Source organism: Sciurus vulgaris (assembly GCF_902686455.1).
Source record: "Sciurus vulgaris genome assembly, chromosome: 15".
In the NCBI taxonomy this organism is placed as follows: Eukaryota; Metazoa; Chordata; class Mammalia; order Rodentia; family Sciuridae; genus Sciurus; species Sciurus vulgaris.
In genome coordinates, this window is record NC_136476.1 from 88436290 (window position 1) to 88537583 (window position 101294).

Sequence of the window (101294 nt, forward strand, 5' to 3'; positions counted from 1 at the left end):
TTTCCAAACCACTCCAGAGGAACTTCTAAAACCCCAGCTCTGACTTGTCACACCCCAGATGAAGATTCAGAAAGAGCGTCCCTTTGTCCTCCAGTCCATATCCAAATTCAGACTCCACATCCACCTCCAGTCCAGCCTCACCTCTCCACAACACACACCTCAGGTTCCACCCCAATTGAACTCAAAATACTTCCCGCCACACGTGCCTATAATTCTAGCAATTCAGGAGGATCCCAAGTTCAAGGCAAGCCTCAGCAATTCAGCCAGGCCTTAAGCAACCTAGCAAGACCCTGTCTCAAAATAGAAATTAAAAAGGGCTGGGGACATGGCTCAGTGGTTAAGTGCCCCTGGGTTCCATCCCCAGTGCCAAAATACAAAAAGTTGGTGGCCCTTATGGAATGGATGGATGGGTGGGGTGGATGGGTTTGAGATAGGAATTTGGGGACACAAAAAAGGGAGAGAAACAGATCTCAAGGGAAACCCCATGAACCACTGAAATGCGGAAAGCACCCTTGACAGTTGCAACTCCTGAGCCACCCAGCCCGCGCCCTCATCTGGAAAAAAGATACTTGAGGGCAATGGGCAAACCCAGGAAAAGGGCACGAGAGTGTATAGCTCTGCCCTGGCTCCAGGCACAGTCCAGCCCCTAGCAACCACCCCTCTGTGAACATTAACACCCTACACCAGTGCGCTGACTTCCTCTGGAGATGGCCCACATTGCCATGGAGTGTGTTTTCCCTGCTTGCCCCAGAACTCACTCTGGAGACTGCCCACGTTCTCCTGGAATGTGCCTCCACTTTCCTAGGATAGCCTGGCCATGCCTTTGGCACATGCTGAAAGCCTTTGCGTCAAGCGTGCCGAGAAGTCCACTAGTCCTGCGTCGAGCTCTCCCTTCTCTCCAGGAACTCCCAGGCCCACCTTAGGAGACAACTGTTCTCTGATGACATGGGTGGGTCTTGGGATGAGATGGGTGGTTGGATGGATGGATGAATGGGTGGCCGTTTGAATGGTGGATGGATGCGTTACTCAGTTTTTTCTTACTGTGACAAATACCTGAGAAAAACAACTTAGAGGAGGAAAGATTTATTTTGGATTATGGTTTCAGAGGTTTCAGACCATGGTGGGCTGGCTCCATTGCTTTGGGCCTGAGACTGGGCAGAACATCATGGTGGAAGGGTGTAGCAGAAGGCTTTCCAGTTCATGGCAGCTAGGAAGCAGAGACAGGAGGAAAGGGACAGAGAACAAGATACACATTCCCAGGGCACACCCAGTGACGTACTTCCTCCAACCATGCCCTGCTGTCTGCGGTTCCAGCCACCTTCCAGCTGTCCATTCAGTTATCAATGGATTAACCCCCCCATGAGGTTAGAGCCCTCATGATCCATCACTGCCCCAAAAGTGCCACCTCTGAATATTGCTGTTTCGGGGCTCAAACCCTAAATACATGACCCTCAGGGGCATATTTCAGATTCAGGCCATAACTGCAGATGGTGGATGGCTGGTGGAAGGATCAACAGACGATGGACAGGTAGGTAGTATGGAGGGACGGCAAATGGGTGTGTGAAGGGATAAGTGCTAAGGTTTCAAAGAAGAGAGCACCCCATGAACAGGAGCTGGGCTGCAGGGGTCTCACAATAGGAAAGCTGAAATTTAAAACATTACCTTCTTTGGGACTTAAAGCTTTTGGAAAACCATTTTGCCACCTGGTAATGAGCATCTCCTGGGCAGCAATAGACTCCCCAACTCACATGTGTGGGCAGTGGAGGGTCGACCCCAGGTGGGAAGGCCATGGTGTCCTGCAGCAGGGCAGGCGCTGGCCCTTTAATGGCCAGCCCAGCCAGAGCCGGGGGCGAGAGGGTGGATTCTGATGGCAGTTGACCAGGGAGGGTCTGGAAGCCAAGGGACCTGGGGGATGCCCAGGGTTCCAGGAACTGCTCACCAGATTTCCAGACTAGACAGCCTGCCTCCACTAGGCCACTGTTCAGGTCCAGGAACTGCTGATGCTGCCAGAGACCCTGGGCTCCCCTCCAGCCCAGGTAGGTGGGGTTGGTGTGAATTCTTTCCCCTGGTAACTCTGCCAGGGCAGCCATTTGGGGGATTCATGCTATGTCTTCCGGTGCTTGGGCCCTCTCTCCTGTCCCCAGGACCTTCCTGGTGGTCATCAGGACAGGCTCTTTGCCCCGCCCTGGATCCCAAGATGGGCCCCTCCGTGGTCTCCCTCTGCTGGCCTGTTTCCCAAGTGCAGAAGAGCAGGTTGGACAGGAGCACCTGTCCTGCTCCCCGCCTGATGGGTTGGCTGGCTTCTGCCTCTGCCGCCGGCCAGGTGGACTCCCCTGCCTTCCCGCGTCCCTTCGGCTCCCTCCCACCTCGCAGCCTGCTGCCGGAATCGGTCCCCGCTCGGGGCCTCTCTCTCAGGTGGCCCCTCCAGGTTGGCCCCGACAGTGACTACGATCCCGTGTGCCTGACGCCCTCCGGTCCCGTGCTGCCCCGGTGGCGTGACAACGCAGACAGTCGGTCACATGGGCTGCCTCCCCTCGGGGCACCGCTGTCCCTGCTGGCATTCGGGTCGCTCGCCGGTCCCCGGCCCTCGCTACCGACAGCAGGGACAGCGGGACAGGGCGCCTGCGGAGGCGTGGGCAGTAGCCCACGGGACGGGCGGCCGGCGGGACGCTCGCGCTCGCCGGGGTCGGACTCACACCTGCGCCAACCCGCGGCGCTGCCCGGGGCTGCGTCCTGCGCCCCGCCTGGGCGGCGCGGACCGAGCGGCTCCGCGTGGTCCGGCTGCGCCCGCAGGTGGCGCTAGGGCTCCGGCGCTGGCCCGGAAGCGGCGGGCGGTCCCCAGCAGGAATGCCTGGAATGCAGCCCTCCAGCGCGGGGCCGCACCTGGCGCGCCCGGCCGCCCGCCCGCTCGGGTCTGGGCCCTGACCCCAGCGTGCGGAGGCGCCAACGTCCAGGCCGTTTTTCAAAGGCTTTCCATTTAGGCGGCATAATGGATTATGGGGCCATTTTTAAAGAAATACAAATTTGGCTACTGATATTTCACCTTTGCTTTCCCATCATGCCAAATGATTTCCATTTATCTGTGCTATTAAAATCCACCGCAGCTGTTCCTCTGAGTAAGTGCCTACTGAATGCCTTTCACTCGCCTGAGGATGTTAAACAGCCTCCTCTTTCCCAAACATGGGCATTCTTCTGAATTATATAAATGATGAAGATGGGGTCAGAGAGCCTCCGTGACTTGCCCAAGGTCACACAGCACGAAAGAACAGGCTGAGGCTTGACTGCTCTTCGGGCTGCCCTAGTGCCCACACACGTCCTGGAGCCACGCTGGCCCTTTCCTCGTGGCGTGATAGTGCTCACTGCGGTTGGCCATCTGCCCTTCAGACTGCTGTTTCCTCCTGAGTGTCCATCACTGCCCACCCCCTCGCCTCGCTGCCTCTAGGCCCTGGGCTTATGTTCTTTCTGGAGTTTCTCAGTGATGCTTGTTTGTTTGGGATAAAATCCAGGACCGCCCTGACTGGGGCTGGAGGCAGGAACGTTCTCAAAGGGGTGGCCTGTGTTTGGGCGAGCGAGCGTGCCAGTTCCGTGTGCGCCTCACAGGAGGGGAAGCCCAAAGGGCTGAAGAAAGGCGTGCAGGCTCCCCGCTGGCCAGCGGGCCTGCCTCTGGGCTGCGTTCCCCACAGGCTCGCAGAGAATTCCCCCAGGGAGGAGCAACGGCCTAAAATAGAAAAGCTGACACAGGAAGGCCTGGGGGCAAAGCCAGAGGCCTTTCCTGGACTGGCCCCTGCAGCTGCAAGCCAGCTCCCTCCAGCCCGGCTCCCCAGGGGCAGCCCCTCCATCCGCCCACCCTTCCCTCCAACTCCCCGCCACCAGAGAAAAGCCAGCTCTGGGTGGAGGAGGGCCGCAGTGCGGGGGCTTCTCTGAGCCCGGGGTCTGGGCTCTGCAGCTTCTTTGCAGCTGTCTCCCTGGGGCCGGCCCATCTTGGGCCAGCAGTGGAGTTGGGCGCGCGGCCTCCCTGACCAGCCCAGTAGCTAGTGCCTCCCCTGCAGACGGGGCAGGGCTCCCTACCATAAGCCTGCTGTTGGAAGGGAAGGCTGACTTGAAATTGGGGCAGTGCAGGTGTAGTTCAAAGGGTGCGGAAAGTTCTGGGCAGTTCTGACCCAGACATCAATGTCCTCATCAATCTTGGGGGCCTGAGGCCTGGGGACTAGGAGGACGGCGAAGGTGGTTTAACTGACAGAAACCGTGGTCCCTAAAAAGGAAGTAAAAATGAATGCCAACCATTGGAACCCAGGAACCTGTCCCTCAGGAAGCCCTGTGAGGGGGCTCAGGCCACCCAGGATGCTCAGGGCAGCACTGTGGATAATGAGGACGTCACCCAGGTAGACAGGCCCTGGTACACCCACAGCCACCAAAGATGAAGGTAGCTGCAAAGTCCTGCGGCAGGCAGAGTGGCCTGTGGGTCATTGATTGAACAGCACTGAAGCGTCCACACCAGGGTGCAGGGGCGCGCCGTTCACTTGAGACGGAGGCAGGAGGACCACAGGTTCCAGGCCACCTCAGCAATCTAGTGAAATCTTATCTCAAGAATAAAAAGGCTGATTGGCACCAAAATAGACAGGTAGACCAGTGGTACAGGATAGAAGACACGGAGACATACCCACATAAGTACAGTAACCTCATACTAGACCAAGGTGCCAAAAACTTACAATGGAGAAAAATAGCCTCTTCAACAAAGGGTGCTGGGAAAACTGGAAATCCATATGCAGTAAAATGAAATTAAACCCCTATCTCTCACCCTGCACAAAACTCAGCTCAAAATGGATCAAGGATCTAGGAATTAGACCTGAGACCCTTCACCAAATAGAAGATAAAGTTGGCCCGAATCTTAACAAGATTCCTTAACAAGAATAAGATGGCTGAGGGGTAGCTCAGTGGGAACACATGTGGGTTCAAATCCCCAGTACCAAAAAATAAAAATTAAAAAAAAGAAGAAGCATCTGTACCGAAGGATCCCCTCGCTGTCAACAGGGCCACCCTGGGGCGGAGGGGCGATGCGCAGTCTTGGATGGGTGCAGTGGGGAGGTCTGGCAGCGTTCCTCCTGCTCTGTGAGTAAAGACGCAGGGCGCCTCCTTCACGTCCACAGCTGGGTGATAGGGAGGTCGCCAGCCCGCCCTCGTCACCAGATCCCTGGAACTGTCTGGGTAGCAGGTGCTGCCCCGGGGCCCCTCTCGCCCTAGGGGAGCCCCTGAAGGGAGCAGACCCAGCCAATGGCCACACTGACTGGTGCCAGGGTCTAGACAGGCTTCTCCGCACGCCCGAGGACCCTGGAGGCCGGTGCGGGAGAGTTCAGGGAGTCCAGAGGCTCCAGAGACACAGGCATGAGCAGGGCACACAGCCACCTAGCAAGTACAGAGGGGTCTGAGGACGCTGGTGGGGGAGGAGGCCCGGCCAGCCATGCCAGTGAGAGTGGCTCAGAGCCCCTGCAGCCTGCAGCCACCTGGCCCTGGGCCTCCTGGTGGCCTCTGCACTGTGCCCCATCTGGGAAGTGCAGGAAGGCCCACAGAGGAGAGAAGTCAATACTTTGGGGCAGTAGGGGAGAAGGGGTTCAGAGAGGGACCCAAGATGGGTGTCTCAGGGTGGTCTGGACACAACCTCTACAGGATCTGCTGCCTTTGAGGGCAGGTGGTGTGGGAAGGGCGCCTGCCTGCTGGGGTCCTTTAGACAAGCTCAGGCACCTGAGTCTGAACTCAGCCAGCTCTGGGTGGTGCGGTGAGCCCAGCCCCCTTGGGCCACGGACTGTGACCCTGGTTAGGAAATCCCGGGAGGAGGAGCAGGGGTTGTCCCTGAGGTTGGATAGCATGCAACAGGTTCCAGGCAAGGAGGCCAACTGGGCAATTTTCAGTCTTAAAGGCGTCAATATGGCTGTGTTCCTTAGAGTGCAAAGCGCCTGCCCTCCCCCAGGCACCCGTCCCAGCAGGAAGTGTCAGCAGCTGTGTCCGCCATGAGCAGATGAGTAGGTTCCAGACTCCTCGCAGGCCGCCTGGGCTGCCTGGGCCAAGTGCTGCTCAGATATGGGGATGCAGCAGAATCACACAGAAGCCCGGGGTCAGGTTCCCAGGACCCCGTGGGTCAGGTGGAGCCCAGAAATCTACGATCCAGCCACCTGCAGGGCCCTGGCCACACTCGGGATCCCTGTCCCCGTGACTTGGCCACAGTTCCTCTGCTCGTGGCCCCCTCACCCCCTGCAGGCATGCACTTGACTCTCCCAGGTCGAGACCCCGGTTCCTAGATCTGCTCCGTCTCGCTCCCTCCCAGTCTCATCTATCCAGAGCTCTGGACCTCCTCCCAGTGGAGAGTCTTGCCATATTGGACCCTACCTGGTCATCTCAAGCCTGGGGAGGCCATCTTGGGCATGTCCTCCTCATCAGACATGTCCCTAGTGGCCAGGGGAGTTCAGGAGCAGCTGTGAGTGGTCCAGCGTCCAGAAAGGTATCCATCCAGCGATTCTGGGTGGGCCCTCCTCCTGTCCCTAAGACCCTGCATCCCTCCTGTCGCGCCTGAACATCCCACGGATATTTGTTACCGCCTGCAGCAACAATCTCGCAGTAATTTTCGGAGGTGGACTGGCACTGAACTACTTCTATTACTGAGCTGCTTCCTTGCTTGTTTGCTTGTTCGTTAGTTTATAGAGGAAGAAAGGCTTACTTGCTTTTAGGAAGTTTTAGAGGAAGACAAGCTTTGCTTAGAGCTTAGAGGAAGAGAGACTTTGCTTATCAGGAAAAGAGACTTGCTACATTTTCAGAGAGGCTACTATTATCAGAGGAGCTATTTCTTAAAGGTCTGCTGCTGCTTCTTAGAGGTGCGTCCTGCATCCTGCGATCTTCATTCTGCAAGCTGCAACCTGCATTCTGCAATCTGCCATCATCAACCCACAACCTAGAGGTGTCTGCTTAGTCCTCTGCCCAGTGATCTATCAGAGGTGCTGCCCCTCGGTACCAATCAAGAAAGAATGAGGAATATCTGTTGACCACTAGGGCAGAGGAGACATTAACTAATCAGGCAAAAGTAGATCACGCCGTGTTAACACTAACTATGCGCCACCTCTTGGCTCAACCCAGCCACCATCTTAGGGTTACCCAAACATGTCTTCTGCACCTCCCATTAGATGGTCCACTGCTGTAGGAGTTGGGATTTACCCCTGCTGTGGGCAGCCTTGCTGCCAGAGGAGGAGACAAACTGCAGGAATCTTCCTTCCTGATGCCTTCTAGGATTTTTACCTCACCCCGTTTGTCAGCTGCCACTGGAGGATCCCCACGGGCCTGCTGGGGACAGCGGACTGATCCACTGACCATCCAGACAATCCCTGACTCTCTCTCCCAGGCCTGTCCAGGTGGGGCATCTACAGACCCCAATCTGGCAGGCTTCCCCGCACCAGCTCCACATGCTGTGGTTGGGGCACACGGGTGAGGGGACATGCCCTCCACCCAGTCCAGCAGACCTGGTCTGAACCCCTGCATCCACCTGCTCAGTATCAGGTTCCCCAAGAGCACAGTGAGGCAGCAGCTGTGACAGCTCTGAGGTTCCGAACTCAGCCACCACCTCACCAGACCTGACCACCAAAATGCCAGATTGCTACAAAGGCTCCAGCTGGGGCGGGGACTGGAAGGGGCTACACCCAGCACCCCTGAGGAGCTGGCTGCAGAGGCCACCAAGGGAGGAGGCTGTGCCTTCTGGGGCTGCTGACCTGCTGGTGCTCAGGCCACCTGCCCTCCCCCTGACACGAGTGGGCCTGAGACCGACCCGTCTGCAGAAGCTCAGGCGCCTCTGCCAAGCAGGCCGCTCCAGGACTTGGCTCCTTGACAACCGAGCTCCCCTCCCACCGCAGCACGCCACAGGGACGGTGGCCTTCAGACAGGAGGCAGCGGCAGGGGCTGGGGAGAAAGCCCCTTTCAAACTCCTGCCCTCCTCCAGGAGACGAGCTTCACATCAGAACGCTGTGGACAAGTGTATACAAAATCCCGCCTTTTATTACACTCGTGGGCAGCAGTGTGAGCGCCGGGCACAAAGCAGAACACTGCAGCCAGCACCCCGCCAGGCCACCGCCAGGCCACTGCCTGACTCCTAACACGGGACGACCTTCACAGGGGGCAACCTTACAACACTGCACTTTCCAGGAGACTTGGAAACGCGGTGGGAACTACAACAGGCAGGGACTGATGGACAGGCAGAGCTGTGGTGTGAGGACACCCTGTGACAGGTGAGGATGGGAAAGGCCAGGGAGGTGGTCCAGGCCCCAGCCTCCAGCAGGGACTGATCACAGCGCTCGCACTGGGTAGTAAAATATCAAAAATGTACAGAACAATTACTGAAAAACACAACCCATGATAAATTGAACTTCACTCTTGTAATAAAAAATTAAAAATTTTGTTGCCTCTCTCTGAGCACAACAGACTGGGATCTCTTCCCAGACAGCGCAGAGCTGGCAGGAAGTGTCACAGCGACCTCGAGAACCTTCTGGTGGCACGCACTTCCCCTCGGCCACCTCAGGCCTGAACTGGGCTCCTCTGCCACACCATGTTTCTTGCCCATCAGGGTCAGCATCCTGACAGCCCCTGTGGCACCGGGGACCTAGCAGTCACTCTTCCACAGCTTAATGGTTTTGTCATTTTCTAGTGCAGCCGAGGCGATGATGTTCTCTGTCGGGTGACAAGCCGTGGAGATCACAACATCTGCAAACAGAGGGATCAAGGCGCAGTCCCGCCTGGCCCGCTGGCCTCAGGAGGACAAGGCAACACCCTGCCCAGCCACTGACCACCAGCAGGGGTTTCAGGACAGGGGCTAAAAGTGCTGCTGGCAGCAGGGGTCACTCTTCTGTCAAGGTGCCCTCTGTGCCTCCCACCACCAAGCCCAAGCCCAACAGGGATGCTCAGCCACCACGAGGGCAAGTGCAGATCAGGCAGGGACATCAGCACTAAGGAGCTGGCACACCAGGTCGGCACTGCCAGGTGTCTGCAGCTTTAAGTAAATGGAACCCCAAGACTGCACCCCTCAGACTTCCAAAGGGGCTCACTTGCTGCTCCCAGGACCCAAGTCAAAGAGCAGGGACAGGGCATCTAGGACCCAGGGGGAGGGGGCAACCAAGGACACTGGGAGTCCACAGGAGCCACCCCTCAGAGCCAGGGATGCACGCGCTGTCTGCCTGGAGGTGAGAAAGGTATCCCTGAAAGAGGCCGGAGCCTCTGGGAAACGCAGCTCGCACACCCCAGCCCCTGCTGAGTCACAGAGCCACATGGACATCTGGCAGACAGGAGGAAGGCAGGTAAGGCCCGGAGCCAGGACTGACCAGCTCTGGGCCCCGTGCAGGAGCAGGGAGCATGTCCCAAGAGCAAACTACCCTCCTTAAGCACGTCACCCCACAGGGCCCACCTGTGTGTCCCTGCAGCTTCTGGACGAATCTCCTTGGTCTGCAAGTTCCAGATGTACACCAAGTTGTCCTCAGAGCCAGACACGATCCACTGGTCACCACGCCAGAGGCAACGACAGGGCCGGCGCTCAGCATGGGGACGGACTCACTTCCCAGCCAGGTGCCCAGGCCCCACCCTTCCCACAAGACTGTGCTCAACCCAAAGCACAAAGCTCCCCCTCGGCAGCAGGTCTGCCACTCACTCTGAACCTCACCCCAGTGCACGCTCGGAGACTCAGGCACTCAATCACCAGAGGGCTCCAGGCCATAGGCTGCTCCCTTAAGCCACCAAACCTCAGGTCCTGCTGTCACTCACGTTTAGCCCAGAGTCACCATCTACTCTTAGGCACTGGACTGAGTAGGACGTGACACAAGAGTTCAAACCAGGAGGGCAGGCCAGGAGAAGGCATACCCCACTCAGTGCACAAGGGCCTACCAGGAGCAAGCAGCTCTGCTCCTGGGCCACTCAGCTCGAAGCCACACCCACTGCATCCAGACTCCAGGAAGGCAATGGCTGGCCAGCTGCAGCGGCCCCACAGATAGGCTGGGCCCAAGAGTAAGGTGGGCCCAGCAGCAGAGGGGAGAAGACGCCCAATGCGCTCCACAGCAGTCTCCAACACTTGGTCTGCTGTGACCTGACTGGTCAGAACACACAATGTGTTGTGGGCACAGGAAAACTCTAAGGACATGAGGTGGGAAGAGGAGGGGAGCTGCTCCAAGGGGCACTCACCTTCCCGCCAGTCACAGAAAAATTGGCAAAAATGCAGTACTTCTCATTCTTGTGCCCAGTGTATGTCTTCAGGCACTGAAAAGGCAGGACACAGGCAGGGTCAGGGCCCCAGGGTTCCCTTTGTGCTGGAGAATTCCCAGTTCTGAGCACAGACTGCTGGCTGAACTTAACTCTGGAAAGTGCTCCAGACACAAGAGCCCAGTCCAACCCACAGTCCAAGCTTCAACCTGCAGACTGGCAGCCCGAGAAAGCACGGGCATGTGAGGCCCCGGGCCCCTCCTGCTACGGCTCCCGGGTCTGCCATACCACCGCCAAGGACCCCAGGGGACGGTGCAGAGCAGGCTGAGCCAGCCGCCCGCGCAGAGCTCACCTTGCCCTTGCTGTAGTCCCAGAGCTTCAGCGTGCTGGAAGACAGACAGAGGTGAGGGCGCTGCCACACCAGGACGACCAGCCACGTCAGCACCAGGCACAACACTGGTGGGACTGGAGGGCCTGGGAGCCCACCCACCAAAGGAAGGGCACCCGGCACCAGAGGGACCCGCAGGTCCACCAAGTCCAGCAACCTGATGGCACCCTGAAGCCAGCATGAGAACCCCACACATCAGCAGCTACTGGGTCCTAAAATCCCTAAACCAGCCCTGCCAGTGGCTCAAGGCACAGGCTGGACCTGGCTTCAGCCCCAGCCACAGTGGAGCCTGGACCACTCCCCAAGCACAAAGAACCCCACAGCTGCACACCAATGGGGGACGCGCACCCGGCACCGGAGGCGGGCCGCCCGCCCTGCCCCTCGTGCAAATGGAGCACTTACTTGTCCAGTGTGGCAGCCAGGATGTATTTGCCATTCGGAGAGAACTTCACAAAGGACACCGGGGGGTTATCATCATCTGCGTGAAGAACAGGCAGGCCGACTCACACAGACCAGGACGGCCAGACACGCTCCCCGCCACCGTGCGCGACAATCGTGTGAGGCCGCTGCCACCAGTGCAGCACCACCACCCCCTGGCAGCCCCCCTTCCCACCTGTGGTGGCCCTGCAGTGTGTTCTTCGGGCCTCACGTCCTGGACCCCCAGGGCCCTCACACCCCAGGACTTGAAGAACCCAGTGCCTGCGGGGCCTCCCCAAGTCTGGAGACGCCTGAGGGGCCTCCCCAGTCTGGGGACACCTGGGGCTCAGGGTACTGGCTGCCCCACAGATGGAGGTCTGCAAATCCCTGAGGAGGCTGGGCAACCTCCCCAGGAGCTGGCTTGAGAACCACGGCAGAGGCCTCCCCTCACTGGCTGGACCACCGTGCCCGCCCCTCTGCGCCACACACCCTAGTTCTAAGGCTCGAGGTGGAGCCTGCAGACACGGCCCGTGTCCACTGAGGTATGTTGAGGTCCACCTCCAGGACACTAAGATGTGCGTTCACACCGCGGGGCCAGGGCGCTTGCCCTCTCCCGGGTGAGGAGGGGAGGTGCTGCCAGCCTCCAGGGCCCCCGTGCCCCGTGCCCAGCACACGGCATTACACCTCGGGTCTGCCCGGGCCTCTGCTCGCTGGGGCTGGCCACCCACACTGAAAAGGCACACGAGGCAGACTGAAGCTCGGATCGCCCGGCTCGCCAGCGTGCTTCAACCCAGTCCACTCTAACCAGCAGGGCACCCAACATGCCAGCTGCCTGGCCACTCAGGCCTCAGCATATCAGCTGGCTGGGCCTGAGGAGAAAGGGCCACCCAATCCTCCCGCCCTCTGCCCTGCCCCTCAGGCCTTCTTCCACCAATTCCTGCTCAAGTCCTGGCCCTGCGGCTTGCAGCCTGCATCCCACAGCTCAACGAGCCACAAGTCAAAAATATGTAAGACAAAAAATTCCAGGAAGTTCCAGAAAACGAAACTTGAATTTGCTGTGAAACAAGCACTGCCTGGGTCCGCAGGGACACGGCCTTCAACGGCGCACAGGTCCTGCTCCAGGCACACCCGCCAGCCTCGCACCCTGGCCAGGGTGGAGCCCAGTGCTGCTGGGGCCGCCCCACCCTGCGCCGCAGCTGCACCTGCACCGCACAGGCACCTCTCCTTGTGAACATCTCTGAACACGTACGACCACTCAGGAGCAGCCTAGAGAGGAGGACACGCGGCCCTACACTGATGCTACGCCCTTCTAGACAAGGGACGGAGCATCTGAGGGTGTGGTGGGTCCTTGAGCCAATCCTCCAGAGACAGGGAAGTGACTGTGCTTGCTGCGTGGCTTCAGACCCATTAAACGGACTTCTCTGTGCCTACAATGCCTGCTCTGTAAAATGAGGACACCCCTGCTGGCAGCTGGCTGAGGGCGGGTGGTGTAGCAGGAGCACACAGGTGTACATGTGCAGCACCTCCCTGCTCTCTGTGCAGCAGGACAGGGCCTGGCGGAAGGCGCTGGGCATGGACTGGGAGACGTGCTGACGCGTGGTTACGATTCTTCTGTGGGTAGTAAGAGTTTGGGCTCCCAAAGCAGGAAGGCACAAGGCCGCCGTGCAAGTATACTGTCCCTGATTCATGGGGCCACACCAAGAGCTTCGGGACAATGACTAGCCTCAAGACTGCTTCCCAGGTGGCTACACTTGAGGTGAGACCCGCAGGGTGACCCACCACCCAGTTCCCACCACGCCTGGCCCTTCTGTGCCAAAGCCTGAAGCTGTGGTCCTCCAGGCCTGCAGTGATTGGGCCCTGGACACCAATCCTCCCAGCGGATACCCTTCAAATCCCACTTCTACCTGCCCTGCCCAGCCATGCCAGGTCTTTCCCCTCCCACCTGCCTGCTCCCAGGTACCTCTGTCCACCTCAGCAGCACCTAAACAGGGGGACACACTTCCCCAGAAAGGCAGCAGCCAGGGGTGGGCAGGGGCAGCAGAGTGCAGGTGCTCAGAGGACACAGTGGAGCAGCCCTGAGCAAGACCAGACCACACAGGCCAAGGGACCCCAATCTGGCCTGAGAGAAGACAGCAGCAAGTGTCATGAGGAAAGAGAGCTCAACAGGAAGAAGGTGCTAGTAAGAGAAGGATTGACAGTGAAGAGGAAGAGGGGGAGGCCCGGTGCTGGCCAGGCCCACCCATGGCCCACACTCACCGATGAGGGTCTTCAGGCACTGGCCCGAGGCAGTGTCCCAGATGCGGCTTCAAAGCAAGAACAAAACTGTGAGAAGTGAAGCCAGCTGCCACCACTGGCTTCACACCAGCAGCCCTCACACCCTGGACACCCTGCCGTCCTCCCACCATCTACACACTGCCTAGGCACACACCTGTGAGCACAAGCGGCCTCCACAGCCCAGGGACTGGGTAGGCACTTTTGCAGGAGGCAGCCCAGGCCAAGGTGCACGGCAGGGTCCCTGGCACACAAGCACACCAGGCAGGGCAGGCCCTCCTACAAAGGAGGCTGGTGCCGTTTTCTGGACACCCACCCCGTTGGTTCAGCAGCAGGAAACCAGGACAGTCATGCCAGCCTCCAACAGCACCCGCTTCAGGGCTCCTGTGACCTCTGCCAACACGCACAAGGCCGCCCTGCACTGTGTCAGCACGCACACTTCCAGAGAGACCGGCACGGTGCTGGCTGGAAGGGGAGACTTGCTAACCATTATCTGTGGACAGACCGTCTCCCAGTGTAAGTCCCCGTCCCCAAGCTGGGTTGCACTCCTTGTACCTCACGTTGACAAGACCCTATGGCTGCTCTGGCTTGGCCTCTTCTCCCCGCCCACAGGACGGACCCCACAAGACCCCCTGTGTGCTTAGCAGGCCGCCTCGGCTCTGAGAAGCCTCTGAGCTGGCAATGGCCCTCCTGCTCTGCATCTTCTCCTCGTGCTGCTGAGCCCACTCCTCTGTGGGCCTTAAACCCCTCCACCCAGCTGCAGCAGGAACCCAGAGGGATTCTAATGCAACCACTGCACAGTGCAGAGGCTCTGGGCGAGGGACACGGACCTCCGGGCTGTGGTGCCCGCCCCACCCTGCACTGGCAGGTGTCCATCAGATGCCGCGTTCCCTGCTAAGCACACTCCTGGCAGCTCCACGGGCCTGCTCTCCCGCAGAAGTGTCCCAGTCTAGCTGCAACTCCCAGCGGACAAGAAAGCAGTCCACCTGGGCCAGTGCACAGCAGGCCACAGCAGCAGGGCTGGGGCTCAGAGCTGGGTCCTGCCTGTCACTAACAGCAGAGGGACGACTGGCAAGTACTTATGCCAGTCATGGCTTCCCAAGTACAAAGTGGGGATGAGAAGAACCAGGCCATGCTGAAGGATTAAGTGGGTGAACACTGGCAAAGCGCCTCGAGCTTTATCAGTGCTTAGTGTAAAAATGTTAAGAACACACAAAGCATCACATATGAGCATCCACCCAACCTCACACAACCGTTTTCCTTTGTCACATTAACTAGGATGGCTACTGGTGCGAGGGAAGGGACAGCCAGGCAAGCTTTTCTCCTGGCTAAGGCCAGGTGGTTCAGCTTGTCACCACACACCACAGGATTTTCCAGCTTCCAGTCAATAACCAGTGGCCCCTCCAGCCAGCCACGGGTGACCAGGAGGAGGGCTGCCAGATTTGCTCAGGCACCTGTCTCTACTGATAATGACCCACGTGGCTGGTGCCTTCAGCGTTACTAGGGACCAACTGTCTGGGGTCTGCCGTTTCCACCCTGTCACTTTCCCACAGATCCACTGGGTCACACGGTATTTTTGGGGCACTCTCAGGTTCAGCTTGCTGGTATTTTCCTCTGGGCTGCGGGTGGACCAGCATTCCTCCCTCCCTCTCACTGCCGAGTCCTCCAGCACCAGGGGTCCCGCCTTCCCCCAACCACTTACAGGTAAGGAGCCATCCCCAACCAGGACTTAGTCAAGGCTCCAGGCACAGGGCAGGGGGTAAACATGCGCCTTCCCACATCTCCTCCTCCTCTGGACCCTGAGCACCTCCACCAGGTCAGCATCACCACCCAGGGGACCTGCCTGGGTGTTTCTGCCGAGACCTGTGCTCCACTCCTCTCTCCCCTACACTGGGTGGGAGACCACCTGCCAGGCTAATGGCACCAGAGGGTCACTTTAAGCTGGGTCAGCCCCTCTACACAAGCCCTGAAGGACACACTCAAGGTCTGTAGGGACTACACCTCATGGCTCTCCCCAACCCCAGTCCTGGCCAGTCTCCCTCCCTAGCTCTTCCCCCTACCCACACCGAGTCTGCAGCCCACGGGGATGCACTTCTGGAGAGTGAAGATATGCACCCCAGAGTCAGAAAGCTCGAAAGCAGGCCTGGAATGAGCACGTGCTGATCACATGAAGTAAAATCCTGTCACTTACCAGAGACCGTCGTAGCTACTTGAAACTATCAAGGATCCGTCTCGATTAAAATGGACCTAATGAGAGAGCAGGAAGGAAAAGAAACAGTCCCCAGTCATCAGCAATCACTCCTCCCCCAGCACCTCCCTCAGGACCTAGGACAGTGCCGTGCCCGCCTCACCACATGCTCCTCCTACACCCTGCTCCTTTCCTGGGTGCTGACACACAGCGAATCGGGAGTGACCAGTTCAGCAATGCTCTGCCTGCCCTGTCTGGCAGTCGGTGACAGAGGACACAATGCCAGCCTCCCAGCACACCTTGAGCACTGCAATGACAGCTGAGACCCACCAAGGCCCACAGGCTTCAGGAGGGGAAGCTTCCAGGTCTGTCTGTTCATCTGTCCTGCCAGGGACAGACCAATAGGCAAAAACAGCTAAAAATAACTTCCCCGATTCAACAGTGAAGGAAAGGCAAAGGCCAGAGCACCCCTGCTCTCAGTAACCCAGGCTGGAACCGCCTTCATGAACCTGTGCCCCGCAGAGCCACCAAGAAGCCTGAGTCACAGACACCTGTCTAACTGCTGATTGCAGGCCCTGAAATGGAGGGCTCACCCAAGCTCTCAGCTGGACAGAGGGATCCAGGCTGCTCCACACCTGTCTCAGGACAGGTGAGCTCCCCACATGCCACTGGTTCAATCCGACCTCCACTGACCCAACCACTCACTCCATCTAAAGGTCTGGCCTTGCTCACCAGATAGGGAAGTGGGCTAATTTTTCTTTTTTTTCTGGAGGGGTGGAGGGACTGAACCTCTGACCTTGAACTTGCTTTACAAGTGGTTCCACCATGGAGCAACACCCCAGCCAAGGCACTTTCTGATAGAAAGGACACTGTATCCAACAACAGTCCTCACTCATCAATGACTTATTTCAGTTCTTTTTAAATTCTTTTTTTCCAAGTGAATCTCAGCAGAAATACATGGAATCACAATGCCAGAAGTTAAGAGTCCCACAAGTTTCTGTCACTGACCTGGCAGATATGACCCAGAACAAGTCTTTTTACAAGCATAACTGCCTTGCTCCCTGCTCTTTTTCCTATGTAAGTCAAGCCACAGGGAAGCCCCTGGTGCCACCACGCAGGGACGGGGCTCCAGCTCTGTGTGCTCCACCACCCAGGCACCGCAGAATTCAGCAGACTCTGCCCTGGATAGCCGCAGCCTGGTCCCACACCTACCAGGGACCTACAGCACCTGGCTGTGACAACCAAGTCTCCAGATGTGGTGAAGGCCACATCCAGAGGGGCTCCTGGAGGGCTGCCACCGCACAGAGCAGCACCTCACCTACTGCTGGGGCCATGGCCTACTCAGGGGCCACGGCAGCCCAGGAACATGCTTGTCAAACAAGCTCAGGAGGGCTGCTGCTGGCCCAGGTGGTTCACTCAGGGACATCTGCTGGACTTCATGGGGCAGTGCAAGACTGTGGCAAGGTCCCTCACAGCTACAGTCCACAGCAAGAGGAACAGGCAAAACTGGTAGGCTTACTCACCCTTAGATACCGTTCAACAAGGACTACTGAAAAGATAGAGAAATATCTGACACTTCTCAGCTGTGCTGCCCCTGCTCAGACCACGTGAAACCACTTGGTGCAGCTCCGAGCTTCCTGATGGCCATCACTGCTTCTACTGTCCACACAGGGAGCTGCTCCTGCAGCGCCAGGTCCTTAGCCCACCACCTGAGGGCTGTCCCTAAAAGTCTCTCCAACTGACAGCCCCCCGCTGCCCACACTCAGCCTTTCCCGTTGAGGCTGCTCTGCGTCACAGCAACGAGACAACAGGCCCCCAAGCTCACAAGCCTAGTTCTATGTTCCACTCAACTACCTGCCAGCAAAAGTGGCCCATTCGATGTGGCTTTTCCATCCAACTGACATTCAGGTTCGAGGCAACACAGTCCACACGGGAGTAGGGGAAAGGTCCAGCAGCAAGGCAGAGCCCACAGGGGATGAACTGCCAGCGAGAGCTCTGAGGGGCGATGCACTGCTACAGCCAGGCAGCACCCAGTGTAGTGGACACAAAAACACACAGCGGAGAGCGAGTGGGCGTGTGGGCGGGGCTCGGCAGAGCAGCAGGGCTGACAAAGCCATTTGGGGCCAGAGGAGACCGCCAAGCACACGCAGCCCAGTCTCCTGCTCCGAGACATGCCTGCTCACTGTCCCCGAGTGCCAACACTGTGCAAGCCAAGTCACTGCACAAGTGAGGTCGCCAAATGTATCCATCAAAGTAACAAGCCCACAGTGGGTCCCAAAGCCATTGATACACACAACAAGAACGCCCAAGGGACCTTCTGAAGCGGCAGACGGCAGCAGACAGGACCACTACCCTCTAGAAACAGAATGGCAGCAAGGAAGGCCAAAGACATGCAGAGAACAGAAGCCCACGGTCGACATCGCCAGCTCTCAGAACCTGCCTGGAGCTGAGCTCAGGAGACTCCTCCCCTCGCCTGCCTGCCTTTCCACTGAGTGCACACAGGTGAGCTTTGCAGGAAACCGCGGGAAGACAGCCCTGCAGCCCTCACCACTGTGATGCTCCCAAGTCCTGGCATCATGCTCAGGGACACCATTTTCCTGGCTCACTCATAATCCCATGTGAAAGTCAGCTCTACCCTGGGGCCTCATGTTCTGGAGGGCAGGGTCTGGGAACAGGGGTCAGGCCAGGCCCACGCAAACTGCTGCCTGGGTGCCTCTACAGCAGAATATCCCCTGCATTAGCAGCACCTCTGGGCCAGCAAGGACCAGACTGCACATCTGCCTGAAGTGTGGCCTCAACTGGGCAAAAGCTTTCCAAAGCCAAAAATGATTAAAATCCTGCACCACCAGGACTTCAAAGAGAGCAGTTCCATCAGGCACAGAGGCGACACGGATAGTCTCAGTTGCTCAGAAGGCTGCAGCAAGAGAATCTCAAGTTTGAGACCAGCCTGGGCAACGTAGTAAGACCCCATTCCAATCGTGAAAACTAAAGGAGGACTGGAGCTGCAGCTGGTTAGCACTAGTGGTCCCGCACCAAGAAAATGACTAGCGAGCCACCTGTGCTGGCCAGCAACAACCACACACGGCCCTTGCAGGACGCTTCCACTCTCCAGCACAGCCGCCAGACTGCCTGGGGCTCTCACTAACACAGACCTTTAAGCCCTGCCTGTGGGATGCTGGGATGGAAGCCAGGGTCTCGTGAGTGCCCAGGAAGCACTCAGTCCGAGCTTCACCAAGTCTTGGGCCACTCTTTTAAATGGCAGTCTGTACTTTCCATGGAGTCTGACTCCTGTCCATCTGTTCTGCACCCTGAGAAGTGTGAGTGCAGAAGTGTGAGGGGACACAGACCCCTGCCCACAAGGGCTCCCAGGGTTCTCGCCATGACTGGGCCAGCCCTGCCACCCCATCCGTCAAAGCTCTCGCACACAAAACTCACCTAACTGTGGTCGCCCTGCCTGCCACGCAGCTCCCTCTTCTCCAAACACCCTTCCAGGAGTAGCCAGCCCCATCCTGTGGGCATGTCCCCAGGCACCCCCACCTCTTCTCCACAGCACACAGGCCTGAGGTCTCTCGGCCCCAGAGGTGGCACACCATCACAAGTGTGCCGGGGAGGCCACGTGCGCCCGTCAGGGGACTTACAGCTGAGACTGGATCCGAGTGAGCCGGCAGCGTCTTGAGACACTTCCCCGTTTTCACGTCCCATATCCTCACACTTTCATCAAACTGAAGACAAGAGGGGCAACTGAAGTGACTACAGGAAGGAGGCGCCATGCCAGAGGCCCCAGAGCCCAGACCTGCCCGTCCCGTGCTGGGCATGGCACAGGAACCGCACACCCACCGCGCCTCCCAGAGGAGAGAGCAGCGCACTTACAGACCCTGAGACGATGAGGTTGGACTGCGGGTTGAAGTTGCAGCAGAAGACGTAGTTACTGTGCCCCTTCAGTGTTTTCAGACACTTGCCCTGAAACATAGCGGCATGGGACCATGTGGCTCCAAACACCAGTACTGACCGCGAGAGGCCAGCCATCCCCGTTCCACCTATCCTGGCCCCCTGCCCTCCTCCATACCTCTCCCCACAGAGGACCAGTGTCACTCACCGAGCTCACATCCCAGATCTTCAAGGTTTTATCATCGGAAGCAGAAACAAGGAGATTGGAATCTGACGACCAGGCTACGTCCGATATTCCCTTGAGGAAGAAAACATGGTAACTGTTCTCCAGAACAAAACACACTGGCCAATAAGAGGCCAAAATCCCAAACACACATCACCCCCCTGGGGAACTCCTTTAGCTGGTGTGAGCCATGGGGAGATACACACAAGGCCCAGAGAAGGTGGCCCTGCAGCCTCACAGACAGGCAGGTGCACACCTGTGGAAGTGAGGTGCTAGAGAACAGCAGCAGGCCAGTCACACCCTGAGGGCACTCAGCTGTACCTCCCACCCCCCATGAGCACCCCAGCCACCTGCTCCTGACACCTACCAGCTTGTGACCAGAGATGGTCTTCTCAAACTTCCCATCATATGCTCCCCAAATTTTAATGAGTTTATCAGCAGCTGAAAGAAATGAAGAGGAGCTAATGCTCAGAGCAGGAGTATCGTTGTGCAGTTACCCAGAGGCGGGAGCCTGGGTTGTTCCCATACCCCGAGCCCCTGCTAATCAGCCCAGATCTCTCAGGGACTGGCAGGCACAGTCACAAGTAGAAGGGGCCAGTCCCCACTCTGATGCTTCACTGCAGGGTGTAATGGGCACAATTTCAACAGGCTGTGATTCTTCAGTTTCAGATAAAGGACCACTTACCACGAGCCCCTGGAAAGCAAGCCCACCCCACTCTGATCTGTAACTCAGACCACCCGTCCCAGTAGCTGAGGTGCTCCATGATACGCACATGAACTTGCCAACCACTCTCCATTGGGGCTGAACTTCACAGAGGACACAGCTTTCGTGTGGCCAGCCAGGGTGAATTTCAGAGCATAGTTTGGTTTAACAGGCGTGGGCTGTTGGAGAGAGTGCGGCTGAAGTGAGCCACAGGAACCAGCACTGCCACACGGACTGACTGGGCCCAGTCACGCCACATGCAGGTCCGCCCTCTGAGCTCAACCATGAGACACCAAGTGCCTACAGACACAAGCGTCACTCTTCACACTGACCACATCTAAGTCTCAGTCCATGACCTCCCCCTCAGAGCCCTGTTTCTCCTGCAGTCCCCCCTCGGCACAGCAACTCCACCATTCCAGGTACATGTCTGAGGTTCCTTGGGGCCCTGCCCTGTCCCCGACACCTGCCCCAGTCACCAAGTCCACAAAGCTCCAGCATGCCCAGGCCTCCCAGAGGGCATCTGAAGGCCTTGCTTCCTGTGCCTGGGGAGGGGGATCTGCAGAACATATGGAATGATGGAAGCGATTGCTCAGAGATGTCTTCTGGGTACCACAGACTTACAGTCAGAACCAACCTCCCCACCACTATTTCCTCTCAGGTGACAGATGTGGGAATCCTGCATGATGGTAGGCACTCATAATATTACGTGGCCAATGAATAAAACTGGCTTATGAGCTCCTGGCTTATGGCAAGGAGCATACCTTGCTCTGTGTGGCAGATGAGGAGGGGGTGGGCTGGGCTCTTGCAGCCTCCGTCTCAGGCTTCTTCTCCTCCGTGGCCATTGCTCTGAAGCCCACTGGGCAGAGAACCTCAGATGAAGATTCACAATGGAAGAGCCTGTCTGCTAATCAAACCCTTTAATGGAAGCCTAAAAACAAATCATTTTTAAGAAAATTAATTTTCAGAACTGGGGGTGTAGCTCACTAGCATGCACAAGGCCCTGGGTTCTATCTACATTACCCCACCGCTGGATTCATTTCCAGGAGAAAGAATAAGAAAGACAATCATTTGACCATATTGAGTCCTTCTGCAAAGAAACTGTTCCAAACTGGAGAACATAACTACTACCCTAACTCCAGGCCACGTTTCTCAGACACCACCAAGATACTCCTGCTCTTACCCCTTCTGTGATCCTAAGAGACATCCCACCCACAGCAGGGCTTCCTATAGTGTTGTCCAGGCATCTGCAGGAATGCAGCACAGAGAATGCCAACAAAACTCAAGGAATTCCAGGAGACTTTGACATATCAAAAAAAAAAAAAAAAAAAAAAGAAAGAAAGAAAAGAAAGGCTTCTTGACAGAAACCAACCTGTCAGATGTCAGGACACTAAGCTTCAGGGCACACAGTTTGGGAGCACATCCAAACCATAAAATAAGTCCAGGGAATGCAGCCATGTTAACACCCTACGTGAACACAGGAGCACGCAGCCAGCAGCCAGCACCCACGGGTGGGCTTCACTGTTGCCTGCACAGACTGCAGATGCAGTCTGCCTTCCAGAACACTGACATTCACAGGACTCCCAAGCCCATGCAGTACTACCGAAGAGCCGCAAGAGTACACCACAATGGGCTCTGCCTCTAGAGTTTCCACATCCTCCCCTCTGGAGAAGCAGCCCAGGGTGCAGCACAGGCATCCTGCATTAAGACTCACGCTGCAGAGGGAAAAAACTGCAGCTTAATCCAGCTTTGGTGTGACAATGTCAGTCCAAAACCTGTTGTCAGCGACCATTTCATCTAACAACAGATCCTGGTACAAGGGACACATCATAAAAAGGGAAACCAATGACATGCTTGCAAATACCACTGGTCTTCCCCGGTACCCAAGGCTAGCTCTACCATTTGCCTAATGAGTCTGCATGCTGTAAATTCTAGCTATGAGCTTTAGACTTTAGTATTGCACAGGTCCCATGCAACACTTGGGCAAAACAGGCCATCAAAAGGAGCATGTCTCAAAGTCTTCAAAGGGAGAGAAAATACAACCCCATTGCACATGACAAAGATGCAGCCACACTGTCACCTGCAATAGATTCCACCCAGAGATGGACAGTGCTGTGTGCCTCAAGCCCAGTTATCGTGGGCATGGGGGTCCTGCAGACCTCTCTGGGGACAAAGCTGGTGCACAGTCAATGCCAGCTGCTTGCTACTTATCCTTAATGCAACCTGGCCACCCCAATGTAACCCCAAGGCCACCATCTCCTTTGTAGACTGGACATGTAGCAGGGAGACAGGAGCCAGGGAGACCCAAATGAAGCAAAGAGCTGAGCAGTCCATTTCAAGGACCTGAGCCCTGCCCCTACCCCAGTGAAACACACCAGCACAACACAAGGGGCTGTGGGGCTGGACTTCTGAGGCCACTGGGGGGTGGGGGCTGTGGAAACAGCACCTTCTAGCCTAAAGCAGGATTCACCTGGAGGTGGGCGGTGACTCCTGCAGACAACTGGGTGTCCCCTGGTGAGAAACAACACAAGGATGGTCTTAGTGAGAAATCTCTGGACTCGTGGGACATTTAACATGTAAGAGAATCAAGCTCCCACTGCCCCAGTGGGGTCCAAGGCTGGGCATCTTTCCCGAACGCCCGGGGTTCTAGGAAACGCTGAGGCAGGCGGCCAGCGGGTTAGGGGCTGGGCCTTGGGGAGGAGGGCGCAGGAAAGGCGATCTGGGGTGGCCTCGCCGCCGCGCCGGCAGCCCCAGCCCCAGCCCCAGCCCCCGCCCGGTGGGCCTGACCGCAAACGGCCCGACGCCCCAGCGGGGCAGCCTCGGCCGCTCCCGGGCCTCTTCCACATGCAGACCGAGGGCTCGGATCGGACCGGGCGCGCAGGTGAGCGAACGCAGGCGCGGCGCGTCGAACCCTGCGCGCTGGTGGCCGCGCCGGGCGCCTCTCGCTGCCGGGACCGCGGACGCCCGGGAGCGGGGCGCGCTCCGCCTCAGGCCGCGGCCGGGGTCCCTCCCCGCGACGCGGGCGGGCGCGGCGGGCGCACGCGGGGCACTGCGGGCGGGCGGGCTCCCGGGGGCGGCGGCGGGAGCCACGCGGCGGCGGTGGCGGGCCGAGGCCCCGGACACGTGCGGCGGCCCTGCGGCAGCCCGCCCGCCCCGCGGCTCGCGCCGCCTCTTACCTGCCGGCCGCGGCGGCGGGGCGGGCGGGCGGGCGTCGCGGCGGCCGCCGCCTGGCGCGAGCGCGGACGAACTGGACGCGGCGGAGCGCGGGCGGCGGGCGGCGGCGCGCGTGCGCGAGGGGCGGGGCGGCGGGGCGGGGCGACGGTCGGCGGCGAGGGCCACAAAGCCTCGGCGGGCGCACTGCCTTAAAGGGGCCGCGTACGACCCGCCTTTCCTACCGGAAGCGTTTGCTCAGGCTTGGCGGATGTGGGCAGTTCTCCTGTACCTTCTGGGGTACGCCGGAACGTGCTGTTGTGCCCCTTCAGCCGTCACAGACCGGGCGGGCGCCCCGGGACGGGCACTTGCACTTGGGCTCGGAGGGCCGAAGCCTGACCTCGCGGGCCAGGGCTCTCGCAGCGGCCCCAGCGCTGGTCCAGCTGACCGCAGGAGCCGCAGGAAGGCCTCCTCGTCCGCCCGCTCAGACTCAGACTTTAATTGGGATCTGGGAAATTGCAGTCGGGAGAGAGGATCCGTTCAGAGAGCTGTGCGTCTGTGTTCCTGGGCAGGCTGGAAAAGTGGCACCGGTTGAGGATAGGAGACAAAGACGAGAATGTGTAAGCACAATGCAATCCCGGAACCGGCACCCTCGCACCCTCCATTACTCACGCAGATGGGCCGGACGAGCGAGGTCGAAGTATGAAGGTGACCAGGGTTCCTGCTTCATGCGGGAACACAGAGCGTTTCGCTAGTTTTCGCTGTACTAATAGTCGCGCGCCTGCAGGCTGCTCTGTTGGTGGACCATGCCGTCTTTTCTCCTGGGGTCCTCCCCTGCCTTCCTTCACAAATGAGGAAGGGGACACCCAGAGAGCCTGGAGCTGGTCTTCTGAAGCCCCGTGCACCTTAGAATCTTAGAGGTGGCATGACCCCACAGCCCCGAAGGCTCAAAACAGGCCTGGGTAAGGGTTCTCAACAGCCGTCTTCTGTCTTCCAGTTAAAAGTGAGAATGTGCAGCACACCTGTTATTCCAGCAGCTCAGGAGACCGAGGCTGGGGAATCCCAAGTTTAAAGCCAGCCTCAGTAACTTAGCAAATCCCTGTCTCAAAATAAAACCTAAAAGGGGGGAAGGAGGGATGCAGCTCAGTGGTTAAGTGCCCATGGGCTCAATTCCTAGTACCAAAAAAAAAGTGAGACTGCCAAATATGACTCAGGAACTGTTACCAAAAGCTCCGTCCTTGTCCCCAATACCAATCCAATAAGGACGGCACAGTTTTGAGAAAAATAAGTTTTATTGGTTTGCTAGCAAAGCAGAAACAGAGAACTTCTGTCCCAGAGGCTGTGGTTCTGCCCCTCAAGGGGAGCAGGGGGTTTTAAGGAGGTGATTCAAAGGCTACATTCCACATGTTCTCTGTTGGGAGTTGTGATTCACTTGCTAACTTGGGAGATAGTAATTTCTGAGATCTGGTGCCATCCCCAGAGTCTGAATTTGTTCCTGTGGCGGGTGTGTGCTCAAGGACAGATAACTCAGCCTAGGATGGATTACTAATCCTGCTTCCCTCTGAGATTATGGAGGGGAGAAAAAGAGAAAGAAACGTGTCCATTTTAAAGTAAGTTGCCGTGGCAGAGCAGCTAGGGCTATATTCAAAGCATAAAGTGGACCACTGTACAAAGAAACCCAGAGGGTGTGCAGTTGCCATAGCTACAGGAACCCAGAGAAGCAGTTAGTCTGAAATCCCTTCCCATGAAGGAGAGACAGCTCCCTGTGGATCTGTGTGCCCAAGAAGTCTAATCCCTGGGGCCAGGTGCCCTGGAGCACAAGGACGTGACTACGGCCAGGTGAAGCCAGTGCCCATAAAGAATGACTTCTCTGTCTCTCCACCCACCTGCCTGAACCAGACAGAGCTCATCAGGGACTGGGCAACCCTCCACCCCTCTCAGAAAGCTTTCAGATCCATCCACACGTGGCCCCACCCTAGCCCTCCTCGGGCCTTGTCTTTTCCAAACCACTCCAGAGGAACTTCTAAAACCCCAGCTCTGACTTGTCACACCCCAGATGAAGATTCAGAAAGAGCGTCCCTTTGTCCTCCAGTCCATATCCAAATTCAGACTCCACATCCACCTCCAGTCCAGCCTCACCTCTCCACAACACACACCTCAGGTTCCACCCCAATTGAACTCAAAATACTTCCCGCCACACGTGCCTATAATTCTAGCAATTCAGGAGGATCCCAAGTTCAAGGCAAGCCTCAGCAATTCAGCCAGGCCTTAAGCAACCTAGCAAGACCCTGTCTCAAAATAGAAATTAAAAAGGGCTGGGGACATGGCTCAGTGGTTAAGTGCCCCTGGGTTCCATCCCCAGTGCCAAAATACAAAAAGTTGGTGGCCCTTATGGAATGGATGGATGGGTGGGGTGGATGGGTTTGAGATAGGAATTTGGGGACACAAAAAAGGGAGAGAAACAGATCTCAAGGGAAACACCCATGAACCACTGAAATGCGGAAAGCACCCTTGACAGTTGCAACTCCTGAGCCACCCAGCCCGCGCCCTCATCTGGAAAAAAGATACTTGAGGGCAATGGGCAAACCCAGGAAAAGGGCACGAGAGTGTATAGCTCTGCCCTGGCTCCAGGCACAGTCCAGCCCCTAGCAACCACCCCTCTGTGAACATTAACACCCTACACCAGTGCGCTGACTTCCTCTGGAGATGGCCCACATTGCCATGGAGTGTGTTTTCCCTGCTTGCCCCAGAACTCACTCTGGAGACTGCCCACGTTCTCCTGGAATGTGCCTCCACTTTCCTAGGATAGCCTGGCCATGCCTTTGGCACATGCTGAAAGCCTTTGCGTCAAGCGTGCCGAGAAGTCCACTAGTCCTGCGTCGAGCTCTCCCTTCTCTCCAGGAACTCCCAGGCCCACCTTAGGAGACAACTGTTCTCTGATGACATGGGTGGGTCTTGGGATGAGATGGGTGGTTGGATGGATGGATGAATGGGTGGCCGTTTGAATGGTGGATGGATGCGTTACTCAGTTTTTTCTTACTGTGACAAATACCTGAGAAAAACAACTTAGAGGAGGAAAGATTTATTTTGGATTATGGTTTCAGAGGTTTCAGACCATGGTGGGCTGGCTCCATTGCTTTGGGCCTGAGACTGGGCAGAACATCATGGTGGAAGGGTGTAGCAGAAGGCTTTCCAGTTCATGGCAGCTAGGAAGCAGAGACAGGAGGAAAGGGACAGAGAACAAGATACACATTCCCAGGGCACACCCAGTGACGTACTTCCTCCAACCATGCCCTGCTGTCTGCGGTTCCAGCCACCTTCCAGCTGTCCATTCAGTTATCAATGGATTAACCCCCCCATGAGGTTAGAGCCCTCATGATCCATCACTGCCCCAAAAGTGCCACCTCTGAATATTGCTGTTTCGGGGCTCAAACCCTAAATACATGACCCTCAGGGGCATATTTCAGATTCAGGCCATAACTGCAGATGGTGGATGGCTGGTGGAAGGATCAACAGACGATGGACAGGTAGGTAGTATGGAGGGACGGCAAATGGGTGTGTGAAGGGATAAGTGCTAAGGTTTCAAAGAAGAGAGCACCCCATGAACAGGAGCTGGGCTGCAGGGGTCTCACAATAGGAAAGCTGAAATTTAAAACATTACCTTCTTTGGGACTTAAAGCTTTTGGAAAACCATTTTGCCACCTGGTAATGAGCATCTCCTGGGCAGCAATAGACTCCCCAACTCACATGTGTGGGCAGTGGAGGGTCGACCCCAGGTGGGAAGGCCATGGTGTCCTGCAGCAGGGCAGGCGCTGGCCCTTTAATGGCCAGCCCAGCCAGAGCCGGGGGCGAGAGGGTGGATTCTGATGGCAGTTGACCAGGGAGGGTCTGGAAGCCAAGGGACCTGGGGGGATGCCCAGGGTTCCAGGAACTGCTCACCAGATTTCCAGACTAGACAGCCTGCCTCCACTGGGCCACTGTTCAGGTCCAGGAACTGCTGATGCTGCCAGAGACCCTGGGCTCCCCTCCAGCCCAGGTAGGTGGGGTTGGTGTGAATTCTTTCCCCTGGTAACTCTGCCAGGGCAGCCATTTGGGGGATTCATGCTATGTCTTCCGGTGCTTGGGCCCTCTCTCCTGTCCCCAGGACCTTCCTGGTGGTCATCAGGACAGGCGTTTTGCCCCGCCCTGGATCCCAAGATGGGCCCCTCCGTGGTCTCCCTCTGCTGGCCTGTTTCCCAAGTGCAGAAGAGCAGGTTGGACAGGAGCACCTGTCCTGCTCCCCGCCTGATGGGTTGGCTGGCTTCTGCCTCTGCCGCCGGCCAGGTGGACTCCCCTGCCTTCCCGCATCCCTTCGGCTCCCTCCCACCTCGCAGCCTGCTGCCGGAATCGGTCCCCGCTCGGGGCCTCTCTCTCAGGTGGCCCCTCCAGGTTGGCCCCGACAGTGACTACGATCCCGTGTGCCTGACGCCCTCCGGTCCCGTGCTGCCCCGGTGGCGTGACAACGCAGACAGTCGGTCACATGGGCTGCCTCCCCTCGGGGCACCGCTGTCCCTGCTGGCATTCGGGGTCGCTCGCCGGTCCCCGGCCCTCGCTACCGACAGCAGGGGCAGCGCGACAGGGCGCCTGCGGAGGCGTGGGCAGTAGCCCACGGGACGGGCGGCCGGCGGGACGCTCGCGCTCGCCGGGGTCGGACTCACACCTGCGCCAACCCGCGGCGCTGCCCGGGGCTGCGTCCCTGCGCCCCGCCTGGGCGGGCGCGGGCCGAGCGGCTCCGCGTGGTCCGGCTGCGCCCGCAGGTGGCGCTAGGGCTCCGGCGCTGGCCCGGAAGCGGCGGGCGGTCCCCAGCAGGAATGCCTGGAATGCAGCCCTCCAGCGCGGGGCCGCACCTGGCGCGCCCGGCCGCCCGCCCGCTCGGGTCTGGGCCCTGACCCCAGCGTGCGGAGGCGCCAACGTCCAGGCCGTTTTTCAAAGGCTTTCCATTTAGGCGGCATAATGGATTATGGGGCCATTTTTAAAGAAATACAAATTTGGCTACTGATATTTCACCTTTGCTTTCCCATCATGCCAAATGATTTCCATTTATCTGTGCTATTAAAATCCACCGCAGCTGTTCCTCTGAATAAGTGCCTACTGAATGCCTTTCACTCGCCTGAGGATGTTAAACAGCCTCCTCTTTCCCAAACATGGGCATTCTTCTGAATTATATAAATGATGAAGATGGGGTCAGAGAGCCTCCGTGACTTGCCCAAGGTCACACAGCACGAAAGAACAGGCTGAGGCTTGACTGCTCTTCCGGCTGCCCTAGTGCCCACACACGTCCTGGAGCCACGCTGGCCCTTTCCTCGTGGCGTGATACTGCCCACTGTGGTTGGCCATCTGCCCTTCAGACTGCTGTTTCCTCCTGAGTGTCCATCACTGCCCACCCCCTCGCCTCGCTGCCTCTAGGCCCTGGGCTTATGTTCTTTCTGGAGTTTCTCAGTGATGCTTGTTTGTTTGGGATAAAATCCAGGACCGCCCTGACTGGGGCTGGAGGCAGGAACGTTCTCAAAGGGGTGGCCTGTGTTTGGGCGAGCGAGCGTGCCAGTTCCGTGTGCGCCTCACAGGAGGGGAAGCCCAAAGGGCTGAAGAAAGGCGTGCAGGCTCCCCGCTGGCCAGCGGGCCTGCCTCTGGGCTGCGTTCCCCACAGGCTCGCAGAGAATTCCCCCAGGGAGGAGCAACGGCCTAAAATAGAAAAGCTGACACAGGAAGGCCTGGGGGCAAAGCCAGAGGCCTTTCCTGGACTGGCCCCTGCAGCTGCAAGCCAGCTCCCTCCAGCCCGGCTCCCCAGGGGCAGCCCCTCCATCCGCCCACCCTTCCCTCCAACTCCCCGCCACCAGAGAAAAGCCAGCTCTGGGTGGAGGAGGGCCGCAGTGCGGGGGCTTCTCTGAGCCCGGGGTCTGGGCTCTGCAGCTTCTTTGCAGCTGTCTCCCTGGGGCCGGCCCATCTTGGGCCAGCAGTGGAGTTGGGCGCGCGGCCTCCCTGACCAGCCCAGTAGCTAGTGCCTCCCCTGCAGACGGGGCAGGGCTCCCTACCATAAGCCTGCTGTTGGAAGGGAAGGCTGACTTGAAATTGGGGCAGTGCAGGTGTAGTTCAAAGGGTGCGGAAAGTTCTGGGCAGTTCTGACCCAGACATCAATGTCCTCATCAATCTTGGGGGCCTGAGGCATGGGGACTAGGAGGACGGCGAAGGTGGTTTAACTGACAGAAACCGTGGTCCCTAAAAAGGAAGTAAAAATGAATGCCAACCATTGGAACCCAGGAACCTGTCCCTCAGGAAGCCCTGTGAGGGGGCTCAGGCCACCCAGGATGCTCAGGGCAGCACTGTGGATAATGAGGACGTCACCCAGGTAGACAGGCCCTGGTACACCCACAGCCACCAAAGATGAAGGTAGCTGCAAAGTCCTGCGGCAGGCAGAGTGGCCTGTGGGTCATTGATTGAACAGCACTGAAGCGTCCACACCACAGGGTGCAGGGGCGCGCCGTTCACTTGAGACGGAGGCAGGAGGACCACAGGTTCCAGGCCACCTCAGCAATCTAGTGAAATCTTATCTCAAGAATAAAAAGGCTGATTGGCACCAAAATAGACAGGTAGACCAGTGGTACAGGATAGAAGACACGGAGACATACCCACATAAGTACAGTAACCTCATACTAGACCAAGGTGCCAAAAACTTACAATGGAGAAAAATAGCCTCTTCAACAAAGGGTGCTGGGAAAACTGGAAATCCATATGCAGTAAAATGAAATTAAACCCCTATCTCTCACCCTGCACAAAACTCAGCTCAAAATGGATCAAGGATCTAGGAATTAGACCTGAGACCCTTCACCAAATAGAAGATAAAGTTGGCCCGAATCTTAACAAGATTCCTTAACAAGAATAAGATGGCTGAGGGGGTAGCTCAGTGGGAACACATGTGGGTTCAAATCCCCAGTACCAAAAAATAAAAATTAAAAAAAAGAAGAAGCATCTGTACCGAAGGATCCCCTCGCTGTCAACAGGGCCACCCTGGGGCGGAGGGGCGATGCGCAGTCTTGGATGGGTGCAGTTGGGAGGTCTGGCAGCGTTCCTCCTGCTCTGTGAGTAAAGACGCAGGGCGCCTCCTTCACGTCCACAGCTGGGTGATAGGGAGGTCGCCAGCCCGCCCTCGTCACCAGATCCCTGGAACTGTCTGGGTAGCAGGTGCTGCCCCGGGGCCCCTCTCTGCCCTAGGGGAGCCCCTGAAGGGAGCAGACCCAGCCAATGGCCACACTGACTGGTGCCAGGGTCTAGGACAGGCTTCTCCGCACGCCCGAGGACCCTGGAGGCCGGTGCAGGGAGAGTTCAGGGAGTCCAGAGGCTCCAGAGACACAGGCATGAGCAGGGCACACAGCCACCTAGCAAGTACAGAGGGGTCTGAGGACGCTGGTGGGGGAGGAGGCCCGGCCAGCCATGCCAGTGAGAGTGGCTCAGAGCCCCTGCAGCCTGCAGCCACCTGGCCCTGGGCCTCCTGGTGGCCTCTGCACTGTGCCCCATCTGGGAAGGGCAGGAAGGCCCACAGAGGAGAGAAGTCAATACTTTGGGGCAGTAGGGAAGAAGGGGTTCAGAGAGGGACCCAAGATGGGTGTCTCAGGGTAGTCTGGACACAACCTCTACAGGATCTGCTGCCTTTGAGGGCGGGTGGTGTGGGAAGGGCGCCTGCCTGCTGGGGTCCTTTAGACAAGCTCAGGCACCTGAGTCTGAACTCAGCCAGCTCTGGGTGGTGCGGTGAGCCCAGCCCCCTTGGGCCACGGACTGTGACCCTGGTTAGGAAATCCCGGGAGGAGGAGCAGGGGTTGTCCCTGAGGTTGGATAGCATGCAACAGGTTCCAGGCAAGGAGGCCAAGCTGGGCAATTTTCAGTCTTAAAGGCGTCAATATGGCTGTGTTCCTTAGAGTGCAAAGCGCCTGCCCTCCCCCAGGCACCCGTCCCAGCAGGAAGTGTCAGCAGCTGTGTCCGCCATGAGCAGATGAGTAGGTTCCAGACTCCTCGCAGGCCGCCTGGGCTGCCTGGGCCAAGTGCTGCTCAGATATGGGGATGCAGCAGAATCACACAGAAGCCCGGGGTCAGGTTCCCAGGACCCCGTGGGTCAGGTGGAGCCCAGAAATCTACGATCCAGCCACCTGCAGGGCCCTGGCCACACTCGGGGATCCCTGTCCCCGTGACTTGGCCACAGTTCCTCTGCTCGTGGGCCCCCTCACCCCCTGCAGGCATGCACTTGACTCTCCCAGGTCGAGACCCACGGTTCCTAGATCTGCTCCGTCTCGCTCCCTCCCAGTCTCATCTATCCAGAGCTCTGGACCTCCTCCCAGTGGAGAGTCTTGCCATATTGGACCCTACCTGGTCATCTCAAGCCTGGGGAGGCCATCTTGGGCAGTGTCCTCCTCATCAGACATGTCCCTAGTGGCCAGGGGAGTTCAGGAGCAGCTGTGAGTGGTCCAGCGTCCAGAAAGGTATCCATCCAGCGATTCTGGGTGGGCCCTCCTCCTGTCCCTAAGACCCTGCATCCCTCCCTGTCGCCGCCTGCGGCAACAATCCCACGGATATTTGTTACCGCCTGCAGCAACAATCTCGCAGTAATTTATCGGAGGTGGACTGGCACTGAACTACTTCTATTACTGAGCTGCTTCCTTGCTTGTTTGCTTGTTCGTTAGTTTATAGAGGAAGAAAGGCTTACTTGCTTTTAGAGGAAGTTTTAGAGGAAGACAAGCTTTGCTTAGAGCTTAGAGGAAGAGAGACTTTGCTTATCAGGAAAAGAGACTTGCTACATTTTCAGAGAGGCTACTATTATCAGAGGAGCTATTTCTTAAAGGTCTGCTGCTGCTTCTTAGAGGTGCGTCCTGCATCCTGCGATCTTCATTCTGCAAGCTGCAACCTGCATTCTGCAATCTGCCATCATCAACCCACAACCTAGAGGTGTCTGCTTAGTCCTCTGCCCAGTGATCTATCAGAGGTGCTGCCCCTCGGTACCAATCAAGAAAGAATGAGGAATATCTGTTGACCACTAGGGCAGAGGAGACATTAACTAATCAGGCAAAAGTAGATCACGCCGTGTTAACACTAACTATGCGCCACCTCTTGGCTCAACGCCAGCCACCATCTTAGGGTTACCCAAACATGTCTTCTGCACCTCCCATTAGATGGTCCACTGCTGTAGGAGTTGGGATTTACCCCTGCTGTGGGCAGCCTTGCTGCCTGCACTCAGCACTCAGCAGGGAAGCAGCCTGCGCGTGGGCTTTACCCCACAAGGCTGGGACTTAGGCACGGCTCAAAGGCACATAGAGTGTCACACACACTCTACGGCTCGGTTCCCTCATCTGTAAAATTAACGATTTTTATGTAATCATGTGTCTAGAACACTGTGGACACTCAAAGGCAAAGTTCACCACAAAATAATTTATTTTTCTTTTTCCTTCTTAAATTGATAAGTCATCGCTGGGCTCGGCGGCGCTCACCTGTAATCCCAGTGGCTCAGGAGGCTGAGACAGGAGGATCACAAGTTCAAAACCAACCTCAGCAATGGCAAGGCACTAAGCAACTCAGTGAGACCCTGTCTCTAAATAAAATACAGAAGTAGAGCTGGGGATGTGGCTTATGGTTGAGTGCCCCTGAGTTCAATCTCCTGTGCCCCCCCCCAAGTTGATAAGTCAAAATTTGCATAGGAGGGCAATACAGCTCTGCATCTTTCACGGATATAGATCTTCGAGCCATCACCTCCAGGAGCAGGACTGGAGGAGAGCAGCCCCAGCTCCCCTCTGCCCTTCTGATGTCAGACCCTCCCGCTTCCCACCCAGGGCAGGTAGGGATCTGCTCTGCAACTCTGCCAAGCTGTCTTTTTTGGGTTGATGTGTGAGTGGAGTTAGCATACAAGCCCTTGAGGTTCCCCAGTGCTGCGAGTCTCAGACATCTTCTTCACAGCGGGGGAGTGTTCCACTGTATGGATGTCACACAGAGCCTAACCCTTTTACTCTTTCTGGGTGATCATGAAGAGACATGCAGCAAACATTTCCAAAGAAATGTTTGTTTGCTTTGTTTTTTGGCCCTCTCCCCCAGCCTTTGGTCCTGGGGACCATTTACCACTGAGCCATATCCCCAGCCCTTTTTATTCTATATATGGAGAGAGTCTCACTAAGTTGCTGAGGTTGGTCTCTAACTTGTGATCCTCCTGCCTCTCCCTCCCGAGTCTCTGGGATTGCAGGTGTGCCAATTTTCACTTCTCTTGAGTCAATCCATAGGATGGGGTGCTGGGTCTTCGGGGAAGTGTCTTTCTAACATTGTAAGAAGCTTGCAGTTTGCATTCTGCATTCCTACCAGCAGCATATGGGCATTCTGTGTTCTGGGTCCATTCCAGCACTGGATATGGTCAGGTCTTTGGGAGAAGGTCCCCCCTTCTTTTTTTCCCTCCTTCTGTGCTGAGGATTGAACCCAGGGCCTTGGGCATGTAAGACCAGTGCTCTGCCACTGAGCCACCTCCCCAGCCCTCTTTCCTTCCCATTGTAGTAGGTACATAGCAGATTCATCACCAACTTTTTTCTTTTTGGTGCTAGGGATGAAACATGGGGCCTTGCACATGTTCGGCCAGGGCTCTTCTGAATTGCATTTTTATTTTTTGAGACAGAGTCTTGCAAAGTTGCCCAGGCTAGTCTCCAACTTGCAATCCTCCTGCTTCTGCCTCCCAAGTAACTGGGATTGGTAGACGTGCCCAACAGTTTTTTATTGTGGTAAAATACATGAAGTTTACCTTGATTTCAACCACATTCGAGCGTATGATTTTGTGACATTAAACAGCCTTTGCTACCACCCACCACCCACCTCCAGAACTTCCCATCATCGCAAACAAATTGTCCCCATTAAGCAGTAGCCCCTGTTGTCCCCATCTGGGCCCTGAGTCTCTGTTACACGTTCTGTCTATTCATTCGCCTGTTCTCGGCACTTTATACAAGTGGACTCACACGACACACGTCCTTTCTGTGCCTGCCTCATGTCACATGGCGTCACATCATGAAGGTCTGACCATCTGTCAGGGTGACCCGGATCAGATTTTCATTGCTTTTTATGGTTGGATAATACCACATGGTGTGCATGTGACACTTCATCTTTTGGTCCAATCCTCTGTGGATGGACAGGCAGCCGTTTCTGCCTTGGTTCCTGGAGTGCAAGCGCAGGTCAACAGCACCTGCTGGAGGCCCTGTTCCCGACTCCTTGGGGCCTCTTGCCGTGACTTGGATTTGCATTTCTCTAGAGGCTGATGATGACGTTGTCCTTGTTTCCTTTTCTGTTTCCTCTTTGGTGACGTGTCTGCTTAATTTTTTTTTTTGCTCATTTTTTAATTTTAGTTTAATTTTTTTCAGTGCTGGGATGGAACCCAGGGCCTCGGGCACCCAAGGTGAGCTCTGCCACTCAGCCACCTCCCTGGACCTCAATATTTTCAATGGATACACTGAAAACATAAATATTGTGCGTGGCACTTTGGGTACCACGCGATGTTTTGATACATGCACGTGTTGTGTAATGTTTAAGTCAGGTTAACCTGTCCATCTCCTCAAACTTGCACTGTTTCTTTATGGTGAAAACATTCACATTTCTTTCTTCCAGTTTTTAAGGGCACAGGGCACCATGCTGACCCACAGGGGCCTCCGGTGCCAACAGCTCATGGGGCTTCTTACCGCTGCCTCTGCATCGCTACAGCTTGGCCCTCGTGGTCTCTGTACCCGCCTTCTGCTCTCAGCTCTGTGGAATCACACCCCCGTGAGATCCCAGGTGCTTGTCCTTGGGCGCCTGCCTGCTTTGTTTTGCTTTTGTGGCTCTGGGGATGGAGTGGGGCTGTGTCCCTCGGCTGCACCTGGCCCGAGTTCTCTGTCCTCACCAGGGTGTCTGCGTCTGTTGCTCCTCCTCACCTTGGTCTTGCCCTGCATTCCGGGTTCCTTAAGGAGGAACCCGGGCGACCGACCTGAGACCATGCTCCAGCTCACGTGCTGCGTGGTCTCCCGGGAGCTGCCCTTCAGCTGCAGCACACAAAGCCTGAGGTGCTCAGTCCCCTTGTTAAATTGCTTTGGTTTTTCATTTTTGTTACATCTAGATATGTCCTGAGTTCCTCTGGGACTTCCCCTTTGACTCGTAGTTCCAGGGTGTCCTAGACTTGGGGGTCCCGTGGTTTAGATGATTGGCCCCCAGGACCTGTGCAGTACCGGCTTGTTCCCCAGGGGGCGCTGTTGGGAGGTGCTGGAAGCTTCCAGGGGTAGGCCTGGCCAATGCCCTCAGGTCATTGGGGGGTGTGCCCTGGAAGGAGTGGGAGACCCCCGCCCTGTCCTCTCTGTTCCTGGTTTGAAATGTGAGCAGGCTGTTCTGTTATGCACTTCTGCCACCATCACCAGGGTCCAAAGTGAAGGGGCCACCTGGTTGTGGATGGGAGCACCATCTCTTTGCTCCTACACTGCCCATGTCAAGCGTTTGTTATACCAGCATCAAACTGGCCAGGGCAGGGCTTGGCCTTTCTGCTGTCGTTTGTTTTCTTTATTTTCAGTGCTAGAGATGTCAATGACTTCTAATTCAATATTGCTGTGATCAAAGAACACACGTTGAGTGATTCCAGGTTCTAATCATGTTTCCAGGTCTGGTTGTGGCAGGGTGTAATCCACACTAGGGTGCGTGCTGTGGGCACTTAAAAGAATGTGCCTCCAGCTCTCGGTGGAACGTTCTAGAAATGCCAACCTGGTCAGGTTGAATGAAGGTACTCTGAGTTGACTCTCTCTTTTCTCCTTCTTCGTCCACCTGCCGTGGCAGTAGGGCTGTTGAAGAAGCCAGCTGTGGCCGTGGTCTTCGTGTCTTCCTCTCATGCACCGTGTTTTGCTCCATGTGTTTTAAGGCTCAGTCATGAAGTGCCGGGACGTTCAAGATGGTCGTGTCCTCGTTGAATTCACACTGCGATTGCTCCACAGTATCTCTCTGCCCCTGGCACTTTTCTGAAGTCTGCTCGGTCTGATATTAACTTAGCAGCTCCAGAGTCCTCTTGATAAGTGCCATGCCTGAGATCTGAAATGTTCCTCAAAGGCCACATGTTGAAGGCTTGGATCCCTCCCCTGGTGCTACTGGGAGCGGATGAGCCTCCAGGAGGTGGGGCTGGGTGAGAGGAAGTACGGACACTGGGGTAAGCCCTTGGGGAGAGGCTGGGAACCCTGCCTTTCCTCTTCCTGGCTCGCTTCCCAGCCTCCTCTGCACCATGATGAACTGTGCCACACCACAGGCCCAGAGCAACGAGGCCAAGTGGCCATGGGCTGCAGCCTCTGAAGCCATGAGCCAGAACTGATCTTTCCTCTTTTTGAGCTGATCATCTCAGGTATTTTGTCACAGTAAGGTAAGCTAGCTAGCACATATAGTATATCATTTTCTATCCTTTTCCTTCTCCTCCTCCTCATCCTTTTTTTTTGGTACTGGGACTTGGGGATTGAACCCAAGGGTGCATAACCTCTGAGCTACATCCCCATATCTTCTTTTTATAATATATTTTATTAGAGACAGGGTCTCGCTGACTTGCTAAGTGCCTCACTAAGTTGTTGAGACGGCTTTGAACTCGAAATCCTCCTACATTAGCCTCCCAAGTGTCTGAGATTACAGGTGCCACACCCCACCCCCCCATCCTTCTAACCTACCTTGCTATCCACTGGGTTATAGGCTTTAGTTCATTTTGACAATATATCTTTTTCTAATTTTTAATTTGTGTGTGTGTGTGTGTGTGTGGCAATGGGGATTAAACTGGGGACATTTGGCACTCAGCTGCATCCTCAACCTTTTTATTTTTAATTTTCAGATGGAGTCTCACTAAGTTGCCCAGGCTGGCCTTGAACTTGCACCCTACTGCCTCAGCCTCCCAATGTAGCTGCAATGACACTATGTATGTTTTTACTGATGTATTTAGGCACACTTTTCAAAGGTTCCACAGCTTTCATATAGTGCCCCTCTTCCAGGGAACAAGCCCTTACCACATGGCCTTTGGTGGACACTTACCCAAAGCACAGCAATCCCCAAATGCTCAGAATACAAGCACCTTGTGTGCATCATCCCCCTGGAGGAAGAAGCTGAGGGGCAGAGAGACCAGAGCCCCCAGTGTGGACCAAAGGTGGCTGCACCACTCTGCCACTGAGCCGCATGGTAGTGGGGTGGCAGCTGGGAGCGGGTGGCCAAAGGCAGAGCATCCTGGGCACCTGTCCAGCAAGCACATGCTGGAATCAGCACACCCGACCAGCGCTACTGGAGAACTAGCTTTGTGCAGAGACTCATGCCATATGTCAGAGGTCAGTCTTGAGCAGCAGGACAGACAGATGCCAGGGGGCGAGAATCACCCCTCCCTACCCTGACCTCAGGGCGGGGGCACAGAGCCAGGCTTCTGTTGTTCACCAGATGTTTCACCCTACCGCCCACCCTGCACTCCACCTGGGTCTTTGAGATTCTGTAAGTAGTGACAGGTAGCAGCAGTGGGCCACTGGCCACAGGAGGGGAAGAAAGCGGGGAGACGCCCAGGGTCCGCGAGGGGTGCCAGCTCTGGTCACGGTCTCAGGTCGGGAGGGAGGAAGGGCTCGCCCACCTGTGCATTTGCAGGTCACACCCACTGTCTGCAGACTCAGCTGCCACCCAAGCATCCTGGCGTCCAGTGTCCTCAGGCCACCCGCAGCCCCTCTGCCCCCTTTCCCCACTCAGCCAGAAGCGGGTGCACGCCTTCCCACTCCTGCTTCCTGGGCTCCCCGCGTGGTGAAGACAAGGCACACTGCTGTGGCCTGAGGCCCAGACTCTTCGTTTGGAATGGGGACAAGGGGCGAACACATCTTACCCTATGTGACCCAGACTCCCCACGTGTGCACACCAGGAGCACCTGCCTGGCACAGATCACTCCCTCATGCCTGATCTGCTGACGAGTCCCTGCTGTCACTCAGGTTCTGGAGGTTGGGCCACTTGTGGCCCAGGGCTGGCATGGAGGCTGGTTGCCATGGTTATGCCCATCTGGCCACTCAGTCTCCCATGCCTGGGAAGTTCACTGCAGCAGATGCGCACAGGGCCCTCTGCCTCAGTGTGCATGCAGCCTCACAGAGAGCACCCACTGAGCGCCTGCCGTGTGCCAGAGCCCGGGCACCCCATGCCAGGCCCACCATCTCACCGGTCTCCAAGTCAGCCTGCCAGGCCGACCGTACTGGTTCAGGGAGGCTGCCCGACTCATGTCAATGGCAGAGGTGAGTCTGGGGTCAGGGTGATGCCTGCTCTGACCCCCATGGTCATCGCCATTCCCTACACCAGAGCTGCTGTCCCCACTGCCTTTCTCTCTGGAAACCTGGACCCAGGCCAGCTTAGAAGAAGGCCACAGACTCTGGGCTCCTGACACAGCCTCTGCTTCCCCACGTGTGATGGGAGAGATGCCAGGCTCCCACCCTGGCCACCACAGGAGGAGAGAACTTTCTGGGCAGGGGTATGCACACCGTTGTGTGCCTTGCAGTCACCCAGAGGACCCGACCCAGCTCCCTCCAAAGCTTCAGGTGGAGCTAAAGCTTCCTGGTTCTGTGGACCTCAAAGGCTCAGAGCAGCCCGCCCTCCTCCCTGGTGGCATTGTCACAATCCGACGGCCCAGCTCTTCTAGTCCAGGTCCCCTTGCCCCCTTGAGCATGCCTCATGTGAGGGCCAGCGCATGACCACCACAGTCTCCAGAATCCCAAGCCTGGTACAACTCTGGGGACAGAGCCAGCACTTAGTGAACTGTTGGGGTTTCTTGCTTTTGTTTTTGCTTTTTGAAGAGATGGACTCTCACTATGCTGCCCAGGATGGGCGGTTCCCGGGCTCAGCCTCCTGCCTCAGCCTCCTGAGGAGCTTGGACTACAGGTGTGCACCCCCACTGCCTCCATGGACTACAGGTGTGCACCCCACTACCTCCATGGACTACAGGTGTGCACCCCCACTGCCTCCATGGACTACAGGTGTGCACCCCCACTGCCTCCATGGACTACAGGTGTGCACCCCCACTGCCTCCATGGACTACAGGTGTGCACCCCACTGCCTCGATGGACTACAGGTGTGCACCCCACTGCCTCCATGGACTACAGGTGTGCACCCCACTGCCCCCATGGACTGGACTGGATGGAGAGCAGGTGACAGCATGCCAAAGGATGGCTGGTGGTGAGCCCGTGGCATTACAGGAGCACACTGCTGTGGTCGGCTGTGGTCCGTCCCCTCTGCAACTCTGTTGAAATTTGGTCCCTGATGGTCCCCAGAGGCAGTGGGAGCTTGAAGGGAGCAGGTATTAAGGCGTGAAGTCGGTTCCTGTGCTGCTGGAGCAGCGGCTGTCTGTCAGCACAGGTTGCTGGCCCACGTGCCCCTGCTTGCCCTTCCTCTTTGCACTGTGAGTTGAATCGGCAGGAGGCCCTAGCCAGAGGCCACCACCTGAACCTGGACTTCCAGCCTTCAGAACCATGAGCCAGATGAACTTCAGACCTCTAGCCCTCTATAGCACGCGCGCTCTCTCTCTCTCTCTCTCTCTCTCTCTCTCTCTCTATATATATATATATATATATATATTTTTTTTTTTTTTTTTTTGTAGTGGGGGTTGAGCCCAGGAGCACACTCTCTCTGAGCTGCACCCTCAGCCCTTAATATTTCTTATTTCGAGGCAGGGTCTCAGCTGCCGAAACTGACCTGGAACGTGTGACCCTCCTGCCTCAGCCTCCTGGGTTGCTGGAGTCACAGGTGTGTGCCCTGCTGCCTGGTTCCACATAGTCTTTTATAGATACAGCAAACCAACTGAGACTGCCCTGCAGCGATGCCCAGCAGAGATTACCACAGAGCCACACGGATGACCGGGGAGTTGGTGTGACGCGTTTGGTGGCAGCCTGGAGCATCGTGTAGTGCCGTGGAGCAGGGAATTCCCCGGAACCCCCAGGAGGAGGGCAAGTCACAGGGACCCAGCAGCCAAAGCTGGACCCATCTGAGCAAAGATGACATAAATAACACAATTGGCTAATAAATAAATTAGTCCATACGGAGGAAAAATAAATGCTGAACATGTAAGTGGGGGAGAAAGGACAAATCTCCCTCACAGAGGGTCACAGGGAGCATGTGTGGTCACTGCCCCCCCCCCCCCAGGTGACCCAAGCCCTCTCCCCGGGGAGTGGGAAGAGTTCAGCCAACCCCAGTCTCCAGAACACCTCGCCGCCAGCACCTCTTAAAGCTGTCAGTCCTGGATGACAAGACTGGTGAGCAGTGGGGGACTAGGTTCTGACCAGGGGAAGGACGCAGGGACAGCGGCAGAGACCTGATGCACTCCAAGTTTAGTTAATGGTCAGTCTCTTTTTAAAAACTATTGGATACACGCTGTTTAATATATACCTAGATTCATACTATTTAAGGTGTATGACTCGATTTTCAGTAATATGTTTAAGTTTCTTAATTGAAGCGCAGTAACCGACATGTCTATGAGACATTCCAGTGCGTGTGTACGGTGGCCAGAGCAGGGGGCTGGCCTTCCACCCCCTCAAGTATTCATTATCTCGAAGTCTTGGGCACCTTCCAGTCTCCTCCCCTGCCTACTTGGAATGCACGGTAAACTGCTGCGGAGCGGCCATGGCTCCCGCGTGCTACAAACCCGGCCAGCCGCCTCCTGCAGGAGGTGCACACCTGCACTGCCAGCGGCTCGGGAGGCTGAAGGCAGGGCTGGGGCTCCGCGGCGCAGCGCCCGGGTGCGATCCCTGGTACCAAAGAAAAAGAAGTAAGGAGTGGCCTCTCCCCGCGCCACGCTGGGTGCACGCGTGGCAGCACCAGCTGTCGCACCAGGGCCCCCTTTCCCGGGCCGCGCCCTGGGTAGCTGCGGTCCTCGTGCGGCTCTGAGCTCTAGCCTCGCGCGCCACTCACCCACGGCTCCGCCCCTCGGCCCGCATCCCTCTGGTCCTGCCCCTGGCAACCGCGTCCTGCCCCTGGGTGGGTCCCGTGTATTTGATTTTTTTAAAGATCCCGCACACGAGCGAGGTCGCACAGCATCTGCCTTTCTGTGCCCGCGTCTTGCACCCGGCGACACTCCCCGGGCTCTTCCAGCTGTCATGAAAGGCGGGGCCAAGCGATAGATGCTCCAGGGCTATCACACCCTCGGGCTCCACCGGGGTGCACGCCTGGGCCGATTCCCCAGCTGGAGGGCAGGTGTCGCCCAGGGCTGGGTTCATTCCACCTGGATTTTTATCAGGAGGAGAGATGGCTGGATGGCAGAGCAGGTTTTATTTTGTTTTGTTGGTACTGGGGACTGAAACAGGGTGCTCCGCCAAAGAGCCACACCCCCAGCTCTTTTTATTTTATTTTGGGACAGGGCCTCCTCAGTAACCTGGGCTGGCCTCGGACTTGCTGTCCTCCTACCTCGGCCTCCCGAGTCTCTAGGGTCACAGGCATGGCCCCGACGCCTGGCTCCCTCGGCCTGTACACGGCCGCGATCTCACTGGCGAGGATGGTTCTTTACTCTCAATCACCCTGGCAACCCTGCTTCTAACTCGGTCACCTCCGTCACCTCGGGCGGGGTTTCAGCCTGTGCCTCCCGGGAGCTCCAACATTCATTCCCAGCTGTGTTTCCTCCAGGTAAGTGAGAGGGGCTCCTCTCCGCCCACCTGTGGGCCATTCTTACATCTTCTCTGGAGAAATGCCCATTCAGGTCCTCTGTTCACTTTCTAATCCGATTTTTTTTTTTTTTTTGTAAATTTGCATTTATTTTGATTTTTGTGGTGCTGGGGAAGATTATTTTTGGTTTTGTTTGATACTGAGTTGTGTGAGTTCCTTCTGCACTTCGGGTATCACTCTTACCAAATAGTGGTTTGCAAATGCTTCCTCCTGGTCTGCAGGCTGGCTCTCCGCCTTGTTGATGGTTTCCTTCGCTGTGGGGAAGCCTCTTAGTTGGACGCCCCTTCGCTAATTTCTACCTCTGTGGCCTGAGCATTTTCTCTCTGTTGCGACTGAACCAGGACCTCAGCTGGACCGTGGCCCTGCCACCACCACCACCCTGACCCTTGTGGCCTGAGCTTTCAGAGCAAGATCCGGAAAGGCCAAGGTCAGGAGCCTTTCTTTCCATTTTCTTCTAGGATTTTAATAGTCCCAGGTCTTAGGTCGGTTGTGTGTGTCAGGTGACGGTCCTCCATGTGGAACCCACCTGTCTCATCGAGCGTTGCCGCCCCTGCTGAAAACCAGTGGGCTTACATACTCGAGCTTGTTTCTGGTGTGGGGTTCTGCTCCCTTGCTCCGTGCATCTCATACTTTTTTGGGGGGTGGGGTACTTGAGATTGAACTGAAAAGCGCTCCACCACTGAGCCACATCCCCAGCCCTATTTTATATTTTATTTAGAGACAGGGCCTCACTTTTGCTGAGACTGGCTTTGAACTTGAGATCCTTCTGCCTCAGCCTCCCAGGGTGCTGGGATTATAGGCATGGACCACTGCCCCGGCCTGTGTGCCACATTGTTCTGATGACTATAGTTTTATAATATAATTTGAAATCAGGTCACACATCATGATCAAGGGAGATTTATCCCTAAAATGCAACGTTGGTCCAAACATCTGCAAATCAATCAGTGTGACATACCACCCTAACATGAAAGATAAAACCATGATTACCCCATACATGCTGAAGTATTTGACAGTTTAACATCTGTTCTTTCTCTTTCTTTCTTTCTTTCTTTCTTTCTTTCTTTTTTTAATTTTTGGTACTGGGAATTGAACTCAGGGGCACTCAACCACTGAGCTACTCCTCAGCCCTATTTTGTATTTTATTCAGAGACAGGGTCTCACAGAGTTGCTTAGTGCCTCATTTTTGCTAAGGCTAGCTTTGAACTTGCAATCCTCCTGCCTCAGCCTCCGGAGCTGCTGGAATTACAGGAGTGCACCACCCTGCCTGGCTTAACACCCTTTCTTGATAAAAGGTCTGGGCGATTTAGACATAGAACACAATCTCCTAAACATGATAAAGGCTACTTATGGAAAGCCCATGGTCAGCATGGAGGAAAACTGAATGCTTTTTCTCTAAAATCAGGAATAAGAAAAGGATGTCCACTCTCATCATTTTTATCCAATATAGTTAGTTCTAGAACCATTAGCAAAAGCAATCAGATAAGAAAAAGAAATAGAGGGCATCCAATTGAACATCAAATCTTTCTTTCATGTGTGTGTGTGTGTATGTGTGTGTGTGTGTGTGTTTGTGTGTAGTGCATGCATGCCAGACAAGTGCATTACCACTGAGCCACATTCCCAGCCCAAGGCATCCAAATCAGAAAGAAAGAAGTAAAGTCACTGTGTTGCATATACTATGATCACAGATATAGAAAACCTTAAAAATGCCAGGAAAAAAACTATTAGAACTAGTAAGTGAATTCAGTAAATTTGCAGAATACAAACTAAACATACAAAAATCAGTTGTGTTTCTTTATGATAATCCAAAAAAGGAATAACAAAAATTTCATTTACAAAAGCATCAAAAACAATAAAAAGCTTAGGAGCAAATTTAACCAAGGACATGAAAGACCTGTACACAGAAACTAGAATGTTGTGGGGCGCAGCTTAAGGGCAGACCCATCACCACTGAGACCTCCAAATCTGAGAGTCTTTATTAGCCAGCTGGCTGACTGTCTCACACAATGCCCCACACATCTCTATTGGGAGAACAGCCCCAACCATAGGGTCGCAGGGGTTTTTATACCATAAATCAGTACATCAATCACAAGTGTCCGTTGCTATGATTTAAAATTACAAACTAACATCATGGGATCTGAATCGTTAGCAGAGGGGGAAGTAGGTCAAAATGACCTTAATTAAGTACAAACTAAAGAACAGTTACTGACACCTAAACAATCACTGTTGACATCACCGCTAACATGGTACATTGTTTAGGAAACTAGGAATCAAAAAGAGAACAATTTTCCATTATACAAGAATTGCCATTTCGTCATTTTGTATGGCCAAACAAGTCATGCAAAGCAACTGTTGAGGGGCACAGAGGCGGGGTTCCCATGGGAGAAGCATTTCCTACGTAGCATGGAGTCTCGGGGTAAGATGGAGTCTGTTTAGTCATCGCCCACATTGCCTGGCCTATAACACGTCCATGGAGTCACATATGTCAACCCGTCACAGAAAACACTCGTGAAAGAAACTGAAGACACACATAAACAGAATATATTCCATGTCCACTGGAAAACTTAATATTGTTTAAATATCCATACTATCCAAAGTAATCTACCAATTGAACACAATCCCTATAAAATGGTATTTTCCACAGAAATAGAAAAAAGTCCTGAAATTCATAGGAAGCACAAAAGACTCAGAAGAGCCAATGCAGTCTTGTGAAGGCGGAACTGAGTGCAGACATGGTACCTCCTGGTTCCAGCACCGACCCGGGGCGTGCCGCGGGTGCCCCAGGAGAGAAGCCAAGGTCCAACCTGGAACCACGGAGGAAGCTGGGTGAGGAGGGTCTGCAGGAACTTCCCTAATACCTTTGTGGCTTTTCTGTAAATATGAAATCATTCCAAAATTTAAAAAATTCTAAAGAATTGGGAGCAGGACTCTCGTCTGGTCAGGAGAGCGTCTTTAGGACTTGCGCTCATGGTAGGGTGGACGCACTCCAGTGCTCCCCTTAGAGCACCAATCCTCCATCCTCTGTCACAGTTGGCATTATTGCCTGGATGGCCTTGGGCGCAGGTGGGGACTGAGGGGGCCAGGTGCCCAGGAAGACCAGCAGGGCTTCAGCCCCTTCTGCTGTGTTGCCCCAGCCCTGTAAAGTTCTGGGGTCACCACGGTCTGCACTCTGATCTGTTCCGTCTCTGAATCTCTGATCTGTGGGTCCAAAGCAGAGGAACCTAATGGCAAAGCCACAGGTGTTGGTGCCAGCCTGTGGTCAGTCCCAGCCCTGACACTGTCTGCCACAACTCTCCTCCCAGCTCCACTGCCCCGTGTAAGGGTGGGACGGTGACCTCCCACCATGTTGAATGCACACATCCAGCTGGCCAGGGCCTGGTGCTCTGGTCCTGCCTGCAAGGTGGGTGGAATGGAGGCCCTGGGAAGGGGAGCTGGACGTGAGGCCTCACCCCTTCGCCTCTCTCCGACATATCTGCACAGGGGCACCCCTCTCTCACCACACACACAGTCTCATCCTCCTATCCCAGGGACTCTTCAATTCATCGTCATTCCCTCCATCCCCAAAACAGAGACACGCTGAGGGGGTATAAAACAACGTGAGCCATGATGTCTTTTCCCACCTGAGAAAAGTTCTGATAACTGCTTAAGCAAGTGCTTTGAAGTCTCCTAAAATTGGCAGTTATCCCAGGGAAAGAATCATGCCTTCACAGCACCCGTGGCCTTCATTCGCTCCTGGGTCCGGCCTGGCCCTCGCGCCTTTCAGTTGGAAAGCCATGCCCTGTTGCCTCGGAACCTTGGTGCTGGTCACCTGTGCCAAGCCTGGGAAGGGGGAGGTACGCTCAGCGCAGAGCCGGCGGTGCACTCGGGCAGTGGGCGGGTCCTGCGGGGGTGCAGCTGTGCTCGGGAGCCGCAGCGGGAGGGGCCGCAGCGGGAGGGGCCGCAGCGGGAGGGGCCAGGTCCTGCTCCCTAAGCCCCAGGGAGGGTGAGCAGCAAAAAACAGCAAGAGCCGGTCATTTTCTGTGTCCTTTAATTACTTCAGAGTCACTCATTCTGTTGCTACTATATTCGCAGTTCCCTTAAAACTTCATAAGTGTACTTCCTTGAAGAAGAAAATGACTCTCCCACTTTCCTGAGTGAATGGAGGACTTAGAATGTTAAACTCTCATCTCCTCCCTACCCCCATGTTAGACCAGTTGGGGTTAATGTCAGCGTTAGTAGAAAGCCAAAGTAAAATGCCACAAACAAAACAGATCTTCATCTCACCCGTGGAAACAAGTCCCAGAGAAAGGAGCTGGCCAGTGGGGCCCTCCTGTCCAGGTGATGAGCATTGTTCCAAGAAGGTGGCCCTCTGGCCCACCCAGCAGCACAGGGAGGAGAGAATGAAAGACCCTCCCCAGAAGGCACTGTGCCTCCTCCCACCCTCCTGGACACTTCCAGTTGCAAGGGAGGCTGAGAAATCTGATTGTCCTCTGGGGATGTCTCATGCCCAGTGCAGATAGATCAGGGGTTCAATGACCGAGATGGGGGACCATGAGTATTTGGGGTTGTATTAGTCAGTTTTCCATTACTGCAACGAAATACCTCAGATCATTGGCTTATAAACAGAAAAGGTCTATTTTGGCTCATGGTGTTGGAATTTCAGTCCATGATTGATTGGCTCCATAGTTTTTGGGCTTTGGGGCCCATGACAAGGCAGAACATCATGACAAGGAGCAGATGGTGGAGCAAGTTGCTTGCCTCACAGAGGCTGGGAAGCAGAAGAGGGAAGAGCAGGGGCTGGGATCCCAGCATCCCTTCAAGGCATGTCCCAATGACCCCCCAACCTAACTCCTGCCCACCACGCCCCAGGTGGTGAAGGTTCCACCACCGCCCAACAACACCAAGCCACAAAGCCTTTAACACATGGGCCTCTGGGTACATTCAGACCAGACCCACCCCACTGCAGGGTCAGCCTGCAGTCCACCTGGCCCAGGTGGCTTGGGTACTCGGTTGCAGAAGCCCCTGGCTCTGATTCCCTGACTCATCACATCTTCTTGGTCTAGGTCCTTTGTTCTTTGTGGTTCTGGGAATTGAGCTCAGGGCACTAAACCCTGAGTCACGTCCCCAGCCCTTTTTATTTTGAGACAGGGTCTCACTAAGTTGCTGAGGCTGCCCTTGAACTTGTGCCCCTTCTGCTTCAGCCTCCCCAGTCTCTGGGATCACAGGTGTGGGCACCACGCCTGGCTGCCACGCACATTGATATGCCAGCATTTGAAGACCTGCCTCGGTTCTGAGTGTCTCCTGGAGTGGGCTGCTGGGTCCACCTCATGGCACCTCCCTGGTGGACTCCGGAGAGCTGCCCCTTGCACTACTTTGCCACCCTCAGTCCACACTCCTGCTAGTGGCCCACAGGATCTCTAATCTTCCCTAACCTGCCAACACGGGCTCTTTCCCTTTCCTTAAAGTTACGGCCACCTGGGACTGGGGTCGTGGCTCAGTGGTGGAGCGCTTGCCTAGCATGTGTGAGGCACTGAGTTCAATTCTCAGCACCACATAAAAACAAATAAATGAAATAAAGGCCTATCAACATCTGGAATAAACATTTTTTAAAAAGTTACGACCACCCTGCTCAGGTGCAGTGGTGCCCCGTGTGGCTCCCTCTGCCCTGGTGCCCGACAGCACAGAACTTCTCTGGGCTTGTGGGCCAATTGCCTGCCATCTTTCTAGAAGTGTCTACCCAAGTCCAGCCTGTCCTTGAATCAGCTTGCTCGTGTCGCCTGCCACTGAGTTGTGTGAGGTTTTCACATGTTCTGGATACTAAATCTTTATTCATTCACTTCTTCACTTTTCTGTGCTGGGTTGAGCCCGGGCCCCAGGCATGCCTGGCCAGCGATCTGCGCTGGCCTACCTTCCTGTCCTGGTTTTTCATTACTGCCCTCTGATGTAGCTGAATGTGCCATGTTTCCCCCTTTCTCCTTACTATTTAAGAATTCACCACTAAAACTACGGTCTTATAGGTTTACCCCTCTGTTTTCTTATCTTTAGGTCTTCGATCCATTTTGAGTTGATTTTTGCATGAAGTTGGGGTGGGTGCACTCCGGCTGGGTTTGGACCCGGGTCTTGCATGTGCCGCAAGTGCTCTCCCTTTGAGCTCCCCCAGCATCAGCATGTGCCTGAGGGCCCCCAACTCCTCTGGCCTCACAGAGGTCCTGAGAGGCAGGGCCTTACTGTTCTGGTCCCACAGGTTGGGCACCAAGACGCCTGGCTTCGGGCGATGAGCTTTTCACAGCGGTGGCATGGCTCACTCTGTGTTCACCCGAGCCCCAGGCTGAGCCAGAGACCTTCCCACTCGGGCTTTTAGTGACTTCACTATTGCTTCTGCACCAACAGAGCGCACTGGGGGCGAGACAGCTCATGGAGCTCCGTCCCCACCATGACTCCCTCCCTGCTCTGTTTCGTTTTGCCCTTGCTGAGGCTGGAACCCAGGGCCTCATGCATGCGTGCTAGGCAAGCACTGTGCCCCAGCCACCTCCACACCTGCCCTCTTCTCAGAGAGCCAGTTACGGGACGCGCGGACGTTGACAGCACTGCCTTCCCCACGTGGCGCGTCTTCCCCAGGAGAAATGGGAGCCCAGGTTCACAAGGCCACCTCCATCCTCACCAGGCAGTGGGTGTAACAACCCCTACCTTGGAGGACTGCTCAGGGATTCAGCAAACTGACAGTGCCTGGCACACAGCAGGAGTCTGTAATTATGTAAGTAGAAACCTCTGCTCCTGTGCCCTCCAGAGTTCTCTGTAGCCCAGGCTTTGCTTGGTGGAGAAAACTTATTTCTGTTATCATTATTATCATTTTTAAGTTGTACTGAGAGCTGATGAGTTTCCTGGGACAAGACTCATTATAACTGAACTTTCAAGAAACTGATGTATAAACTATAACGTTACTGCTGTGTGTCTCCAGGGGCACTGCATGTGAAGCTGGAGGAGGCAGGTGAGGGCCTGGCCCTGTGCTGGCCACAGCATGGATCTGGGGCCTTCAAGATGGTCTTATGCAGGACAAAAGGGTGGTTTCTTAGCTGGTGGAGGTCCAGCCACAGTGAAGTCTACCGATGGAGGCCCGAGGCAAGGGAGGGTTGCAGAAGAGAAGGCTGTTCATTTAACAACTACTGAGCAACCACAAGAGGCTCTGCCCGCAGGGAGCTGTCATGCTGGAGGGGAGGCAGGGCGTGTGCCTGGAGTGAAGGCTCTGGGGCTCTCTGAAGTGGGGAAGGCAAAGCCCTGTTCATGCTCACAAGCCCTGCCTGGATGCATGGCCCCATCCCTTCCCAGAGCTGCCCTGGGACAGAGGAAGAAACCAGGCTGTGGAACTTAAGTGGCTTTGTCCCTTTAACGTGGCCTGGAGGCCTGACTTAAAGAAGCCTGTGGTGGTGAGACTCCGAGGACCGGAGTCTGGGAAGGAAGGAAGGTCATGGCTGCAGAGAGGCCACCACACCAGCCCAGGTATCAGCACGGGGCTGAAACGCTCAGATGAATTTCTGTCCCATCCCCTTGCAGATGTGGCCTTCCGGGGACTGCTGGCCTCAGGAAAGGACCTGAGCCAACCAGGTCATATGTAAGTGGGTGCTATGGGACAGGAGAGCCAGACCTCAGGGGGACAAGGGTCCTGACCTACTGCTGGAGTCTCCAGTCAGTGGGAGGCCCAGGATGGCTTCTGGGTTGTTGGTGTTTGGACAACAGCCTTGGCAGCCTGGCGGTCAGAGTGGCCTGTGCCTTTACCCAAGCCCTCTGAGGGCAAAACCAGGTGCAGGAGGTATTTGTTTTTGGCCTTGGGGGAATGGCACTAGAGTCTCTTAAAGTGTATGGTGGCCTTTCCTGGTGTCCAGAGAGCTCTGAGTGTCCCAAAGGATGAGACTTGTACAGCAGGAAGTGGGGTAGCCGCCAAGCAGGTTGGGACAGAGGCCTGTACTTCTGCAAGGCATTACATCAAGGCTGGGGTACCGGGGATGATGGTTCTGAGTGACTTGCTTAGCATTCCTCTTTCCTGACCTTCCTGCTCTCAGGATGTCCTCTGCAAACTAAAAAGGCAAAGCTCCCCTCCAGTGGAACCCACCCCCACCGACAGTGGAAACCCTGTCTCCCACCCCTTCTGAGAAGCTCCAGAGCTCCGAGCATAGTGAGAAAGGGCTGGGAGTTTTCTCTGCGGAATGGTTTCCAAGGCCTGGGGGCTTTCGGATCTCAGGTCTCCTGCAGATTGGCTCTGTGACCGAGGGAAGTCCCCTCATCAGCTTGAGCCTGTTTTCTGATCACGCCTGCCTTGCCTGCTTTTGGATGCGCGGAAGCGCACGGCTCAGCACGCTGGCGTGTGTCAGTATTGTGAAGACGTCTATCCGCGGCCAAGCTCCCGCTCAACCTGAACCAAACGCAGTGACCCGAGGGGCATGGGCTCGGTTCAGCCCACACCAGGAAATGAGAACCTTGCAGGCGGCAGGTTCAGAGAGCCCCGAGGGAAAACTTTTGTTTTTGACGTTTTTATTGGGGTCTGACATATGCAACGTGTACCCTAAGTTACAGCTGGAGAAAAACTGACTTACATGTATTCGCGAGTAATCTTCACCTAGAACAAGTTTCGAAACACGTCCGTGAGCTGAGCCTTTCAAAACACCGAGAGGGGGCTAGCGGTCCTGGTTTTCACCTTGGTGGCCCTGTCCTGGAATCTCAGGCTGAGACTTCTCTCGCTGGACAGACGGGGAAACTGAGCCTCGGGAAAGAGAGGATCTCCGCACAGAGCTGGAACCTCCCCGGCTGCTCACCAGCCGTGAGGACTTGGCGCCCTTTCCTCCGCCAGTGAACTCTGGGGCCCCCGCCCCCCGCCCCCCCGCCGGGACTTCACCCGCGCAGCGCGCCGGGTGGAGGCGAGGGCGCGGCCGAGCGGGGCTCCTCCCCCGCAGGCCCGCCTGCGCGCCCCCGCCAGGCTAATTAGGCGCGCGGTTTGTTTACAAACACGGGCCGCCGGCAAGTGCGCGCCGGCTGCCCGTGCGCGGCCGGGGTTCGAGGGCTGCTCCCGCGGTCCCTGAGTGCGGGGCGGGGCCACGGGTGCTGGCTGCGCTCCCGCCTTTTCCACGCCTCCCTGGGGCACCTGGAAATTCGCCCACGGGCACAAGTTCCCTGCGTGCGGGCGGAAGGGCGGCGCGGGCCTGCGCGGGGGAGGCCGCAGGGGGTCCCGCGTCGCCTCTGGGTTGGGGCGGGCGGGCGCCGAGCCCCGCCCCGCGCGCCCCCCGGGCCGGGCCCGCTCGCGGCCGGGTCGGCGGGGCGGGCGGGGGCGCGCGGGGCGGGGCGGCGCCGGCAGGGCCGGGACATGTAGTCCGCGCGCCTCGGCCTCCCCTGGGCGGCCCCGGCGCGGGCCCGGGCGCGGACTACGACTCCCGCCAGGCGCCGCGGCGCAGCGCATGAGCCCTGCTCGGCTCCGGCGCGTCTATTATGCTGCCGGGGCCGGCGAGCCAAAGAGGAGCCGGCCGCGCGGGCCCGGAGGGGACGGCTCTGGAGCCGCCGAGGCCAAGTACGCCTTTCTCTTGATTCCTTGCGCGCGCGGGGCGGCGGGCGGCGCGGGCGGCGGCTGCGGGCCTGGCCGGGTAGCGCGGCCCGGAGCGCCCCGCGCAGGCTGTCGGGCGGCCCGGGATCCCGGCGCCCTGGGCCGCCGCCGCCGCCTTTGTGCGCGGCCACGATGCAACAAAGCGCGGCGGCCGCCCGGGGTCGCGGCGGCGGCGGCGGCGGCGCGGGTCCTACTCCCCTCCGCCCTGCGCCGAGCCGCCCGGCCGCCTCCGTCCGGGGCTTGGGGGCGTCGCCGCGGCCGGGGCGCGCAGCCCGGACTTGGCACGGCCCGCGCGCCCCGCGCCAGCCCGGCCTCCGCGCGCCCTCCCTCACGGAAGGGATTTTTTTTCCTTTCCTCTGCCCGCCATCTTCGGAAGGGGGGAATCCGGGCGACGCGGCGGGGGAAGGTGTGCGCGGCTGCTCTGGTCGCGGCAGTGCGCTTCGGCGCCAGTTGCCCGCGCCCGCCTGGGGACCTTCGCGGCCAGGGCGGGGGGCCTGGCCTGGGCTCTGCGCGGCCGCCCGGAGGAGCAGCGGCGTGGCCTTGGGGGTGGCCTCCTCTCAGAGTTGTGGGCCCGGAGTCGACTTTGCGCTCATACCAGTTGCTGGATTACTTTAGCCAGGCCAGGAGAAGACCGAGTTCCCGGCTTGAAATCAGCCTGAAGAGTGCTTAATCCGGCCCAGGTCGAGTTGGAGCGGGAAGGGTGGGGGCGCTTCTCTCCTTCTCACTTGTGGTGGGCACCGGCGTGGCAACACGGTGCAAGCCCATCTGCGGCGGAGCGCGCACCAAACCACCTCCTATGTGGGCTTCGGAGGCTCCTTGTGAATAAAGCTGGGGGCCTGGGGACGTCCTCTCTGCTCCACTGCTTGTTGTGACCGGGGCAGCGCGCTTGGTTCGCCAATACCCACCCGGAGCCGTCCAGTGGTCCACCGTGAGTTCCCACTGTTGTGCCCAGTCCCGAAGCGTCTGCGGTCCAGAATTTTGGTTTAGAGATTCTGCTCAGAAATGCACAGCTGGTGTCCCCCGCCCAAGTTAAACTTGGTTATTGTCTGCAGAAGTTAGTGTGGGGGGGGGCTTGCATAACTAGGCCCGCCAACAGGGCTGGGAGCCTGGAGAAACCTAAGCGAGGGAGTCACCCGGGTTCTCTTTGTGCCCTCCCCTCCTCCAGGGAGGAGGTAAGTTTTGGGCTCCTGTTTCAGACCTTCCTTACTCTTTCCTTTAAAATGGAAATTCTTCCTGGGTCCACGAAAGGCCCATGCGGAGATCCTGAAGTCTATGCGGTGTTAGCGTTTGGGTGAGTTTCTCATTGGCGATGCAGGGGGTCTAGGAAAGCACAGGCCTCAGGTTAGGGACCTTGCTTGGTGTGGGGGCAGGCTGCCTTTCTTCCCTGGGGACCCTGAATGAGGCTTCTCATTTGCAAATAAAGGTCTGTTTGCCTTGTCTGGCCCTTGATGTGTGCTGGTGGTTACAGATCAGGAGAGATAAGGCACAGCCCAGACGGTGTCAGGATGTGGGGGCATTTCTTTCTGACCTTCCTGGTAGTGGCAGGGCACTGCGTGCCTGCAGAGCCAGTCCAAGCAGCTGCAGAGATCTGGGCCTTGCCCTGCCACTGAAAAGTCCAGGGAGGAGGGATTTAAAAAGCTTTCTTGGGGTGGACAGTAAGCACCGTTTCGACTGCTTTCCTTGGCATTGCTGTGCTTGCTTGGGAAGTGAGATCTGAATGGAGGATGGATTTGTATGACTTCTCCCTTCCTAGACTCCAGGCAGTTGTCCACAGAAAGTGAAAGTGGGGAGTGTCCCAAGGGAAGGCCAAGGCCCCTTGGCAGGGTCTCTTCCTGCCTGTCCTGAAGCCCTGGGTCCTGGGCCCCCAGGGTTGCCTGGTCCGCTTCCTGGTTTACTGTGGCAGAGCTCTCCCTGAGGGCTGGGGGCCCAGGCCCTCCCAAGCAGAGTGTTTGGTACAAGGTGGTCAGCCCCATCAGATGCATCTGCCCTGGAGACATGTCAGGAACAGTTTGCCCTCCCCAAGTCCCTGTAGCCAGCAGAGCGTGCCTTGAGCTACTCCGCAGGTCTTCTTTTGGAAACCATTAAGGCATTTGGCTCAGTGGTGAGGCTGGTTGGCAGTGGGACCCTCATGCCCTCTGGACTGGTCATTGGTGCAGGCAGGCTCCTCATACCTGCACAGAAACCAGTATCTAGTTGAGGCTGATTCTTGCTTCAAATGAGAAATTGTGGAAGCCAGCAGCATTCTCTCCCCGAAGAAAGTCTGTGGGCTTGTGGGGTCCTGCCAACCTGGGTCAGCCGGAGGCCTTCCTGCTGCGGGAGGCTCTGCACCTTGCTGGAGTATAGGAGATCAGGTCACTGCTGCCACACGTAGGTCCCTGTGACTGGAGCGTGTGTTTTCAGCATCCTCTTCTGTGAAACCCAAGTGGCCAAGTCGTTGAGCTCCAGCTGCCTGGGATGCTCTGGGGCTCTCATCAAGGGGAGGCATCCCATTTGGGTCGTGCAGAAGTTAGTGGCTTGAGCGTGAGCCTTCCAGCCCATTCAGATCTGAATTCACAGGTCTGTGAGTGTAGCTGGAGCTGCAGGCTGTCCTCTGGCCAGCATCCGTCTTGTGAGAGAATCAGTTCTCAGTGTACCTCCTCTGTACTTTGAATTGGAGGTGCATTTTGGAGAAAGCTCTCCCTCCCTTCAGAAGCCCCCAAATCCTACAGAATCGGTCAAAGCTGACAAGCTGTTGGGAGGGCAGTTCACTTCTTGGGACGTGTCCTGTGAGTGCAGTAACATCCAGGTGACCCTGGTCAGCTGTCTCCCAGTGTGGTTGGAAGTTGGGCTTGATAGGCAATGTGTTGGGCATCTCCACAAGTGACATTGGATTCCTGGCGTGTGGAATTGGAATCTGGGTTAGAGGGGACCTCTGTGCCACAGGTATTACACCTGTGTCACAAGGAGCTTGGAGTCTGTTGTCGAGAGCTGCGTGTTCTGAGGCCACAACGTCCTCAGCTTCCTCGTGAGGTCCCAGAGGTCTCACACGTCCATTTCTACCTGCAGTGCCAAGCTGCACAGGAAGGCTGTGGCCCTTGTGGTGGTCACTGTGTGTCTCTGGTGCCCATGGTGCAGCCAAAGGAAGGGGGTGAGCTGGGCGGTGCAGGGGGCACCCTTCCTGCCCAGTGATCTGGGTCAGGGCTTGGTGTGTCTGCCAGACAGCAAGCAGCTGGGTACCGCCTGGCCCCAAGCTGCCCGCCATCTATTTGCACCACCTGACAGAGCCCTCTGGGGCCAGCCCTGTGCCAGGGTGGGTGTGGAAGACTGTGACTGAGCCGTGGACCAGGAGATGAGGCTCGTGCCTTTGCTGAGCTCCAGGTCCTTGACTCTGTCTCAGTTTGGCCTGCAGCCTGTCTTGAAGGGTGGCTAACTGAGGTCTGGGCCGGCCAGCAGCCCCTGGACAGCAGGACAGGGTGAGTGGCAGCCCTGAACTCCGGACCATCTTAACCGCTGCTGTGCACCTTGCTCCCAAGTCCTCCCAGCCTGTGACTTGACTCTCAGCCTCACTTTCCATCTGTTAAATGGAGTGGTGGAGCTGACTCCTTCTCAGCACCATTGCCCAGGGCCAGCAGGAGGGCTCAGCCCCTGGCAGGAGGGGAGGGATGGGGGTGGGCGGCCTGCGGTGGTGCACACAGCTGATGTGCGTCCCCCTGCTCTGGCTAGCGCCTGCTTCATGCTGGTGGGAAGGTGCTGGGGTCAGTTTTTCTGAGGCCAGGGCTGGCAGCATGGCATCTCCTGGCAGTCCTGGTCCCTGATCTTGCTGGAGGCGGTTGAGGGCAGGGCCCCTTCCCAACTTTGCTTTACCTGTCCTTAAAGTGGTGTGTGAGTTGGACTCTTCAGGCCACCCAGAGGGCAGTTATTGTCCTGTGATCCCACAGACCAGGGTGCTGGGCGAACCCCCAGCTTGTTCCAGAAAGTGCTGAGCATGGGGGAGTGTCGGGCCACCTGAGCCTTGGTGCTCACCAAGCCGCTGCAGTGCTGCTGGCCTGCCGACTCTGGGGGACAGGGCCCCCTTCCCTCTCCAGGGCGAGTGCCTTCCTCTGTCTACCCTTCTGAGCTGTGGCTCTATGGCCACCCCTGCCCATGCAGGGGGCTTGAGTGCAGCATGTGGCCGGGTGCATGGTCACTGAGCTCTCCAGAGGGATGGCCCTGGGCCTGGCCTGCCGGGCCCCCAGCCAGGAGCCCTGGTTTCCCAGCATGGGTGCGAAGAGCCTCAGTGTGAGGCGTCTGTGTTCTTGCCATCGTGCTGTGGCCGGGGGTCAAGGTCTCTGTTGAGGTGGACGTTCCTGCAGGAAGGGAGCCTTCACAGGCTGACTCCCAATGGGCCACCAGGGCCGGAGAGGCCTGGGACACCTGGATTCAGGAAGTGTGGGGTGCGGCCGAAGGAAGAACAGGGATGGTGGCTGCTGCCCGGGGAGTGCCTGTGTGCCTGGCCATGGGACAGCCCGGTGGTCTAGTGGGCCAGGGTGCACAGGGAGGGGCAGCTGTCGCAGGGCAGGTGTGCTATAGACCCGGCGAGTGTGGGGTGCCGGCCGAGGGTGCCTGGGCAACAAGGGCCCTGCGCCACTTGCGCGGGAGAGTCCCTGGTGGACAGGGCAGCCCCACCCGTGCCGACTGCCTGCCCTGAGGCCGCCTGGAGGCCCCTGGCCCCAGTTCCTCCCCTGGCTCGTGGAAGCAGTTGGCTCCGTCTGTCACTGAAGCTGGCCCTACCCTTACAGATCCAGTTTCCGGCAGCCTGGGGGGCTGGCCCCAGGGTGGCCGCTTCAGGGGCGCTCGCTCTGTCTGCCAGGGCAGAAGGCAGCAGTGCCTGCAGCACAGCTGTGGGGATGGTGGCCAGCTGGCCTCCTGGCCCTTTGGGTCTCTGTACCCTGAGCCTCCCCTTCCTCACTTGAAAGGGGGCTGGTGTGAAGCCCATGGCCACCTCTCTGGAACAGAGGAGCAAGGGCACTGGCCACTCGGGGAATAGAAAGCCATCAGTGTGGGGTCCCCAGGAGTTCTTGGGGGACCAGTGACCCCCAGGTGGACAGAGCAGGGTGCCCTCCTCTTGGAGGAGCTGATCTCCTCAAAGTCTGTTTTGTGGCCAGTGGGAACAGTGGATCTGAGCAATAGGGGAGACTGGGACCACTGAGATCTGGGGACAGGCTAGGCTGGAGTCAGGGAAGCGCCCTTCCTCTTGGGTGAGTGAATATTGTCCTCACCCTAAAGCTGGGCTGTGGTGCTGACCCTCAGTCCCTGCTGCCCAGCAGGGAGGCTGAGCTCCTGGTTCATGGTGTGGCAGGAGGGGACCGGTGGGTCCGCAGTGGTGCCGGCACAGGTCCCTGCTCCGCCCGTCTGTCCAGGCCCTGAAATAGTGCTGCCCCGTAGCTTCGCTGCAGCGCCTGTGCACTGGGCGAGCCCAGCGGGCTGAATTTCTGCTTGTGGGGAAGGGAGGGTAGGTGGCCTGCAGGCTGGGGCATGGGGCCCTGTCCTCCCCTCTGGTCCCTGTGGTGTCTGGCCCTGGGCCTCAGCAGCACCCCCTGGCCTGGGCCTTCTCATGTTGGAGGACGTGGGTTTGTCTGTTTCCGCTCTGTGGTTTCAGACCCTCGGTCAGCTCTGCCTCTCCGCGGACTTTCACCCACACTCGCACACTCGCGGCCCCGCCCTGGGTGGGAGCACCTGGGGGTCCTTGCTGTGGGCTGCATGGGAGGCCTGGGAGAGGCAGGCCTCAGGAAGGGCCCCAGAGCCTCAGTTTCCCACTGTGAGACAGGATCCACCTGCCCTTGTGCCTGGCCAGAGCTGGTGTACCTCAGTGCTCCCCGACCCTGAGGTGCCCTAGCAGGCACAGTCAGGGCTGCACTCCCCGGTCCCTCTACCAGGGCGTTTCGCCTGCGCTGTGTGCGCCCAGCCCCTTCAGGCCCCATCAGGAAGACTGGCATCCAGTGCTGCTGCCGCTGAGCATGAGTTCAGGCTGGATCCTCTGCCCCTCAAGAAAAGGGACGTTGATTAGAAGACCAGGCTTCCCGCCTGCTGCCCATTCCCTTGGGGGCACGTGGAGTGCTGGGGTGCCGCAGGTGTGCTGCTCGTGTCTGGGGTTCCGTTGGTGCCCTCTCCAGCAGGCTCCTGGCCCAGGCTCCAGCAGCTTGCAGGGAGTGAGGTTGTCCCCCGGTCTCCCAGCTCACCCAGTGTGGGTGCAGGATACTGAGCGTGTGCGTGGGGCAGGGGCAAGGAGAAGGCACGTCTTCTTCCATAGGGTGCAGGGCAGCTCAGGACTGTCCTGCTTTGCCATCCATGTGGCACATTCTGGACACATTCCATTTGCACAACTTCCACCATGCATCTCTAAAAGCTTTTTGAAATTACAGCCTCACAGGTGGCTGTGGCCCACACCTGTAATCCCAGCAACTCAGAAGGCTGAGGCAGGAGGATCAAGTTCTAGGCCAGCCTCAGCAACTGAGGCCCTAAGCAACTTGGTGAGATCCGATCTCAAAATAAAATAATAAAGAGTGCTAGGGACATATAGCTCAGTGGTCAAGCCCTCCTGGGTGGTCCCTGGTATCAAAAAGAAATATGACTTTGATCAGTACCATCACCCGAATCTATTGGCACCAGTTCCAAAAGATGATCGGATATTTGGTCAGCATTGAGGTTACTTCCTCAGCTTGCTCTCCGGCAAGCATTTCTAGCAAATTGACACCAAATTCAGGCTCTGGAGGCCCACATGCATCCACCCTGGGCACCAGGCTGCCTCCTGGTCACATGGGGCCTGGTTTCTAGACTGTCACCTGTCAGCCACCTGCCCTCACTCGCTCCCAGGGCCTGGGGACCCCGGGGTTCTGCATTGAAGCCAGCGACAGTCACGGTGGCCTTCCCTGCCCCCAGGTCACTGCTCTGCAGGTCCCAAAACCCTGGGATGAAGTTTTTTTCCTTAATTGTTCTGCAGTAAAATCTCGACCCCCTTGGCAGAATAAAGCCTGTCCTTAGAGCATTTGTGTTCTTGTAGACAACCCGGGATGTGACCTCAGAGCCCCAGGGAGGGGCGTGTACAGGAGGGACACCCCTGCCCCTGGAATGCAGTACTGGTTGGTCAGGCCTAGCAGAGGCAGGCCAGCCAGGGCTGGGCTGGGTCCTGGGGAGGGACCTGGGGGACAGCTGTCCTTGTCCACTGGATGCAATTCTGACCTTCCTGTTTCCTGAGCTGATTTGGGGCCAACATGCCAAAGTCTGTGGGTACCAGATAGGACCCCATATGTCACTCAGTTGTCCTCACAGCACCCCTGGGGTGACTGGGGACATCCCCCTCCCCACGGTCACATCTGGCTCTAGCGTTTACTAGGTTACCCCCATCCCCCAAATGTCATGTCCCTGTAGGTGGGGAGCCATGGCCCTGGGACTCCCTGTCCGTCAGGAGAGTGCTTGGGGTATGGTGGGGGCTGTGCTCTGACCCTGTGTCTGCACAGCTGGTTTGCACAGCACGGCCAGCTGGGCTCTGGGGCCTGTGGGGCGGCCCAGGCTCTGTCGAGGGCTGCTGCTCACCAGGCCCACAGCCCACCCTGTCCACCCAGCCTGAGGTTTGGCGTGGCCTACTCGTCACCTTGCTGTGGCTCTCTACCTCTGCGGTCACCTCCTTCTAGGAGAGACACAGGCCTGGGCCCAACACCCACCCTGTGTGCTCCATGTCCCCGAATGCCCAGGAAATCAGGGGAAAGGGCTTTGACTCTGGTCTGCTGTGCACCTGTGTTGCGGACATCGCGTGGGTGCACGTGGCCTGGGCCAGGGGCTGCTGGTGCGCCCCTCAGGGTTCCGGTGCTTCCTCAGCCCCGCCCCGGGCCTGCCTGGACGAGCAGTCCTCAGGGCAGGGGTGCACCACCAGCAGGGGCTGATGGTCCTGCCGTCACCGCGTGCCCGCCTCAGGCCGCGCTGGCCTGGCTGCAGCGTGGGACCTGGGTCTGTTTCAGTTCGTTTCCTTCTGGGGGCTCCGAGCCTCCTGAGCACCTGGCCTGAGGAGGAGCGTGCGGGCCCTGGGCGAGGCGACCCTCGGGACCCGCTGCCCGCCGGCTCGTTCTGGCAGTTGCTGGGCCTCCCTCCCTCTTCGAGGTGCGGTGCCGGCGTGGCGTGGTGTGGCGTGGTGCAGCGCAGCAGGCACGGAGTGGTTTACACAGCTCCCTGGTCTGGTGGAGGGTGGCAAGGTGGCAGGCAGTCGGTAGCTCCCACTTTCCCCAGACCCGCCAGTCAGCCTGACTCAGCTCCAGGTCCCTGAGGGGTGTGGCCTGGAAGGGCAGGGCCCAGAGCCCCTTCCCACCTCCCTGAGCTCTCTGGGTAGGATGTCCCCATGCACATGTCCTGCTGTCCCTTGTCCGTTTCCACCAGGTACCTAGGAGTGGAAGGGACCTCACCCTGGCCACGGGCAGGGGAGGCCAGCCTATACCTTGGCCTGCAGCCTCAGACACCTTCCAGGCTCTACATGCCTCAGGTTGGCTTCATCCCTGTGACCCGGCTCCCTGGTCAGTGTCGCAGCAGGACCAGCCTCGGGTCCTGGAGTCCACATGCTGGCTGGAGCAGGGAGCCCGCCTGCCGGTAGTGGGAGGTGTCTGGGGCTGGGCCCCTGTGGCAATCCTGGCTGCCCGAGTGCTGTGTTCTTGACCCACCTTGGAGCCCGGGGCAGATGGAGGACAAGCTCTGGGGCTGGCCTCAGCTGCATGCTGCTCAGGGGCCCAGTGGGAAGGGCATTCCCGAAGATTCCAAGAGGACTGGGGAAGGTGAGAACTGTCATGGCCACAGCACCCATGCAGCCCAAAGCCCTGTCGTTTGGGGCCCTGCTGGTCAGTGTGGAGCCAGGAGGCCTGGAGTGTTTTGAGCCAGCGAGTACCTGGGCCTGGCTTCAGGTCAGCAGGGTCCTGACCAGGGTGCTGCTGCTGAGCAGCCTGGGGGCTGGGGTGGGAAGAGACCAGTGGTCTTGGTCTGGAGGTGAGGACACAGCCTTGTGGTGGTCTGCCCACTGCAGGGACCGCCCTCCCCACCAAACCACTGCCTGTGATCTGTGCCCAGTTGACCAGATGCAGGACCTTGAGGTGCCCCGGAATGGGCCCTGGGGAGCTGCTGTGCAGCACAGCCTTGAGAGCAGGGGCCGGGAGGGTGAGGTGGGGCTGGGCGGGGAGGGGGCAGACTTGCTGAGAGTAGGTGCTGGCAAATCCTTGGCAGCCAGCCTTCTGGGGGCAGAGCCCTGGTTTGTGGCCCTTGCCACCTGTGGTGCACATACGCCCACTGTGGCATTGGAGGGGTGGCAGGGTGTCAGCCAGCTCCCGGCCCACCTGGCCCTGGGGCGGCTTTCCAGTGGCATCTGGCAGGAGCGCACGTGACCCTGACACTGTGAACACGGGCATTACCTGGGAAGCCCCACGCAGGGCGAGGGCGGGGATGAAGGGCAGAACCTGACCTAAAGAGAAGTAGGGCTGTGGCATGCAGGTGGTGCTGCCTGGCTCCCGCCTTGGGAGAGCGAGGCTGGGTGCCGGGGTGCCAGCGTGCCGCTGCACAGGCTCTTGCTTTTTTGATGGTCCCAGCCGTCCCGGGGGTCTGCCGAGCTGCCAGGCCTCAGCTCCGACGTGGCCAGCACTCAGCGGCTCCAGCCAGCCCTGGTGAAGTCTCTGGAGCCACTTGTTGGCCCTGGCACGCAGAGGCGGGGTTGGAGCCGCCTCTATCACCGTCCTGATTGGCCGAGGGCCAGGCCATGTCACACCAGCCGCCGTCACAGACCGGAACTGTTCTGGTTACGATAGAAACCTCACTGCCCATGCCTGTGGTGGGCATGCGTGGGTCATGCTGGTTCCGCCCACCCTGGCTCTGTTGGGTCTGGTCGCAGTTCTCTGTCCATGGATTGCCCTTCAAACCTTGCCACAGCCAAGAAAGTGCAGGGTCTGGGGGAAAGCAGATCAGCCGCCAGCAAGCGGGTGGTTTGGCGGCAGTGAGCCGAGAGTGGCCATGTCCTCCGCACACCTGCCTTTAGCCACGCCCCACCCCCCCGCGCTGGCGACCTGTGCCATCTGACCCCACCATCCGGCACTCTCCTCCCCCAGCTTGACAGACAGTGGTGGGAGAGGCCTTCTGACAGGTGACAGCACATCTGGGCAGGGGAAGACCATGGCCTTGCTGGGGCCAGGTGGTGTCCTCACGGAGGTGGGAGAGGTTGGGACTCTGAGGTGACAGGTCTCTGTCCTTGGTTGTCTGCAGGTGTTGCCTGGTTGGGCCTGGAAATGGGATGCCGAGCCTCCTCAGGGAGCACAGACGGTGCAGGGGCCTCCCGGAGCGGCGGCCGTGACGGCCAGTGAGCGCGAGCGAGCTGCTGGAGGATGTCCACGACCACCGCGGCCGCCCCCGCGGGGATCCCGGCGGCCCCGGGCCCTGCAAACCCGCCCCCGCCGGAGGTCTCCAACCCCGGCAAGCCTGGCCGCAAGACCAACCAGCTGCAGTACATGCAGAACGTGGTGGTGAAGACGCTCTGGAAGCACCAGTTTGCCTGGCCCTTCTACCAGCCCGTGGATGCGATCAAGCTCAACCTGCCTGTGCGTAGCCCCTGCGCCCTGGGCTCCTCCCTCCCCAGACCCCTCCCCTGGAGACTGCCTGTGCCATGGCATAGGTGGCGCTGAGCCAGGGGCAGCCTGTGCCTCAGGAAGCCTATAACCCAGAGGTTGACAGCCTGTGGGCAGCGGTCCCCAGGTGTGGGCAGTGAGAAGCCCCACCTCCTGGAGGAGCGGAGAAGGCAGGCCACATGTTGATGGGGCTCCTGAGCAGATCTGTGCAGCTGAGGTCTGACTGGGCCGCTTGTGCGTCCTGTCACTGGTCCTCAGACACCAGCTGCACACTGAGGCCTGGATTCCAGGGATGGTGCCCCTGGTACATGCCCAGTATTGATGTAGACCAAAGAGAGGAACCCCAAGAGTTGCGAGGGGAAGCCCCTATACTTGGTGGTCTGCATTCCGGCCCGGCTTGGCCCCGGCCATCCGTGGGTTTAGAATACCTAGAAAGGGCCAGGTGCTGGGGCCACACCTACAACCCCAGCAGTTCAGGAGGCAGAGGCAGGAGGATCCCAATTTCAAAACCTGCCTCAGCAACGTAGTGACGCCCTAAGCAACTTTGCAAGGCCATGTCTATACATAAAATATAAAAAGGGCTGGGGATGTGGCTCAGTGGTAGAGCACCCCTGGTTCAATCCCTGGTACCAAAAAACAACAACAAAAAAAGATGACGTGGATGGGGTTGGCCCCTTCTCTAGCACACAGATCAGCTCAGGGTCTGCAGCAGCTCCACAGCCTCCTGGTAGGAGTTTGGGACTCCAGACCAGTGCTCACCAGCCCTTAGGTGGCCCAGCCTCCAGCTTGAGGACTCATTGAGACCCCTTGGTGCACTTGGGAAGTGGGAAAATAATATTGTAGAATCTCCTGGTGATATCTCTGAAAATCTCTTTTCTAGGATTATCATAAAATAATAAAAAACCCAATGGATATGGGGACTATTAAGAAGAGACTAGAAAACAATTATTATTGGAGTGCAAGTGAATGTATGCAGGACTTCAACACCATGTTTACAAACTGTTACATTTACAACAAGGTAAGAGGACAGCAGCATGGCCAGACACTGGTGGGCCCAGGAAGGCCTGGTCCCCGGGAGGCCTTGGCTGGGGTGGCCCCCCACATCAGGGGCCTGGAGACTCTCAGGCTCAGGGCACAGCACACTCTGGGCTTGGCCCTGCTCCCTGTCCTGGTCCACGTTTCCTCATGGTGCTGACTTGGCCACAGCCTTGACAGCCTCACCTGGGCCTCGAAATCTCATCCCCAGAAGTCCTCGTGCAGAGTCTGGAGCTGACCTGCCTGGACAGTAGAGGACACTTCTGAGCAGAGCTGCCTGTAGGTGGTCTCAGTGAGGGAGCGACTTAGGGAAGTTGCCCAGGACCCTGGTTTTGTGATAGTGACGTGACTTAAGTAGAGATGAAGGAACGCCGGGCTGGGCTATTCTGGCTCTGGTCCTCACGGGGTGGGATGAAGGCTGGTGTGCTGGGGTGGAATGCAGGGCCCCAGGCGTGCTGGGCAAGTGCTCGGCCACTGAGACAGCCCACGAAGGCTGAGGCTTATTCATTTATCTTTTTGAGGTACTGGGGATTGAACCCAGGGCTGCTCTACCTTGGGACTACAACCCCAGCCCTTTGACTTTTTATCCTGAGGCAGTGTCTGAGTTGTTGAGCCTGGCCTCGAGCTTGCGACCTTCCCGCCTTAGCCTCCCTGAGCCGCTGGGGCTGTGGGTGTGCCACCACACCTGGGTGGCTCTGGGAGTGTCCACACTGAAGCCCGTCTTGCCCTCTCCCCACCAGATCTCCTAACAGATTTTACATAAAAGCTTTCTCGAGCCACAGCCCACAATGTTTTTCGCAAGTTCACACTCCTTTCCCAACAAGTGACCCGGGCTCTCTGTGTCTTCAGCCCACAGATGACATAGTGCTAATGGCCCAAGCCTTAGAGAAAATTTTTCTGCAGAAAGTGGCCCAGATGCCCCAAGAGGAAGTTGAGTTATTACCCCCTGCTCCAAAAGGCAAAGGCCGGAAGCCGGCTGCGGGGACCCAGAGTGCAGGTAAAGGGGCCGGGGGTGTTCTGCCCATGGCCCACAGGTAGAAGGGCTGGGGTGCCAGGCCTGTGGCCCTCGGGGCTGTCTCCCTGTCCATTGGGTGGGATGGGTGGGGTGAGCCTGCAGGCACCAGCCTGTGCTAGAGGTGGCTGGCCTGGGGGCAGGAGGTGTCGACATGGTCGCTGCACGGGTCCCTGTTCCCCTCCTCCAAATCTCGCTCTGCTGCTACTTGGTGCCCTGAGCGTCACTGTCACCTGTGTTGCTCCCTCTTGGAGAGCGTGGTGGTGGGAAAGCATGAGGCAGGTTGTGGAGGAGGCGAGCTGGTTCTCTGCCAGGCCATGGGGCGTCTCTCGGTCTCCTCCCAGCCTCCTCTGGCCTCTGACCAGTGGGGCCATTCAGCGAGTACTGGGCCAAGGTGGGCCAGCCAGCTTCTGCCCCTGGCTGCAGAGCGGGGGGTGGTCTTGGCCAGGACGGCGTCTTCTCTCACAGTTGACCCCTGGTCTACTCAGACTGGAGGGGACGGTCCCAGCTGCTTCTGGAAATAGAGCAAAAGCCCTCTGTGCTGAGCTTTCTGTCCTTGTCTTGAAGGTACGCAGCAAGTGGCGGCCGTGTCCTCAGTCTCCCCAGCGACCCCCTTCCAGAACGTGCCCCCCACTGTCTCCCAGACGCCCGTCATTGCTGCCACCCCCGTACCAACCATCACTGCAAATGTCACATCAGTCCCTGTTCCCCCGGCTGCTGCACCACCTCCTCCCTCGACACCCATCGTCCCCGTGGTCCCTCCCACGCCGCCTGTTGTCAAGGTGAGCGTCTCAGGGCCTGAGGTGGCCGTTGTGAAGTGGCTGGGGCGGACCTGCCGGGCTCCTGCAGTGGGCAGGTCCAGGGGGGGAGGGAGCTCTGTGCCTCCCAGGGCTGCTGGCTATTTGGAGGTGTTCTCTCTACACAGACGAGGAGACCGAGGCTCAGGGGCTGGAGGTCACACTGCTGGTGGGGGCGGGCTAGACTCGGACCCCAGCTTCTCTGGCCTGGCAGCCCTGGCCTTACAGCCCACTGGTCAAGGCGGGGAAGGTGTGGGAGAGCAGTGGGGGGCAGGCCCTCCCCTGCTTATGCCTGGGGAGAGCCGTGGCCAGTGAGTGGCGCCGCTGGGCGTTGAGGACCTCCGTCCACCCCGCTTGCTGGGAGCTCTGCCGTGGCGCCGCCCCGTCCTGGCTCAGCCTGGCTCTCCTGCAGGACGCGGCTCACAAGGCCTGTGCAGCCACTGACACGTGTTGTCTTCTTCGATTTGATCCTCACAGCTACCCTCTGGGGCAGACAGTAGTCCCCCCTCTTACAGATGAGGAAGCGGGCGTCAGGGTTTAATGGCTCTCCCAAGGTAAAATGCCACCTCCGTCGCTTTCCCCTCCCTGTGGCCTTCACTGCCTGCACTTCCGGGTGGTGCCTGGCCAGGCCACTTCCCATGGCGCGGGGCTGTTTTGGAGCATGTCCCGTTTGCCAGAGCCAGATGAGCCTGCCTTCCCTCCCCCGGGCCCTCTGGGGCACGCGCTTTGTGCTTGGCATCCCGTGGTGCCTGTTAAGTGTCTGTGGGAGCCGGCTCGTGCCCCTGTCAGCCTGAGGGCAGCAGCTTAGTCGGGGCGGTGATGTGGGCAGCTCTGAGCAGCAGACCCTGGGCAGCCGGCAGCCCAGCTGGGGAGCCATGGTTCCTGTTGGCTTCTCCTTCCGCCCAAGCTGAGATGACAGACCCACCCAACTGGTCTTGGGAGCACGCCGAGTCCTGGCCCCTGACTCACGGGTGATGCCCAAGGGCCCTCCACCCCTGCAGGCTGTGGGAGAGACCCACACACCCAGGCTGCCTGGGTATCAGCTGCTCACTGGACAGAGGCCCTGTGTTTGTCTGCTACCCACTGGCTCTGCTCTAGGCCCAGCTACACAGCACTCTGGAGCATCACGCTCCTGGCCTAGAACAGCCTGTGGTGGCTGCCCATGCCTCTGGACCGTCCAGACAGGCCCACCCCTGCAGCCCCTGGAGTCCCTTGGCCTCAAACCTGCTGCGGCTGCTTCACATCCCCTGGTCGGGCTGCCCCCACCTGTCTAGCCCAGAATGCTCCTGCTGCCTCCCTCTTCCTGCACCACTGTGTCTGTCCTTGAAGCACCAGCTCGGGGTTCCCCATCTGGCACTTCTGTTGTCTTTCAAAGCAGGGAGTCCCACCATTTCTGCAGCCCCTGGTGCCAGGCCTGGGCTGAGGTGTGCCTCATGTGTTGGGCGGGTGGCGTGTGTGACTCCTCACGCCGCCCGGAGTGGTAGTGAGTGAGCCCACCTGGATGGTGGGGCCTTTGGGGCTCAGGGAGAGAGGTGTGGCCCTCACGTCTGGCGAGGGCAGGCTTCAGAGTCCCAGCCTCACCACTGCCAGCTGTGTGACCATGGCCAGCAGCCCTGCCCCTCTGAGCCTCGGTGTCCTCAGTAGGGAGGACGCAGCGAGGTCTGCGCTGCAGAAGCGTGTGCCTCGAGACGCGTGCCCACCGCCAGGGACTTGTTCTTGGTGTTCACTGGTCGTTTTACTCTCGCAGAAAAAGGGCGTGAAGCGGAAAGCAGACACGACCACGCCCACCACGTCAGCCATCACCGCCAGCCGCAGCGAGTCACCCCCGCCACTGTCAGACCCCAAGCAGGCCAAGGTGGTGGCCCGGCGTGAGAGCGGGGGCCGTCCCATCAAGCCACCCAAGAAGGACCTGGAGGACGGCGAGGTGCCCCAGCACGCGGGCAAGAAGGGCAAGCTGTCTGAGCACCTGCGGCACTGCGACAGCATCCTCCGGGAGATGCTGTCCAAGAAACACGCCGCCTACGCCTGGCCCTTCTACAAGCCGGTGGACGCCGAGGCGCTGGAGCTGCACGACTACCACGACATCATCAAGCACCCCATGGACCTCAGCACTGTCAAGGTGGGCGGGCCAGCACCTCGCCGCCCGGGCCGGTGTGGGGCCACCACGGGCAGAGCACGCACCGAGACCGAGTGCCCACGCTCCCATCCCCACACAGGGTCCCCCTCGGTGTGCCTCTTCGGGCTCACCCGGCGGGTCTCAGCAGAACGCGCTCCAGTGAGCCATTGTGCGGAAGGCGGGTGAGGTCTGGGCTGGGCGAGCTCCCACCCAGCACCCTGCCCTCCTGGGGTGACGGGCCCCTTGCAGTTGGGCAGGCATGGCCCGCCTCTTGGGCCCTGGAAAGATGCCCACACAGGGGGAGCTGGGCATGTCCACTGATGGCGTTGGGTCTGCAAAGGCTGATCCAGCCCTCTGCCTCCGTCCCCAGTAACGACAGCCCAGGGCAGATCTGGCGAACACCATCCGCCCTCGTTGGCTGTGGACGTCCGGCTGAGGGGCCTGTGCTCCCTTGGGTGAAGAGCCCTGCACGTGACACTGAGGGCAGAGCCTCGGCCGGAGGGTGCCGGGAGCCCCTTCTCACCTGTGGCTGGGTCCCTGCGTCTTCACGTGCAGTGGCAGTTCTGGAGTGTGGCCTGGAGTCCGGCCTGTGGGCCGCGCGTGTTCAGAGGGCCGATTTGCCCTTTCAGAATAAAACCACTTTGCAAGCTGGGTTCACTCTGAGGTCATAGCGTGCTTTGTCTCGCCTCCTGGCCCCCGTGCCGGGTGGAAGCAGGGTGCTCCTGGGCGGCGCTCGGGCACGGCTGAGCCAGCCTGGCCACCGCGGCCGCCTCCGTGGTGAGCAGGCCCACATGGAAGGAGCCCAGGGCTCTTAAGCTGTGAACGGAGGAGACGCGCCCCCTCCACAGGCCCGCGAGGCAGGGCTTCGGGCGCCTGTCCAGGCTCTGCTGGAGTGGACACGGGCCTCCCTGGGTCGGAAGCTTCTCTGCTTTCCCCACATTCGCAGCACAGGTGGCCCTCTGTAGAGGGGGCTGCTGTCTGCTGATGGCCCCTGGGGTTGGTGCCCAGCCACTCCATCTCGTTGGCACTGGACCAACGCCTCCTGGAGCACCCTTGTCTGCCTTCCCCCAAGGCCTCTGAGTCCTGGCCTCCTCTTGTAGTTGTCCTGGGCTGGGGCACTCACTCCCTCGGGAGTGCTGGCTCCTCCACTGACCTTGACTGTCCGTGTGCCCTCAGCGGCCGCCTTGGGACGTCCCCTAGCGGCCCCACTCCTGGCTTCCCCTGCCTGGCTGCCCCACCCCAGCTCTGGGCCCTCCGGGCCTCAGCCACGGTGGCTCTGTGGCCAGGCTTTGTGACTTGGCTTCGTGGCTCCAGGCTGGCTGCACGCTCCCAGCAGGAGTCAGGAGCTGCCTCTGGCCTGAGGTGCCGTGTTTCCTGTAGCCACAGCTGGGGTGACGGTCGCCAGATCCTCATGGGAATGACGTGATGTTTCGTTCTGTAGCAGAGCAGGCTCCCTGTGGTTGGCAGGGCGGGGCTTTTCACCAGGACACTTGCTCCCTGGGGTCCCCGACACAAGAGCCTTCTGTGTAGGACGCTGACTGCTGCGTGGGATTGGGAACTCTGGACGAGGGAGGGTGGGTGGTGGCCGTAGGCAGTGGGGTTCCTGGCTGAGCACTTCTTTCTTCTAGCCAAGGACCCTTGTCTCCACCTTCCACTGGCCCTTCTGAACAATCAAGTTGCCTCCTGTCCCCTGCCTGTGGGCCCCCACACCTGAAGTTCCAGGGAAGTGGAGTGTCCTGGCAGGGTCTGCCTGGGAACGCGTTGGTCACTAGGCCCTGCCCACTCATGTCCTCTTGCTTGTATGTTACAGAGGAAGATGGACAGCCGGGAGTACCCAGATGCACAGGGTTTCGCTGCTGACATCCGGTTAATGTTCTCCAATTGTTATAAGTACAACCCGCCAGACCACGAGGTGGTGGCCATGGCCAGGAAGCTCCAGGTAACCTGAGGCTGGGCACAGGTGCAGTCAGAGCTGAGTTTGGCCTGTGGGTATCCAGATCCCAGGTACAGGGTGGGCGTGCAGGAGGGACACAGCTGTCTCAGAGACACCCAGCTAAGGAGGGTGACCTCATTCACAATCCATTCTCCATGGGTGGTGGCTTGAGCCAGGCTTGGAACCCGGTGTCCAGGTGCTGTGATGGACAGGCTGGTCCCTGCCTCCAGGAACCATGAGCTGATGGGAACGTGGCCATTGGGCAGGCAGTGCCTTCACGGCTCCTGAGCCTTGTGCCCACCTGCAGGGCTCTGTGTGGTATGGTTGCAGGAGGGTCTGTGTCTCCAGGGCTGGTTGGGATGCATCTTCCTGTACCTGAGGCTCAACTCTGTGAGGCCGGGGCCGCCTTAGCTGACCTCACTGTGGAGCCTCTGCTGGCTGACAGCAGCATAAACTCGGAGCTGTAGGCCACCTTCAGGGAGTGGGGGGCCTTGGCCTCGCCCTGAGGCCTGGCGGTCTGTGTTCCTGGGGCCGGTGTGCCAGAATCTGCCCTGATTTACCTCCTGGAGTCGAATGCAGGTTGTTTGCTTTTATAAAGAGCAGTCCCAATTACGTGTGGGTGGACCTGTGACCGTGAAGCCCTTTATGCATAGTCATAATGCAGCAGTAAGAATATAAAAAAATAAAGAACAGTCCCCGTGTCTTAAAGGTCATGTGATCAACAGTCCTTTTGGTGGAAAAAAGCGAGAACCATGGGTATCATTCGTATAGAACTTCCTGAGAGTTGTTCTCACTTCCTGGCTTAGGCCTGTCCTGAGGTCCCTGTGATGGAGGTCACGGGGTCATCCTGGGTTGTGCAGGACTGAAAGGCTGGCTGGTGAGCTCTTTTGCCTGGGTCCTGCTGTGCAGTAGGCCCAGGTGAGGCCCTTCCCCACCCAGTGGCTGTGCCTGCTGGAGCCCAGGGCAGAGCGGCCCCAGAGGTCCCTGCAGACCCAGTCCTAGCTGAGCCCTTACTCTCTGTGCATGGACTCTGAGGCTCTGCCTGACACGGTGCCTCTTGCCAGGGAAGCTGCTGTGCTGCAGCTGGTCATGCTTGTAGTCAGCAGGCTGCGGCTCTGACCCTGTTCCCTGAGAAGCTGGCTGTCAGCAGCACGGCCACAGGGACCGAGGGGTCTTCACTATTGGCACCTGCTTAGTGATTGCTGGGGTTAGTTATAAAATCAGGCCACGGTTTGGAGCCCAGTGCCTTCAACAAGGTTGCCCGCCTGGAATGGCCTCGAGGGTGGTTGTCTTCCTAGGTCAGGGCTCGGAGGGCCAGCCTACGTCTGGGGACGGCTTCTCCCCGCGAGGAAGATCTCTTGGAGGCAGAACTCAGAGTGGGCTGTTGTGGAAGCTGGCCCAGCTTAATGGTGGGGCCATCGTGTGAGCCAGTATAGGCAGTGTCCCCACAGCAGAGGGCTTTCTCTCATGTCCTTGTCGCTGTGGGACACCAACCTGGGCTGCCCCTGCATGGCGACCTTCACTTATAGGGACTTGGAGGGCCGAGGTCCTCCTGTGGGAGCTAGTGAGGAGCTTTCCAAAGCCCCCCCCTTTTTCTTTTGCAGTGCTGGGGGTGAACCCAGGCCTAGCACGTGCTAGGCAAGCACTGTACCACTGAGCTACAGCCTGGCCCTCAGAGCCAAGTTTGAAAGGACAAGACTCACTCTTGAGCCAAGTTTTGGAGCTAATTGTTGGGAGACAGGCCCTGTGCTGACACCAAGGGAAGAGGTCCGGAGGCTGGGGGGCCCTCAGGGTTCGAGGAAGGCACTCTTCCTGTTCCTCGGGCCAGCCAGGGTGTCCTGGGGGCTGCAGTACCACATCTGTCACAGGCTTGCAGACGTAACTGAGGGAGCTGGGTACCAGGCTCTGGAAGCCTGGCTGTGTCCCTGCTCCCAGGCCTGCATTCGGAAACTGCCTGGGGCGGGAGGGCAGCGAGCTGGGGGCTCACACAGCACCCCAGGCAGGCCAGCAGGCAGGCCAGCCCAGGCCTCCATCCCAAGCAGCCAAGTAGCTGTGGGTGCTGCTCGGGGGCCTCTGGAACAGTGGTCATGGTGGGGGCTGCCCCTGGGTGCCAGGTCCTCAGAGTGGCCCCTGTTCTTCCCCAGGACGTGTTTGAGATGAGGTTTGCCAAGATGCCAGACGAGCCTGTGGAGGCACCAGCACTGCCCACACCCACAGCCCCTGTGGTCAGCAAGGGCACGGAGAGCAGCCGCAGCAGCGAGGAGAGCTCTTCCGACTCGGGCAGCTCGGATTCAGAGGAGGAGCGAGCCACGAGGCTGGCCGAGCTGCAGGAGCAGGTGAGGCCCGCCCTGTGCCCCTTTGGGCTCAGGCCTGTCACTAGGATCTGCTGCAGCCATGGCTCTCCCTTCCGCTTGTGTGCGTCTGTCGGCGCGGCCTGGTGGCTCCTCACCCGGCTTCACTGGAAGACTTGGTAGGGGAACCAGGCACCCTCCCAGGTGTGCACCGTACTGTGTGGACACAGGTGCCCTGGACGTTCTCAGAGGCCTGATGGGCCTTGGGGTTGGGGGCTCTGGTTCTGAGCAGAAAGGCAGCTGCCCTGGGCAGCTGTGCCTGGCAGATCTGCCCTCCCCAGCACAGCCAGCCCTGCGGGGAGTGGGCGCAGCACAAGTCAGGAAGGGGGCTCCAGAGGGAGCACTGGCCATGTGCAGGGCTGGTCACCAGAACTGGGCTGGACATTGGGTTGGGACGAAAAGAGGCCATGAGTTGACGAAGTCCCTCCCGCTGCTTGCTGGTGGGGACAGCTGTCTGCTCCCTGCAGGGTGTGGCTCTCGGTGCCCCTCTCTCAGGCTGAGGCTGGGCAACGAGCACACGGCTCCCAGCTCTGCTGGCTGCAGGGCGGGTGCTGGCAAGGGCGAGCTGCGGCCCCGGGTCCTGCCCGTCCTGTGCCTGTGGCACAATTGCCGTGTGCAGGCACTGAGCCTCCAGAGCCTCCCGCACCTCAGAGACAGCAGTCCGTGGGCACAGTGGCACACACCAGTGACCCCAGCCACTCACGAGGCCAAGGCAGGAGGGCGGCGGTTCCAGGCCAGCCTGGGCAATAGACCCTGCCTCAAAATAGAAGACAGACAAGGAGGGGCGTGGGTGTAGCCTGGTGGCAGGGCACCCTGGACTCAGTCCCTAGTGCCACACACACAGAATGATGATAGTCATCGTATTAGCTGTGGGGCCCTCGTGTGTGGCCACCTCTTCTGTGCATACTGTGACTGGCCCCCTGGGGAGTGGGAACTTGTGCTCCATAGGTGAGGAAACAGGTAGAGGTGGAGTGGCTGCCAGCAGCCTCCGGAGTCAGGGCACATGGTCAGGATTGCTCCCTGCCCTCCCAGCTGTCCCCGCTGCACAGCCGGGCCTGTGCCCTGGGCCTGCCTGAACCCCACTCAGCTGCCCACTCTCTTCCAGCTGAAGGCTGTGCATGAGCAACTGGCCGCCCTGTCTCAGGCCCCGGTGAATAAACCAAAGAAGAAGAAGGAGAAGAAGGAGAAGGAGAAGAAGAAGAAGGACAAGGACAGGGAGAAGGAGAAGCACAAGGCCAAGCCTGAGGACGAGAGGAAGGCCAAGGGTGCCCCGCCCGCCAAGCAGGCCCCGCAGAAGAAGGCCCCAGCCAAGAAGGCCAGCAGCACCACTGCAGCCGGCAGGTGGGCCCCCATCACGGCTGCCCCCGAGAGCGGGCGGGCGTGGGGCTGAGGCTCAGCTGCATGGAAATGGGCGGGGTTCACAGTGACACGGAGCACACAGCCAGACCTCTGCCCGGAGGGTCTCTGGCTTGCTTTGACCTCCGTCCATCAAAGCACTTGAAGCCTTTTCCTGATTTGGGCCGAGGGTCTTTTCTGGGGGCCTTGTGTGCTGTCTCTGGCCCACTGTAGGCAGGGGTCAGCGTGGTGGGGTGACGCCTCGGCACCCAGCCTTCTGACTTGGCTCTTGCCACGGCCACCCGGAGGATCAGCAGGACGGGCAGGATGGTAGGGCAGGATGCTCTCCCTGCGGCGGAGTGGACAGCCCCTGCCGGGCAGCTTGGTGGCAGAGGCTGGGACAGCAGGTGTGTTCCTTTGGGAAATGGGGCAGAACTGGCTGGCTGAAGAAGTCGGAAAGAGGTGAGCTGAGGCTGCGAGCTTGGCCTGCCTGAGAGCAGCCAGGGCTAGCCGGACCCTGACCGTTGTGGGGGCGGGTTCACGGGAGATGGTTGTGGTGAGCGGCAGCGGGTGGTGTGGCAGTTGGCAGCCGTTTGGAGGCCGAGGGGCAGGCCTTGGTGTGGACACAGGACTGTGGAGTCCTGGGGTTCGGGCTTTGGCGGCTGGGTGGCCATTGATTGAGGTGGTGAGTGGAAGAGTCGGGGGTTTCTGTCCCGTCTCCCTCCCTCTCTTCTCATGGAGGGAGATGCAGATACCAGCTTTCTTTATACTGTCTGGGTTTGGTATCAGTATAATGCTGGCCTCAAAAATGGTGGCATATAAAAGCCGGGAAGCTGAGGCATCCCCTCTTCCAGGGCAGCCATAGCAACTTAGTGAGGCCCTATCTCAAGATTTAAAAAATAATCATAAAAAGGGCTGGGGATGAGGCTCGGTGGTTAAGTGCCGGTGGGTTAAATCCCCAGTACCAAAAAAAAAAAAAAAATACGGATTGTAATACTCCGGAGTGATGAGGGACTATTAAGACGTGAGCATCCTCCTCTTCTGTGTTCTGGGGTAGATTTGTAGGACTGGTATAAATTCTTAAATGTTTGGTAGAATTCACCAGCAAAACTGTCTGGACCCGAGGCTTTGATTGTTGGAAGGTCCGTGAGCACGAACTCGGGCCTTTTCATGATCTGGGTCATGGGTTGCTTGAGCTGACCGGGCGGTCTCTTCCCGCCTCTCCACGGCCATCTGTGCGAGCAGGCCTGCATCGTTTCCTGTCGCCCTGCGTCGGCGGGCCAGGAGGTGCCGTCTCTCCTTCGCGCTGTGTTGGGAGAGTCTGGGAGGGGGTATGTCCTGCCGCTGATCACGCCAGCCTCCGGGCTGCCTGCTTTCCTCCCCGCGGCTCGCTCGGGCTTGCTCTTTGCTCGGGCTTTCCTTGCAGGCCTGGTCTGCTCCCCTTTGCTGCCCCTCAGGGCACAGGCGGAGCTCGCCTGGGCACCGCGCTGCCCGTCCGCTGGCTGCGGAAGCGCTCTCGGTACGTCCTTCAGTCCAGCCCCTGCAGCTGCTCCTCAGGCTTCTCTGGCCAGCGGGTCGTCTGGAGTCGTGCTGACAACTTCTGCATGCCTGGCCATCTTTCCAGCTGTGATTTGATCTTATTTCTTGTCTGATTCCATCAGGGCTTGGGCGCCTGCTCTGTGATCCTGACACTTTAAGTTAGTGAAGGTTTACTTCACGTGGCCTGTCCTGGGGAGCAGGCGTCCCCCCGGAGGACAGTCCCCGAGCTCTAGGCCACCTCGGGGTGCTGGTGGCCGGGCCCTCTCCGGCCAGGCTCCGCGCTGCTCCTTGCCTGGCGGGATCAGCCAAGTCTCTGAGGCGGTGTGGGCTCTGCCCTGCCTGTCAGGCCAGCCTTGCTCCGGGCCTGAGGCCTGGCCCTCAGCTGCCTCTCGGTCAGCTGACCTTAGTCGTGCCTGTGCAGACCCTCTCCCTCACTCTGAAGCCTACTTTGTCCAAGGCAGACATGGCCGTCGTCTTCCTCTGCCTCCCCTCATTGCACGTGGGGCAGGCTTGCCCTCGTCCTCCTTCCTGACGGGGGCTGTGCCTGGGCCGAGGCACCGTCATGCAGCTGGTGGTGGATCTGGATGCCCCCAGCCCTCTTGTCCCCTCCTGCCACCTTTTGGGTGGTTCAGTAATGGCACCTACTGCGACTGTTGGGTCATGAGTGCTTGTGGGGTGCTGCGAGGACCAGCCTGCACCCCAGGGCAACTGTCCTGACCTGACCCTGACCCTGAAGCAGAGCCGGGCCAGCCCAGCCGCTCTGCCCCGGGTGTCATCCAGCCTGTGGTGGCAGGGAACTGGAGGCCATGCTCTCTGTCTTGTGCCTCAGACAGCCGAAGAAGGGTGGTAAGCAGGCGTCCGCGTCCTACGACTCGGAGGAGGAGGAAGAGGGCCTGCCCATGAGCTACGACGAGAAGCGCCAGCTCAGCCTGGACATCAACCGGCTGCCGGGTGAGAAGCTGGGCCGTGTGGTGCACATCATCCAGTCGCGGGAGCCCTCACTCAGGGACTCCAACCCCGACGAGATTGAGATCGACTTTGAGACTCTGAAACCCACCACCTTGCGGGAGCTGGAGAGATACGTCAAGTCTTGCTTACAAAAGAAGCAGAGGAAGCCCTTCTGTGAGTCACCCGGCGGGGTCGGGGTCGCACCCTTCCCTCCACCCTTCTCCCTGTCTTCTAGGCCCTTGGGCTGGGCCCTGGGTGGCCTGGCTTCCCACCCTGTGCCCTGAGGGCACCTGGCAGGGGCTGAGCCTTGGCCTACACTCGCAGCCTGTGCAGCCTCTTCCCCTCGGGAGCGGTAAAAACAAGGCTTTGCACATGGCGAGAGCTCAGAGTGCGGTTCCCTGTTACCTGGTCCTTTCTGCTACTTGGGGTCTGGGCGCAGCTGGGCCCTGGGAATGCGCTGGCCTGGGGGTCAGGCGGTGGTGCACAGCAGTGGTCTGGGCTGCCGCCCCTGGACAGGTCTCAGTGCTTATCTGTCCCTGCACAGCGACAAGCGGGAAGAAGCAGGCGGCCAAATCGAAGGAGGAGCTGGCTCAGGAGAAGAAGAAGGAGCTGGAGAAGCGGCTGCAGGATGTCAGCGGGCAGCTGAACAGCAAGAAGCCCGCCAAGAAAGGTACCCACACCGTGGCCCCACGCCCACTGTCTGGAGGACAGTGGTCAGGAGGGGCGTGAGCGTCCAACAGAGCCCACTTGTGGTTGGGTCCACCACTGAGCTGTGCCGAGATGAGGCCCTCGGCCCCTGAAGCCTCGGCTTGTCCAAGTGACTTGTGTGGCCCCAGCCCAGGCCACATGGATGCTCCAGGTGCAAGGTACACGTACCAGCCCCGGTCCCAGAGGCCGGAGCAGATGGTCCTGTTGGCAGGGAGGGCCTGGAGTCTGCCTGGGCAGCCTCCCAGGCCTCTGCAGTGAGCTCCCTGACCACCCCAGCCAGGCACCTGCGCTCCCTGGGGTGTTGCGTGGCAAAGGCCGGGAGGCTGCCCGGCCTGGTCTCTCTGGTTGGTGCACGTTGAAACTCATGGTTGGGCGAGCGGGTATTTGATTCCTCGCCTCCCTTCTCTGACCTGTAAGGAAGAGCAATGATCTTTTCCCCCCGGACACCTCAGGCCACTGAGACACACCCGGAGGGACAGCGGGGTAGGGGGTGATCAGAGGAACCCAGATCTGTGGCTGGTCGGGCCCGCCTGGACTTGTGCATATGCCCACTGAGAGCTGCAGCCTGGCAGGGCCCCTCTGTCCAGTGTTAGGAGAGGCCAGTGGCCCTGCCCACACCAAGGAAAGCGGCAGAGGCTCTCCAGGCACCCTCCCAGGGTCACCGTTCCGCTTAGCAGGCGGTGTGTTGCTCTCCTGCAGCACCTTAGTGGTCTCGCTGACCTCCTGAACTCACTTCAGCAGTGTTCATTAACCGCTGGGTCAAGAAGTGGGTGGACGGTGGTGTGGCGGTGTGCAGCATCCCTGCCCTGTGTCTCCCGCAGAGAAGGCCGGCTCCGCGCCCTCCGGGGGACCGTCCCGGCTCAGCAGCAGCAGCTCCTCAGAGTCGGGGAGCAGCAGCTCCAGCGGGTCCAGCTCCGACAGCAGCGACTCCGAGTGAGCGGGCAGGCAGAGAGCAGGCCAGATGCCGCGCGCCAGGGCCGCCGCGCCCAGGCCATACCGACTTTGGTTCCATGGTGTGCAGGTCTTCGCTCAGTGTTACCACCTCTCCAGTCTGCTCCAGTAGGTCAGAGGTCCTTCCTGTGCGTGCGTCGGACTCGGAGGAGGCATCAGCCCAGTCTTTCTTCGTCACTCGGTTCAGTTACTCGGAGACGACGGCCTCAGTTGCTAACCTGGTAACAGCCCCTGCGAGGTGGGATCTGAAGGACCTTGCAGAGCCCCTCTCAGCCCCAGCTGGGCTGTCACTGGAGGGAGACTTCTCAGAGGGACTTTCTCTGACATGGGTACTGTATTGAAAGCTTTGCCGGCATGTGGCGTCTCTGCCATTGGGCTCCAGCCCTCATGCCTGCTGCGGTCATCTTTGCAGGGGCTGAGGACAGGTGTGCCCACCGGTAAGGCCCAGTGGGCACAGCTCAGAGCAGAGCATCGAGCGGGGTGGGCGTGTGGGGCAGCCCTCGGGTCTGGCCGTGGCAGCGGCAGCTCCGGGACGGAACCCAGCCGTTGTGTGGGCGGCGGACAGGTTTCCAACACTGAAACTTTTACCTCAGTTTAAAAAAAAAAAAAGAAAAGAAAAAAAAGAGAGATACTTTTTTGTAAGGTTCAGTGGTTTTCTATAAAAGTCCAGCCCGTGTGTCCCCACCTGATCAGTGCTGCCCTGGCTGCCCCCGCACACTCTGGAACCACTTCCCTAGTTTATGTATATATAAATACTTTATTTATTAACATCATTGGTCATTTTTTAAAAAAAAAAAAAAGAAAAAGAAAAAAGAAAAAAACCGTGAAAGCAGTGCATTAGGAGGGCGGGCGGCGAGACGAGGGCCTCGCCACCTCTGCGCTCCCTGCTGCGGGCTGGTGCTCATCACCTCTGCGCTCCTGGGCCGGGCGGCCGTCCTGGTCCTTCTCATGGGTTGCTCCGTGTTTGCTTCTGTTTTGATAAGACTGGAGCCTTCACGAGGTGGACGCTGCTCAGCTACAGCATCCTTAGGTTTCTATGTTGGTTCACGTCTCTCTATTCACTCACGGTCTCTTTTAAGACGTTTAAAATCAACGTAGGGAACCCCAGTTCTATAACATAAGCTTTGTAATCTGAGAGAAAAGAAATGTATAGTAAATCAAAGTCTCGATTTTTAACTTTCTATTGTAAAAAGTAATGATATGCAGAGTTTAACGCAAGGTTCTGTTGTTTTGGAAGCTGCCTCCTAGCTTAGCCCAGCTCTGCCAGCCGGGCTCTGAGCACTGTGGCTTTGTCCCTGGCCACCCACGTCTCCAGAGGCCACCCCGGAGACCACACAGTGCTACCTGCTCGAGTTTTCAGTCAGGCCAGAAAGGGCTGCAGCAAGGTGTCCTCACAGACCCCAGACGGGCCCCGGGGGCTGCGGTGGGGGCCGAGGCCGGGCGTCCCTGGCTGGTGTCTGTGGTTCCCACAGGCACGCCTGGGTGAACACAGCACGAGCCGCTAGCATCCTCAGGTGGGTGCTATTTCAGCCTGGGGCCTCAGATACGGCACCCTCCGCGGGTGCGGGAGTGTGGTCAGCTGCCACGATTCCAGTGCTGGCGATTCTGCCACTTGGCTTGTTAAACTTTTAAGTCAGTTTTGTTTATAGTAAAAATATAAATGGATTTTAAAATTCCATTTTTTAAAGTTACCCTTGTTTTTCAAAGGTATTTTCTAAATAGATCTTTAATAGAATATTTAAACTGTGACTTTAAGGAATTAACACAACGAAATTGACAGGTCTTCGCACAGGATCTGAGTGCCGGAAGTGCAGTCCTGGGCGAGGCACAGGCCCCGAGCCCAGGGTCCCTGGAGAGCTGCAGGTGGCAAGCTGTCATCTGTGAGCTGTCTAGGGAGAGACATCTGGAGTTGGTGCAGTGGCCCACTGTCCACCGCGCTGGAGGTGTCCACCACTCACCCTTCTCGTGGGGTCCCTGGCGGTGGTCATACTGAGCGCGCAGCTCATGGTGCTGTAACTTAAGGCCTTCTGTCCAGACTCAACACTGTTTCTCTTCAGTTTCGGAGGGTCAGCGACGCCCTCAGGCCCTTCATGTGAGGCTGTGGGCGCCTGGCGCCCCATCCTCCTGTGTTGGGAAGACTGCAGTTGCTCCATTAGATTGTCCTGTGCGGAGAGCCGTAGGGCAGCTCTCAGCAGGCTTCCCTGGGAAGGCGCAGGAGGTGCGTGGCCCTGCAGGGGAGCCCTGGAGGCCGGCCCAGGCCCTCCTGCTGGCCCCGCTGGCTCGCTTGCATACCGTAAGACACGTTTTCTTGTGTTCGTTTGGTTTTGTTCTTTTAAGCGTCACGCCTTTTACTGTCACTGGGAGAGCAGTGCCGCATCGAGCTGTCACACCGTGTACCGCTGTCCCTGATGACGCTAAACACTTGCAGGACGTTTTCCTTTTTATATCTGAAATGTTACTTTTCTGTATGATGTGCATGCAAGTTTACCGTAACTTTTCTTAACTTTTTAGTGCCGTTTCTAGTATATTCCTGTAAATGTCAGTTACTGAAAACGAGTCCGGTGTAAGTAGTTTTAGCTTGTTTATTGCAATGCTGGCCTCAACACCACAGAATAAAAATGGTAGAGAGTACTCTGATGTTTCTGGTAATCATGGACCCTTCTCCTGGGGCATTTGTTTTGTTTTCATAATAAAAAGAAGAAAAAAGTCCAGTGTGCACTGTCCTGTGCTTTCCATGGCAGCTCCCGCTCGGCCACATGGAGGGCTCCGAGCTCTTGGCAGAGGTTCCCAGAGCACCCACAGCTCCCGTCCTCACTGTGGCCTAGGCACGAGGTTTAGGGAGGGCCACCTGGCCTCCCTGAGAGCTCCCGCCCTTCTTCCAGTACTGTAGGCTGCCGTATGTATGCCTGTGGGTCGGGGAGAACCTGGGGCCCCCAGCAAACCAGGCTCCTGCACTCCCCGCCCTGCCCGTGCCCCCCGCCTACCTTCAGAACCTAGGCAGTTCCCTCGCTGGGCCTCCCCTGCATGTGTCCCTTGTGCCTCAGCTACACGGAGGCCATTTCCTGTGGTGCAAGCATCTAGCCCTCTTTCTGAGTCCAGTAGGCCAGACGGAATCTGAGTGCACCAAGGGCAGGTCTGGATGGGGTCAAGGCTGTGCAAGAGTGAGGGATCGGGCCGTCCCAGGTCCCAGCACTGCTCTCAAGATGGCCATGGACACTGGTCCCAGATCTTCTTGGGAAGGAGGTGCTCATGTGATGGGTCCCAGCACAGGCCAGAGGGCACGTCCACCCCCCCAACTGGGCCAGGCAGCACCGTCACTCCTGCTGACACCGATCCTTCCCATTCAGACCAGCCTTCTCTAGCAGAGCACTGGCCTGTCCACTTCAGGCAGATGGCACCTTCCTGCAGCCTAAGAGGCTTAGCGCCAGTTGTCCCATGCATGAGAGGGGGCCTCTTTGTCACCTGCATCCACTGACCCCTCCAGAGCCTGGCCCAGTGAGTGCTTATCCTCCCTGTGCTGCATGTGTCCTCAGACCCCATCTCCGTGTGCCACGTCCTATGCTGACCTGACCTTGACCTGTCCTTGGGATGGTCTGAGGTGCAGTGAGCAGATGGCATTCAGGTATTCCAGATAAGTCTAGGCTGGCTTTCTTCCCAAGTGGGAATTAAACTGAAGAACTGAAAACACGTTGACAGAAACTGCCTGGTAGACTTGGCACAGTGCCCACGTGCTGATCCCCTTGGTAGGTGAGCCCTTACTGCCTAAGTCTTCCTCTAGCAGATGGGATAGTCCACCAGCCCCGAGCATCCCCCTGCAGTACACCTGCACAGCTGTGTGCCAGGGTGACAAGCTGGATGCTATTGCTGTCCCCCACAGAATCCCCAGAGGGCCACCTGCCTGGCATCGTAGCAGGGACACAGGTCCAGTCTGTAGAGCTGGGCAGAGGGAGATGCATGTGCAGAAGGACACTTAGAGTGGCCCGAGGGTGGAGACTGGCACCACACTGCCAGGGACAGTGGTGTTCTGGGGCACTTGAGCTTTGCTCTGTGCCTCTGTCCTGGGGCTTTTAGCAGTCCTCAGGTACCACTGACCTCAGGTACCACTCACTCAGAAACTGAAAGCCAAGCAAGACCGTGGACACATTACAAAATAAAGAGAGGGAAGGGAGATCCTAAAGGAAGTTTGTTTAGCTATGAGAAGTCTGGCAAAGCACTCCTGACATCTGCACCGCCGTACAGCAGAGGGCAAGTCCTTTCAAAGTGACTTGCGGAAACTGCCCACAGGGATGGGCACTGTCACTCATGTGCAGTAATGACAAGTCAGACTGCAGGCAGCTGCAGCCTCAGAGTGATGGCGTCGTCAGCCACTGCAGCCAACTTGTGTGAAGCCTAGAATCTGGGAGTTTTCTTAAGGTGTTCAAGGTGTACTTGCCTGTGAGCCAGTGTCTGGGCCAGTGAGGACTGTGCTGGTGGCAGACTCGAAGGCAGTTGCCACCGGGCTGTCCTGAGGCCTACCTCTGCTGTGCCGGCCCCTGGTAACGCGCATGTGGATGGATCCGACCCGTTCTTCACTAGGCAGAAGCTACTCCTCCAGCACCCGTAAGAACTTGAGGGCTGAGGACATAGCTCAGTAGTAGAGCGCTTGCTTATAACATGAGACGCAGGTTCCATTCCCAGCAATGGAAACCAACAAACAAGATCCTTGAAGTGGGGGTTGCAGGGTCAGAACCACGCTTGCCAGACTTTGGAAACAAACAGCGTCTAGCAGTGCCCAGGCTCGGGAGCTACCTCTGGGTTTCGTGGGTTTATACCACAGCTTAATCTTCATGGTCTTTAAGATCTCCAACAAAAACGAACAGGACAACTGAAAGCAACAGTCCCCTTCCCCTCAAAGCTTGGCGCCTGAGTGCAGGTTTCCACGCTGGAATTACATAATCGTGCAAAACTTGGATTGACCTGTGTCTCTCGAGACCTCAAGCTTGTTTTTGTCTCGGACTAAGATGGCCTCGTTTCCATATTGTGAGTACCACATGCTTCGGCTCCTGCTCAGGTACGTCCTGGGTGGCAAAAATTCCAACTTCTGCTGCTGCTGTTGCCAGATGAGCAAGGAAGTGTCCCGGTACCTGAGGCGGGCGTAGCCTTCCGACAGGGCCTTCTCTGCCAGCGGGACTCGACCGCTCATCCCAGCCCCGGCTCCTGCGCACCCGGCTGCCCTCGCGTGCGGAGGGCTGCCAGCTGCTTCGCACTGTATCAGTTGACAGCTCTTCTGGCAGCTGGGCTTGAGGATGCCTTGTTCAATTCACTGGGAGGAGTTGGGGATTCGGACTGTTTGCAGGCCACATCCTTAGGAGGGCGGCATGGCAAGGGGATGAGCTGAGCCTCTGAGCGTTCCGAAGCCACCCTGAGAGCCATTCGGGGCAGCCGACAGGTCAGCGCTCGCCCGGCGCAGCTGTGTGGCACGGACAGGAACTGGTACCACTCCTGTTCCCTGCCTGGCCAGCTGCGCTGGAAGAGGCACATCCAGCGTCCAGCGCGAGCGCGCGGTGCAACCAGGCCCGCGGAGAGGCAGCGTGGCAGGCCGCGCACTGACCTGTCCTGCCCGCCCCGGGCTAAGCCGCCGCGCGCCCACACGCTGGGCTCCGGACCCCGCGCCGCGCCGCCCCCTCCGTGGCTAGGCTAGGGGCCAGGGGCCGCGGCGCCGGCGGCACGGCCGCGCATCCAGGCCGGGCGGGCCGGGAGGCCGGACCCGCGACCACACTCCGAAGCACCTCGGGTCTCTCCGGAGGTGCGGCGGCCTGAGCTGGGGTCGCGGGGGCCGTGGCCGCCGGCGGGACCACCGCGCGGCCCGGCAGGCGCGCGGCCAGGCTGCGCCCCCGACGCCTCGGCGCCCAGCGTGCGTTCGGGCAGCGGCCTGACGCGGGGGCGGGGCCGCGACCGTGTCGCCAAGGCAACGCCGCAGGCACGGCGAGCCGAGCGCCGAGGCCGAGCAGGAGCGCCCGAGCTCGGCCCCTCGATCGCTCCGCCGGGCGGGAACCGGCCGACCCTGCACGTTGCGCGTGCGCCTCAGCGTGCGGAGGAGGCGGCCGGCGGGAGGCGGAGCTGGGAGGAGTGACCGGGAAGGAGGAGGAGCTGGGGAGGAGCTGGGAAGGATCAAGGGGCGGGGAGGAGGAGCAGGGGGAGGAAGCAGAGGAGCCAGAAGAGGAACAGCTGGGGAGGAGGAGGAGGTGTCAGGAGGAGCAGCTGGAGGGAAGAGGAGGAGCTGGGAAGGATGGGGAGGGGAGGAGGAGCGGGGAGGGGAGGAGGAGCGGGGAGAGGAGGAGAGCAGAAAGCCCGGGGAGAGGCGCTGGAGGGAGCCCGTGCCCCCGCTCTCCCAGGCCTGCCGTCTGGCTGATGGTATTTCCGTGTCGCTGCTGGTGTCGCTATTTTGTCGGATATTGCTGTTCCTGCCATCCTCCCACCCCTAACAACGATACGGTATTTTAAATTTATTAAATGTGGGAGGCATACCGCCCCAAAAAAGGGTGTCAGCAGGGCGCGGTGGCACATGCCTGTGAGCCAAGTCGCTTGGGAGGCTGAGGCAGGAGGATCGCAAGTTCAAAGCCAGCCTCAGCAACTCAGAGAGGTCCTTAGCAACTTGGAGAGACCCTGTCTCTAAATAAATAAAAACGCTGGGGATGCGTCTCGGGTTGTCTTCTGGGTTCAGTCCGCAGTACCAAAACACAATCAGTGTCCTCCACCAGGCAGCCCGCCCGCCGCGCGGGGCGCAGTGCTGCGGAGGCCGCCGGGCAGCGCCTGTGCCTTCCGTCCTCCTTGCCTGCTGCCCCGCTCCTCCTGGACGTTGTAGTCTTAGGATTTTCTCCGACACCAACCGAGAAGACGTCGCGGACGTCCACTGAACGAGCCCGCCCTGCAGGTGCGAGCTTTGACAAGCAGGCAGATCCGGACCAAAGCTGACCACGCTGCGCACCACGTGTGGGCCCGAGCAGGCTGGCCGCCGGCGCCGGGAGGCGCGGTCAGGGACGCGCGCTTCTCCCCGAGGAAGCACTGAGGACGGCGGGCGGCCTTCCCCGTCCTCACGCCCGGGGCGACCGGGTCAGCCTGGGTGCTCACCACGGGCGACCGGGTCAGCCAGGGTGTGCTCCTAATTCACCACTCATATCAAGGCATTACATTATACTCCCTAATTATATGCAGTTTTTGTCAGTGAAACCTCAATAACCTCAGAGGTAAACATATATTTCTGAATTTCTCATGGGTCAAAAAAAGAACCAATAAAAATGTTTTAGTACTTTCTAAATTTTTTTTCATATTTTACATTTTTAAAATCTGAAAATAGATTCTTTCTTGAATTTTGGGTCCAGAATACATCTGGATAATTTTTTTTCTCTTTTTTCTGTGTCTGGGGCAAAGTTTTCTGAGGATCACATTTCCAATATTTTTAAGAGTTTTTCTGGAGAGACTGGGGAGGTAGCTCAGTGGTAGAGTGCTTGCTTAGCACGCATGAGGCCCTGGGATCTATTCCCAGCAGTTCAGAGGTTCAGTCCATAGTAGGTCGAGTCCACAGTTCTGGGCCCCAAGGAGAGGCAGAGCATCATGGAAGAAGGGCATGCTAGAGAAAAAAGCTCAGGACAGTGCCCAGGAAGAAGGGGCTATTTGTTGTTTGTTTTTATTTTATTTATTATTTTTTAAAAATTTTGTATTTGTAGATCATGCCTTTATTTTATTTGCTTATTTTTGCATGTGGTGCCTCACATGTGCTAGGCAAGCACTCTGCCACTGAGCCCCAGCCCCAGTCCTTTTATTTTTTTGTGGGAATTGAATCCAGGGGCACTTAACCACTGAGCCACATCCCCAGCCCTTTTTAAAAGTATATTATATTTAGAGACAGGGTCTGGCTGTGTTGCTAGGGCTGGCTTTGAACTCACGACCCTCTTGTCTCAGTCTGCAAGCCTCTGGGATTCCAGGCCTATGCCACCCCACCTGGCCAAGACTATTGACTTTTGAGGTGAGGTTCAGCATGTTGCCCAGTCCGGCCTCCAACTCCTGGACTCAAGTTGTCCTCCTGCCTCAGCCTCCCCCATGGCTGGGAGTACAGGTACACAGTACCACAACTGTGGGGAGCCATATATGTTCAGCAGAATCAGGTGTGGCCGAGCCATGGGACACAGAGATCCGACTCCCAGGAACTGGTGGTCAGACTTCCGAGCAGTAAGTGGCCCTGTCCAGAGTGACTCAGCCCTGAGGAGATGCTGATTCTCTCGGCAAGCGGCTCCCCTGACTCCATCCCATCCTGTTCCTGCCCCTTTACCTATGCAACTATAATAAAGGGAAGGCGGGCTTCTCCATCTTGTTGGAGGCCAGATCTGGAACAGCCTGACCTGTCACACCCTCTTCCTTGAAAAGAGTATTGGCTCTTGTGTTTATTGATCAGGTAAGTTTATTAGTAATTAATTGATCACTGGCACCGTCGTCCTCTGACAGAAACTCTTCCCCCGTCCACGCAGGACGTGGAAACCCCCCGCAACCCACTAAGTATCTTAATAGAATTATTATAAAAGCATGCATGCAAACGTATGGGTGTGGTTGATGCGGGACGAATAACCACCATCCTGCTCCTTACTCTGAACCTGACTCTTCTTAGATCCAACGTGGAAATGAAACCTTGCCTTTCTGTACCTGGTTTGTTTCACTGAGCAAAATGCCTTCTCTTTTTCCTGCTTATTTGTTTTGTTTTTTCACTGAGCATAACGTCTCAAGGTTCCTCTATGTTGTTGCAGATGACAGGATTTTTTTCTTTATTTTTAAGGCCGAGTAACACGTCATTCTGAGTCACGCTACCTTTTCTTTATCCATTCATCCAACCAGGTCACAGACGCTGCGTTGCGGCCATAGCCTGTCTGCTGTGAATAATGCTCGGATGACCATGGCAATGTAGATGTCTTTTCAAGACTGACTTGCTGGACACAGTGGCACACACCTGTCATCCCAGGTATTGATTGGGGAGGCTGAAGCAGGAGGGTCACAAGTCCAGGGCCAGCCTGGACATCTTAGAAGGACCCTGTCTCAAAATAGAAAATAAAAAGGGCTTCAGGTGTGACTTGGTAGTATTGTGCTACTGGGCTCAATCCCCAGTACAATGAAAACAAAAAGACTGATCTTTAGTTCCTGTGGCTCTATTTCCCGTAGTGGAACTCCCGAATCATGTGGTAGTTCTGTTTTTTAATGTTTTGTGGAAACTCCACATTTTTTCCCACGTAGGTGCCGATTTACATCCCCAGCAAAAGTGGCCAAGGGTTCCCTTTCTCCCACATCCTCTAAACCACAGCCGGTCTAACGGGCATGAGGCAGTTACCTCATTGTGGTTGATTTGCGTTTCTCTGAATATTAGTGACCTTGAGCACCTCCTCATACATCACTGGCTGTTCTTGCGTCTTTGGAGAAATGTCTACCCAGGTCCATGTTACTCCTCTTTCCATATGCTTTAAAATGCTTTAAAAAAATCAACTTAGAGGGTTCATCTTGGCCCACGTTTCAGAGGTCTCAGTCCACAGACACGTGGCTCTGAGATGCGGGGCCTGAGGAGAGGATCGTGTGTGAGGAGCAGAGCTGCTCAGCTCAGGGGCCAGGGAACAGAGCGCGAGGAAGGGGCCAGGGCAGGAAGCAGGAGGATTGAGAATTCAAGGCCAGCCTGGCAACACAGTGAGACCCTGTCTCTAAAAAAGAAAAAGAGAAACCAGGCTACTTCTGGAGGTCACATGCTGCTCATAGATCAAGGGTCTCCCCTGGCTTTGCCACAGTCGAAACTGATGTGGGGCCATGATGGCAATGGTTGCCTGGGTTACTTGCGGGGACCTGAAGGCTGTTGACACACTGTCTTCACCCATGCCTGCACAGTCCAGTGGGTGACTTCTTGGACCTCAGAGGGCTGAGAACTCCTCCTTCAGGTCAGTTAACACTGCCATGTTCTGACCACAAGGGGCTAGGAAGGTGACCACATGTGTGCAGGTTATTGATGACAAAGGTTGTCATACATACACACGCCGTTAATGACTGCAGGTGGTCCCGTGAGCAGACTGTTGATGACTGAAGGTGGTCATGTGTGCACAGGTCACTGATGACCATAAGTGGTCATGTGTGTGCAGGCCGTTGATGACTTCACTTCCAGCCGTGCCCCACGCTTCAGGCCTCTCTGCTTCTGTACCACAGTACACATCCCTAAGCCAGGGCTGGGAATGTGGCTCGGTGGTAGGGTGCTTGCCGGGCATACGTGAAGTTCTGGGCTCCATCTCAGGACTGGGAAAACAAAACCAAACACTACACCAGACACTCGATTACAGGTGTGCTCAGTGGTAGACACTTGCCCGACACGCACAAAGCCCTGGGTTCAGTCCCCAATACTGGGGGAGGAAAAGTTCCCAAGCCCTCCTGAGGGGGGCAGAAGTGAGTCCGGATGGTCCACTGAGATCAGCAGGTGGCGACAAGGCCAGGCAGATAGGGAAAAGGACCCCCGCAACCTCCCGAACAGCAGAGTATAAACTGCAGCGGCATGCTTTCGCTAAGAAACTCCTAAAAAGGTTTTGTTTTTCAATTTGGGGCATACATGAGCCTGGCATGGTGTGCTGGCCTGTGATGCAGTGACTTGGGAGGCTGGGGCAGGAGGATTGCAAGTTCAAAGCCAGCCTCAGCAGTTTGTGAATCCCTACCTCAAATAAAAAGAAATTAAAAGGGCCTGGGGCTGGGTCGTGGCTCAGTGGTAGAGCACTCACCTAGCATGTGTGACGCACTGGGTTCCATCCTCAGTATCCCTTAAAAATAAATAAATAAAATAAAGGCAAAAGGGCTGGGGATGTGGTTCAGTGGTTAAGTACCCTGTGTTCAATCCTTGGTACCAAATAAAATAAAATAAATGGGACACATGAGGCCTCTCCAAAGATGGAAAAGTGCCAGATCAACATTTTGATTGGACTGAAGGCTGAATGGCTCCTGGACACTGAGTACCTTCCCCAGGATTGGGCCAGGCTGGCCTCCTAGTCCTGTAGACCCATATAAAGCCCTAGACGATAGCCGTCCCCTGGCCACCCTCTCTGACCCCCTCCCAGCCACAGGGGATTTACTTCACTTTAATAAATTCTTGTACTGTTCTTTCACCCCCTGCTGTCCATGAATCTCATTCTTTGAATTTGCAGGACAAAAAACCCACCCGTGTTACACCACTTCCAGACGTGGCCCCTCGCCCATAAACTCTTCTGCAAACTCAGTCCGGTGAGTGGCCTCCGGTGCCGCGGGCAGAATGGCCTGGCCCGGCAACGCCCTAGCCCAGCCTGCTGGAAGGTGCCGCACTACCAGAGAAGCTCGTTACTCCTTGAGAAATCCTTCTCTGTATGTTGCCTAGGTCAATAGATTCACAAACTTTCTCCAGAAAACACCAGGTGCTGATGTGACACTAGGGAATGCCACCAAATATTTAAGGAAGGAATAGTACCTTCTCACAGTTCTCTGGAACTAGTGAAAGAGGGAATAACCTCCAACTTCTTTTATGAGCTTGATACCAACACTCACAGGACACTGAGGAAAAGGAAGTTACTGGTTGGTCTCGCTAACAAACATGAGTATGAAAATCCTATACGAATAATGCATCTAACCCAAGGCATAGAGAAAATATTCTCCACATATGCGCGTGGTGCCTGGGGCTGTGGCCCGCTGAAGTTACCCCTCCCAAATCTTGCTTGTCTTGGAGGACAGGAGGCGCCAAGTCCATGAATTCCTCTCCAGGTAGGCTCGATAAAACCAGTTAGATCTTAAATGCCGGCGGAGTCACCTCTGGACACCTCCGGGCTCACTGTGTCATAGACACACCCATCCTCCCCGCCACAGCCTTAACCAGCCCTTCTTCCCCTCCACTCCTGCCTCCTGTGGCCATAGTCTCCCATGGCCCGAGGGTGGACGTAGACTTGCACGTTTATCTCCCACTTCTATTCTTGAACAAGAATAAAAGTGTCCTTCCCTGCTTGGTCAGCGCTTGGTCTTAGTAGTTCCACAATTCCAACAGGGAAAAAGGACCCAGACTTTGGGGTCAAAAACTGGGTAACAGGCTCTTCTGTCGGCGGAGAGGGGCGGCGGGAGCGACTCCTGGTAACTCTGTCTACTTAGTGTCTCCCGCCCTCCGCCCTCCGCCCAAACCGGACACAGAAGTGGGCTCCGCGGCTGGGCGAGGTGATGGCCGAGGTGATGGCCAAGGCGTCGGTGCTGAACGTGGCGGTGCTGGAGAACCCGAGCCCTTTCCACAGCCCCTTCCGGTTCGAGATCAGCTTCGAGTGCAATGAGGCCCTGGCGGACGACCTGGAGTGGAAGATCATTTATGTTGGCTCTGCTGAGAGCGAGGAGTTCGATCAGCTCTTAGACTCAGTACTGGTTGGCCCTGTCCCAGCAGGAAGACACGTCTTTCAGGCTGATGCCCCCAACCCCTCCCTCATCCCTGAGACTTGACGCCGTGGGTGTGACTGTTGTCCTCATCACCTGCACCTACCACGGACAGGAATTCACCCGTGTGGGCTACGTCAACAACGAGTACCTCAACCCAGAGCTGCGGGAGAACCCACCCCTGAGGCCAGACTTCTCTCAGCTCCAGCGGAACATCTTGGCCTCAAACCCCCGAGTGACCCGCTTCCACATCAACTGGGACAACAATGCAGACAGGCTGGAGGCCATAGAGAACCAGGACCCTGTTCTGAGCTGTGGCCTTCCACTCAACTGCACTCCCGTCTAGGGCCTTGGCCTCCCTGGCTGTATCCCTGGCCTCCTCCCTGAGAACTCCATGGACTGCATCTAACTGCGGGAAGCCAGGCCTGGCTGCACTCAGCCAGGACCACAGCCAATTTCCTGGCATACCTGGGGGGCCACTAGGCCTCCCAGAGAGTCGTGTGGGGTCATCTCAAGGACTTTGGAGCCATCTACTGCATCCAGGCCTGTCAAACTTGGCTCCAAAGAAAGAATGGGCATCAGGTCTCTTCCAGTCTCTGCCCAGAAGGATCATCTCACCTCTACTGCACAGGCCTATAAGAAGCAGGTACTTCATTGTTCATTCTTACTGACTCAGTGTTTTTTCTTTTCTACACACTATAAATTCCACCTGCAGGCCATTGTGCCACTAAGCTCCCATGAGTGCTGTTGACCCAAAGCTCTTCCTGCCTTGAGGCTTTCTTGGTCAATGCCTGGCAAGGCTGTGGCCCTGTTGGGCTAAGGGCTCTGTCATTCCTTCCCCTTCTCAAACACCTGAGCACATCAGCTTCCTGGTGCCACAGGCAAGGAATCCTGCTTAGGGGCTCAAATAACAATTTCTGTCCTCCCAGAAAAAATTTTTACCCAGCAGCCCCTAGAAAACTCAGTTCCCAAAGGTATATCAGCAAGACGCTGAGGAACAATGGGTGTCTGTCGCTCACAGCCACCTTCCTGCCATTTCCTAACTAGTCTGGCTTGCCTTGGAGGCCGCCCTGGGAGGAGATGGCATATTAGGGCTCGCTCCATCTGGCTTGGGTTCCATCAGGACCTTTGCTCTGGCCGCCTTGGTCTTCTCTCTGAGACACATGCTTTTATAGGCCATAGAGTGATTTCGGGCAAGGGAAATATTCAGCACCCTGAAAACCTTCCCTCCCTGCCCTGTGCCTCTATCCCTCGCTGCTATGTGGATGCTGTTGTGATTACAGTGTATATTAAAGGGTTTTTATATTAAAAGTGTTTGGTTGCTCTAAAAATAAAAGGCACTTCATCTAAAAAAAAAAAAAAAAACAAAAAACAAAAAACTGGGTAACAGAAATGGGCATGGTGGTCTATGCTTGTAACCCCAGCAACTCAGTAGGCTGAGACAGGAGGGCAGCAAGTTTGAGGCCAGCCTCAGCAAATTAGCATGGCTCTAAGCAACTTCATGAGACCCTGACTCAAAAAATAAAAGGGGCTGGGGATGTGACTCGGTGGTAAGGCATCCCTGTGTTCAATCCTCAGTATCCAAAAAAAAAAGTAACAGTTTGACAACCCAGATGGGACATGAGCTGATCAGTCACAGCACCGGAAAATCAATTCTTGTGGGTAAGAAAGCTAGTAATCACCAGTAAAGGAAACCTCAGGGGGTCAAAGGCTCGCTCCTAGAAGACTGAGAGATTAGCTCTCCGCAGCACAGCTGGGGTCCTGATGGACTGGGAGGTGGTGGCCCTGGGGACCTTCCTGGAACATCTCTGACTTGGGGATTGGGCTAGGTGGCATACATATCTGGTTTTTGTGTTCATCTGTGTATCCCATGTTAACTGCAATGTTTTGACCCCATCAGTGAATACATAGGATAGACAGTAACAGGCAGACAGTCAAGGAAACAGGCCCCTCGCGAAAGAGGCTCCTCTAACTGAACAGGCCGCTCCATGGAATTCACCTGCAGCAACATTTTACAGCTGACTCCTCTGTACCAGAGCAGAAGGAAGAGGGAGGGGCTGGACTTGAGCGAAGGCTACAGACTCAGGGCTAAGAGGGCATCACCAATCAGAGGTCTCGGGCCAGCCAGCTGCCTTGGCGCTTTTCCAATACCTGTTTAGCATAGGTAGGGATCAGTGACCTACCTGGCAACTATGCTAACCCCTAGACGGGGACACTTAGATGGCACCTGCAGTCAGGCCCCCTCTCACCTGGTGAGAGCCGTTTCTCTTCTCCCTTGAAAAAATCCTACTCCTTCACTATCGCCCTCCAGTGTCGTGGGCTTCATTCTTTGATTCACAGACGAGAACCTGAAAAGAAGGGCCTAGCGGCGGCTGGGCTCTGCTGCATCACTAGGGAGCCACAGTGGGGTCCTGCCCACTGTCCGACAGTGTGGGTCAGGCGGGGGTTCGGGGCGGAGGGTCCCAGGGCGCGGCAGGGAGGCCGGCTTCATCTCCAGGTCGAGGTTCATCAGGACCATGGCCCGAGGCCAGCAGAGGGCTCTCCTGTGGCCCATCTGATCCCCTCTTCTCTGGCCCTGCGGTTCGCTGCGGGCTCTCTGCAGCTGGTTCCTGGGCTGTGAATCCTCCTGCCCACTTAGTGACCACTCCGTCCTGCTCTCGCCGGGGCCCCTGGCTCTGACCGAGAGACGGATGGGTGAATCTGCATGCGTCCTGCCCTCGGCCTCTCCTGCTGTGCGCTCCTCTGACTTAAGTACCAGCTCCTCTCACTCTTGATGATTTAGGAACTTTCCCTCCCTCACTGGAAACCGTCTCTCAGATTGCATCTCAGATCACAGGGCTCTTCGCCTTTCGCTAAGAGATGGGGGCCAGCGGGCCTCCTTGCGTGGACATAGGGGCCGAGGGCACTGTCATGTGTGGAGACCCAGGCCCCTGGCCTCGCGGCTGCATCTCCTCTGGGACATCTGGTCTCACTGCGGCTGGAGCCACGTGCTGGTTTGAGTTGTCTCTCAGCCGGTTCTTTTTGGATGGGGCTGAGAAATTGAGTTGAGAAGTGCAGTCACAGTCCTGGTGAGGCTCCTGGCTCAAGCTGTAGGGAAAGTCACATTCCTACAAGACAGCCCTGGGGGAAGGGAAGATGCGTGGCTCCCAGGAGGCAGGGAAGCCCAAGCGAGGCAGCCTCTCCCAGTACATCCTCTTCCAGCGACGGGCCCTAAAGAGGAGGCGGAGACTGAAACCCAGACCCTGGACTGTTACCGTTTCCCGTTGCCCGGGAGCCCTGGAAGGAGAGAGGCAGATGGTGCAGCTCTGGGAAGCCGTGAGCCCCCGAGGAAGGAGGAAGGTGATGGGGGGGCCGGAGTGCTCCTCCCTCGGGGGCCCAGCGCCGTCTCTTCCGCTAACAGTGAGTCTCAAACTTTCTGCAACTGCCTTCCTGAGTTAGAAGGTTAACCCGCACAACTAGTTCCCCAAGCGTCCCATCAGCACATCCGCAGTCTGGGATGATCAACCCCCTCATTGTAAACCACAAGACTCAGACTCCTCTTGTAACCCGGGGCCATTTTCATTCCAGAAACGGAGCCCTTCCACTGCCTGATTGATTGACTGCCTTCCCTGCGGAATACAGGAAAGCTTGCTGAGCTCTCTCAGGTCTGCTTTCACCCCAGTTATTTGTATTTTCATTATGATGCCAAAACCATGTTGGTTGCTTACACGAGCAACTTAGACCCTGTATCAAAATCAAAATGAAAAGTCCTCGGGAGGGAGGTGGCTCGGTGGTTAAGTGCCCCTGGGCTCAATCCGTGGTACCAAAGAAGAAAAAAAGAAAAAAGAGAAAGAATGAAGAAGAAAGAAAAAAAAAAAGAAGAAAAGAGAAAGAAATTTATTTCACTGACTCAGAAAGAAAGAAAGGAAGGAAGGAAGGAAGGAAGGAAGAAGAAAAACACGAAAAGAAAAGAAAAAGAAATTTATTTCACTAACTCTGGCTCCAGTCACCAGACTAGGCTCTTACAAAATGATTCCTGGAAATAGCAGTGGGCAAACATTAATTGAAAAAGCTTTAAAAAGCTCAAGAGAAGATTTCCCACATTGGATGGACATAAAAAGTGTTCTTCACCTTATCCATTGAAGGGCTACATATAATTAAAAAGCAAATTAGATTAAAGGGGCTTATCAATTAGGTAGTTCTCCAAAGTAGACTTCCTGACCCTCATAAGAGGAATTTCCATTTATAAGGGCATCTCCCTTGGCAGTCTTAAAAAAATAGTGAAAGGTATTAACTTAAATCTACATAGAAGCCTCACCTTTACACCTTTTGGCTTCACTGGGCCTCTGCTTAAGCCCTCCTCCATGGTGTTTAGGTTAAACTCTCTGTCTTTGATATGTAAATTTTTTGTTTCAACTAAGTCATACCTTTGGAAATGCAAATTTAGGATTAATGGTTGCTGAGGGCTACAGAGGTAATGAGCTCTAATCTGAAGAAAAGCAAACCCTTAAAAAACTGGCAAACGATAAATCTTAATGAAAGCTAAATAATCTTTGGAGTTCCTTGTCTATTTTTATGTATGTTTTTGTGCATATATTGCATGTCCTGTCCACATATGGATTTACATCTGATATTGTGAAGTGAAGCAACTTCTAGGGTTTTTCTTTTTTTTTTTTTCAAATTCTTCTTTTTTAATTTTTTTATTGTAAACAAATGGGATCCATTTTGATTCTCTGTACATGGAGTAAAGGCATACCATTCTGTAGTCATAAATTCACACAGGACAATGTTGTTTGATTCATTCTGCCATTTTCCCCACTTCCCCCCATCCCACCCACCCCTCTTTTCCCTCTATACAGTCCTTCCTTCCTCCATTCTTGTCCCCCTCCCTAACCCTCTTTAGCAAAGGGGAACCCCCAAAATGGACTAAGAGACTGAGGAACAGAGAAGGTGGACTTTTACTGATGGTCTTGCAAGATGGGGTATCCCGGGGAGCGGCACCCAGACCAGCACTTTATCCCCTGCTGCTCAAGGTCCTGGTCCCCTCTCTTCGTTGGCTGGGTCCTGCGGGGCATACAGTCTTCCTGAACGTCACCTAGGTTTTACTGTCTCTCACTGGGTCGTTTAAAGCAATGTAACTCCAGCTGTTGCCGCCTCCCCTTGCTCTCTGGTGCGGGAAGGCACTTCTGGGGTGGCCTGCATTTTGACCAGCATGAAGTTCACCTTCCTTGCTCAGGCCGGGCCCCTCCCCCACCCCCACCCCCACCCCCGTTTGTCAAGGGGCTGTAACTGTCCCACTCGGTGTGTCCTGCTTCTGACTTTCCACTCTGCTCTCCCCTCTGGCTGCCTTTCTTTCATCTCAGTGGTCCAGTGAGGGCTGAATACTGTATTCTGAAAATGGACCACTACCCTTCCTATTTCTCCTTAGTGCCCCCTTCTTCTTTTGATACCATTTGGTCTCATTTTCATTTTTTTCCTGTACCCTTTGGTATTGCCACCCATCCTAGCCACATTAAGTTTTTGAGGTAGAAAATGCCCTTGGTAATGAGGCCACCCCTTGCCCTCAGTTCGGATAGCCATTCCAGGCAGGAGCACTTGGTAAGGTCCTTTCCAGCTCAGTTGAAACTTATCTTTCTAGGTCTTGATTAAAACCAAATTGCCAGGCCGGAGGTGATGAATTGCCATCTCCAGAGGAGGAGTCTGAACCACAAGACCCTTTAACCAAGGGATGATAACGTAAAGGACATGGCCAGTATATATTCTTTTAGAACGTGGTCTACAGTTTCCACGGCAGGAAATTCTGCAGTTTATCCCAAGTGAGGGAGCCATGCACCAGCTCCTAGTGAATACCAGGACTAGATTATCATACCAGCAAAAACCAGAAATGCAGATGAAGTCTGCCTACGTAGGAGATTAGGGAGATTCGTAGATCTCAGATCGACTCAGAACAAACACGCCTCTGACAGAGACTCATCAGGCACTCCTGTTGAAAGCCGTCCTTTGTCCCCTCCCAGTCTTACTCACCTTGGGGAGGACTGACAGCGCACATCTCTGGTGACAGTGACAGAACCAGTGTCTCTCCTTTTAAATGTCCACGTGTGGCTGTGGTTTGGGTGCACTCTCCTGCCAGGTACTCAATACTAATTTGATACTAACTCTTCCCTCTCTGTTGTTAAGCGTCGGCTGAGATCTGTCAGGGGTCACTCTTGGGAACCTGTGAGAAACTTCTTGGTTCCTTTATCTTTTACTCCACCAGTTGCACCATCTGCCAGGAGGGGTCAGGGTCTTGCTGACCACGTGCAGCTTTCCTTGGAAGCATCAGGGACAGTTCCCTCTCCCAGGACCCTCTTCTTTGCAGAATGTGCACTGGTTGGCTTCTTCTTCTCTAGGGTCATTTCAGTCCCCCAGATTGGGAGATGAGGTGACTCATCAGAGTTGCAGGGCCCTTAAAGGGGCCCCCATTGTTCCCTGGATTCCAGTTGAACTTAGAGGGCAAAGGTGAAAATATGGGCTGCTTTTTCCTTGACCTTTTTACTTCCTTGACCTTTGGCCTCTGGTTTTGTTTTTTTGGTGGTGCTGGGAATTGAACCCAGGAACTGAGCTATATCCCCAGCCCACGTTTTGGTTTTAGACATTCATCAGGTCAGCTTCACCAGTCTTGAGTAGGAGTACTGTGTTTTAACGTCAATGTCTATAATGTTATAGTTACCCCTTCCATTTAAGTGGGGTCAGTATTAGTGTCAGAAGTCAGCTTATGTCCTGTCTGTCCTATAGGTAATGGCTTATTGTCTCCAATTAGCTCAGGTTGTTCTGTTAGAAGCAGCACCTGTGCAAAACACTAACAGGCAACAGTTACAAAACTTTACAAGGAGAATGCAAAATGAAATTAACAAGGCCAGAAACATATTCATTTTTTATAAGAGCTTTGCACCCAGGAAACAATCTCTATAATAGTACTAATGTTTATTTAATATCTATTTCATCTCCACAAAGACCCATCATCTATCAAATCAATCGCATATGAGATCCTCTACAAATTTTACTTTCTTTTAAAAACTATTTTATAACCTACAGCCCTGAATGCCTTTTATATTTACCCAAACCTTGACGTAGTTTTGTATTATGTCTCTTGTTTGAGATCACAGTAATATTCATAACAAATATCTACCCTTTGAACAGGACTTTAAGTGAGCTTGAGCCTCGCCTGCTTTGGAGCTACCCTGACATGGAGAACAGCGAGAGGCAGAGTCCTCGTGCAGCCGAGGCGGGCCCTGGACACGTGGCACAAGACAACATTACACCGAAACGCGGATCACACAAAAGCTAAGAGAGCGCCTAACTTTCTTTTTTGTGTGTGAAAAATTGGCAGAATGCTTCCATGTTCTACATTGTCGACCTCTAAACAAATCAGGCTCTCCTCGTTATCTTTCAAAAATACATGTACATTTCATCCCAGTAAAAAAGCAACACAAAATTCTCTATATAACTTGCTGATGATAGGTTACCTTTATCCAGTTACAAAACAGTAAATGACATGATTAAATCCCTAATTAAATTTGCTATTTCTAAAATGTAAGTCTGACACAGGCGGCTGCTGCAGACAGCTTTAGTCTGGAGAACGCTGACATGGTGGAGTGTCCTCCTAAACTCTCAGGTGTATGCACCTCTGAGGGTGCCAACTGTGTGGGTAGCACCCTGCGATAACACTTGTTTATTCAATTAGTTTCATAGTAATCATTTAAAATACTTTAAAAGAGGTACAAACCCAAGTATCTTTAAGCCCTAAGTTTCCCTAAGAAATAAAACCCAAGGGACATAAGAAATTACCTTGATAGATAAGAACAGATCGATATTTTTACTTTGTTTCCTAGCCGTACTTTAAAATCTGACATTATAAAATTTCTTAAATGATTTTTGTGATGGGCTGACAGGTTTGGCTCCATGGAAATGTTCTAGGCCAGGCTGTATGGGCAATGACTAAACAGACTCCATTCTGCTCTGAGACTCCATGTTATGTAGGAAATGAGCTTCCCCCATGGGAACACCCGCCTCTGTGCCCATCAGCAGTTACTTAGCGTGACATGTTTAGCAATACAAAATGACAATTCTTATGTGATGAAAAATTGTTCTCTTTTGATTCCTATTTCTCCTACGCAATGCACCATGCGAACAGTGATGTCAGCAATGATTGTGTGGATGCTCGTAACCATTCTTTAGTGGGTACCTAGGTGAGGGTCAGTTTGACCCACTTCCCCCTCTGTCGATGATCTCATGATGTTAGTTTGTAATTTCCAATCATAGCAACAGACACTTATGATTGATGTGATTTTTGGTATAAGAACCCCTGCAACCCTGTGGTCGGGGCTGTTCTCCCAATAGCCATTTTTTGGGGGCATTGAGTGAGACGGTCAGCCGGCCGGCTTAATGAAGACTCAAATGTGGACGTCTCAGTGGTGATCGGTCTGTTTAAGTTGTGCCCACAGCAATTTCGACTGTGCTAATCGTAGTCAAGCTGATCACGTGCATACGATTCTGAGTTTGCCTTCCACAATCTCTCTGCAACTTAGACATCCTTAGTTTTGTTTTCTTTCATCTTGAGCTTAGCATAAAAATATTACTTTACTCATAAGATACTTTCTCATCTAAAACATTTCTTTTCCTTTTTTCTTTCCAAACCACATTTTCATACCTATAACTTTTTTATCTCTCTTCTCTGAGTTAACTCTTTCTTAAATTTACATTTGAAGCAATCCCTATGAAATTTCTGAATTTAGATGAATTAGTCCTTCTATATAAGATGAACTATTTTTGCTCTTTTTACAGCTCTTGCTAAGTTGCTGAGGCTGACTCTGAACTCGCGATCCTTCTGCCTCAGCCTCCAAAGACACTGGTGTTACAGGTGTGCACCTCTGCACCCAGCAAATCACTCCATTTTAATAAGATGAAGTCTTTGCTTTCATAGTACTTTAACTGAAGCCCAGCTGAAGCCGCTTGTACCCTTTGTATATGAAATGACACCGGATAGAATCTGAACGCTTAGTAACCTTTTTTTGTGTGTGGTGCTGGGGATGGAACCAGGGCCTTGTGCTTTCAAAGCAAGCACTCTACCTACTGAGCCGTCTCCCCAGCCCAGTAGCCTTGTTTTTAGTGAAGACACAGAAGCAGAGTAATCTCGGATCGTTCTTCATTCTGAGGTCTTTCCACTTTTCCCTTCTCAAGCTGCAGCGCTCAGGGAGGAGCTTGCTGGGACCACAGGGAGGTAGAGTGCAAGAGCAGGCACTTGGCAGCCACTCAGGTCCCACAGCCGCTTGAATTTAAAGCTGATAGCTCTTTCCCTTTGGTCTCAAACCAGTCCTCTGCAAGCCTTGTAAGTCTTGCAAGCTCTGCCAACCTCTGCAATTTACCTTTCAAGTGCCAGCCGTGCACACAGCCATCTGGCCAAAGCTAAGTAAGGGAAGCTGCCTCTGAGCAAGCCTCACGCCTAGGGCATTTTAACCCGTTTTCATTTCCCCAGTGGGCTATTAGTTATTAGGCATCTCCTTTATCTCAACTGTGATCAGGTCATCCCCTCCTATTACTTTTGAGGATGAGGCTCCCTCAGAATGAAAATTAAAAAAGAAAAATGAAGGCTAACGAAACACAGCACCTGTGCTGAGTTCACTGTGTGGTGGCCGGTGGTCACCTCCCCAACCCAGAGCCTCTGGCAGTCAGCAGTTTCCGCCTTTCCTCCCACGACCTCTGGCTGGGCCTCACTCAGAATGGAGGATACCGCCTGACTTCTCGATAGCTATTTTAATTGAAGGGAGGACATTTGCCAGCTAGGTGTGCACTTAGAATTTCTTACGTGTTCCCTGTGTGTCCTCATGCTCACAGGACCATGATTTCATGTTATGCTCCTCAATGTGAAGTGGGAGGCAAGCCTCTAGTGCTCCGGTGATATCTCCACCCGAGAAAGCAGTGTGGGTTCCTGAACTAGGACAGAGGAGGGCAGTTCTACGCTCATTGAGACGGATTTTCTGGTCTTCTTCTTGCCAGATGAGGGGAGTACAGAAGAAAAGGTGTTTCATGAGAGTCTAGAGAAGGTAGCCTAATCTTAAATGTCACGGAGACGGGGCCTTCTGAGAAACCAAGGCCCCGCGAAGACCCCTCTTCAAACCCCGACGCTTGCAATCCAGTCAGAAAGATTTCAGCCATGTCGCTTGAAGGGATAGCAGACAGGAAAGGGACATCTCAAGGGAGAGAGTGGGTCCTCTCAGAGGAGAGGGACAGAGTGCTTCTCCTGCACTCCAGTTTTATGGTATCCCAGAGAAGTTTCCAGAGAGGCCAGCCCAGGTCCACTTCTTAACTTTTGACTGACAGCAGGGTGACATCAGACTTTCAGTTCCCCAGGGCCGTGACCACTGCTGGTCACCTTGGCCCATGCTGACTGGCCGTCCATTCTTACAGATTTTATGTTTCGGAGAACTATCCTCATCTCCCAGGGTTTCAGGATCTGGTCACGAAAGCCCCTTCCTTCAGGGTAACTTGGTTCTTTTACAAACATCATTCTGGGCCTGCATTTCTCCCGCAGTGAACTGGTCGTTTGCTCAGGAATGTGACATATCCTGTCCACTCAGGCCAGGCAGAGCTGCAGGGAAATTTCTTCTTGGAAAAGAAAAAATGTGAGGGTCAGCACAGTGAGCTCACTTGATGGAACTGTTTCCTCACGTTCCCACCATCCACATCTGTCTGTCCCCTTTCAAGGACCTTCAGACCTGAATTCTGTTAGGGTGTCTGGAACCTGACTCATCTGGCTTCGTTCTGCTTAGAGAGGGTGAAGTTGGGGTGAAGTTGGGAAGTCCTTGCTCTCCACCATGTGGGACATGGAGGGCATTTAGCATCAGGACAGCCCAGAGGTCTATGGGCAGCTGGTGGGTGACTGGGTGAGGTGTACATAGGGCAGGGATCATGCTAAGTCAACAATAAATTGGACAGCAAAGCATCTTTTTTTTTTTGGTAAACAGCATGAAAGCAATTGGTATTATCAGCTGCTCTTTGAAAACCACGAGGATGGTAACTCACTGAGCTCTGGGGGATCCTCATACCACTGATCTGTGAGGGGGCCAGCTAGGGCTTTAGAAACATTAGCAGGGGTGTTAGGAACATACACATTTAGCTTTTATTATGTCACAGATGTCCTCGTGAGCTGTAGTTAAGATGACTAATGCCATCTGATTTTTGCAAAATACCTTTCTTTTGGCATTACCTCTGGGTTTAGTAGCAATCCCTTTATCTGTGCCCTTTAGGGCTTTCTTGGCAGAGTTAGTTAGGACTTTAATGTGCCACATTACATCTTGTAGACAATATGAGGGATAAATATTGGGGTTAGATAATCATCTAGCAAACAGAAATGTAGATGAAGCCCACCTAGGTAGGAGGTTAGGAAGATTTGTAGGTCCCCATTCTGTGGCGGAACTGTTCTGTTCAGTGATGGGAGACGTCAAGGGACACATTGCTCTTGACCGCCACCCCAGTCAAACCTCCCCAATATGGATGTTAACCAGTCCGTCCGCCGGTCTCCCTCTGTGGTTGTCTCATTAAAAATGATTAAATCCTCCACTTCCAACCCAATCTCAAAAGTGAACATCGCATTAGGCTGAGTACTCAGATCTGGCTGAAATATAAATTAGACAACTTAAGTCAATGGCCCAAACTTGGAATTCAGAACCTTTAACCCCCAAATCCTGCAAGGCTTAGACAGTTTCCTCCAACAAAATGGCAGATGATCTGGGTTTCCTTACCTCCGAGCTTTCTTTTCCCTCTGCTAAGGCCCTTGTTATGTCCGCCTTCCTCTGCTCTATGATTCATCTCACCAACTCCCCGCTCCATGAGCCCCCGAGGTCA

The 101294-nt window shown here is 56.6% G+C and overlaps 3 protein-coding genes, 1 long non-coding RNA gene and 1 pseudogene across 7 annotated transcripts; 3 read left to right on the forward strand and 2 right to left on the reverse strand.

Moving 5' to 3' along the window:
• Nucleotides 1-8389: 8389 nt before the first annotated feature.
• Nucleotides 8390-22636, reverse strand: LOC306645658 (WD repeat-containing protein 5-like). Its single transcript, XM_079113600.1, is given in 15 exon segments — nucleotides 8390-8733; nucleotides 9431-9455; nucleotides 9457-9519; nucleotides 10198-10272; nucleotides 10568-10601; nucleotides 11006-11081; nucleotides 13277-13323; nucleotides 15483-15538; nucleotides 19118-19201; nucleotides 19350-19439; nucleotides 19576-19665; nucleotides 19958-20031; nucleotides 20364-20472; nucleotides 21055-21221; nucleotides 21663-22636. Coding segments are annotated over 14 exon segments (1005 nt in total). The 5' UTR covers nucleotides 21136-21221; nucleotides 21663-22636; the 3' UTR covers nucleotides 8390-8632.
• A 1096-nt stretch (nucleotides 22637-23732) lies between these two features.
• On the forward strand, nucleotides 23733-45028 carry LOC306645659. Of its 2 annotated transcripts, XR_013759692.1 has the most exons (4): nucleotides 23733-27476; nucleotides 41823-42085; nucleotides 42346-42551; nucleotides 44766-45028. It is a non-coding gene; the product is annotated as an uncharacterized lncRNA (long non-coding RNA). The 2 variants fall into 2 exon arrangements; XR_013759693.1 differs by lacking the exon at nucleotides 42346-42551.
• Nucleotides 45029-51501: 6473 nt separating this feature from the next.
• BRD3 (bromodomain containing 3) lies at nucleotides 51502-77135 on the forward strand. Of its 2 annotated transcripts, none has more exons than XM_079111925.1 (12): nucleotides 51502-51653; nucleotides 61929-62260; nucleotides 63168-63305; nucleotides 64172-64319; nucleotides 64902-65116; nucleotides 66879-67250; nucleotides 69058-69186; nucleotides 71325-71516; nucleotides 72637-72872; nucleotides 75235-75527; nucleotides 75898-76023; nucleotides 76883-77135. In XM_079111925.1, the coding sequence occupies exons 2-12, from the start codon at nucleotides 62048-62050 to the stop codon at nucleotides 76996-76998; spliced, it is 2178 nt and encodes a 725-aa protein (XP_078968051.1). In that variant the 5' UTR covers nucleotides 51502-51653; nucleotides 61929-62047; the 3' UTR covers nucleotides 76999-77135. The 2 variants fall into 2 exon arrangements, with proteins under 2 accessions (XP_078968051.1, XP_078968052.1); XM_079111926.1 differs by lacking the exon at nucleotides 51502-51653 and adding an exon at nucleotides 52058-52366.
• A 4082-nt stretch (nucleotides 77136-81217) lies between these two features.
• BRD3OS (BRD3 opposite strand) lies at nucleotides 81218-82921 on the reverse strand. Its single transcript, XM_079111938.1, has one exon. The coding sequence runs from the start codon at nucleotides 82192-82194 to the stop codon at nucleotides 81940-81942; it is 255 nt and encodes an 84-aa protein (XP_078968064.1). The 5' UTR covers nucleotides 82195-82921; the 3' UTR covers nucleotides 81218-81939.
• A 6319-nt stretch (nucleotides 82922-89240) lies between these two features.
• On the forward strand, nucleotides 89241-90373 carry LOC306645098 (histone chaperone ASF1B-like; annotated as a pseudogene). The gene has a single exon. The product of its transcript is annotated as a histone chaperone ASF1B-like (transcript).
• Nucleotides 90374-101294: the final 10921 nt, after the last annotated feature.

What these genes read in the sequence shown, in the direction of transcription:
- BRD3 (XM_079111925.1), top strand. Translation starts at nt 62,048, where the DNA reads ATGTCCACGACCACCGCGGCCGCCCCCGCGGGGATCCCGGCGGCCCCG. An exon ending in AGCACCACTGCAGCCGGCAG is followed by an intron (nt 72,873 to 75,234) that starts GTGGGCCCCCAT and finishes CTTGTGCCTCAG; the next exon opens with ACAGCCGAAGAAGGGTGGTA. An exon ending in CAAGAAGCCCGCCAAGAAAG is followed by an intron (nt 76,024 to 76,882) that starts GTACCCACACCG and finishes TGTCTCCCGCAG; the next exon opens with AGAAGGCCGGCTCCGCGCCC.
- BRD3OS (XM_079111938.1), bottom strand. Translation starts at nt 82,194, where the DNA reads ATGAGCGGTCGAGTCCCGCTGGCAGAGAAGGCCCTGTCGGAAGGCTAC.